The sequence below is a fragment of the Carcharodon carcharias genome, chromosome 3 (assembly GCF_017639515.1).
Source record: "Carcharodon carcharias isolate sCarCar2 chromosome 3, sCarCar2.pri, whole genome shotgun sequence".
In the NCBI taxonomy this organism is placed as follows: domain Eukaryota; kingdom Metazoa; phylum Chordata; class Chondrichthyes; order Lamniformes; family Lamnidae; genus Carcharodon; species Carcharodon carcharias.
Genome location: NC_054469.1, coordinates 96,812,753 through 96,956,931, shown reverse-complemented (window position 1 = coordinate 96,956,931; position 144,179 = coordinate 96,812,753). Strand labels below are relative to the sequence as shown.

At 44.3% G+C, this 144,179-nt stretch overlaps 1 protein-coding gene across 1 annotated transcript; it reads left to right on the top strand.

Moving 5' to 3' along the window:
* Positions 1-53,051: 53,051 nt before the first annotated feature.
* On the top strand, positions 53,052-129,929 carry LOC121276028 (spermatogenesis-associated protein 48). Its single transcript, XM_041183969.1, has 9 exons — positions 53,052-53,628; positions 61,716-61,813; positions 61,961-62,037; positions 86,601-86,739; positions 114,188-114,261; positions 114,528-114,569; positions 114,655-114,762; positions 128,764-128,871; positions 129,806-129,929. The coding sequence occupies exons 1-9, from the start codon at positions 53,052-53,054 to the stop codon at positions 129,927-129,929; spliced, it is 1,347 nt and encodes a 448-aa protein (XP_041039903.1).
* Positions 129,930-144,179: the final 14,250 nt, after the last annotated feature.

Sequence of the window (144,179 nt, the reverse complement as noted above, 5' to 3'; positions counted from 1 at the left end):
CTTCCTCCCACCCCGGACTTCCTCCCCTCTCCACACTCCTTCATCCCCCAGACTCCTTCCTGCCCCTGGACTCCTTCCCCTCTCTTCACTCCTTCCCTGCTCCGAACTCCTTCCCTTCCACCTTCGCCACCCCCCCCCCCCATACATCTACTTCCCCAGTTGCTGTCTTCTGCACCGTTACCCCCTTCCCCCAATGTAGAACCTACAACAGCCCCCCGACACCTTCATTCTCCCCTCTCAACATTACCCCCCCCACCCCGAGAAAGTATTCAAGAGAAAATATTTTGTGCTTGTGATAAAAGAACGGCAATAAGCATGAGTGATTTTAATCTCCAGATAAACTTGAAAAATCAGTTTGGCAGTAGTAGCCTGGATGAAAAGTTCTTAGAATGCTTTTGAGATGGTTTTTTAGAGCAGCATGCTCTGGAACCAACCAGTGAGCAGGTTATTTTAGACTTGGTATTGTGTAATGTGACAGGATAAATTAATGACCTCAGAGTAAAGGTACCCCTAGGTAGCAGCAACCACAATATGATTGAATTTTACATCTAGTCTGAAAGGGAGAAGAGTGGGTCTAAGACTAGTATCCTAAACTTAAATAAAGGAGACTATGTGGGGAATGAAAGCTAAGCTAGCTGAAATGAACAGGGACACTAGGCTAGAGGATAGATCAATAGAGAAGCAGTGGCAGACATTTAAGGGGACATTTCAGTGTATTCAGAATAATTACATTCCCATTATAAAAAAAAATCTAAGGGGAGGACCCACCAACCATGGTTAATTAAAGAAGTTAAGGAAAGCATCAAACTTAAGGAACTTAAGCATGAGGAACACCCCAAATATGAGTGGCAGGACAGATGATTGGTCAGAATATAAAGAGCTGCAGAGAATGACAGAACGGTTAATCAGGAGAAAGAAATTAGAGTATGGAGAGGAAGCTAGCTAGAAATAAAAAAACAGATAGCGAGAGTTTCTACAGGTATTTAAAAGGAAAAGGGTAAGTAAAGTGAGTGTTGGTCATCTAGAGAGTGACAGTGGAGAGTTAATAGTAGCTAATAAGAAAATGGTTGAAGAAATGAGCAAATATTTTGCGCCTGTGTTCACTCTAGAGGATACAAAAAACATTCCAGTAATAGCTGCAAATCAGGAGGTGAATGGGCGTGAGGAACTTGGTGAAATTGAAATGACTAAGGAAACGATACTGAGCAAACTGATGGAGCTGCGGGCTGGCAAGTCTCCAGGTCCCAATGGATTACATCCTAGGGTCTTAAAAGAGGTGGCTAATGAGGTAGTCGGTGTGCTGGTGTTAATTTTCCAAAATTCACTAGATCCTAGAAAGGTTCCATCAGACTGGAAAGTAGCAAATATAACCCCTCTATTCAAGAAGAGAAGGAGGCAGAAAACAGGAACATATAGGCCAGTTAGCTTAACGTCTATTGTGGGGAAGTTATTAGAATCGATCATAAAGGAGGTTATAACTGGACACGCAGAAGAGCTCAAGGCAATCGGGAAGAGTTAGCATGGTTTTGTAAAAGAAAAATCATGTTTAACCAATTTATTGGAGTATTTTGAAGGAATAACATGCTCAGTGGATAAAAGTACCTGTAAACATTCTGTACTTGGTTTTCCAGATCATTTGAGGAATTTTACACAAAAGTAAGGATGTTATGCTTCGATTATACAAGGCATTGGTGAGGTCGCACCTTGATACTGTGTGAAGTTTTAGTCTCCTTATTTAAGGAAGGATGTAAATATGTTGTAGGCTGTTCAGAGGAGGATTACTAGATTGATACCTCGAATGAGTAGGTTGTCGTATGAGGAAAGGTTGGACAGATTGGGCTTGTTTCCAGTGGAGTTTAGAAGAGTGAGCGGTGATTTGATTGAAGTATACAAGATCCCGAACGGCCTTGAGAAGGTGGATCTGGAAAGGATGTTTCCTCTTGTGGGTGAGCCCAGAGCTAAGGGGTACTGTTTTGAAATTAGGAGTCACCCTTATAGGACAGAGAAGAGGACAAATTTTTTCTCTTAGAGGGTTGTGAGACTTTGGAATTTCTGCCTCAGAAGGTGGTGGAGGCAGGGTCATTGAATATTTTTAAGGCAAAGGTAAATAGACTCTTGTCAGGCAAGGGAATCAAAGGTTGCCAGGGTTGGATGGGGATGTGAAATTCAAAACACAAACAGATCAGCCATGATCATATTGAATGGCGGAGCAGGCCATAGGGGCCAAATGGTCTACTCCTGTTCCTATTTCTTATGACACCTTTTATTCCCCACCCCCCCGAAACCGAACCTCCCCCAAAACATCTTCCTCACCCAGTCAATCCTAGACCTTCCTCTCCCACCCTCCGGTACATCTTCCCTTCCCAAACACAGTTGGTCCTTCCTGTCTACCACCTCGACAATCATCCTTTGTGAGCAGAAGCCTCAACGGTGACTTTCTACCTCCCTTGAGCTGCTTCGCATGAGCAATGTCCATGAGAATCCACCCAGCATGCCGTGGACGTCCCTCCAGGGTTCTGTTGCTGTTGGGCTCCAGCACCATCTGCTCCTCGGGTGTCCAGGATGTGAGCAGGGTCATGGCAGTAAGTCCCAACTTCTGCATGTCACATTTGTCAAGACATGATCTGCACTGGCGTGTTTTCCCACCGACATGGGTGGATGATCTAGTGTGGGGGGATGATTCTGATGTGCTTGCCTTATAATGATATGCAAATGTATTACAATGATGTTCCTGACATCTGATGGCAGGAAACAAGGCCCACATCAACAGGCTGAGTGGATGATCACGAACTGGTGTCACGATGTTGTGAAACTGATTTTTGGCCTTCTCACATATTATCCGCTCACACCGCTGAACATGCCCAATGCCAGCAGGTACGGAAAACTCCACCCAGTCAATGTGCTGGCTGTGATTTTCCAAAATTCCTTAGTTTCATGAACATTCCCAGTGGATTCAAAATTGACAAATGTAACACCACTTTTCAAGAACAGGAGAGAGAAAGCAGGGAACTAGAGGCCAGTTAGCTTGACGTCAGTCATAAGGAAAATGTTGGCATTTATTATTAAGGAAGTCTTAAAAATGCACTTAGAAAAGCACCGTTTGATTAGAACAAATCATTAAGATGCCACACAAAGGGTAATAGGCAAGATAAAGGTCATGGAGTTGGGGATAATGCATTAGCATGGGTAAAAGATTGGTTAATGGACAGGAAGCTAAGTAAAGATATAAACAGGACATTTTCAAGTTGGCTGTGACTAGTGGAGTGCCGCAATGATCAGTGCTAAGGCCTCAGCTATTCACAATCTATATTAATGGTTTAGATGAAAAGACAGAGAATAATGTATCTAAGGGCATAATCGCCTTAGATTTCCACAAAGTGAGCTAGCAGGTGCGAAAAACAATGTTTTACCTGCTGGCCGCAATGGCAGATTTTCGAGCCATATTGTCCCATACCCGCTGCATTAATAATGTATTCCTGGGGTACACACTGTTTCGATGGTGGGTGGGCTCCAATTCGCCTGTGACACCGTCACCTCACTGCTTCATCACGCCAGGCACCACATTTAAAGTACAGTCGTGCTCAATGCTTCCAGCCCAGGGCTGCAGTAAAGAAGACATGGCTCCAATAGGCAAGAAGACTGCAGCCCTCGAGCGACTTTTGGATGCCATGGAGGCCCGCTGTGATGTCCTCTAAACCTGCTCTGGCCGCAGGAGGACCAGCAACATTACCACTCCAGCTTGGTAAACAATGGCGGTGGTGATCAGTGCCGATGCTGCACATTGGCCATCCAATGCAGATACAGGATTAATGATCTCATCCATGCAGCCAGGGTATGGCAACCATCTCATCGCCCTAAACTCACACACTCAAGCCCAACACACATTAATTGACATCTCACTCACTGCCAGCTCAAGGGACATCACCACTCATTCTCACACACATACCCTCACATGTCCATCTGGCCACCTCCTGTGGAGTCTGCGTCCTCAGACCTCACCATCTTGAGGCCACTTGCATAGGTCAACATCTGTCTCCCACACACCCTGGGATACCCTCCTTCCCCAGTACAGCTCTCATCCTGCAGCCTTTGCCCTTGCCTGAGGTCACTTCTCCCCCTTCCCCAAGCAAACCCTAGCCCTGCAGCCATTGAAAGCCATCCGCATGTGGATAATCTGGTAAGTAGAGACCTATCTTTGAGCCCTCCTAGAAGTGATGTGGTGCTGCCTGTGTTGCCTGGCGCTGACGACTGGGAGTGCTGACCGAAGCAAGGTAGACAAACAAACCTTGAAGTCCCGAGCAAAGTGCAGCCCGCCAAATGCACGCCTTATACATGCTGTTGTGAAGCACGTCGGCATGTTTTCCTGCTAACGTGGGTGGACGATCCAGCAGGGGAGACGATTCCAGTGGGCTGGCCTAATAATGATATGTAGATGTATTACAGTGAGGTTCCTGACATCCGAAGGCAGGAAACGTGGCCCACCATTGGCAGCATAGACTCAGGATAAGGAATTGATCATTTAAGACAGAGTTGAGAAGAAATTTCCTCATTAGAATTGGATAGGACATTAGAAGTCTGCTCTCTCAGACAGACGTAACAGATCCCAAGGCATTATTTTGAAGTCCAGGGGATTTTTCTCTGGGAGTCATTTGTCCCTCAAGCAATACCGCCAAGTCAGAAAATCTGTGCATTATCACATTGCTGTTTGTGGGAGCTTAATGCGTGCAAATTGGCTGCAAGATTTCCAATATTACAATGGTGATTACACTTCAAAAAGTACTTCACTGGCTGTAAATCACTTTGGGAGTTCATTAGGTCATGCGAAATGCCAAATAATTGTAAGTCTTTATTTAATTTATGGTGTCGAGCTGCCATCTTAGAGTCTCCACTTTCAGAAGCTCATTAGCTAAAGTTAACTGGGAGCTATCAAAAATGCCTGAGTTTCCTGACACCGCAACTTCAGGGGGCACACACTGCACATGCAGTTACAATGCCTGTGACATCGCCTGTGACATCACTGCCAATGTCGCCGCAGCTACATCCTCCTTTATCTAGTCTATCCCATAAAAAAAAGGGACCAAACTTCTTTTAATCAGTTAACAAAATTGTCCCCCAAAATAATTCCCCAACTTTATAAAAATCAATAAAAATTCAGCATTTTGAAAAATCTCCAATAAAAACTGTGCTAAAAAGATATAGCAAACAGTGTAACAAAACAAAGTCCATTTCTCTTGAACCCATTCAAAGTGACTTTAGGGAAGAAACTGAAATTCTGATGTTCAAGGCAGCAAATTACATCAAGCATTTATTTAAATATTTTTAAAAATGGGAAATGCTGGAAATATAGTTTGCAGCTGTGAAACAGAATTAACTTCCAGGTCAGGTTAACTGCTTCTCACTCCACTCGTGCCACCTGAATTGGATATTGCTAGCATTTTTGTTTTTATTTCAGATTTCTATCATTTGCCATATTTTGCTTTTGATTTATTTAAATATATTTGCTTGCATTTCTAAGGTCTTACTGAGGCTATAACAATAGCATAGAAATTACACAGAATAAAAAGTAAATGTGAGTGAACAATTCAGAGCAGAACTCTAAAGATTCAGTTGTTTCTGTTCTATACTGCTGTTGGCCTATAAGATGACAACTTTAGTCCAAAATTTTATTCCACTATTGTAGGAATTTATGTTGATTCAATTCCCTGCTTCTTCTCGCAATCTCTATACTGCGCAGTCACAATTTAGTGTATAAAAGCTTATTAATCTTGCAGTACTCTTTGCAGGTACTTTTATCAATGTCCTTAAGGGCGGAGAACATTAGTGATCTAAATTTCTCATATTCTAACACCAAGTTCCAGCATCAAAGACTCCCAAATCAAGTATAGCATTTTTGGTCTAGCATACAGATCTTTTTGTTTTACCCCAAGAGCAGATCTCAACTTGGATCTTGGAAGAGCACTCCAACTGTATCAGTTGATCGTTTCCATTTCAGCACCAGCATTCTTGTCACTTCTGAACAAAATTACCAATTAACTGCCTAATAATATTTACTGTGCAGAAGTTAATTACCAAGCTAATTTTAAATGCTTGATTTAGATGTCTGCCTGTAATGCTAGCTAAATTTAACCAAAGTAGCATGCATTTATATTTAGTTGGAAGATTTAATTTTTCATTTCTTATTCAGTAAATTACTGCGAATTTCTCATTATGCAGCTGAGTAGTGATAGCTGATGCCTGGCATTACAAATATAGTATATTATGCTTAATCTGAGATACAGTAACAATTAATGCCAAATCAAATATTTACTCTACATCTGAATGTCATTATTTTTGAACTTCTGACAGTAAATAATATTGTTAAAATGGAATAAACATAATGGGCCAAATCTTCCAATTTCTGATTGTCGGAGACTGGGTGTACGACTGAAAATGCCCATCAGGACCTCATAGTGAAGGTGCCCCTAGGTAACAGTGATCATAATATGATGAATTTTACACTCAGTTTGAGGGGGAGAAGAGTGGGTCCAAGACTGACATTTTAAACTTAAATAAGGGCAATTATGAGCATAAGAAAGCAGAGGTAGTAAAAGTGAGCTGGCAATTTAGGTCAATAGCTATGCAATGGCAGACATTTAAGAGGATATCTCAGAGTACACAGAATAGATACATTCCAATGAGAAAGAAAAATTCCAAGGGGAGGACCCACCATCCGTGCTTAACTAAAAAAGTTAAAGACAATATCAATCCTAAAGTAAAAGCACATAATTGCATAAAGATGGGTGGCAAGTCAGGAGATTTGACAGAATATAAAACACAGCAGAGAATGATGAAAAGATTAAGAGGGAGGATAAAATTAAAATACAAGAGCAAGCTAGCAAGAAATATAAAGACAGATAGTAAGAATTTCCACAGACTTTTAAAAAATAAAAGAGTAAACAAAGTGAGCATTGGTCCTATAATTAGTGAGTCTGAGGAATCAGTATTTTTTTTTATTCATTCATGGGATATGGGTGTCACTGACTAGGCGAGCATTTATTGTCCATCCCTAATTGTCCTTCATAAGATGACGGTAAGCTGCCTTGCTGAACTGCTGCAATCCATGGCTGTGTAGGTATACCCAAAATATTAATTAATAACGGAAAATGATGACAGATGAATTGAACTAGTATTTTGTGTCGGTCTTCACTATAGAGGGTACAAGTAACATCCCAGAAATAGCTGTAAATCAGTAACTGAAAGGGAGGGAAGAATTCAAGAAAATTACATTCATCAGGGAAGAAGTATGAAGCAAATTGTTAGAACAGTGGGATGACAAGTCCCCAGGTCCTGATGGATGGCAGCCTAGGGACTTAAAAGAAGTGGCTTGTGAGATATTTGATGCATTGGATTTAATTTTCCAAAGTTCATTAGATTTGTGGAAGTTTGCATTAAATTGGAGAATAGCGAATGTAACTCCTTTATTCAAAAAGGGAGGGAAAAAGAAGGAAACTACGGGCCAGTTAGTTTATCATCTGTCATAGGGAAAATGTTAGAAGCTATTATTAAAGTTGGGACGGTGAGTGGCTTGGAGGGGAACTTCCAGTGGTGCTCCCACTATCTGCTGCCCTTGTCCTTTTAGATGGTAGTGGTTGTGGGTTTGGAAGGCACTGTCTAAGGAGATTTGGTGAGTTTCTGCAGTGCATCTTGTAGGTGGTACACATTGTTGCTACTGTGCGTTGGTGGTGGAGGGAGTGAATGTTTGTCGGTGGGGTGCAAATCAAGTGGGCTGCATTATCCTGGATAGTGTCAAGCTTCTTGAGTGTTCTTGGAACTGTACCCATCCAGGCAAGTGGGGAGTATTCCTTCACATTCCTGACTTGTGCTTTGTAGATGGTGGACAGGCTTTGGGGAGTCAGAAGGTGAGTTACTCACTGCAGGATTCCTAGCCTCTGACTCTTGTAACCACAGTATTTATATGGTTCATCCAGTTCAGTTTCTGGTCAATGGGTAACTCCCAGGTTTTGATAATGGGGGTTTTAGCCATGGCAATGCCAATGAAAGTCAAGGGGCAATGGTTATTTCCTGGCACTTGTGTGGCACAAATTTTGCTTGCTACTTGTCAGCCCAAGCCTGGATATTGTCCAGGTCTTGCTGCATTTGGACATGGATTGCTTCAGGTGGGATTTGAACTCATGTCCCTACAGTATTAGTCTGGACCTCTGGATTACGGTTCCACTGACATTACCACTGTGTTGTCATCTCCTTTATTGGCATAAGAGGCTGTATGTATCAGTGCAGGCAAGTCCTCTACAGCACTCTGGCTCTGAGTCTTGCTGAGGGGTCAATGAGTGTCCTGGGTATACATTCCTTCCATGTTCAGGAGCAGCAAGCACCCTTAGGCTCCTCAGCTGGTGTGTCTACTCGAGGTTGAATACTCAGAGACCTGTCATGAGATGTTGCACTCACCTTGTCTGGCTGATGAAGATCATTGAACCTTTTCCTGCACTGAGGCCAGTTCCTCCTGATGACAATCTGTCTGCTCACCTCTATCCATGCCTGCTGGGTTTAAGAGAGTGGCCTTCTCCTACTCCCTGTTCCCACCCCCACCCCCCCACCCCACCACCACCACCAACCCCCACCCCCCCACCACCCCCCCCCCCCCCACCAACAAGGTAACAGCGATCATAATATTGAATTTTACATTCAGTTGAGAGAGCAAAGAGTGGGTCTAAACCTAGTATTTTAAACTTAAATAAGGGCAATTATGAGGGCATGTAATCAGAGCTAGCTTACGTGAACTGGCAAATTAGGTTAAGGGATTGGTCAATAAAGATGCAGTGGGGTATATTTATGGGGATATTTCAGAATACACAGAATAGCTACAGTCCAATGAGAAATAAAAATTCCAAGAGGAGGACCACCATCTTTGGTTAACTAAAAAAGTTAAAGATAGTATCAGACTTAAAGAAAAAGCATATAAATATGCAAAGATGGGTAGCAGGTCAGAAAATTGGACAGGATATTTTAAAAAAGCAAAGAATGATTAAAAGATTAAAAAGGAGGGAAAAATTAGAGTACAAAAGATTACCTAGAAATTTAACAACAGATAATAAGAGTTTCTCAAGATATTTAAAAATAGAAAAGAGCCAACAAAGTGAGTGTTGGTACTATAGAAGGTGAGCCTGGAGAATTGATAATGGAAAATAAGGAGATGGTAGATGAATTGAACAGGTATTTCGCATCGGTCTTCACTATAGAAGATGTAAGTAACATCTCAGAAATAGCTGTAAATCAGGAAATGGAGGGGAGGGAGGAGCACAAGAAAATTATAATCACCAAGGAAGTGGTATTGAGAAAATTGTTGGAGCTGCGGGCTGACAATTCTCTGGGTCCTGATGGACTTCATCCTAGGGTCTTAAAAGAAGTGGCTAGTGAGATAGTTGATGTGTTGGTTTTAATTTTTCAAAATTCCCTAAATTCAGGAAAGGTTCCATTGGATTCCAAAATAGTGAATATAATTCCTTTATTCAAAAAGAGAGGAAAACAGAAAGCAGGAAACCACAAGCCAGTTAGCTTAACATCTGTCATAGGGAAAATGGTAGAAACTTATTAAATATGTTATAGCTGGGCATTTAGATCAATTGAAGGTAACCAGGCAGAGTCAACATGGTTTTGTGAGAGGGAAATCATGTTTAACCAATTTATTGGAGTTCTTTGAAGAAGTTACATGAGTTGTGGATAAAGGGAAACTAGTGGATGTACTGTACTTAGATTTTCAGAAGGCATTTGATAGGGTGCCTCACCAAAAGTTATTAAAATAAAATAAAAGTTCATGGTTTAGGGATAACATATTGGCATGGTTAGAAGATTGGCTCGCTAACAGGAAACAAAGAATAGATATAAATGGGTCATTTTCTGGTTGGCAAGATTTAACAAGTGGTGTGCCACAGAGATCAGTGCTGGGGCCTCAACTGTTTACAACTTACATAAATTATTTGAATGAAGGAACCAAAGGTATGGTTGCTAAATTTGCTGATGACACAAAGATAGGCAGGAAATTGGGTGATGAAAAGGACGTAAGGAGGCTACAGAAGTGAATGGGCAAAGATCTGGCAAATGAAGAATGTAAAATTGTCTTTTGACAGGAAGAATATAAAAGAAACATATTATTTAAATGGTGAGAGATTGAAGAGCTCTGAGATGCAGAGAGATCTGGGTGTCCTAGTGCATGAATCACAGAAGTTTAGTATGCAGGTACAGCAAGTAATTAGGAAAGCTAATAGAATGTTATCAGTAATTGCATGGAGAATTTAATGCAAGAGCTGGGAGGTTATACTTCAGTTGTACAGGGCGTTGGTGAGACCACATCAGAAGTACTGTGTACTGTATTGGTCTCCTTATTTAAGGAAGGATGTAAATGTGATGGAAGCAGTTCAGAGCAGCTTAATACCAGGAATGGAAGGCTTTTTTTATGAGGCAAGGCTGGACAGGCTAGGCTTGTATGCGCTGGAGTTTAGAAGAGTAAGAGGCAACTTGATTGAAACATATAAGATCCTGAGAGGATTTAACAAGGTGGATGTGGAGAGTGTTATGATCCTGGCTGATGTTATTACTTGATAAGTCAGATCCTAGGTTGGAACATAAGACCGTAAGTCCATAAGACCATATGACATAGGAGCAGAAATTAGGCCATTCAGCCCATCAAGTTTGCTCCGCTGTTCAATCATGGCTGATAAGATTCTCAACACCATTCTCCCGCCTTCTCCCCGTAACCTTTGATCCCCTTACCAATCAAGAACCTATCTATCTCGGTCTTAAATATACTCAATGACCTGGCCTCTACAGCCTTCTGTGGCAATGAATTCCATAGATTCACCACTCTCTGGCTAAAGAAGTTTCTTCTTATTTCTGTTCTAAAAGGTCTTCCCTTTACTTTGAGGCTGTGCCCTCGGGTCTTAGTCTCTCCTACTAATGGAAACATCTTCCCATGTCCACTCTATCCAGGCCTTTCAGTATTCTGTAAGTTTCAATTAGATCCCCCCTCTTCCTTCTAAACTCCATTGAGTATAGACCCAGAGTCCTCAAACGTTCTTCATATGTTAAGCCTTTCATTCCTGGGATCGTTCTCGTGAACTTCCTCTGGACACTCTCCAGGGCAGAACATCCTTCCTGAGATACAGGGCCCAAAATTGTTCACAATATTCTAAATGTGGTCTGACCAGAGCCTTATAAAGCCTCAGCAGCACATCCCTGCTTTTATATTCTAGTCCTCTCGAAATAAATGCCAACATTGCATTTGCCTTCCTAACTATCGACTCAATCTTCAAGTTAACCTTAAGAGAATCCTGGACTAGGGGACTCCCAAGTCCCTTTGCATTCCAGATTTCTGAATTCTCTCCCCATTTAGAAAATAGTCTATGCCTCTATTCTTCCTAACAAAGTGCATGACCTCACACTTCCCCACATTGTATTCCATCTGTCACTTCTTTGCCCATTCTCCTAACCTGTCCAAATCCTTAAGCAGCCTCCCCGCCTCCTCAATACTACCTGTCCCTCTACCTATCTTTGTATCATCTACAAACTTAGCCAGGATGCCCTCAGTTCCTTCATCTAGATCATTAATGTATAAAATGAAAAGTTGTGGTCCCAACACTGACCCCTGCGGAACTCCACTAGTCACCGGCCGCCATCCTAAGAAGGACACACTTATCCCCACTCACTGCCTCCTGCCAGACAGCCAATCTGCTATCCATGCTAGTACCTTGCCTCTAACACCATGGGCTCTTATCTTACTGAGCAGCCTCCTGTGCGGCACCTTGTCAAAGGCCTTCTGGAAGTCCAAGTAGATAACGTCCATTGACTCTCCTTTGTCTAATCTACTCGTTACCTCCTCAAAGAATTCTAACAAATTTGTCAGGCATGACCTTCCCTTATGAAACCATGCTGACTTTGCCCTATTTTGCCATGCACTTCCAAGTATTCTGAAATCTCATCCTTAATAATGAAATTAAAATCTTACCAACGACCAAGGTCAGGCTAATCGGCCTGTAATTTCCCGTCTTTTGCTTCACTCCCTTCTTAAAGGAACCCAGTTTGATAGATTTATTTATTTATTTTTAGTTTAGAAACATGGAGAGTAGCTACTGAACAGTCATGAGAGTCAGCTGATGAATTTTTAACAAAAGAATAAAACATTTATTAAACAAGAAAAAATGAACTATGTTACAATACTCCTATATAAGGATAACTTATTAAGTTACAAAAGCTATCTCAACTCTAATGTTCACAGTAAATTCACAGTCCATGTAAACCAATAGGCGATCTGTGGTCAGGCACACCACACTGGAAACCAAGTGACAGATGCCACCCCAAATAGACGCTATGGATCTCCACTCAACTCCCCCCAGATGCTTGTCACACCGTGAGCCAACCAGTCTCACTGAACTCCGTCTTTCACATGAAGGTTTCCAATCTCCACCATCAAAGAACTCACTTTGGAATCTTTTCCCAAATGATGCTTTCTCACAGATGCCTTCCACAATGGTCCACCTCCAGGATTCTGAACTCTCCTTTCGATGTTGCTCTCCCCTGGGTCACCAGAAACATTCCAGCTTTCTTCCACGCTTTCTCTCTCAGACTCAGCCATGCCAACAGAAAACCACTGCTTCACATGCCCATAGCTGTCTCCTTGGGTCTTCTGGCTCCTTGCAAGCCTATTTTGCTTTAAGTTTGCATCCTGCAGCTTTCTTTCTTTAATCTTGGAGCCTTCCACTCTATTCCTTACTTGCACTTCTACTGAATCCAAATTCCTGTCCTTGTCCTTTGACTTAACTTAAAGGGTATCTTGGGGCCTTTATCTTTTTCCTTTAGGACCTGGTCCCTGCAGTTCCCTCTCCCAGTAGATTGCTGACAACTTGGCATCTCCCTTAAGATGCAGAACTCGACATTCACTGTTACTTCAACTTTAGAGGAACTTATCCAAGATTCTTAGACTTATTTTCATCAGCAATCTGCTAATATGTCAGCCAGACTTAAACTGCTTCCTACACCTTAAAGCATAATCACCAGCTGAGCTCAAACTGCTTTTGGTTTCTCCCTGTCTCTGTGTGGGCCTCCCATTGCTCGGCAACTCCCCTTCAAGAGTCAGAAAATCTTATTATAATGCAGGCATCTTTTAAAGTGAAACTAAAACTGAATTCCTCCCTTTCTTAACACCAATACAGAAATACAAATTAAACCTAAACTTAAAGCTAAAACTCTTTCCTAACCCCCACAAATACAAATATAACTTAAATTACCTCTAGTTCCTAAGAAGCTGTTTCCTCTTGTGGGAAAATCTAGAACTAGGGGTCATTGTTTCAAAATAATGGGTCATCCATTTAAAACAGTTGAGGATATTTTTTTTTTTCTCAGAGCGCTGTGAGCCTTTGGAACTCTCTTCCTCAAAGGTTGGGGGTGTTGGCAGGCTTAAAAGTGGACAAGTCTCCAGGTCTGGATGATTTGCATGCCAAACTGCTGAGGGAGACAAGGGAGGAGATCGCAGGGGCTCTGACCCAAATTTTTAATTCCTCTCTGGCCACAGGGGAGGTGCCAGAGGATTGGAGAACAGTTAATGTGGTTCCACTATTTAAGAAGGGTTGTAGAGATAAGCCAGGGAACTACAGGCCAGTGAGTCTCACGTCAGTGGTAGGGAAACTATTGGAGAAAATTCTGAAGGAGAGAATCTATCTCCACTTGGAGAGGCAAGGTTTGATCAGGGATAGTCAGAGGGAGGTTATGCCTAACAAATTTGATTGAATGTTTTGAGGAGGTGACCAGGTGTGTAGATGAGGGTAGTGTAGTTGATGTAGTTAATATGGATTTCAGCAAAGCCTTTAAACAGGGTCCCACATGGGAGACTTATAAAGAAAGCAAATGCACATGGGATACAGGGTAATTTGATAAGGTGGATTCAAAATTGGCTTAGTTATAGGAGACAGAGGGTGATGACAGAAGAATGCTTTAGTGAATGCAAGCCAGTGTCCAGTGGCTTCCCATGGGATCTATGCTGGGTCCCCTATTATTCATCATTTATATAAACGACATAGATGACTATGTGGGTTGGGGGGGTTAGAATTAGTAAGTTTGCGGATGACACAAAGATTGGCCAGGTGGTTAACAGTGAGGTTGAGTGTCTTGGGCTACAGGAAGACATAGATGGGATGGTCAAATGGGCAGATAAGTGGCAAATGGAATTTAACCCTGAAAAGTGTGAGGTGATACACTTTGGAAGGAGTAATTTGGCAAAGAAGTATTCAATGAATGGCATGACACTAGCAAGTTCTGAGGAACAATGGGACCTTGGGGTGTGTGTTCATAGAACTCTGAAGGCAGAGGGGCATGTTAGTTGGGTGGTGAAAAAGACATATGGGACACTTGCCTTTATCAATTAAGGCATAGATTACAAAAGTAGGGAGATCATGTTGGAGTTGTATAGAACCTTGGTGAGTCCACAGTTGGAGTACTGTGTGCAGTTCTGGTTGCCACATTATAGGAGGGATGTGATTGCACTGGAGGGGGTGCAGAGGAGATTCACCAGGATGTTGCCTGGGATGAAACATTTAAGTTATGAAGAGAGGTTGGATAGACTTGGGTTGTTTTCGTTGGAGCAGAGAAGACTGAAGGGTGACCTGATTGAGGTGTACAAATTTATGAAGGACATGGACAGGGTGGATAGAGAGCAGCTGTTCCCCTTAGTTGAAGGGTCAGTTACGAGTGGACATAAGTTCAGGGTGAAGGGCAGGAGGTTTAGGGGGGATGTGAGGAAAACCTTTTTACCCAGAGGGTGGTGACGGTCTAGAATGAGCTGCCTGGGAGGATGGTGGAAGCAGGTTGCCTCACATCCTTTAAAAAGTACCTGGATGAACACTTGGCACATCATAACATTCAGGGCTATGGGCCAAGTGCCAGTAAATGGGATTAGGTAGGTAGGTCAGGTGTTTCTAACGTGTCGGTGCAGACTCGATGGGCCGAAGGGTCTCTTTTGCACTGTGTGATTCTGTGATGGAGGAAGAATCCTTGAATATTTTTAAGGCAGAGGTAGATAGATTCTTGATTAGCAAGAGGTAAAAGGTTATTGGAGTAGGCAGGAATGTGGAGTTCCGATTAAAATCAGGTCAGCCATAATCTTATTGAATGTGAGGCAGTCTCAAAGGGCCAAGTGGTCTACTCCTGCTCTCAATTTAAATGTTTGCACATATGTATGTTGTCACTGTGGAAGTCCTGACGTATAGACCTATGTGGGAATTACCCGGGAAGTTTCAACCTCCAATGGGCAATTCCTCTGCTCCCGAGGGCCCTCTGTGAATGTGTCCAAATCTACATACTAGTGCTCTATACAACTGAAGCATAACCTCCCTACTTTTGTAGATTTTTAGAAAGATATTTAAGTTTCCCTTAGCTCACCAAACTCTCACACCACGTTGAGGTCACACTCCAATGCTGGTCGCGCTGAGAATGTCTGAATTTATATGTTCGAAACAGAGGGACTACCTGAGCCCAGGCACAGCAAGACCAATTCATGCTAGTTTCCTTAATTAACTATTTCAGTTGCTACCAGTGAATAGATTCTACCTCCCTGCTTAGGACCCTGGATGAGACTTAGAATTTAAAAAGTACTTGCAGTTAAATGTTAAAAACAAACAGTATTAGATTTTTAGAAAGATATTTAAGTTTCCCTCAGCTCACCAAACTCTCACACTATTGAGGTTGCACTTTAGCACTGGTCACACTCTCACCCACTGGGCTGAATTTTCTGCCTGTTGGGCAAACGGGCCTGACCCAATCTCTGACGGGCAGGGAGCCGATCCCCGCCAGCGAAGTGGGCCATGCCGCCATTTTACATGGGGAGGCCAGTGAAGGCCCACCAAGCGTGATCTCCAGCAGGAAGCGCTATGTGCTTCCTGTGCGGGCGGGTGGGATTCCCTAAAAGCGAGAGTGTGCTCTTTCAAGCATGCTCATGAAAGAGCACACATCTCCCTGAGGCTAAGTGCTGCCTCAGGGAGATCGCTGACACTTTGAAAAATATTAAAAATAGAAGAAAAAAAATTCCTTAACATGTCCTACTCATGTGACAATGTGAAGAGGTTTCATGTTTTCTCTATTTGCCGCCGGGGCTCCTGGACTGCCCACCAACCTAAAGGTTGGATGGGCAGGTCCTTTAATTGTTTAAATGATACTGACAATGACCTCAATTGGCCATTGACAGGTCGGCAGAGCCGCAGCTGATTTTGCTGCAGCCCTGCCTTCCTGAAAATTTAAATGGGGCGGGATGATGTTGGGGGTTCCGCCCAATGTCATCCTGCAGCATTTTACATGTCAGCAAGTAGGCCCTGCCCCCTGCTCGCCAACGGCAAAATTCTGCCCCTAGTCTAACACTGGATAACTACATAACTGACACCCACAATCACTCACACTGGCCCCCTGACTTCTCACTTGACTCCCGACTACCCCTGGCTACTCCTTGAACCCCAAACTACTCCTCTGAGAGCCGATTAACCCCCTCACCTGACTACCAACCCATGACCCGACCTGACTACACCCGATCCAACTACCCACTTAGCCACCCTGTGCTGGACTGTAGGGAAGGAGACATTCAGGTTGTCAACACATGGCTGGAAAGATGCTGTTGATGGGAGATTTCAGGTTTCTGAGACACTGGGACCATATGGAATGCTGGACAGATGACACAGTCTTCGCCCCAATCAAAGAGGTATCTGTTCCTGTGGAAACAGTAAAGAGGGCCATGGGGAAACATTCAGTCTAGTTAGGGCGTTGGAGGGAAAATCTTAAAGTGGGCTGAATTTTCAGCTAGCTGGAGCACCATGATCGAGGGGAGAGGGGGTGCAGTGAGGTGGGTGCTGTCAGAAAAGCAGAGGAAAACTGGAAGTCAGGATTCTCCTGCATGCTGTGGAGTTTTACATAGTTTTCCATCCAAATGCCAAGCTTGATGGACAGACTTGGCTTCCAGTCAGGCAGTGGTCAGTCTGTGAAGGCTGCAGGACCAGCTTAATCCTAATTGTATAGTTGTGAGCTGATCAGAAGTGGCAGGATGGGAGGGGTGGGGAAGCAGGGGAGCTCAGGAAAAGAGGCTTCATTTTTTGAGAAATGATTCTCCAAAGCAACAAGGTGCCATTGATTAACTTACAAATGAAGGATACATTATTAACACAATGCTGTTTCTTTAAGGACAAGTACATAGCACAAAGTCTAGATTGGTGTATGAATATTGTTTGTACAGAGCATATTTCACTGAGAATGAACCTTTTTAAAATTGTTACTCACATTGTATTACATTAATACAATGTGAACAAGGAGTGGAGTTTAAAATAAGTTCAACCTAGTCCACATCACAATAAGTTCCTTCTTCATTTCTCTGCCTGAAGACAGGTCCTTGGTGATTACTTGCTGAACCATGGCAAAGAGCTGTGCTTTCTTTCACTATGGGTAGAGCAAGGAGGCAGATCCTGAGTCTACCTCAGCTGAAACAGGCATTGAAACCAGTGCGGATGGTGTTCATCTGATTTAAATGCTTGCTGAGCTAACCAGTCCTCCACAATAAACTTACCCTTATGGAAACATTAGCTAAATCTTATCGCTTTTGCCCCACATCAGAATTTGTGGAAATGTCACAACATCTCATCAAATTGCTGAGGTTTAATTGTCAATTTCCATAATTTTACTCTATGAATATTATTGTAATATGAAAAGCGAAAAACCTCACTACTTGGGTATAATAAAAATTAAATCACTGATAGAATTAATGGCCAGAATGTTATGGCCCCATTGCAGCAGGGACTGTGCTGTAACCTACGACGAGCCATTCTAAACTCCATTGACTTCACTGGGACCTTAAAATCCCATTGTTGTAAAATTCCACTCAGTGTTTGTTTGATGGGTGTGCTAGGTTATGAATCTTATGAAGAGGGACTGTAGCCTGACTCAGGTGGTTACTCAAAACTAGTGTATTTACTGTTGGGACTTGTGAATTCCAATTGCACAACTGTTGCAGGGTAACCGAGTTGGTACAATAGATAGAGTTGATCAGCAGACACTTCTTAGATGGAACACATCTGTATATTTACAAACGTACTCAGCAGCTACATGTGTGCTTTCACATCAAATCCTATCTCCATACTTCTGCTCAAATTACTGACTGCTGATCACATAAGTAGCCCACACTTCTCTTCTATTGGTTACATGAGATCATGTGACCTTCCTTTTATAATATCCTTCTTAAAGGTATACTACACATTACATAAAACCATAATTACCACATCCCTTCCCCTTTACCCAGAAATACATTTTACATATCCAATTACAATTTTCTCAAAATAGCAAATTATTCACACAGATAATTTACAAATTCAGTCTTTCTGTAGAACATCTCAGCTCTACAACTTCAGATGCCTTGTCTGGAACCTCATTTTCTGGAGTTGTCTGAACATCAGGTTCTTTGGCGGGTATCTGCAAATCTGGTTCTTCAACTTTTGTAGGTACATCAGGCACATCCGTACTAGGTTGAGTTCTCTCAACAGGAAACATTGACCCGGTCGTGAGCACTGATGGAATCATTTCTTGGTGATTTGTTTCTCTTTTCCTTATATGATCCACATGTCTCTGCATGACCCAGCCTTTCACCTCCACCTGGTAAGATAGAGGCCCAGTTATTACACTTATTTCACCCGGTAACCACTTTGATCCTTCTCCAAAGTTCTTCACATATACCGTCCCTCCCATGCTAAATTTCCTCTTGTGACAGTCATGTCTAGTTTTCTGACTTCCCTGACTCCTTTCCACCTTCTCCTCTAAATTTGACATTAAGCTCAATCTCGTCCTGAGATGATGTTTCAACAATTACTCCACAGGTGTGACACCTGTTGTTGTGTGAGGGGTGGTTCTTTAATGAAAAAGAAAACGTGCTAAATTAGTTGCTAAGGAATCAGCAGTTAACTTTTCCATACCTGACTTGAACATTTGAACTGCCCTTCTGGCCAGTCCATTTGTGGAAGGGAGGTATGGTGAAATTTTTACATGACTGATACCATTGAGGCTGAAAAACTATTGAAACTCAGCACTCATAAATGACTACTTCTGGTAGACCAGTAATTGCAAAACTTTGACATAGCTTCTCAATTGTAGCAGGAGGCGTTGGTGACTTCACCTCATATATGTCCATCCGTTTTGAGTGGGCATCAATAATGGGCAGAAACATTGTTCCCAGGAAAGGTCCCACATAGTCAATGTGTAATCATACCCATGGCCTTCCTGGCCACTCCTAGGGTGTAACGGAGCTGTTGAAGGTAAATTTTGCACTTGCTGACACTGCCTACAATTCTTCACTAAGCTCTCTATTTTTCCATTCATCCCAGGCCACCATAGATAGCTGTGTGCTATGGTCTTCTTTCAGGAAATTCATGGGTGTGCACTGTGTAGTTCAATTATCAATGGCTTTCTTCCCTTTGGAGGAACTATCACTTGTGCACCCTACAATAAGATACCATCCTAGCTGGTTATTTCATATCTTCTGTTGAAGTACGGTTTTGTTTTCATCAGATACAGGCGCATGTGGCCAACCATGCAGCACTTGATCTTGTACTTGAGATAGGATTGGGTCTCGCCTTGTCCACTCTCTGATCTGTTGAGCAGATACTGGTGAGGAATCTAAGAAATTTAACAGTAAAACAAGTCCCTGTGGAACTGGGACGTGCTCATCATTTTCTTGTAAAAGGCAAACGACTAAGTGCATCAGCGTTTGCAATTTGATTTCCAGGCCTATGAACAAAAATGCATTTGTATGCTGTGAGGATCAGGGCCCATCACTGTATTCTTGCTGAGGCTATGGGTGGTATAGCCTTGTCCTCGCTGAACAATCCTAGCAATGGCTTGTGGTCTGAAACGATTGTAAAATGACGTCCGTGTATGTACTGGTGAAATTTCTTGACACCAAAGGTGATGGACAGGCCTTCTTTTTCTACCTGTGAGTATCCCTTTACTCCTATGGTGAGCATTCTTGACACAAGCCGTTCAGTGCCATCATCCATCCAATGGGAGAGCACTGCTTCCACTCCATAGGGGGATGCATCACATGTCAACGCCCATTCTTTCCTCTGGTCATCATATACTAGTAGGTTGGATGAGTGTAACAATTGTTTCACCTTTATGAAAGCCTCTTTCTGGGATGCCTCCCAAGACCAACGTTGGTTCTTCTTGAGTAGATAATGCAAGGGTGCCAATTCTGTAGACAAATTTGGTAGGAACCGCCCATAACAATTGATCATTCCTAAGAATGACTTGAGCCTTGAGGCATTCTTTGGCACAGATGCCTCTCTTATGGCTCTCATTTTCTCCTCAACTGGGTGGAGGCCTATGAATCTACCCAGTGACCCAGATAGATTACCTCCCTCGCTTGGAATGTGCGCTTCTCTTTTTTTAAATGCTCTCCAGCCTGCAAGAAATGTTTTAAGGCTTCTTCTAAGTTCGCCAAATGCTCCTTTTCAGTGAGTCCTCTCATCAGAAGATCATCTAAATAAATTACAACATGGGGCAGTCCCTGCACTAAACTTTCCATTGTTCTTTGGAAGATGGCTCAAGCTGAGGAGACACTGAAAGACAAACAAGTATCTTAGTACAACCCTGTGTGGGTATTGATTGTGACAAATTCCTGGGAGGCCTTCTCTAAATCTAGCTGTTGTTAATTATGACCCATACCAATCTTCGTGTAGGCAGTTCCACCTGCCAGCTTTGCGCACAGGTCTTCGATTTTTGCTATGGGGTCTCTGTCCAATGTAGCCACTTTATGAACTTTCAATTTGTAGTCTCCACAAATTTGGATGCTTTAGTCGGGTTTAAGGACGGAGACTATTGGTGCTGCCCATTCTGAGAACAGCGCAGGTTGTATAACGTCCAGTTTCTTTAATCTGTCCAGTTCAGTGTTGACCTTTTCCCGCAGTGCATAAGGTACTGATCTTGCCTTCATGGATCGGTGGGTTTGCCTCTGGATCCACATGAATTTTTGTTTGCAGCTCCTGAATCTTCCCAAGTTCATCCATGAAGACTGGGGTGTATTTTTGTAGTAGCTCTCAGCTGGAAAATTTCAGCCCATTCTAACTTAATCTCCTTTAGCCAGTTTCTTCCCAGGAGGTTTGGCCCCTTGCCTGCTACTACCATCAAGGGTAGTTTTACTGATTTACTGGTTTCTGTAATGGACAGTAACTCTGCTTACCTGGAAAAACTTAGCAGCATCTGCGGAGAGGAACACAGTTAACATTTCGAGTCCACATGATTCTTCAACAGAACTTTGCTTATGCCTTTGACTTGGATGCCTTTACCAGCGTATGTTTTTAATTTGGCATCAGTTTCTTCCAAATTTATGTTCCTCATAATTCAGATATTTGAAGGTGTGTTCACCAATTACTGCAGTGGAAGCTCCTGTGTTCAATTCCATCTTAACAGGTCTGCCATTTATCTTCACTATTATGTATATTGGTTCTGTCTTTCCAACCTTCAAATTAAATATTGGATAAATGTCTGGATTTGTTGCTTCAGGCTCTTCTACATTGTAGATCTCACTGGGATTTTTCTTTCATTTGAAAGTTTGCCTGATTCTTTCCTTGCACTGTCTCGTTATGAGTCCATTTCGATGACAATAAAAACATTCAAATTTTTAAAATTGCCAAACGTTACAAGATTGCTTGTTTCTGTCTCTGTTGCAATTATTCCTTGCTTTCAGTGCCAAGTCATTTCTTTTAAATTTTCTGCTAGTTGTGGCTGTTTCCTGCTTCTTGACTCATTTGCATTTTCGCTCCCTTTTTGGCTGGGGCTTCCCACCCGATGTGGAGGATGGCGCCATTTTGCGCCCCCTGTATGATTTTGAATCCCTTACTGCAATTTCCATAGCCAGTGCTATCTCTAGCGCCTCCTTAAAATCCAAATTTGTTTCAGACAGTAATCTCTTCTGTATCATGTCCTCATTCACACCGCACACTAAACAATCTCTGAGCATATCATTTAAAGATCTACCAAACTTGCAATGTTCTGTTAACTGTTTCAAACTTGTCACATAACAAGCAACTGCCTCCCCTGAGGCGCTATTTCTCGAGTTAAACTTTAACCATTTCATCGTTACTGAGGGTTTTGGCTGGTAATGACCTTTCACAAGGTCCACCAACTCATCATAGTTTTTCAAATAGGGGACACTGGGTGCCATCAAACTTTGAATCAAGCCGAAGGTTTTATTCCCACATGTAGATAAGAGAATCGCTTGCCTCTTCTCTTCCCCCGTAATCTCTTTCACTTGGAAATAGAACATGAGGCATTCAATATAATGAGACCAATCGTCCATGGCTGGATCAAAAGGATCAATTCTTCCAAATTGTGGAATTCTGTGAGGGGAATGCTTCGATGATTTGGAAATCCTACTTTCAATTACTATGCAAGGTACAGATTGATTTCTTCCATTAACTTATTTTACTCTCGATGCTAGTTTGTTGTTTATTTGCTTTATCCTCATTTTTTCTTTGCTTGATCCTTGTTTTATACTTGCTTTTTCTTTGCTTTTTCCTCATCGCCAGTTTGTTGGGACTTGTGAATCCTAATTGCACACTTGTTACAGGATGACCAAGTTGGTACTTTAGATAAAGTTGATCAGACAACTCTTCTGAGGTAGAACACATTCTGTTTATTTACAAAGGTACTCAGCAGCTACACATGTCCACTTTCATGTCAAATCCTATCTCCATACTTCTGACTACTAACTTCAGACTACTGACTACAGAGGTACCCCGCGCTAATCTTCTATTGGTTGCACAAAATCATGTGATCTTCTTTTGTAACATTCTTAAAGGTCTACTACACATTACATAAAACCATAATTACCACAATTACACTATGTAAACCATATACAAGGTGGTTACTAGTAGATACACTACCTTTGAGTGCTGCCCATCTGTTATACAGAGTCTCTAGCACATGACTGTTGATGTCACAGAAACATCATAGTCAACATCACTTGTTAGCGTATCTATTTATTAAGCCATTATACTGCACCTCCACCAAGTATACTTTTTACTTTTTTAATAACAGTGTTAACTATGTCCAAACAATTTATATTACATTAGCTCTGCAGATCCTCCACCATCCCCCACTCCCACCAGAGTCTATCAGTTAGGGGTTAAGACCAGGATTTTCCAGCGCTGAGGTGGCAGGATTCACCACAGGAGATTCACCAGCCAGCCAAAAGTCCATTAGCTTTCGGCGGGACTGGACAATCCCAGCAGTGGACAGGGCCAGAAAGTCCCACCCTAAGTCACTGTGGAGCCTTCACCACCTCTTCAGGCCACGTTGTTGTTACTGCCCCAATAGGTCGGAGGTTCCTAGGCAGTAGAGGACTATGGTCAGAATTTTCAGGTTGGTGAGCGCGGGCCGACACATAAAATGAAGCGTGGTGACATCGGGCGGGCGTACCAACATCACCACGTGCCATTTAGATCTTGAGTTCAGTGGGCACGTGCCGGAGTCGGCTGCACACCTGCTGAGCTGTCAAGGGCCTATTAAGGCCATTTAACAACCAATTAAGCTAATTAACGGAGCTGCCCGTCCAAGGTTGGTGGGCAGGCAAAGAGCCCAGGCGGCCTTCACATTTCTCATGAAACCTCATCCATGGGTGGGATGAAGTTTAATGAAGATTGTTAAAGTTTAGTAAAAATTTTTAATAAAATTCATTGACATGTCCCAGCTCATGTGACACGGTCACATGAGGGGACGTCTTAAAAAGTTTTTTTCTTTACTAAAATATCCAAATATCAAACTAATCTCCCTGAGGCCTCAGGGAGATTTCTGCGCTCTTTCGCGTGCATGCCCTGACTCAGCCTACTCCTCCTGCCCGCACAGCGCTTCAAGGTGCGTGTCATTCTGGGAGGGCCTCAATTGGTTCGCCCACGTAAAATGGTGGCGCGCAGCCAATTGCAGGCGTCGATCAGCTATGCGCCTGCCTGCGCCCGCTTCCACCCAACCCCCCCGACAGGGACAAAATTCTCCCCTATGTGTTTTTTGACGTTGGCCCATGAGTAGTTTGGCTGGAGAGAATCCATTAGCTAGAGGTGGCTTGATAATGTAACAGGGCTGAATTTCCAGAATTTCAAGTCATTAGCAAATTGTGGACCGTTATCTGACATTATTTCATTGGGGAAACCATGAATATAGAAGATGATCTGCAGTGCTCTGATCACTGACTTGGCTGTGGTGGCTTGGAGCCTGCCTGCTTCCAGACATCTAGAGTAATAATCTACAGCAACGAGGTATGTCTTTCTTTGATGATCAGAGAAGTCAAGCCCCAACTACTGCCAAGGTCAGTGTGGAAAACCTAATGGCACCAGCGGTTCCGTGGGTGTCTGGCTGTTAATGCAGTAGGTGTGACAGGATAGGACAAAATCTTGAACAGCTTGTGTGATGGATGCCCGGCCACCACACAGATTGGCATGTACTCTATGCTTTGCAATCCCTACTTGATGTCCATGAAGCCTGTGGAGGATCTTTTCTCACATGGACTTAGGAATCACCAAACAGTGATCAGTAACTAAGCGGTTATCCACTAAGGTCAAGTATCTGCATTGCTCATGGTATTTACGGATGAGCTGGTCTGCAAGACTATATTTAGACCACTAAAATAAAAACAAAATACTGTGGATGCTGGAAATCTGAAATTAAAAAAAGGAAATGCTGGAAAAATCAGCAGATCTGCCAGCATCTGTGTAGAGAGAAACTCTGTGGATAGAGTTCTGAAGAAGACTCAAACAGACGCAAAACATTAACTCTGTTTCTCTCTTCACAGATGCCGCTAGACCTGCTGAGTTTCTCCAGCATTTTCTATATTTAGGCCACTTGCAGGCAGAACTCTAGTACTTGAGAACATTCCACATCCATTTTTTGTGCTCATTGGACATCATGGAGCTTCGTGGTGGAGATAAGTTCATTACAGTCGAGGAGAATGCTGCCACTTCACAGTGTGAAACCCAAGGCAATAACTTGGTATACTGTGGCTCAGGAGAGGGCATTAGCCATGGATTGCAACTTCCCTGGAAGCATCAAGTGAAGGCAAATCCATTGGATGTGTAGGGGCATTTTAACAATCTCTGTGGAATTCAAGATTACCCTCACCTGGTTTACCATCCCTGGGAACTGCTGGAAGTCGGTGATATATGTCAGTTGGTGAAAATGGGTAATGGCCTTTGTTTTGTGAGGGTCCACCATGTCTTTTGATGATATGGCCTAGAAATTTGATGGTGTTCTTGGTGAATTTACACTTGTCATTCAGCATCAGTCCTGCATCCTGGAGGGCCTTAAGAACTTCTCAGATCCTATGGTCATGCTCCTCTCTTGTGGAGTCATGGATGAAGATGTCACCCATGTGTCAGATGACTCCTTGTTTGCCTTCTAGGATTGTGAACATGGTGCACTGGAATATCTCCGGGGCAGATGAGATGTCAAAAGGAAGGCGCTTAAAACAAAATCGGCCAAAGTGTGTGATAAATGTTGTCAGCAGCCTGGATTCCTGGTTGAGAGGTATTTGCCAAAACCCCTATTAGTGTTGAGTTTGGCAAGAAGGACATTTTTGGCAAGCTTCGTCAGGCTGACGTCTACAGATACCATTGTGTGGACCTCCCTCTGGACTACTTTGTTTAATTGCGTGAAGTCCACTCAGCTTAAATTGAGCATTTGGTTTGGGAACTGTAATCAGCCTGGAACACCATCGGGTTGGTTGTGTGACCGGTGAAATGAGACCCCTGTGCAGCATATAGTTAAGTTCCTCTTTGACCTTCGGTAGTAGATGATGTGGTAGCCTCCTGGGAGTGAATAGGCACACCGGCATGGTGTCTGGGAGCAGTGAAACATGATATTCATTTTTTAGCTTACCCAGCCCCTGGAAGAGTCGTGAAAATTCCTGGCGGAATTCAGTCCTGATGTCCGGTCAATGAGCTTATCTATTTTTTGTAGGGTGCCCAGTTGTATATATATATTCCTGCTGAGTAAAGAGATACTTTGATTACGCAGAATGCAGAGGGTCTCTGTGATCTGTTGCTCCTTGTGGGATGGAGTGGCTGTGAACTGACGTTTGACATGCAGGTTAGTTACCCCTGGACCTGGAGTTTAATATTTGATGACTGGACAGGAACCGTGTTGAGCCATGCTAAATGATCAGCCAGTATGGATACCCCAGGGCCTATATTGAGCTTATAGTGGGTTGGAAACCCTTTGATTACTGAAGTGACTGAGCAAAAGTGTTGGCAATGGTCTTGTACTTCTCCCAGGAAGTCTGAGATGGCATTTGTCTTTTTGTGGTCTATATTCTGGGAGAACAGTGACTGCAGTTATTCTCTTGTTTTCTCTGCTTGTTAGAGGTTTTAAATGAGCAGAACCACTTGAAGTGCTCTGTCCTCCCACATTGGAAGCACTCTGCACCCTCTGCTGGGCAGTCTCACAATCTGCATTGTCTCTTTGCATTGCAGCATAAATTGTCCAAGATGACAGTAGTACAGATCCCAGCTTTCTTGGCCAGTTTGGTGGGCTTCTGCGTGACCAGAGCTACTGCATTCGGGCCTAAAGGATGAGTGGACTTCATTGATGTCTCAGTGTGTTGGAGGGTGGTAGGCTGAATTCACGTACTTGGACCGAGATGACTAGTGCCATGAAATAGTTGAGTGAAAATGCAATTGTCTGTTGCAGACCCTTGTTCGCGAGGACTTGCTATGGTGCACAAAGCAGTAAGAAGTGATCTGACTGATTCTCTTGGTTTGTGGGACCCATGGTTGAAGCATGCTTGCCCAAAGTCGTATCCTGAGATTAAGTAAAACTGTGTCAAAAGCTTTTAATGCAGAGTGAAAATCCGCAGAGGTCTCATTGAGCCTTTGGCTGCTAAGGATGTGGTCTGTGATAGGTCCTATGAAGTAAAGGAACAAACCGGCCTGCAGTTGTTATGCTTTGTCAAGGAAACTCAAGACTGCTCAGTACTTCAAGAGATTATAGTGCCATGTCTTCCAATGGAAGGCTTTATTCAGGTCCTCGAGACTTTCAAATATGCAGGGTAGGGACTCGAACTCAAGTTCTGTCGTAGGGTCATGAGGACTCGAAACGTCAACTCTTTTCTTCTCCACCAATGCTGCCAGACCTGCTGAGTTTTTCCAGGTAATTCTGTTTTTGTTTTGGATTTCCAGCATCCACAGTTTTTTTGTTTTTATCTCTGTGTTTAATTGACTGCCACTGCTCTTCAAGAAATGCCTACCTCCTTGAAGAAGTTCTGTTCTTCTCTGCGACAAGATTTCTGTACCTCTCTTTTGATACTTCAACTCTTTCTTGGACTTGAACTCAAGTTCTGTCGAAGGGTCATGAGGACTCGAAACGTCAACTCTTTTCTTCTCCGCTGATGCTGCCAGACCTGCTGAGTTTTTCCAGGTAATTCTGTTTTTGTTTTGGGTAGGGGCAGTGGCTGCTTCTCCAGTGCTGCTTTCACTACCCTTTTTCAATTAGCCTGTCACTTAGGCACACTTTCAGGATGTTGGTCTGATCAGGGATTGTTGCCATTGTGGTCTATGAGTGCTCCTTCAATGGCACCAACACTTGCTTAGATTGGTGTCACCTTATGAAGAGGGACTGTAGCCTGACTCAGCGGGTTACTCAAAACTAAGTTTATTTATGCACAATATATAAAAGGTGGGTTGCGGAGTAGGCACGCCTGCTCTGAGTGCTGCATGTCTGCTATACAGAGTCTCTAGCTCACGACTGCTGATGTCATAGATACATCATAGTCTACATCATACATTAGCATATCTCTTCTATTAACCCCTTACACTGCAATGTCTATGTATTTTTAACAAATTCAACTTTAGTAAAAAAATTTAAAAAAACATTTTAAGTGTGGAAGATGATTAAATTGAAATTTGTTTCAAACTATTGATAGCTAATTATTTAATGTAAAATTTACATGTTTGAATTCCGCCACAACCTTTTGATGTGTGCTGCTAATTATTCTTTCAACAATCTTCCCCAGAAAACTTGTTTAGTAACTAGAATTTGTATCCATGCACTGTGAAGAATTGAATTTTGATGAGAGTTGCTGTCCTCACTGGGCTTTGCAATTTGGGTTTTGAAGACACAAATTTGTTGCACATCATTTGCTCTTTAACTGAACAAAACAGGGAAAGACTGCACAGAGGGAGACAGAGAGAGAGAGAGAGAAAGGGGAGCTGGTTGCTAAAGTTCACATGACCAGCTCAGCACACATGAAGCATAATCATGGAGGGATTGGGAGTGTACCATTTGTAGCAGTGTGGGGTTGTCTAACAAGAAGACTGCCAATTCTGGGGAAGGGGGAAATTGGATACCTGATAGTGGTGGTGGTCAGAGGCCTGGTGATGGGTGAGTTTGGAGAACTTGGGAGAAAGTCATGAGGGAGCTTTCCTGACAATTGGAAAGTTCAGCTGGTCAGTGTTAAAGTTGGAAACTGGAATGACAATGAGGTGCGCAGTCTCATTGTCATATTTAAAGTTCCAAGCTATGACATTTAAAGCTGCAAGTGGGCAGACTGGAGGCAAGTTTGAGTTAGGAAACAGGTTTTTCAGACTTTAACCCTGCCAGAGCCAAACCCACCCGTTTTTCTTAGGGTAGTATTCCACCCGGTAAGTCAAAAGGCCTGAGGAATAGACCAACAGGACACATTGGCAGAGTAGGACAGTTAGCCAAACATTCTGCATTAATTTAATTTAAAGGGCATGATGTAATAACCATTACAAAGATCTGGCTGCAAGCTAACCATTAACATGAGGCGATAGCACAGTGGTACTGTCGCTGGACTAGTAATCCAGAGACCCAGAGAAATGCTCTGGGGACCTGGGTTTGAATGCCAGATAGTGGAATTTGAGTTCAGTAACAATTCTGGAATTGAAAGTCTAATGATGAAACCATTGTTGATTGCTGTAAAAGCCCAACATTGGGTTCACTAATGACATCTCACTTCCTCCAAATAAAAGGTGTGGCTATGGGTACCTGCATGGGCCCCAGTTATGCCTGTCTCTTAATGGGGTATGTGGGACATTCCCTGTTCCAGTCCTACTCTGGCCCCCTCCCACAATTTTTTCTCCGGTACATCGATGACAGCTTCGGTGCTGCTTCATGCTCTCATCTGGATCTGGAAAAATGTATTAATTTTGCTTCCAATTTCCACACCTCCATCATTTGCACTTGGTCCATCACTGACACTTCCTTGACCTCTCTGTCTCAATTTCTGGTGATAGACTGTCCACCAATAGTCACTATAAGTCTACCGACTCCTACAGCTACCTCGACTACAGCTCCTCACACACAGCTTCCTGTAAGGACTCCATCCCATTCTCTCAGTTCCTTCGCCTCCGTCGCATCTGTTCTGATGATGCCACTTTCCAAAACAGTTCCTCTGACGTGTCTTCCTTCTTCCTTAACCGAGGTTTTCCACCCACAGTGGTTGACAGGGCCCTCAACCATGTCCGGCCCCTCTCCTGCGCATCTGCCCTCACACCTTCTTCTCCCTCCCAGAACCATGATAGGGACCCCTTGTCCTCACTTTTCACCCCACCAGTCTCCGCATTCTAAGGATCATCCTCCACCATTTCCGCCAACTCCAGCATGATGCCAGCACTAAACACATCTACCCTTCACCCCACCCCCCAGTGGCTTTCCACAGGAATCATTCCCTCCAGGACACCCTGGTCCTCTCCTTCATCACCACCTACATCTCAACCCCTCTGCATCTTCCCATGCAACCATAGAAGGTGCAACACCTGCCCCTTTACTTCGCCCCTCCTCACCATCCAAGGGCCTAAACACTCCTTTCAAGTGAAGCAGCATTTCACTTGCGCTTCCCTCAATTTAGTCTGCTGCATTCGTGCAGTGTGGTCTCCTCTACATTGGAGAGACCAAATGCAGACTGGGTAACCGCAAGCATGACCCAGACCTTCCTGTCGCTTGCCATTTCAACACACCACCCTGCTCTCATACCCACATGTTCATCCGTGGCCTGCTGCAATGCAGCAGTTTGCAAGCTCAACACAAACTGGAGGAACAGCGCCTCATCTTCCGACTAGGCACTTTAGTGTCTTCGGGACTTAATATTGAGTTCAACAACTTCAGATCATGAACTCTCTCCTCCATCCCCACCCCCTTTCCGATCCTCCTTTTTCCTATAATTTATAATTTTCCAAAATATATTTTTCTTTTCCCATCTATGTTTAAATTTATTTCGATCTATTGTTTTATCTCCGCCTTCTCTCCTGCCCCCCACCCTACCCCCACTTGGCCATCTGCCACTTGCTTGTCCTGCATGCTACCCTTAATGTCCCCATTAGCACATTCCTTAGATAATATCACCACCGTCAACACCCCTTTGTCCTTTTGTCTATGACATCTTTGGCAATCTCTTCTTTGCCTTCACCTATCAGTGGCCCCCTATCCAGCTCTAACTGTCCCACCCCCATCTACCAGCTTACATTTCATCTCTTTTCTCTATTTCCTTAGTTCTGATGAAGAGTCACACGGACTCGAAATGTCAACTGTGTTCCTCTCCACAGATGTTGTCAGACCTGCTGAGTTTTTCAAGCTATTTTCAATTTTATTTTTGTTTGGGTTCACTAATGTCTTTTAGGGACATTGCCATCCTTACCTCGTCTGTCCAGCAATGTGGTTGACTGTTAAATGCTAGTAGCGTAGCAACATTGTATCAAACCGCTACAAAGCCTTAAAAAACTGGCTGGACCACCCGGCATTGACTTAGGCACAAGAAACGACAACGGCAAACTCAGCCCTGTCGACCCTGCAAAGCCCTCCTTACTAACAGCTGGGGGCTAGTGCCAAAATTGGGAGATCACAGACTAATTGTCCTGACAGAATCATATCTTCCAGATAATGTCGCAGACACCATCATCATCCCTGGGTATGTCCTGTCTCACCCGCAGAGGTGGTATACGGTGGGGAGGGAGCTGCCCTGGGGCTCCTCAACATCGACTCCAAAATCTCATTGCATCAGGTCAAACACGGGCAAGGAAATGTCCTGCTGATTACCACATACCTCAGCTGATGAATCAGTGCGCCTCCATGTTGAAAAACATTTGGAGGAAGCACTGAGGGTGGCAATGGCACACAATGTACTCTGGGAGGGGGACTTCAATGTCCATCACCAAGGCCAGGAGCAGGGGGCGGTGCATGCTTGCCGACCCATAAAATGACAAATGGCGAAACTCCCGATGTCACCCCACCTCATTTTCAATTTTCAGGTTGGCTGGGGCTCAGCAGAATCAGCTGTGCACCCACCAACCTGTCATTGGCCAATTGAGGCCATTGACAAAATAATCAACGTGATTAGTGGACCTGCCCGTCCCACCTTAAGGTTGGCGAGCAGGCCGGGAGCCCTGGCAGGCATTGGAAAAAGCATGAAACCATGGGCGGGATGAGGTTTCATGTAGGTTTTTAAAAATTTAATAAAAGTGTATTTAAAAGTGATGGACATGTCCCAACTCATCTGGCAGTGTCACATGAGGGGATATGTCAGGGGAATTTTTTTTTCTGTTTTTAAGATTCCTTATTGTGAAGCTGATCTTCCTGAGGCAGCACTTATCCTCAGGGAGATGAGGGCACTCTTTTGCGCGCATATGCGAAAGAGTGCAATCTCGGCTCAGGGAATCCTCCCCCACCCCTGCCCGTACAGGGAGCGCATAGCACTTCCTAGTGGGTGTCATGCTGGGTGGGCCAATTAAGGCCCACCCAAATAAAATGGTGGCACATCCCTGATTGGGGGTGCCGATTAGAGGTGCACCCGCTCCTGAACCTCCCCCACAAAGGGAGTAAAATTCTACCCCTTTGGTGACTCGGCAGCACAACTACTGACTGAGCTGGCCAAGTCCTAAAGGACATAGCTGCTAAACTGGGTCTGCGGTAGGTGGTGAGGGAACCAACAAGAGGGAAAAACATACTTGACGTCATCCTCACCAACCTGCCTGCAGCATCTGTCCATGACAGCATCGGTAGGTGTAACCACCGCACAGTTGTCGAGACCAAGTCCCGCCTTCACATTGAGGATACCCTCCATTGTGTTTTGTGGCACTTCCACCATGCTAAATGGGATAGATTTCAAACAGATCGAGCAACTCAAGACTGGGCATCCACGAGGCACTGTGGGCAACAGCAGGAGGATTGCACTCAAACGCAATCTGTCACCTTATGGCCCAGCTAATCCCTCACTCTACCATTCCCATCAAGCCAGTGGATCAACCCTGGTTCAATGAAGAGTTCAGGAGGGCATGCCAGGAGCAGCACCAGGCAGACCTAAAAATGAGGTGTCAACCTGGTGAAGCTATACCACAGGACTACTTGTATGCCAAACAGCATAAGCAGCAAGGATAGACAAAGCTAAGCGATCCCACCACCAATGGATCAGATCTAAGCTCTGCTGTCCTGTCACATCCAGTCGTGAATGGTGGTGGATAATTAAACAACTCACTGAAGAAGGGGGCTCCACAAATATCCCCATCCTCAATGATGGGGGAGCCCAGCACATTGGTGCAAAAGATAAGGCTGAAGCATTTGGTACAATCTTCAGTCAGAAGTGCCGAGTGGATGATCCATCTAGGCCTCCTCCAGAGGTCACCAAACTCACAGATGCCAGTCTTCAGCCAATTCAATTCACTCCACGTGATATCAAGAAACAGCTGAAGGCACTGTATACTGCAAAGACTATGTGCCTTGAAAATTTTCTGGCAATAGTACTGAAGACTTGGGCTCCAGAACCTGCTGGGCCCTTAGCCAAGCTGTTCTAGTACAGCTACAACACTGGCATCTATCCAGCTATGTGGAAAATTGCCCAGGTATGTCCTGTACACAAAAAGCAGGACAAATCCAACCCGGCTAATTACCGCCCCATCAGTCTACTCTTGAGCATCAGTAAACTGATGGAAGGAATCAACCAACAATGCTATCAAATGGCACTTGCTTAGCAATAAACCCTCTCACTGACACTCAGTTTGGGTTCCACCAGGGCCACTGAGCTCCTAACCTCATTACAGCCTTGGTTCAAACATGGACAAAAGAACTGAACTCCCAAGGTGAGGTGTGAGTGACTGGCCTTGACATCAAGGCCACATTTGACCCAGTGCAGCATCAAGGAGCCTTGGCAAAACTGGAGTCAATGGGAATCAGGGGGAAAACTCTGCCGTGGTTGGAGTCATGCCTAGCACAAAGGAAAATGGCTGTAGTTGTGGAAGGTCAGTCATCTCAGCTCCAGGACATCACTGCAAGAGTCCCTCAGTGTAGTGTCCTAGGCCCAACCATCTTCAGCTGCTTCAGCAATGACCTTCCTTCCATTATAAGTTCAGAAGTGCAGATGTACGTTGATGATTGCACAATGTTCAGCACCATTCGTGACTCCTCAGATACTGAAGCAGTCCAAATGCAGCAAGACCTGGACAATATCCAGGCTTGTGCTGACAAGTCGCAAGTAACACTCGTGCCACACAAATGCCAGGCAATGACCATCTCCAACAAGAGAGAATCTAACCATCGCCCCTTGAAGTTCAAAGGTATTACCACAGAATCAGAGAATTGTTACAGTGTAGAAGGAGGCTATTCAGCCCATTGTGACTGCACCAGCGCTCTTGCCATCACTGAATCCCCTACTATCAACATCCTGGGGGTTACCATTGACCAGAAACTGAACTGGACAAGCCATATAAATACTGTGGCTACAAAAGCAGGACTGAGGCTAGGAATCGTGCGATGAGAAACTCACCTCCTGACTCCCCAAAGTCTGTCCACCATCTACAAGGCACAAGTTAGGAGTGTGATGGCATACTGTCCACTTGCCTGGATGAGTGCTGCTCTCACAACACTCAAGAAGCTGGAAACCATCCACAAGCATTCACTCCCTCCATCACCAAAAAACAACGGCAGCAGTGTGTAGCATCTACAAGATACACTGCAGAAATTCAGCAATGCTCCTTAGACATCACCTTTCAAACCCACAACCACTTCCATCTAGAAGGAAAAGGGCAGCAGCCACATGGAAAAACCACCACCTGGAATTTTCCTTCCAAGTCACTCACCATCCTGACTTGGAAATACATCACCCTTCCTTCACTGTCGTTGTGTCAAAATCCTGGAACTCCCTTCCTAACAGCACTGTGGGTGTAGCAATACCACATGGACAGCTAGGGATGGGCAATAAATGCTGACTCAGCCAACAAAACCTGTATGCTGTGAATGAACATAAAAAAAGTGGAAGTTAAATATTCCAAGCCAAAGGATCTTAAGAAAAGACAGGGAAATTGGGAAAGGAAGAGTGTAGCGGTATTAATAAGATGTACAATTACAGCAGTAGTAAGAAGAGTTTTCATGAAGGCAATAGAAATTCTGTGCAGAATTTTATAGTCCTCTGTAGATGGGTGCCTGTTAAATTCTGCCACTGTTCTTCCTGCTACCTATCTGCCCCCGACCTGGCAGAGATTTTGGGGATGGGGGTTGCCTAGGGTGGCGCGCTCAGCCTCACTTAAATTGAGGCACTTAAGTAGCCAATTAATGGCCGCTTAAGGGCTACTGTCCACCCAGCTGCAACTTTTAGGCTGGCCGGAAGAGGTCAGGGCTGTGTGTGAGGGAGCAGGACTAGTTAGCCTGCTCTGCCCTCGGGTGCAAAGGGGGAACATCCCCAAAATCTCCCCATCGGATGGCCCTCTAACCCTGGCCTCTGCAACCCGGCTCCGAGCCCAACACCACCCCTCAGGGCCTCCTCTCCACCCTGAGCTCATGGCACGCTGATCTGTGGGACTCAATGTTGTTCCTGCAGTGCCCACACTCCCAGTGGCATAGCTTATGTATGACTTGTGTATGAATGTGGCACAATCAGATGGCCAGTGGCTCTCTGATGAACTCCAACCTGAGTTGGAGGTGGAAGGCCTGACTCCAGCCAATTAACTCTCCATGGAGCATTAAATGGCTGCAAAGCAGCCAGCAGGAGTGGGGTTGCATTCCCTGCCAACTTTTTCGGTGCGGGGTGGGAAACCATACCATCCAAAAGATAAGACCATAAGACCATAAGACATAGGAGCAGAAATTAGGCCATTTGGCCCTTCGGGTCTGCTCCGCCATTCAATCATGGCTGATAAGTTTCTCAACCCCATTCTCCAGCCTTCTCCCCGTAACCTTTGATCCCCTTACCAATCAAGAACCTATCTATCTCAGTTTAAATACACTCAACGACCTGGCCTCCACAGCCTTCTGAGGCAATGAATTCCCTAGATTCACCACTCTCTGGCTAAAGAAGTTTCTCCTCATCTCTGTTCTAAAAGGTCTTCCCTTTACTCTGAGGCTGTGCCCTCAGGTCCTAGTCTCTCCTACGACTGGAAACATCTTCCCCACGTCCACTCCATCCAGGCCTTTCAGTATTCGGTAAGTTTCAATCAGATCCTCCCTCTTCCTTCTAAACTCCATCAAGTATAAACCCAGAGTCCTCAAACGTTCCTCATATGTTACGCCTTTCATTGCTGGGATCATTCTCGTGAACCTCCTCTGGACCCTCTGCAGGGCCAGCACATCCTTCCTGAGATACGGGGCCCAAAATTGCTCACAATGTTCTAAATGTGGTCTGACCAGAGCCTTATAAAGCCTCAGCAGCACATCCCTGCTTTTATATTCTAGTCCTCTCAAAATAAATGCCAACATTGCATTTGCCTTCCTAACTACCGCATCGACCTGCAAGGTAACCTTAAGAGAATCTTGGACTAGGACTCCCATGTCCCTTTGCACTCCAGATTTCTGAATTCTCTTCCCATTTAGAAAATAGTCTATGCCTCTATTCTTCCTACCAAAGTGCATGACCTCCCACTTGCCCACGTTTTATTCCATCTGCCACTTCTTTGCCCATTCTGCTAACCTGTCCAAATCCTTCTGCAGCTTCCCCCCCTCCTCAATACTACCTGTCCCTCCACCTATCTTTGTATCATCTGCAAACTTAGCCAGGATGCCCTCAGTTCCTTCATCACTGACCCCTGCGGAACTCCATTAGTCATCGACCGCCATCCTGAGAAGGACTCCCTTATCCCCACTCTCTGCCTCCTGCCAGACAGCCAATCTTCTATCCATGCTAGTACCTTGCCTTGAACACCATGGGCTCTTATCTTACTGGGCATGCCTCCTGTGTGGCATCTTGTCAAAGGCCTTCTGGAAGTCCAAGTAGATAACATCCATTGGCTCTCCTTTGTCTAACCTACTCGTTACCTCCTCAAAGAATTCTAACAGATTTGTCAGGCATGACCTCCCCTTGATGAAACCATGCTGACTTTGCCCGATTTTACCATGCACTTCCAAGTATTCTGATATCTCAACCTTAATAAAGTACTCTAATATCTTACCAAAGGCCGAGGTCAGGCTAATCGGCCTGTAATTTCCCGTCTGTTGCCTCACTCCCTTCTTAAACAGGGGTGTTACATTAGCGATTTTCCAGTCCTCTGGGACCCTCCCTGACTCCAGTGATTCCTGATAGATCACCACTAACGCCTCCACTATCTCTTCAGCTATCTCCTTCAGAACTCTGGGGTATAATCCATCTGGTCCAGGTGATTTATCCACCTTCAGACCTTTCAGTTTTCCTAGCACCTTCTCCTTGGTAATGGTCACCATACTCACCTCTGCCCCCCAACTCTCTTGAACTTTGGGGATGTCACTCATGTCTTCCACTGTGAAGACTGACGCAAAGTACCTATTTAGTTCCTCCGCCATTTCTTCAACTACTTCTTCCACTACTACTCCTCCAGCGTCATTTTCCAGTGGCCCAATGACCACTTTTGCCTCTCTCTTACCCTTTATATCTCTAAAAAAACTCTTGCAATCTTCTTTTATTTACTGGCTAGTTTACCCTCATATTTCATCTTCTCCCTCCTTATTTTTTTTTTAGTTGTCCTCTGTTGGTCTCTGTAGGCTTCCCAATCCCCTGGTTTCCCACTGCTCTTCGCCACATTGTATGCTTTCTCTTTAGCTTTTATGCTGTCCCTGACTTGCCTTGTCAGCCATGGTTGCCTCGTCCTCCCTTTAGTATGCTTCTTCTTCCTAGGGATGAATTTTTGCTGTGTCTCCCAAATTACTCCCAGAAACTCCTGCCATTGCTGTTCCATGTCTTTCCTGCTAGGCTCATCTCCCAGTCAATTCTGGCCAGCTCTTCCCTCATGCCTTTGTAGTTGCTTTTATTCAACTGTAATACCGTTACATCTAATTCCAGCTTTTTCCTCTCAAATTGCAGGGTAAATTTTATCATATTACGGTCACTTCCTTCACCTTAAACTTCCTTATCAAATCGGCCTCATTACACACACTAAATCTAGAATTGCCTGTTCCCTAGTGGGCTCCCCCACAAGCTGCTCCAAAAAGCCATCTCGTAGACATCCCACAAATTCCTTTTCTTGGGATCCACTACCAAACTGATTTTCCCAGTCTACCTGCATATTGAAATCCCCCATGTCACTGTAACCTTGCCTTTCTTACATGCCTTTTCTATTTCCTGGTGTATCTTGTGCCCCACATCCTGACTACTGTACGGAGGCCTGTACATAATTCCCATTACGGTTTTTTTTACCTTTGCGGTTCCTCAACTCTACCCACACAAATTCTACATCATCTGACCCTACATCATTTCTTGCTATCGATTTAATTTCATTTCTTACTAACAAAGCAACCCTACCCCCTCTGCCAACCTGCCTATCTTTTCAATAGGATGTATATCCTTGGATATTTAGCATCCAGTCCTAATCTCCTGCAGCCATGTCTCCGTGATGCCCACTACATCATACCTGCCAATTTCAATCTGCGTCACAAGCTCATTTACCTTATTTCGTATACAGCGTGCATTCAGATACACCTTCAGTCCTGTATTTCCTGTCCCCTTTCTCATTGTTGTCCCTTTATCTGATGTGCTTGAAGTTAGCTTCCTAGCCCTTTCCAAACACTGACCTATTTTGTGTTCTGGAGACTTTAATAGCCTCTCAGGGGCTCTCCTTTCTTTTCAGTTTTTTCATAATTTTCCATGAAGTTGAATCCACCCCCCACATGCTAACCTGCTGCTTTGTTTCCCATTAGTCATACTTCTTGGAGTTTTACCCTTCCCTCCCCCCACCCCCTCCCACACTTTCTAGTCTAAAGTCCTGTTGACCACCCTATTTACCCTTTTCGCTAGAACATTGGTCCCAGATCGGTTCAGGTGGAGACAGTCCCAACGGTACAGATCCCTCCTGTTCCAATACTGGTGCCAGTGCCCCACGAAATGGAACCCCTCTTTCCCGCACCACTCCTTTAGCCACGTGTTTACTTCCCTTATTCTCGCGTTCCTATACCAATTTGCACGTGGCTCGGGTAGTAATCTGGAGATTATAACCCTTGAGGACCTGTTCCTTAATTTAGTTCCTAGTTTCTGATAATCCCCAAACAGGTCCTCTTTCCTATTCTTATCTATGTTATTTGTCCTGACGTGGACCACAACAACTGGATCCTCCCCCTCCCTCTCCAATATCCTTTCAAGCTGGTCAGAGATGTCTCTCAACCTGGCACTGGGCAGGCAACATACCATGCTGGACTCTCGATCCTGCTTACAAAGGAAGCTATCGATTCGCCTAATTATAGAATCCCCTACAACTACCACTTGCCTTTTTGCCCCCCCCCGCCTCTTGAATGGCCTCCTGTGCCACGGTGCCGTGGTCAGCTGGCTCATCCTCCTTACAGCCCTGTTCCTCGTCCACACAGGGAGCAAGTACCTTGTACCTGTTGGACAAGGTCAAGAGCTGAGGCTCCTCTGTTCCTGAACACAGGATCCCTCTACCTGCCTCACTTGCAGTCACACCCTGCTGACCCTGACCACTGACCGGACTTGAGGTACTTAATCTACCGGGTGTGACCGCCTCCTGATACAAAGCGTCGAGGTAACTCTCCCCCTCCCGGATGTGCCACAGCGTCCGGAGCTCAGACTGCAGCTCATCAATTCTGAACTGGAGTTCCTCCAGCAACCAACACTTGTTGCAAATGTGGTCACTGTGGCTCACAATGGGATCTGCCAGCTCCCACATCATACAGCTACAGCCCTACATCACCTGCCCAGCCATCTCTACTTAGATAATTAATTAATTAACTTTGCAGTGTTTTTTTTCTCATTTGGTGCAGATTTCCTACCAACTAATCAGGTCACAGCTTTCCTGTGATGTCACTTTTTCAGTTTTGGCTTCAGTTACTCTGTGTCCCGAGGTCACCGCTCCGTTGCTCCTCCCTCCGAGTCTGCTCCCTAGAGACAAGGCTGCAAATCCCCAAGGTAAGCTAGATTTATATTCACCGTTCCGGTGCTTTTGCCTCCAAGTCTGCTCCCAGGATTTACTCGCCAATCAGCTGCTTTTTCTTTAAAATCCACTTTCAGAAGGCAGGTCTGGTGCACTCCTGAAGGCACTGCCCCTTCCTCTCTCTTTTTTTAGGTTTGTGGAGGAGGGAGGGATGGAAACACTATAGCAATGTAATTTTTGGGGCTATTCCGTTCTTTGACAGTGGTTCCTCCTTGATTCCCTCCTGAGTCGCTGTGGCTGCGATGACTTCTCCCAGAATGCTTCAGTCACTTCTCACCAGCACCCTCTGTTGGATTGATCCGGCCCTATAGATAGAGTTAAGGAATAGCAAAGAATCCAACTCTGTTGGAGTTGTTAGTAGAAGTCCTGATAGTGGTGATGCTGTCCAGGGGAAGTAGAGGATGGGGGAGATGTATAAATATGGTGATCAGAAAAGCATGTAACAAAAACAGTCTGGTACAATGGAAGAATTTAATTTCCACATTGACTTGGAGAACAGAATCTTGAATATATTCAGGATAATTTTATTGAATAAAACCACTTAGAACAGACAAAGCACCTTATGTAAATTTTAGTGATGCGTAACAAACTAGAAGTGGTTAGCGATCTGATAGTAAAGAAACATCCTGCAAATTGTGAGCATAATGTAACTGCAATTGATAATAAATTGGAGAAGGTAAAGAGAGAGTTACAAACCATAGTTTTGAATTCAAGCTACTAAGTATTCAAAGGACTATTTGTACAATACAAGTACATTCAAGACAAAGGCAAAGCTCAACTTGCGTAGTTAAGTAACCGTGGTCAACAAATAAAGTAATAGACAGTATCAACTAAAAGAAAAGGCTTTATACAAAGACAAGGAAAACTTGCACTCTAGCACACCGGAAGAGCTATTAAAAAGCAACACAAAGAAAATAATATCAGGTGCAAAAAGGGAATATGAAAAATGCAAGAGATATCAAAGTTACCGACAGAGGTGTTTCTGGTAAATACGTTAAGAGAAATAGAATAGTATAGGAGAATGTGGGTTCATTAAAGGCAGGTGAAATTATAATGTGGATAATAAGGAAATGGCAGATTTGTTAAGTGATTTTCATTTTCACAGCACAGAAAGAGGACAAAATAATGTACTGAAATTATTAAATGTTAGCTACAGAATGTATTCAGAAAAGACTAATAGAGTGTTGGCCTTTACCTCAAGGGAGATAGAATACAATATTAAGAAGCTGCTCTTATCAGATTTCAATTATATAGTATTTAATTCATGATCTCAATATTAACTGCTCAAGACTACCAAACGGGTTTTAGATGTATGTATCCAATTACATACATAAATACATTAATTCAAGTGCATTAAGGTGCTTCATAATGCACCTTTGTCTATACATTACGTTGTAAATGGAATTATTACATCTTTTGTTTGAATGATGTCCAATATTAACACTGATGACTTAACGGGAGATTTTCTCTCTTGGTCTGATTTTGGGTGTATCAGGAATGAGCAGGAACATAAAATCTACCCACTCTTAAACACCTTTCACCAATCTCAGATTTCTTATCAAAAGTGGGCACAGATATTCTATACTCTACTTAAATAAAGATGGTCATATTAAAGTAAACCACAAATTACAGAAATAAATTTCAAGGTGTACCTCCTGCATTTTGTACCACAGCAACATCGGAATACCATGCGTTCCTGGTGATACCATTGCTGTTCTCTAAGACAATCAAGTCAACTCCCTGACCTGAAATAAATTTCCAAGGCTCTGGGCGGAATTGTCCCAGATTTGCACTAAGTGCGTTAGTGGGCAGGAAAAAGAACATTTTACCCTCCAGCCACAATGGTGGCTTGTCACGCCGTATTTATTTTATTCATTTGCAGCATGTGGGCGTCACTGGCTACGCTGGCATTTAATGCCAAACCCTAATTGCCCACAGTGCTGTTAGGGTGGGAGTTCCAGGATTTTGACCCAACAACAGTGAAGGAACTGTGATATATTTCCAAGGCTTGGGGGGGAACTTGCAGGTGGTGGTGTTCCCATGTATCTGCTGCCCTTGGTAGCAGTCATGGGTTTGGAAGGTGCTACCTAAGGAGCCTTGATAAGTTTCTGCACTGCATCTTGTAGATGGTATACATGTCTGCCACTGTTCATCGGTCATGGAGGGAGTGAATGTTTGTGGATGTGGTGCCAATCAAGTGGGCTGCTTTGTCATGGATGGTGTCAAGCTTCTTGAATGTTGTAGGAGCTGTACTCATACAGGAAAGTGGGGAGTATTCTATTACACTCCTGACTTGTGCTTTGTAGATTGTGGACAGGCTTTGAGGAATCAGGAGTTGAGTTACTCGCTGCAAGATTCCCAGCCTCTGAGCTGCTCTTGTAGCCATAGTATTTATATGGCTAGTCCAGTGCAGTTTCTGGTCAATGGTAACCCCCAGGATGTCAGGGCTCCTTGATGCCACACTCAGTGAAATGCTTGTTGTCAAGGTCAGTCACTCCTATCTCGTCTCCGGAGCTCAGCTCTTTTTTCCATGTTTGAACCAAGGCTATATTGTTCCAATCCCACCTCATTATTCATGCATTCCCGGGAAACACATCGTTTCAATGGCAGGTGGGCTCCAATTCGCCCACCCTGCCATCACCTCACTGCTTCATTATGCTGAGGGCCACATTTAAATGTAGCCACGCGAACATCTCTCAGTGTTTCCAGCCCATGACTGCTACAAAGGAGACATGACCCCAAAAGGCAAGATCACTGCAACTCCAGTTTAGTGGTGCACCCCAAAGCATCTTTTGGATGCCGTGGAGGACTACCATGATGTCCTCTACCCTTGCTCTGGCCACAGGGGTGGCAGTATCATTACCACTCTGGCTTGGTAGATGATAGCAGTGGTGGTCAAGGCCAATGTTGCACAGAAGATGTTGGCCATCCAATGCAGAAAGAGGATGAATGATCTCATTTGTGCCAGCATGTTAAGGCAACCAACTCATCACTCTAAACTCACACACTCAAGCCCATCACACATTCACTGGCATCTCACTCATTGCCAACTCATGGGACATCGCCACCCATTCTCACACACGTGTCCTCACATGTCCATCTGGCCTCATCTCCACTGGAGTCTGCCTCCTCAGCCCTCACCATCTTGAGGCCACTTGCACAGATCAACTTGTGCCCCCACACACACCCTGAGATACACCATTTCCCCATACAGCCCTCTCCCTGCAGCCTGTTCCCTTGCCTGATGCCACTTCTCCCCCTTCCCCAAGCAAGCCCTAGCCCTGCAGCCATTGAAATACCACCACCACCTTATAGCTGAACTGGTAGGTAGAGACCTGCCTGTGGAGTTCTTTAAAAGTGATGTGATGCTGCCTGCGAAGCCTGGCACTGATGATTGCGAGTGCTGCCCGAAACAAACCTCGAAGCCCTGAGTGAAGTGCAGCTCACCAGGTCCACATCATTTATGTGCAATTGTGAAGCACATTGATGTGCAATCACGTCAACATGCACAGATGATCCAGCGTGGGAGGATGATTCTGGTCAGCTGGGTTTATAATGGTACACAGATGATTTACATGAAGTTCCCGATGTCTGATGGCAGGAAACGCGGGCAGACCAGACAATTGTAAACTGGTTTCACATCATGAAACCAATTTTTGGCCTTCTGTCCATATTGTCTGCTCAGGCCACCAAACACGCCCAATGCCAATGGGCATGGAAAATTCTGCTCCCTATTTCAGCTGACCCAGAGGTAACCCGCCTTACTATGCTGCAGCAAGTGATGGGGCCTGCCGTCGCAATTTTCCTCCCCCTTTCTCCATGTTAATTGCAAGAGGAAGCAATTCGGACTGAACCCCACCAATCTTAGCTAAATGACCGTAACTGTGGGGAAATTGGCTAGGTCAGCAGGAGGCCACTGGAGTGAATGGGAGTCCTGCCACTCAAATGCCTGTTGATCTTCAGCCATGGTGAAAAATCTGCCTTCCATCGTACATAGGGCAGTACTGAAAGATCCTCGTCAAAATGACGAGCTGATAAACTATGCTTAAGCATCCCTAAAAAATGTTCCAATAGCACTGTTAAAAATCTAATAATCTAATGCTCACAAATATTGATTTTAAATTAAGGTTCCCTGGCTGGCTGTTTTCAGCTTTACCCCTAGTTTGCTGTTTGCCTATGGCAGGGAAGGCATTGGGAGATTTCCATATGTAGTGTCAATCTTTCCAGTTTAGAGTTATTGCATTTGCACCTATTTTATCTTAGTAAAGATGGTCTGCTTCATGTAGGGAAATCAGGTGGCTGCACTACAGAGCCGGAGAAGGCCAAGGCTTGAAGATTTGACCTAAGCAATTGAGCAGGTTCAACTTCATCCATCCTCAAGCAAAGTTTGAGCAAAGTTGAGAAAGTCATTTTCTTCTGCTGGATGCTTTGAAATTTAAGGTGAGAGAAGGAGAGAAATATATGGCAATTAAAATATGGTAACATGCCATTTGGCCCAATTAATTCATGTTGGCAATTTTTCTCCACATGAGCGATTGTACAAATCTCATGCTCTTACACTCTTCTCATGTCTCTTTATTCTAATCTGCCGTAAAGTATTGATATTTTCATTGCTTCGGTCAACAATTCTGATAGTACATTTTGCAACCTCACAACCCTCAATGGAAAGAAAAACCTTTTGCTCTCTTTCCTAATCTCTTATATTTAATCTTATATCAATATTCCCTTGTTCTATTTCCCTCATTACTGGGAACAGTGAGCTGGGTTTTTGCTAATGAGTTGGGAAATTTTGACCATTTGGCAGCCCTGAGTCCACATAAATAGACCCCACATGCATTATTTTCACTCCCAGGGGACGGGGGTGGGATTGAGTCAGGTTCACCAACCCCAGCAGCAGGTTGAATGTGGCCACAGAGGCAGTTTAGTGATGAGGTGTGCTGCTGAGAAGGCCCTCCCCAGTTCTCTGGGGCTTTGGCTCAGTTGTGTTAAAGAATGTTAGGCCCTCTGATCCTCACCCCTCACACCCAGCCACTTCCATGACCACATGCCCTCCATGCCCCCAAGCCACCTCCAATACCACATGCACCTTCTATGCCCTTTCCATGCCCCCACACCATCTCCATTCCCCTCCATGTGCCACTTCCCTTCCATTCCCTACATGCCTTCTCTGCACCTTCTATTCCCTCCATGCCCTATATGCTGCTTCAATGCCCTCCAGGCCCCCTACATGCATTCACCCAGTATGCACTATTTACAGAACCAATGAGCCAAATAATAAGTGACAATTCTTGAAAAGCTCATTCAAAAATCTCTTTTGAAAATAACTGTTGCTGTTGCAACCCTATCTGGGAACTGATTCAACAGAAAGAAGTGACTTCATTATGGATGTTTTGCTGATGTCTAAGACTCACTTATGGGTTGGCTTAGCCAGGATCTGTTTAGACATGTGGCAGTGGGATATTTGCTTGGTTGACATCTTTATGAGGTTATATTATTCTTTCTTTGATTTGTTTTTTCAATGTATCTATGTTTATTTGGATAAGATTAAGAGGTGTGAAGTGAGGGAAAGCTTCTGTTATTGATGCAATAATGGCTTTATCCGATTAACACTTTTTTAGGGTTGTGAGAGCAGCAGTTTTTTTCAAAGAAGATTTTGAATGGATGTTTTCTTCACAAGTATTTCAAGAATTGCCACTATTATTATGTGGCTCATACTCTGTACATAATACTTACTGGATGGATGGACATGGAGGTGGCACTGGGGCATGGGTAAGACCTTTTAAGCATACATTTTAAAAGGTTCCCAAATCTAAACTATGGTTCACGACTCCAATAAGGGGCCATGAACCACGAATTCTTGAGAAGCTGTCTCGACTCTATGAGAATTGTTGGGGGGTGGGGATGCAGTTTGAGATTCCTGCCCCCGCAATGGAATCTGTCAGACCAGGAAAATTGCTGGTACAGGGAATGGGGACAGTAATCGCAAAATTAGGTCCTGTTGCCATTTTTAAAGACCTCCAGAGTCCACCAAACTCTGCAAAAATCTGACAGTCTCTTATTTTCCCTGATCAAACCTTTAAATCTTTGAATAATTCAATAAAATCATCCCTTTAAATCTTCTATTTTAATGAAACAGTCCCAGTTTTTCAAGTCCTTGTTCATATTTGTACTTCATCATCCCAGGCAGCACTTGAGTGAATCTGATCTGACAGATTCCATTGCGGGGGTTGGAATCTCAAACTGCATCCCCTCCCCCCAACAATTTTGTACCCTTGGTTGCCTCAATATCTTCCCAATAATGTGGAGACTGTAACTGCCCACAGTACTCCAGTTGTGGTCTTTCTAAGGTTCATTTACAATTACATCACATATTTTAGAATACAAATGTCTTGTCATAAAGCCCAGTAAAAATTAGCATTTTTAATGACATTATCCACTTGGGTTACTGTTTTTAATCTTATCAACCTGAACCCCAAAATGCCTCTGTATTTCCACATCATCCAAGAAACAGGTGCTTGTGCACATCTTCAGTGCGATAGGAAGATTAATTAGCTCACTGTTGTATAGGGAGGCACTGTACAGAGTCTGCATTTATGACTTCTCAACCTCCGTTACATTTTTTCTGCTTTAGATTGCATTGAATTCAAGTACCACATCCTTGATCTCAGGAAGACTGTTTAATTTTATCTTGGAGATCCACGAATTTGCTGATTTCCCAAATTCATTTTCTGTCTCTAATGCCAGTTGTGCTATGAACCTAATTATCTGTAGTCTTTTTTTATCTGAGGTTATAAAAACCTGATCCAAGCATTACATTTTGACAAAATTCAAGATGCTATATACCATATGGAATTTTAAATTTGAAATAATGTTATTCCTTCTGTGAAGCTTTTGACGGTTTCTCAGCATCACTGAATACGTTCTTAATTATGTATTGTGTATTCACATTTTTAACCTCCAGTCCCATAAGTCTCAAGCATTTGTACTTGCAGAGTTGTAACCATGATGAATTCAAGTTATGTGCTACAGTTACTTTTCTATTAGGTAAGGAAAACACTGGGGATATACTATTTAAAATACACAAGAGTATTAATTATATTATTGTTAACCAGAAGCCTCAGGCCTAGAACTGGGTCAAATTATCATTTCTCTGGCAGTTTGTATTTAAGGCAGTTCTATTCCTAAAGATTTGTAACTTTAATAAGTTACTATTTCTCAGAAATGCATTTGTTTAAATATTACAATTCCAAGGTTAACGATTGCATTGTACGATGGGATCCATAATTTGTAGGAGATTGTCTGAACAGATGACTTGTTGAATGTTCTGTTGGGTCTGTTGCACTGACCCTGGTTTCAAAGTTTGTAAGTTTTAAGTCAGGTCCTAACTGAAAGGGAAACTGAAACCTCAGGTTTCTGGGGAAACTGAAACTGGTTGAAACCAATAAAGACACAGAATCATTTGAGCTCACAGCACCTAGTGGTACAGCACAGGCAGACTGAAGAAAATGAAGGCTTACCCAGGAGTAGTCAATAGGCAAATATAAGGTTGCTGTAGCTGTTTCTGTTACTTATAGTATTTGACTGACCGGTCTTGGCCATACAGTGCACAGAGCTATCACTGATGGTGCTATCACTGGTGGATCCACACCATAAAGACTGTTGTAAACACAGTTATGGAGGTTTTGGAGAACTATGCCATTTAGTTGAAGATTGTATCCATGGAACTTGGATTGGGAACTGCTGTTGGATGATAATTAATGAATAAATCTTTGAAGGATCTGGAATTCTACCTGAGGAAGATCAAAGCATTGAAGAACCTTGTGGCTGAAATTGTTGTCATATATGTTAAGTAGACTACCTATCAAATCTGTGAGATCTTTCTTTGTTGTATCTGCTATTTAATGTGCAATTATTATATATATTGACCATGATTTGCCTGTTACTTCAGATTTAAATTCTGCTAATTTTGGTTTGATTGTTAAAGTGAAGATTATAAAATGTGAAAGCTTGTCTATTGGGTTCTCTTTGGAATCATTCAGGAAAATTTGCTACTTTTGGCTTTTTGATCGCCACAGGGATGTTTCTGAGAACTTGATACATTATGCAAAATGTTTCTGTTAAACTCTTAGGTATAAACTGTCAGTAGGGTAATTTCTGGAGAGATCATTTACCTCTGGTTAATTGCCCAATGGCTACAAATAAAACATCATGTGACTAAAAGATCATTCATGACAACCGCCTGAAAATTGCTTTAATATAATTTTATTACAATATTACTGTATTACATAACACATTGAGTTTATCTGTAAAATATTAAATATCTTTAAGAACTGCTTGAATTAAAATATAACCAACATTTAAATAAAAGATAAACAATTGAGGTGAAATTAAGATTTTTATTTCAACAGTACTTCTTTAAATCCCATCCCGTGCCATTCTATCCTTCCCATGCCATGACTCTCTTGCCATAGCCATCTCATTTCTTTCATCCCTCTTATATCAACCCCATTCCATCCCCCATCTTCTTCCCATGCCATCCCACTCCCCATTCCATACCTCCCAAGATATCCCAATCCCCTACCAGGACACTCACTTTCCCCCTCTCATGTTATCCCCTCCTCCCCTACCATCTCTACCCCCTCCACTCCCATGCCAACCCCCCTTCCATGCCATCTCCCCTCTCCCATCTATCTCCCCTCCAACCCCTTCCATAACATCCCCCAACTCTTCCATCCCTCATACCATCCTGCCCCCACCAATGTTATTCCAACTTGAATGTGGCCCTCCCCATGTCATTTACTCCACCGCCCCTCATTATCAGTAGCCCGGTAAGTGCAAGGTTTGAAGCAGCAAGTCCCAGGGGCCAGTAAGGGGCGCTGAGGAGTGGCGCAGGCCAGGGGCCAGTAGGGGAGGCTGGGGAGTGTAAGCCAGGGGCCTGTAAGGGACCCTGGGGAGTGGTGCAGGCCAGGGGCCAGTTAGGGAGGCTGGGGGCCAGTTCACTGTATACACGTCAATCTGTTTTTTTGAAAGTCTGATGGGTACGGGGATCAATTATTACAGTCAAGAGGAACGTTGCTAAAAGGTAGTTGAGAGGCTTAGTCAAGTAAAAAAGCAAAACCGTCCTTGGAAGATTTGCAGCACTCTTTTCCAAAAATGATACATCATTGATGGAGTAATTTAGAGATTCGAGGGCACACACTTTACCATCTTGAAAAATGGATTTTACAGCATTATATAACCTCCAAGAGTGCTCTATAATGGGTTAGCAAGCCTCTAGAGGACATCACACAGGAGGCTGGTCCAAATTTTGATTTATATCAGTGTTAAGAGGTTCTGATTGATGACAACTTCAACTTGCACGAAAACTTTTGGAGATGCAGAGGGAAAAGACCAAAAAAAACATAAAGGCCAGGTTCTTTCCCTTGTCAACTGGGGGTGGGCGGGAAGCCACTCACAATTTAATTGGCCCGCCAGCGTGAGATGTGTGTTGCAGTGTTCAGCGCTGCCTGTGTGTGGGGGGTGGGGGGAGGAGGGCGAGAGTGCAACTTTGTGCATGAGCGCGAGCACACAGTGGAAAAACTCCCTGAGGCACAGAGCTGCTCAGGGTGCTGTAAGATTTCAAAAATTAAACATAAAGATTTTAAAAATGTTAAAAACATGCCCCCTCTTGTGACTCTGTCACAAAAGGGAACGTTAGAAATTATGATGAAATATTTTTTATTTAATGAAGGATTGAAATCTCACCCCACCCCGTGGATGAGGTTTCGCAAAAAAATGCAAAGGCCGCTTGGCCTTTTTGCCTGCCCTGTAATGTTGGACAGGCAGCAAAAAATTTAATTTGATTACTTTTTAATGACCTTTTAATTGCCGACTCCTGTGCACGCCCGCTGACCTAAATATCGCACGAGTGCGCAATGAAATTGGGATGCTCACCCGACATCATCACGTGTCATTTTATGCTCGAGCGGGTCGGACCCACGCCCGCCTGCTAAGCGAAAAATCCTGCCCAAAGACTAATTTGGTCTTCTCATCTTTCTTCAGTAATACCAAAGTCCCATTGTAGCTTTAGCTATTATTGAATAAAACATTTCCAGAAAAATTTATGCTTTGTTTCAGAACTCCAAGAGTTTTTTTTCTTTATTCATGGAATGTACTGGCTAGGCCAGTATTTATTGTCCGTATCTAACTGCCATCGATAAGGCGGTGGTGGGCAGCCTTCTCAAACCACTGCAGTCCATGTGGTGTAGGTACACCTACAGTGCTATTAGGGAGAGACTTCCAGGATTTTGACCCAGTGACAGTGAACGAATGGCGATATATTTCCAAGTCAGTATGGTGAATGACTTGGAGGGGACCTGCCAGGTGATGATGTTCCCATGTGTCTGCTGCCCTTGTCCTCCAAGATTCTGGTGGTTGTGGGTTTGGAAGATACAATCTAAGAAGCCTTGGTGAGTTCTTGCATCTTGCAGATGGTACACACTGATGCCGTTGTGCATCGGTGGTGGAGGGAATAAATGTTTGTGGATGTGGTGCCAATCAAGCAGGCTGCTTTGTCCTGATGGTGTCAAGCTGCCTGAGTGTTGTTGGAGCTGCACTCATCCAATGCAAGTGAGGAGTATTCCATTATACTCCTGACTTGTACCTTCCAGATGGTGGACAAGCTTTGGGGAGTCAGAAGGTGAGTTACTCGCGTCAGGACTCCTAACCTCTGACCTGCTCTTGCAGCCACGTATTCCAGTTCAGTTTCTGGTCAATGGTTAACCTCAGGCTGTTGATAGTGGGGGATTCAGCAAAGGCAATGCCCTTGAATGTCAAGGGGTGATGGTTAGATTCTCTCTTGTTGGAGCCGGTCATTGCCTTGCACTTGTGTGGCATGGATGTTACTTGCCACTTGTCAGCCCAAGCCTGGATATTGTCCAGGTCTTGCTGCATTTGAATATGAACTGCTTCAGTATCCAAGGAGTTGCAAATGGTGATGAACATTGTGCAATCATCAGTGAACATCCCCACTTCTGACCTTATGATGGAAGGAAGGTCATTGAAGAAGCTGAAGATGGTTGGGCCAAGGACACTACCCTGAGCAACTCCTGCAGCGATGTCCTGAAACTGAAGTGATTGACCTCCAACAACCACAACCAACATCCTTTGTAATAGGCCTGACTCCAACCAGCGTTGAGTTTTCCCCCCCGATTCCCATTGACTTCAGTTTTGCAAGAACTCCTTGATATCACATTCGGTCAAATGCTGCCTTGATGTCAAGGGCAGTCACTCTCACCTCACCTCTGGAGTTCAGCTCTTTTGTTCATGTTTGAACCAAGGTTGTAATGAGGGAAAGGGCTGAATGAACTTGGTGGAACTCAAACTGAGCATTAGTGACCAGGTTATTCCTAAGCAAGTGCTGATTGATAGCGCTGTTGACGATCCCTTCCATCACTTCACTGATGACTGAGGGTAGTCTGATGGGACGCTAATTGGATTTGTCCTGCTTTTTGTGTAGGACATACCTGGCCAATTTTTCACATTGATGTATAGATGCCAGTGTTGTAGCGGTTCTTGAACAACTGGCTAGAGCCGCAGAAAGTTCTGCAAGCACGACAACCAAGGCTGACATTCCAGGGGGAATGTTGCACCATAAGAGGTGCTGTCTTTGAGACGAGAGGTTAAAATGAGGCCCCGTCTGTCCTTTCAGGGGGATGTCGAAGAAGAATTACCCCTGGTGTTTTGGCCAATATTGATCTCTCAATCAACATCACGAAAACAGATTATCTGGTATTTATCAAATTGCTGTTTGTGGGAATTTGCTCTGTGCAAATTGGCTGCCAAGTTTCATATATTGCAACAGTGACACTTCAAAACTCTTCTTTGGCTGTAAAGCCCTTTGAGATGTCCAGTAGTCATGAAAGGTGTTTTATAAATGCAAGTCTTCCTTCCTTTATCAAACTGTAAGATAGATTTGAGGATAAAGAATGGCAATGTTAGGATGGAGGCCTGTCACTGACTACTCTGGAAAGGGAAATCAGTCTCATGAGAAGCAAGTCCTTTTGGCAAAGGATCTCATGGATACTTGATTTATGCAACAGGCAATGATTAAGCCAGTTATGGTACTGTGCTTAGATATCTAAACATCATGTTGCAGGTTGCAGGCTACCGATATAGGCTCTTTCACCTTCCTGAAGACAATTAACTGTCATGGAGCCAATACGGAGATTCTTACACTTGGGACACTAGATGCTGTAAGGAGTTTTTTTTTTAATTAATTCACAGAATGCGACTGGCCAGTATTTGTTTCTCAACTCTAATTGCCCTTGAGAAGGTGGAGACGAGCAAACATCTTGAGCCCATGGCAGTCTGGTATAGGTACACCTATAGTACTGTTAAGAAAGGAATTCCAAGTTTTGACCCAACAACAGTAAAGAAACAACGATATGATTCCAAATTAGGATAGTGTGACATGGAAGGGAATTTGCAGGTGGTGGTGTTCCCATGTATCTGCTGTCCTTGTCCTTCTAGGTGGTAGAGGCCACCGGTTTGGAAGGTGCTGTCAAAGGAGCTTGGCAAATTGCTATAGTATATCTTACAGGTGGTACATACTGCTGCTACTATGCACCAATGGTGGAAGGAGTGAATGTTTAAGGTGGTGAACGGGATGCCAATCAAGCATGCTGCTTTGCCCCGGAAGGTATCAAACTTTTTAGGTGTTGTTAGAGCTGCATTCATCCAAGGAAAGAGAGTTGATACTTGTGCTTGTAGATGGTGGACAGGTTGTGCCGAATCAGGAGGTGAGTTACTCACCACAGAGCACCCAACCTCTGACCTGCTTTTGTAGGCACAGTAATTATGGCTGTCCAGTTAAGTTTATTGTCAATGGTAACCTTCAGGGTATTGATGGTGGGGAATTCAGTGATGGTAATGTAATTGAGCATCAAGGGGAGAAGGTTAGATTATTTCTTGTTGAAGATGGTCATTGCCTGGCACATGTACCATGAATGTTACTTGCCACTTATCAGCACAAGCCTGAATGTTGTCTAGTTTTTGCATCATGAACACATGGACTGCTTCCAGACTGAGAAACACATGCTTACATACCCAGACTTCCATATCTATCATAATTGGATTTCAGAGAGAGGAACCAATATGGCTGAAGCTCCCAATCTCCAACTGGCAGTACAACAATTTGATGAGATGTAATTGAAGTGCACCCACATATTTCATTGAACTGTACCATGCACTACGCTGTTACCAAGGCTGTTACCAAGTAGCTCTTTGATAGCTGCTGTCCACCCCACATGGCTCCGTTGCCATGCCAGCCACTGCAAGGAAAAAGTAATCAGCCAGAGTGAGCGGGGCGAGATAAGTGGGAAAATTGCTAGTGTGGCTATAACCAAACAAGCAGTGAAAGCTACCCAGTATTTTGTGGTGGTAAACGCTGTGGTTTTATCTAGTTATACTCCAGCTGTACCCCTGACTCCAATTATCCTTGGTCCTTGCTAACCTGCGCCTTGGGATTTAGACAGAGAGTGAGGATCCACACAGCGATCGTTCAGGTTCCTCTGGTGGTGTCTGTCTGTTACCCAGGAGACGCTGTCCTTTATACTCTCTCCTTCACCTTGCCCCGTGCCAGCCGGAGGTTGATTCCTCTATGATCCCGGCTCCTTTATGATCTCGGCTCCGGCCTCTATGATCTCGGTTGCCGAGCAGCGACAGGACTCTCCTCGCGGGCTGCGGCTACAGGAGCAGAGCAGCTCCGACCCTCACATTTGGCTCTCTCGCTGCGGGACCCTGAGCTTTGCAAAAGGGGAAGTCGAGGGTGAAGCTGCGGTCATGGCTCCGGCGGTCAGCCTGGCCCGGCCAGCGGCGGCGGTGGCTCAGACTGTGGTCCCCTATGTGAGGGGACCCGAGGACCGGCATTTCTTCACCAGTTTCCAGGAGCAGGATAATGTCGCGTTCGCCCGTTGGAACCCGGACATGTCGGCTCCGGACGAGTTTTACCCGCTAGCTCCGCACCGACATGAGGTGCAGCTGCTGGACGTCAGCTCCGGCTTCAAGAGCCCGGGAGCCAGCGCCGAGACCGGCACCAAGAGGATCCCCAACTTTGCGTTTTACAGAGAGGCCGGCGGGGAGTGCAGAGCCCACACCGCCATTCCCGTCAGCTCCCTCCTCCAGCAGGAATCCCACACCGCCCGCTGGAACTCCAGATCCGTGTCGGCGGCGGCCGTCCGAGCCAGGGTGGGAGGTACAGACTGTGGGGGGTGGGGGAGACTGGAAAATGGGGGCGGTAAAGGAAAAATACCATAAGATGTAGGAGCAGGCGTAGGCCGTTCGGCCCATCGAGTCTGCTCCGCGAGTCAGTGAGATGGTGGCTGATCTGATAATCCTCAACTCCACTTTCTTGTCTTTTCCCCATAACCCTTAACTCCCTTACTGATTAAAGATCTGTCCATCTCAGCCTTGAATATACTTAACAATTCAGCCTCTACAACCCTCTGCCATAAAGAATTCCACAGATTCATTACCCTCTGAGAGAAGAAATTCCTCCTCATCTAAGTTTTAAATAGACACCCCCCTTACTCTGAGATTATGCCCTCTGGTCCTAGACTCTCCCACAAGGGAAAATAACCTCTCAGCAACTACCCTGTCAAGCCCCCTAAGAATCTTATATGTTTCAATAAGGTTGCCTCTCATTCTTCTAAACTCCATTGAGTACAGGCCCAACCTACTCAGCCTCTCTTCATAAGAAAACCCCACTATACCTGGGATCAGCCTAGTGAACCTTCTCTGTGCTGCCTCCAATGTCAGTATATCTTTCCTTAGATCAGGGTACCAAAACTGTTCATAATATTCTAGATGTGGTCTAGCTAGTGGCTTTTTAGAGTCAAAGAGTCACAGAGGTGTACAGCACAGAAAAAGGCCCTTTGGCCCATCAAGTCTGTGCCAGTCAAACAAGTACCTAACTATTCTAATCCCATTTTTCAGCATTAGGCCCATAGCTTTGTATGCCATGTCATCACAAGTGCATATCCAAATACTTCTTAAATATTATGAGGGTATCTGCCTCTATCAACCTTTCATGCAGTGAATTCCAGATTCCCACCACCCTCTGGGTGAAAAAATTCTTCCTCACATCCCCTCTAAACCTCCTGCCCCTTACCTTAAATCTATGTCCCCGGTTATTGATCCCTCCACCAAGGGGAAAAGTTTGTTCCTTTTTACCCTATCTATGCCCCTCATAATTTTATACACCTCAATAATGTCCACCCTCAATCTCCTCTGCTCTAGGGAAAATAATCCCAGTCTATCTAATCTCTCTCCTCATAACTAGAACTCTCCAGCCTAGACAACATCCTGGTAAATCTCCTCTGCACTCTCTCTAGTGCAACCACATCCTATAATGTGGATTCTAGAACTGAGCACAAAACACTAGCTGTGGCCTAGCCAGCATTTTATACAGTTCCAGCATAACCTCCCAGCTCTTATATATGCCTTGGCTAATAAAGGCAAGTATCCCATATGCCTCTTAACCAACTTATCTACCTTCCCGCTACCTTAAGGGACCGGTGGACATGCACACTAAGATCCCTCTGATCCTCAGTATTTCCCAGGATCCTACCATTCATCGTGTATTCCCGTGCCTTGTTTGTCCTGCCCCACCTCACACTTATCCGGATTAAATTCCATTCGCCATTGATCAGCCCATCTGACCAGCCCATCTATAACCTCCTGTTATCTAAGGCTATCCTCCTCACTAGTTACCACCCCACCAATTTTCGTGTCACCCGCGAACTTAGTGATCAACCCTTCTACATTCAAGTCTAAATTGTTTATATAAAGCACAAACATCAAGGGACCCAACACCCCATTGGACACAGGCACCTAATCACAAAAACACCCCTCAACCATCACCCTCTGCTTCCTGCCACTCAGCCAATTCTGGATCCAATTTGCCAAATTGCCTTGGATCCCATGGGCTCTTACCTTTGTTATCAGTCTCCCATGCGGGACCTTATCAAAAGCCTTGCTGAAGTCCATGTAGACTACGACAAATGTGTTGCCCTCATCTGCACACCTGGTCATCTCTTCAAAAAATTCAATCAAACTGGTCAGACATGACCTCCCCTTTACAAAACCATGCTGACCGTCCTTGATTAATCCCTGCCTCTCCAAGTGTAGATTAATTCTGTCCTTCAGTATTGCTTCCAATAGTTTCCCTACCACTGAGGTTAGACTGACTAGCATGTAGTTCCCTGATTTATCCCTTCCTCCCTTCTTGAATAACAGTACCACATTGGTCGTCCTCCAGTCCTCTGGCACCTCTCCTGTGGCCTGAGAGGTATTGAAAATTATTGCCAGCGCCCCTGCTATCTCCTCCCTTGCCTCATTCAACAACCTGGGATATATTTCATCCGGGCCTGGAGATTTATCTATTTTTAAGTCTGCCAGATCACTTAGAACCTCCTCCCTTTCTATGCTAACTTCTTTAATTATACCAAGACTCCCGATTTTTCTACTCCATTCCATTTGAAATAAAGGCCAACATTCCATTTGCCTTCCCTATTACCTGCTGAACTTGTATACTAGCTTTTTGCGATTCATGCACGAGGACCCCCAAACCTATCTGTGCTGCAGCTTTCTGCAGTCTTTCTCCATTTAAATAATATTCAGCTCCTCTATGCTTCCTGGCAAAGTGCATGACCTAACATTTTCCCACATTATATTCCATGTGCCAAGTTTTTGTCCACTAACCCAACCTGTCTATATCCCTTTGTAAGCTCTTTGTGTCATCCTCACCACTTGCCTTCCCACCTATTTTTGTGTCATCCGCAACTTGGCGATAGTATAATCACTTCCCTCATCCAAGTGCTCTAGTGGTTTGCAGAAAACCCAGGGCCAGGATTTTATAGCCCCTCCCGCCCGGCAGGATCTTACGGTCCCACCGAACTAAATCCACCAGGGAGAGACAGGCAGCGGCGGGGCTGTAAAATCCTGGCCCAGGGATCAGTGCAGTGCGCCTGTCAGTGGCATTTTAACTCAGTCACTGCATGACCATGTCATTTCCAGGTTTCCCGATCAGTTAGAGTCAGTGAGTGTGATGACGACTCCCATGGCTTCAACTTCAGGATTTAAAGGGGCACACCAAAGTTGCAATTTGAGTGAGTTTGTACTTGGGAGCCAAGGGAAGAAATTAAGAGAGTGGAGTTAAGGATGGCAAAGGCTGTGCCTTGGTTCAGTGATGCCTCCCTGCATGTGTTGCTGGGGGCTGCGAGGAGCCAGGGTGATAGACTGTTCTCTAGTGATAGGGAAAGATGGCATGGTTGGTAGCAGGGAAGGTGGTCACCAGCAGAAGTGTGGTGCCATATTCCTGGATATAATAGGAAGAAGTTCAATGGCCCAAGCAGGGCAGACAAGGTGAGGTCAATGGCGCATTAAATTGCATCCTGTGCATATCACCTCAACCTCCTCACTCCACCATCTCAAACCAACATCAGCATATCACTCCTGAAACCTACTCACCATGGAAATACACTCACCCTTCTCTATCTGTACACTTTCTCACATCCCCACCTGTCTGTTCACTACTGGTCTTCACTGTCATCCTCTCCCTCATAGTCACCCTCAACAAATGTTTTCCATACATTCATTCAGCACATGACATCACTTTCACTCAGGTCTCTTCTTTCCATTCTTACAGAAGAAGAGAGAAGAAAAGAGCACAGATTATGAGAGAGAGAAAATCTGAGGTGAATCCTCTCCATATCTCACAGCTACCAAGTGCAGAGGTGAAATAAGTGGAATCTCAGCATGCCTATTTGTTGGAGATGGGGAGCTGAGGCCCTCCCAGCTACCTGGTGGCAGAATTAAAACTCTTACAGCCACAACACTCACTCATATGAACTTGATGTCAACAGTGAGTGAAATATGATAATGTGCATAACGATAACATCAAACTTGCCTGCGTTGATCATAGTCATTCATGCCTTTTATCTCCCACGGGCCCGTCACATGTGCCACTTGAGGTGATCCAGCTGGCAGCTGCTGCGGTAAACTCCTGAGAGGAGGTCACTCCCTCTCAGGGTACACCATCACAAGTCACATTCTAACCATGTACCAGCTCAGTTTAGTGGGACCTGTAAGGAAGATGGTTGGCAGTTGATGCTCACAAGTGAGCTTGAACAGATGTTGGAGACAGGGAGACCAGTAGAGAGTCAGTGTTGAAGGGGGCGAGATATTCAAAGCCATGCTCAGTTGAACACAAAAACAGAATTAACCGGAAAAACTCAGCAGGTCTGGCAGCATTGGTGGAAAAGAAAAGAGTTGACATTTCGAGTCCTCATGACCCTTCCACAGAACACATGCTTTAATTGGGCTGTTGATGAACAGACTACTTGTGAAGCAGCAGCAGTGTCCGATGTACTGGCAGGCTTTCCAGCCACACAGTGCATGCTTGCAGAGAAATTGGAGGAGTCTGTTTCAAGCATGAGTGGTATGTTGAAGTTTTTTGGGTGATGTCTTTGCCTATGGAAAGAACGCTCTCAAATGTGGCAATAACACAAGCACATGTAGGCATTCGTCAATGGTTTACACACATTGAATGCCACCTTAAATAAGGCAACAGATACCCTCACCTTGGCCATTCAGCACCCATTGATCTGCAGCAAAATACTCCCCAGCTCTTTACTAGGAGGGAAGTGTGGCTGTGCCATGAGAGGATTGATGCTGGAAGGGGGAATGGAAGTGGAAACACTGCACAGAGGCCTAAATTTTCAGCTCAGCAGGCAGGCACGATCGCCCGGTTGGGGAATGGACCGTGAACCACGATCAGCCCCTGACCAAGATTTCAAGCTGGCTGGCCAATTAACGGCCAGCCAGTGTGAAAAACAAACTGAAATGCTCAGCGCTGCTGAGGTGGTGGCAGGAGGAGGGTGAGCACTTAGGTCAGCGCAGGTGCTGGGGAGCACTCACTGAAAGCTCCCTGAAGGCAGAGGGCTGCCTCAGGGAGCTGAAGAATTCAAACCCAATAGAAACTGATTTCGTTGACCCTGTGTTCAGGACTACTCGGCGGAATATAATGTAGGAAAAATGAGGTTATACCCTTTGGCAGGAAGAATAGAGGAGCTGAATATTATCTAAATGGAGAAACGCTGCAGAAGGTTGCAGCACAGAGGGATTTCGGAGTCCTTGTGCATGAATCCCAAAAAGCTAACATACAAGTTCAACAGATGATAGGGAAGACAAATTGAATGTTGGCCTTTATTTCAAAGCAAATGGGTTATAAAGATAGGGAAGTCTTGCTAAAACTATACAAGGCACTAGTTAGACCACATCTAGAATACTGTGAACATTTTTGGTCCCCTTATCTATGGAAAGGTATACTGGCATTGGAGGCAGCCCAGAGAAGATTCACTAGGTTGATCCTGGGTATGGCGGGATTTTCTAATGAGAGGTTGAGTACGTTGGGCCTGTATTCATTGGAATTTAGAAGAATGAGAGATAACAGATAAGATGCTTAGGCGGCTTGACAGGGAAGATGCTGAGAGGTTGTTTCCCCTTGTGGGAGAGTCTAGGACCAGAGGGCATAATCTCAGAGTAAGGGGGCGCCCGTTTAAAACAGAGATGAGGAGGAATTTCTCCTCCCAGGGGGTAGTGAATCTGTGGAATTCTTTACCGCAGAGGACTGTAGAGGCTGAGTCATTAAGTATATTCAAGGCTGAGATAGACAGATTTTTAGTCAGTAAGGGAATCAAGGGTTATTGGGAAAAGGCAGGAAAGTGGGGTTGAGTATTATCAGATCAGCCATGATCTCATTGAATGGCGGAGCAGACTTGATGGGCCGAATGGCCTACTTCTGCTCCTAGCCTTATGGTCTTATGGAAAGTCCTTGCAATAAATTTTCCGTGGCCCTTTGGAAGATCGGACTTGCAGATAATACACCAAAGGTGTATTGGTACAGGCCCTTGGGCGTGTTGGTGGTTACGTACCTCTAGATGTACTATCTAGCTCTAGCTGTTGGTGTGCATGGCTCATGTTCAGTTTGGTGTAGGTTTTGCCTCCAGCTAGCTTTGTGTACAAGTCCTTGGGATAGGATATTTACCTAATTTAGCAGCCTTATTCATGTTTAATTTGTAATTCACAGTTAATTTGTAGTCCCCGCAAATGCAAATAGTTTAATCAGGTTTCATCACAGGGACTATGGGCTCTGCGCATTCTGAAAATTGGAGTGGCTGCATTATGCCTAACTTCTCTAAGTGGCACAATTCTGCATCCACCTTCTCCTTTAATGCACAGGTCTGGCCTTAAAGAACTGGGGCGTCACCTCCAAACTGACGTATATATTTGCTTGTAAGCCTTTTATCTTTCCCAATTCGTCCCAAATACACTGTCGTATTTCCTTAACAGCTTAGAATTCCTCCTATACTCACTTGAAATATTTCAGACCAGTTGAGCTTAATTTTTTTTAACCAGTCACAGCCCAGAAGACTAGGTCCTTCACCTGTCGCTATGATCATTGGAAGCTGTTGCCTACTGAACACAGTTATTGTGGCGATGCCCTTTATCTTCATTGACTCTCCGGTGTATGTCTTCAGTGAGCCATATTTTGCTCCAGATTCAGTGGCTGGGTACCTTCATTTAGGTATTTAAATGTGTGTTCTCCCACCAGTGTGGTCGAAGCTCCCATATTCACCTCCATGATTAGAGGCTTCCCTTTCACTTGAATGGTAACAGTTATTGGTTCAGTTTTTACTGCTTGACATTGTATAAGGAATAGATATCAGTACAGGCAGCTTCCGGTTCGATTGTATTATGTACTTCAATCATTTTGGTTTGCTGCCTGATAGGCTGTCTTGATTTCTCCCTGCATTGCTTTATAACATGCCCTTTTTGTAGCAGTAATGGCATTCTCCCTTCTTGAATCTGCAGGTTACCGGTACATGGTTACCCCCACATCTGTAACAAATTAACTTTGGACTCGCTGCTGAAATGCTTCCATTAGGCCTTTTCATTTTTCAAGCAGCAGAGAAAGACTCTCGCTTTGCTGCTGTCTGTCTGGTTTTCGCGCCACACTTGATGGCATGTTCTCACCCCAACTGAATGAACTCACCCCAACATGTTGCACACTCTGTAAGACCTGTGAGTCCCTTGCAGCAATTTCCATGGCTAGCGCTATTTCCATGGCTTGCTTCAAACCGATGTTAACTTCTGCGAGTAAATGGCACTGAATGGCATCGTCGTGAATGCCACGAACCAACCAGTCCCTCATCATGTCATTGAGTGTATCTCCAAAGTTGCAGTGCTCAATCAACTGCTTCAACTTCACTATATAGGTTATGATGGACTCTCCCAGGACCCGTTAAACTTAAACTTCTTCATCATTACAGATGGCTTCGGCTGAAAATGTGTCTTCACGAGGTTTACCAATGCGTTAAAGGATTTAGAATTGGGCGTGTTTGGGGCCATTAGATTTCGGATGAGGTTATACCTTCAATCACGAAGGGTCATGAGGACTCGAAACGTCAACTCTTTTCTTCTCCACCGATGCTGCCAGACCTGCTGAGTTTTTCCAGGTAATTCTGTTTTTGCCTTGCACCATCTTCACTTTTGCAAGTTAAACACTCCTGCCCTCTACCCTATCACATACCCTTTTGTTCCTTTCCTGATCCATTTTCCACAGCTTTGTACTAGTTCAAAAGCTGTTTAGTTTGATATCTTACAGTACTGATGAAAGATCATTAATCTGCGATGTTAACTCTGTTTGTCTCTACTGATGCAGCTTGACCTGCTGAGTGTATCCAGGATTTTTTTGTTTCTATTTCACTCATCCAGTAAGGGCTCTGTTGATAAACATGCAGTAGCAATTTTGCTAAGGCTAGGAGTGGGGATGAGGAGAGAAGATGGAAAGAGATTTTTTTATTTGCAGCATGCAGGCTTAAATAGTGGATTTGTGAATACTGTGGAGTTTTGTTGCATTATGTTTGGGAATCAGAAATTGGTTATAGTGAACTTTTCCCACAGGTGGTTAAGTCGGTGTGTTAGATTCCGTAACTGAATAAATTGCATGTGGCCTGTCAAAGAGTGTGATTGTTGGAATGATTGTCCTTTTTAATTCCATGTTTTCTTAACAGGAATATTAATATGCTGGTTAATTGTTGTGAATCTTTTTAAAAAATAATTTGATCAGCAAAACGCTTTCAATAGCTTCCTTTGTCAATGAGTTTCTTTGTTTAACTCTTCCATCAGTTCAAGAACTTAAAGATGGAGAACTGGATGCAGTAGCAACACATTCAGTGGAGAATTACTGATTGAAGTAAAATAAATATTTTTTTTTAGGTTGGACAAGTCCAGTCCGAGTGACACCATCACCACATTTAACTCCTGATTCTTTCAAAACCCATACTTTTAACTTCAATGTGGATCCTTCAGTTCAGGTATGACCGGTCAATACAGTGTTAGAACACAGATACTTTAATGCAAAGTTTCATGTTGTGTTTGAATGTCAATCTACAATTAATTATGCAGTTTTTAATCCTTGTCTTGTGTATTATAAAATGTGCAGTATCTGTATTGTATCATAGACTTCATATGATGCAACATCTGAAAGTACGAGAGATGCAACAGCAAGAAAATATATGTACGCAACAACCACCCAAAGGTGAGCAAGTGTCATTCTATTTATCCATGACGATAAATGCTATTAAAATTTCTCTGCCAAATTTGACATTTTATCATATAAGATTGTCTGACTGTTTAATTTACATATATGCTTTTGGCCAGGAATATGTAGCAACATTATGGCAAATTGCTTTTTAAAAATATAGTTTACAGAAATGCTTTTAGTTCCTCTCCAGTTTTGAAGCACAAATTATACCAATTCAGAGCATGCCTCATGAAATATGATTATTATACGCTATATCACTTAGATTTGCACACTGACCTTTTCCGTCTTTATGGGCCAGCTATCATAAAAAGATGATCTTAGAGTTTCCGTTCCTTTACATGAATAATGTCAATGTAACCTTGGCAGAACCAGTAATACCAGATGATTGGGCAATTTTAAACAGCCAAAAACACTTAGGTTTATGTTTTCCACAACTTTTATGCTGGTTTAAGATTAATTTTGTCAAAATGTCCACAAAATTAGTCACGCCCCCAGGTCGACATTGTGAGTTTCTGCTGATTATGCTGGTGAGGAAAAGCTCTTCAAATTACGTTGATTTCATTAGTTGCATAAGCACTACCAGGCATGTTTTAAAGTTTTTCATATCAAAAAATATTGAATTTATTCATAAACTGACTGTTGTATACCAGTGAAAGTAGTAAATGGCTCATATCTTTTATAAGTCATTTTCAGGGATTTTAATTCAGGTTACTCACAGGTAAAAAGGAAGAGGATGTACAAGCGTCCCATCCTCAATGACGCAAAAGACAAGGCTGAAGCATTTGCAATCATCTTCAGCCAGAAGTGCAGAGTGGTTGAGCCGTTTGGGCCTCCTTCTGAGGTTCCCAGCATCACAGATACCAGTTTTCAGGTAATTCAATTCACTCATGTGATCTCAAGAAACAGCTGAATGCATTGCGTACTGCAAAGGCTACAGGCCCTGACACTTCCTGGCTGTGGTGCTGAAGGCTTGTTCTCCAGAACTATCTGCACCCATGGCCAGGATGGTCCAGTACAGCTATAGCACTGGCATTTAACTGACAATGAAGCAACTTGCCTCAGTGTGCTCTGTCCATAAAAGCAGAACAAAATGAATCCAGCCAATTACTGGTCTACGTTCAATCATCAGCAAAGTGATGGAAGGTGTCATCAATAGTGCTATCAAGCAGCATGTACTCAGCAATAATCTGCTCACTGATGCTCAGCTTGGATTCTGCCAGGATCACTCGGCATCTGACCTCATCATAGCCTTAGTCCAAACATGGACAAAAGAGCTGAATTCAAGATGTGAGGTGAGGATGACTGCCCTTGATATCAAGGTAGCATTTGACCAAGTGTGCCATCAAGGAGCCTTAGCAAATTAAAGTCAATGGGAATCAGGTGGATAACTCTCCACTGATTGGAGTCATACCTAGCACAAAGGAAGATGGTTGGGTTGTTGGAGGACAATCATCTCAAGTCCTAGGACATTGCTGCAGGAGTTCCTCAGGGTAGTGTCCTCAGCCCAGCCATCTTCAGCTGCTTCATCAGTGATCTTCACTCCATCATAAGGTCATAAGTGGAGATATTTGATGATGCAGTGTTCAGTTCCATCTGAAAGTCATCAGATACTGAAACAGTCCATGCCTGGATACAGTAAGACCTGGATAACATTCAGGCTTGGGCTGAGAAGTGACTTGTACCACACAAGTGCCAGGCAATGACTATCTCCAACATGAGAGAATCTAATTATCTCCTTTTGACAATCAACAACATTATCATTACTGAATATCTCACCATCAACATCCTAAGGATTATAAATCATCAAAAATTTAACTAGACTACTCACATCAACACTGACCATGAACAGGTCAGAGATTGGATATTCCATATTGAGTGACTCACCTGCTGACTTCCTAAATTTTGGCCACCATTTACAGGACACAAGTCAAGAGTGTGATGGAATGCTCTCTACTTGCCTGGATGAGTGCAACTCCAACAACACTCAAAAAGCTTAGCACTTTCTAGGACAAAGCAGCCTGCTTGATTGGCACCTCATCCACCACATGAAACATTTATTCCCTCCACCACTGACACACAGTTGCTGCAGTATTTGCCACCTAGAAGGTGAACTGCAGCAACTCGCCAAGGCATTTTTAACAGCACCTTCTAGAAGGGCATGAGCAGCAGATGCATGGGAGCACCACTGACTCCAAGTTCACCTCCAAGCCACACACCACCCTGACTTGGAAATATATCACTGTTCCTGGCCCAGCCTGGTACAGCATTGTGGACACTGTCCTGGATCCCATGTGAGTGCAGTTGGGCTCACCATGTCTAGTCAGGCAGGCCCCACCTTTAAGTGGCCCTTAATCACTTGGGAGCCTCAATTGGCCACTGAGCAGGAAGGCCATACTCAACCTTCCTGCCTCTGAGTGAATTGCATTGAATCAGCAGGCGACGGACACTCTACTCCTGCCTTCCATCCTGATTCTATGACACTACCTGCCTCCCAATCACCTGCAGGAGGTCAGATTAAATTCTGCCCATTGTTTCATTATACCTCAGCTATATAATTTTTATAATGATAGACCTAAATGGTGTTGGTGTATTTGGTAACTGCTTTTGTGCCTTCGGAAATTATGTGTTTGGCCAGTTCCACTGGCAGCGTGATGCGGATGGTGCTCTGGATCTCCCTGGACAAGATGATGTGGCGCTTGTAGTGAAAGAGCTGTGAGGCCTTGGAGGCGTTGTGCTCAAAAATGTCGACAATGAAGGAATTTATAACACTCATGGTCTTGGACGAGATCCTGGTGGAAGAGTAGACCTGGGTCAGCACCCTGTACTCATAAGTGGTCTAGCTCTGCTTGTGAGACTTCTTGGTGACTTTAGTAGGAAAAGTGTGTGGTTGGCAATCAAGGGACAGCAAACAGATGCTGCTGTATGAAAGCCAAGGTGCTGTTCTGTTGTTAGCAGATTTTTCACTGAAGTCACCAGCTGTGTATGCAAAGGATAGCTTTGTTTCTCTAAGAACAATCCAGCCAACATTCCATCTCTTCCAAATAATGTGTGCATCATATAACGTGCATCCTAAAATCTGCTTGCTGAATAATAACCACTGATGTGCATAATATTCCTAAGGTCAGGTGTGACTTGAATATTAATACAAAATAAAAGCTTTCTCTTCATGGAGCCTATGAGGTTGATTTGAAGAACCATGATGCCGATTGTCTGTAATGCATCACACGCAGGGTGAGGTCAAAATGCCTCTAGGATCATCGCGCTTGCATTTGTTGGTTCCTCAAAGCACCTCCCCCTTATCTCAATTATGCACCATATTTGGAACCCTATTCTTGTTTTGTTGCTATATTCAAAGTCAGCCTAGCAGGAATTACAAATATTGAAGAAAAGTATTGTCAATGGGAATATCAAAAGTAGAACATTTCCCAGAAGAGCTCAGTAAAGCAGGGAACAAAGTGAACATGAAAACACAGGAGTCTTTTAAAGATCTTTACCTTCTCCCTTTAAGAAGCTGATTTTAGCAGACTATATTACAGAACTCCTGTATGTTCATTTTTTACAAACAAGGATTGTGTTGTGGGCAGAGCCATGGCAAAGATGTAAAATTGTGAGGCCTCAATTAAAAAGGGAATTTTAATATTTAAATAAGCTTATGCATTATTCACCTGCAAACTGCCCGACAACCAATTTTCATCATCAGGCTCACTGCCTGCAAGACCCCATCAGTAATGCAGTGCGCTCACAAAATCAGAACGTGGTGTAAACTAACATTTGGATTTGACAATAAATATCCCAAAGTGGTTATTGTGGGGAGCTCAGCAAGATATTTTTCTACATCTAACTTTAATTATGTTATTTCTTGTATATGTATGCAAAATACTTACATAGTACTATAAATGAGATTTCATGAAGTAACTCAAGCTGGGGCCTAGAATAAGTTGAATTGGAGCACTTGCCTTTCATGGAAATAATGCTCAGAAACCCTCAGTAGCCTTCAGCCTCTCTATTTCTGTAATCTCCTCCAACCTCACAACCCTCTGAGATATCTGCGTTGCCTCTTTGTACATTCCCAATGAAAATTGCTCTACCATTGGTGGACGTGCCTTCAGTTGCCTAGGCCCCAAACTTTGGAGTTCATTCTCAACACCTTCCTGCCTCTCTACCTCACTTTCTCCCTTTAAGATACTTGTTAAAACCTACCTCTTTGACTAAGCTTTAGGTCATCTGACTTAATGTCTCCTTCTGTGGCCCAATATCATACTTTGTTTTATAATGCTCTAATGAAGCCTGTAGTACGTTTCATTATGTTAAAGGCACTGCATAAATATAAGTTGTAAAATTTACATTTCTGAGACATATAGGATTAATGTGATGTACATACATTAAGTGATAAGACTTACATCTACACTACCTTGACATGCATTTGATTATCTCAGTAAATGTGATTTCAGACATCCCACTCACAATACTTTTAGTATAATATTTATATAGGTAAATTAACATTGATGTAGCTTCATATATTTCTTTTCAGTACAAAAATAATTAACATTTGTTGTACCATAATTCCTGTCAATGATAAAGATATCATAAAAAACAGTGCTTAAGAGTGTGATTTATTTTTTAAATTTATCACACCATATCCATAGATCTGAAATGTCAATCATTAAATACCGATTATTTTCAACAATTCAGAACTATTGGATTGGAATTTGCGGGCCGTAGCGAAGCAATGGCATTTGCTGCTGGCCTCAAGGAAAGCTGCCCGTAAAGATCAAGTATCCCATGGTGCGACTTTTCCCTTTATTGATGTGAGTTTGAATCTGGCATCAATTCAAGGGAATCTCCAGGCATCAAGCAGCATCAAACAGGGTAATCAGCCGGTCACATTGAAGTATTCTTACAGACTGCAAACTAGGAAGCAACAACCATAAGAGATAAAAACAAAAAACTGCGGATGCTGGAAATCCAAAACAAAAACAGAATTACCTGGAAAAACTCAGCAGGTCTGGCAGCATCGGCGGAGAAGAAAAGAGTTGACGTTTCGAGTCCTCATGACCCTTCAACAGAACTGAGTGAATCTTAAGAAAGGGGTGAAATATAAACTGGTTTAAGGTGGGGTGGGGGGGGTGCAGGGAGAGAGAGAAGGTGGGGGTGTGTGTGGTTGTAGGGACAAATAAACAGTGATAGGAGCAGATAATCAAAAGAAGTCACAGACAAAAGAACACAGAGGTCTTGAAGGTAGTGATATTATCATTCGTTTAGCACCTTCTCTCTCCCTCCTGCCACCTTAAACCAGCTTATATTTCACCCCTTTCTTAAGATTCACTCAGTTCTGTTGAAGGGTCATGAGGACTCGAAACGTCAACTCTTTTCTTCTCCGCCAATGCTGCCAGACCTGCTGAGTTTGTCCAGGTAATTCTGTTTTTGTTTAGGAAGCAAAAACCATTGAATCCCTTCAGTTATAATGTTAAATTGTACTGATAATCAAATGAATGATTGGAACGTACACATAGGCCAGGATTTTACGGCCCCTCCCACCCGGCAGGATATTACAGTTTTAATGAATGGAGATTTAAATGGCTCACTGCATCCACCACGGAGAGACATGCTGCAGCAGGGCCATAAAACCCTTGCCGTAGAATTAAGGGAGAAGCTAAAACAACATGAAATAAAAATAAAATAATTTTTAAAATGTGTTATTTCTTATCATAATGGAGAAATGTGACTTCAGCATATATAAAATTACTCTTTCAGAGCCAGTGGAGCTCTTTAACAGTAATTATAAGCTTACTATGTTGTTAAAAGTCCAGTTACACCTCATTCATCAAAGTGTAAACTTTTCAAGTATTTTCATAGTGAGCATAAGAGTACAGGACTGGAAGCTCTCATCAGCTCAATTATTTCCAATTGATCGCATTATGAGAGGACCTCAACAGTGCTCTGCAGAAGCATATAATCGCTGATAGCAACTTCTCGATTTCCACATATAACTCTGCATGTGCAGATTCCAGAAGTTGCTGTCAGTTTCCGAAAATTAGATGCAGAATTTTGCCCTTGGTGGGTGGGCAGGCCCCACCGGCTCAGTGGTGGGCGGGCAGCCGACCCCTGCTGCTGAAACGGGGCCCGCCGCCATTTTGAGTGGGTGGGCCAATTAAGGCCCGCACAGCGACCTGCCCAACAGGAAACGCTATGCGCTTCCTGTGCGGGGTGGTGGTGGGGTTGGGGGGGGGGGGGGTTTCCCAGCTGTCAAAGTGCGTTCTTTCGTGCATATGCTCAAAAGAGTACACTGCTCCCTGAGGCAAAGTGCTGTCTCAGGGAGTTTACTGACAATCAAGAAAAGTCAAAAAATAGAGAAATATTAAAATTATTAGCATGTCCCCCTCATGTGACAATGTCACACGAGATGGGACATGTTAATAAGAAACACATAAAGTTTATTAAATTTTTAAAAAACGGACATGAAACTTCATCCCGCCAGTGGATGAAGTTCCATGAATAATCTGCAGCTCGCTGGGGCTCCTGACCTGCCTGCCAGCCTTTAGGTTGGACGGGCAGGGTCTTTAACAAGGTTAATTAGCTTGTCAATGGTCTTAATTGGCCATTGACAGGTCAGCGGGCGGACAGCTGATTTTGCTGTTCGCCCGCCTTGCTGAAGATTTAAATGGACTGGGATGATGTCGAGGATTCCTCCCGATGTCATCCCGCATCATATTCCCCTTGGCGAGCTGGCCCCACCCCCAAATCTCCAAGGGGAAAATCCTCTTGTAGGTATGACGAATGCTGATGTCAGATGCTGCAGCATTGTTGAGCTCACAAGCATGTTAATGGAATTTGCAACCTCTTTCATGCTGGAAAGGATAGGCTCCAAGGCCTGTGCCATATTGTTGCAACTCTGCAACTTGCCAAGGCTCCTTTAACAGCACCTTCCAAACTTGTGATGTCTATCACCTCGAAGGACAAGAGCAGCAGATGATGGGAAAACCACCACCTGCAAGTTTCCCTCTAAGCCACATACCATCCTTTCCTCTCGAAAGGCACTCTGGGTACCTATACCAGATGGACTGCCACAATTCAAGTAGGCAGCTCATCACCACTTTCTTGAATAATTAGAAATGGGCAACAAATGCTGGCCCTGCCAGCAATGCTCACATCCCATGAAAGAATAAAAAATTGCTCCTGGACATTGAATGCTTGCTTTCTGACAAACTCCCCAAAGCAGGAAGGATTTTATTGTGCACACTCATCAGCATTCTCCTGCAGGCTGCCCCATTGAAATGCTCATCTGAGTTCTCTGAAGTGGAACCACTGCGTGACCTCCCCCTCTGATGAGCTAGCACCTCTGTTAACCTTACCCCCTTCCCCCTGACTTGACCACAGCCCACCTGTGCCCAGTGTCTCACCACTTGCAGACTCCACTTCTAAACTGTCCTCTAAGATATGTCTATATCTGAGCGTGTGGCTTCAGGTGTGAAGTTTGATGGCGATACTGTGTCTTCATTAATGTTCCATGTAAGCCTCGTGAACATGCAATGTGCAGCAACTCTGAAGGTACTGAGCCGGCTGCTTACAGACTGCCCCCTTTAAGATGCCATGCATGTATGGCCACGCAAAAAAATTAAAGCATCTGCACACAAAAGTGGAGAGGCCGTGCACAGAAAAAATTAGAAGGAACATTGGTCTTCATCTTCACTCCTCTGTTGATGTTCCTCCTTCAGTATCTGAAGGGAAAAAGACAGAAGGGCAAAGTTGTGGTGTGGGGACAGGTTTACACCTGCCACATGTTCACACCTCAGGATTATGGTTGAGAAAAAAATAAAAAAACTGCGGATGCTGGAAATCCAAAACAAAAACAGAATTACCTGACAAAACTCAAGTTCTGTCGAAGGGTCATGAGGACTCGAAACGTCAACTCTTTCCTTCTCCGCCGATGCTGCCAGACCTGCTGAGTTTTTCCAGGTAATTCTGTTTTTGTTATGGTTGAGAAAACAATTTAAAATACGAATTTTTCACACAACGACTCAAGCTTTTTGTTTTATTTCATGTATAATATAAAAAGAGTTACAATTTTGGAAACAATTTTATGTAAAATCGACTTGTAAGCTCAGAAGATAGAGTTGAGCAGGAGGTGAAATGTGAGAAGGAGGATTTAGCATGAGAACACCATCATCGTCGATGATTTCAAGTTCACTGCTGGCTGTTGCATTCACTAAACTTGACCACTTGTAAAGTCCTTGAGTCTTTCGGCACTGCCTCCAGATCCTCGGGGCTTCACTCCTGATGTTGACCTCCTCAGATTTCTGCTCCCATTGCCTTTTGAGCACGTGTCTGGAGGGCCTCCTGCCCCTCTGCAGATACAAGACATCTCTCCTACTTTCCACCTCCTCCCACAAGGCCTCTAGTGCAGCATTCGAAAATCTTGGAACTGGGTTCTCTCATTTTGTCATTCTTCATTGTTCCCCAGTTCAGAGTAACTTTCTGCACAACTGCTAGCACCTGCTGCAACACAATGGACTTCTCATTTAAATGGTGCAGAAAAACTTTTAGCAGTACAGTTTAGTTAGTGATGCTAGGAAGTTATAATTTTAGGCCCCCTGCTGATGTCTGTAGCAGTCAGTAGCATGGTCAGTGCAAGGTACATGCCACTCTCCCACTTTTTCCCCGTAGCCCAGCAAATATTTTCTCTCCAGATAATTATCCAACTCTCTTTTGAAAGCCTAGATTGAACCTGCCTCCACTACTCTCTCAGGCAGTGCTTTCCAGACCCTACCAACTTGCTGCATTAAAAAGATCTTCTGCAAAAAGCTGTCTTTCTTTTGCCAATCAGCTTAAATTGATGTCCTCTGGTTCTCAACATTCCCACCAATGGGAACAGTTTCCTCTTATCTATTCTGTTCCAACCCCTTATAATTTTGTACACCTCTATCAAATCTCCTCTTAATTTTCTCATCTCCAAGGAGAACAGCCCCAGCTTCACTATTTAAAAAATAAGGGTTCGCCCACTTAAGACAGAGATGAGAAGACTCTAGAGGATCGTCAGTCTTTGGAACTCCTTCCTCAAAAGGCAGTGGAAGCAGAGTCTTTAAAATATTTTTAAGGCAGAGGTAGATAGATTCTTGATAAGAGAAGGGGTGAAAGGTTATCAGGGGTAGGTGGGAATATGGAGTTGAGGTTACAATCAGATCAACCATGATCTTATTGAATGATGGAACAGGCTTGAAGGGCCGAGTGGCCTACTCCAGCTCCTAGTTCGTGTGTTTGTACGTTCTCCGATCCACGTAACTGAAGGTCCTCATCCCTGGAACCATTCTCGTGAATCTTTTCTGCACCCTTTCTGATGCTTTCATATCCTTCCTAAAGTGTGGTGCCAAGAATTGGACACTATTTTAGGCCAATTCAGTGGTTTATAGAGGTTCACCCATGGCTCCCTTACTTTTATTCTTTAACCCTTATTATAAAATCCAGGATCCCTTATGCTTTGTTACTCACTTTCTCAATCGGCAGGCCACCTTCAATGACTTGTACATTTACCCCAGGTTTTCTGCTCCAGCACTCTCTTTAGAACTTTATCCTTGTTTTTTTTATTGCCTCTCTTCATTCTTCCTACCAAATTGAATCGCTTCACACTTCTCTGCATTAAATTCATCTGCCACAAGTCTACCCATTCCACAAGCCCATTATGAATCTTGAACTTTAATCCATTCCTCCTCAACGTTCACATGACTTCGAGTTTTTGTATCATTTGCAAATTTTGAAACTATGCTGTACACCAAATTGTAGGCCATTAATACAAATCAAGAAATGTAGGGGTCCTACACCGACTCCTGGGAAACCTCACTATATGCCTTCTGTCAGGAGACTGAAACCTCACACTATGGGCAGAGTCTTTGGGCCATTGAGCGGGCTCAGGTGTGGCCAGGAAACGGTCCGCCACCCGCAATCGGCCCCTGATCGCAATTTCATGCCAGTTGGCAAATTACTGTTAAAAGGCTCGGCACTGCCAAGGAGGAGGTGGGAGGAGGACGAGCACTGAAGTCTGCGCAGGCATGGGGGAACCGCCCAATGAAGGCTGCCTCAGGGAGCTGAAGGATTTTAAGATCATAAAGAGATTTGGAAATTCTGAAAAAAAATGTCCCCACGTAGGATTCACTCACACGACATAAGCATTGTAAAAATTATGTCAAAACATTTTTATTAAACGTTTTTCTTAAATTAATGTTGGAAACCTCATCTTGCCTGTGGATGAGGTTTACTCAAAAATCCAAAGGCCGCCTGGCTGATTCATCCACCCGCCAACCGTAACGTTGGATGGGCAGTGAAAAATCTCTCTTAATTAATAATTTAATGGCCTTAATAGGCCTCAATGGCCAAAGGGTGCGCTGCCGACGCTCACATGTGCCCGCCGACCGAAATATCGTGCAAGTACCTGATGATGTCGGGATCCTCCATCCCTTTTTTACTGTATGAGGGCAAAGGGGACTACATTGTGATCCTCCTCCCATGTTTTGAGTTCATCCTATCACAAATTTACTGCGGGGTTATTAATTGAAATGGGATCACGCCAAAGCTGAGGGGTTAGGAAATATGCCACCACTTTAAAAGAGGAAGCAAATCGAAACACCTTTCTGTTTACGAATGGGTGGTGCCAGGAGAAAGCAGCGAGGTTAAAATTAACCCCCTCCTGTCCATAACACTTCCTTCAGTCTGAAATACAACTATTCACAACTACTCTGTGTTTCATGGTACTCAGTCAACTTAAGATCCATGCGACCACTGTGCGTTTTATTCCATTTATTTAACTTTGCTGACAAGCCTGTTATGTGGCACTTTATCAAATGCCTTTTGCAACTCCATGTACACCACATCAATTGCATTACCCTCATTAACCCTCTCTGTTACCGTATTAGAAAACTACAGCAAGTTAGTTAAACACGATTAGCCCTTAGCAAACCTGTGCTGACTTGCCTTAATTAATCCATATTTTTCAGAGTGACTGTTAATTTTGTCCTGAGTTACTGTTTCCAGAAGCTTTCCCATCACCAAGGTTAAATTGATTGACCTGTAGTTGCTAGGTTTACCCTTGTGCCCTTTTTGAGGAAGGGTGTAACACTTGCAATTCTCCAGTCCTTTGATACAACCCCTGTATCTAAGGAGGATTGGAAGATTGTGACCAATACCTCCACAATCTCTCTGGCCTACTTTCATTAGTATCCTCAGATACATTTCATCTGGTTCGGATGACTTATCAGCTTTAAGTGCAACCACCTTACCTAATACTTCCTTTTTATCAATTTTTAACCCATCCTATATCTCAATTTTCACTATGACTTGGTCAGCATTTTCTTCCTCGGTAAAGACAGATGCAAAATACTCTTTATTGTCCCAGTAATGCCCCTTGTCTCCATGTATAAATCCCCATTAGGATCTCTATTCAGCCCCACTCTTCCTTTTACTGCCCTTTTACTCTTTTTATACTTATAGAAGACTTTTGGATTCCCTTTTATGTTGGCTGCCAATCTCATAGCATTATCTGTCTTTGCTTCTCTCATTTGCGTTTTCAATTCCACTCTGAACCTTGTATATTCAGCTTATTCTCAGTTGTATTATCAACCTGACATCGGTCATCCACACCTTTTTTTTGCTTCATCTTGTTCTCTCTTATGTTATACAGGGAGCTCTGAATTTGTTTGCTCTACGTCTCCCCTTCAAGGAAATGTACTTTGACTGTACCTGAGCCACCTCCTCTTTAAAAACACTCTGTTGTTCTGTTATAGTTTTATCTGCCAATCTTTGATTCCAAAACAAAAACAGAATTACCTGGAAAAACTCAGCAGGTCTGGCAGCGTCGGCGGAGAAGAAAAGAGTTGACGTTTCGAGTCCTTATGACCCTTCAGCAGAACTGAGTTCTGGAAACTGCAACATCAGCCATAAGATACATTATGGTTGAGTGCACAAGTGTGCAAACTATTGGCTACCACTTTCATGCTGGAAAGCATGAGTTCCAAACTCTGTGCAAACCCATGTGCTATATTGTTGCTGAGCTCCTCCATGCTCCTTGATTTGATTGCAGACTTTCTGGCAGGCTTTCCGGCGCACCGAGCTTGTTGTTGTGCATGGTCATCCGCCTTCTTTTGTACTCTGGCCCATCAAAGTGCTCATCTGAGGCCCTGCACCAGGGTCCATGTGCGAGCTCACCCTCTGGTGAGCTGACACCTGCACTATCCTTGCCCCCTGCCCTGACGCAGCCCACTCATGCCCATGTGCAGACCCCACCTTTAATATATTCCCTAAGAAATGCAGTGTCAGAGCTGGTGAATTTGATTGGGAAGCCAAATGTGCTGTGTCTTCAACTTTCCTCTCTTGCTGGTGTTCCTCCACTACCTGACCAGCATGCACCTCCTGGATTTCTAAAAGGAGAAAGGCAGAAGGGGATAAATTCGTGGTGCAAAGAAGGGGGAAAGTAAACATTCCATGCTTGCACCATCTGCAGATTTGAATCAGAATAGATTGTGGGATGAAGGGAAGTGGGATGTGAGAAGGAAGATTCGATATGAGGATGATCATTATACCATATATGCTTGTGTAAAAGTCAAGTTCCTGAGACTGAATTTTTAGCCAAACAGTAGGAGTCGACTTTTCCATGAGTAATAGTTTCAAGGAGTTTAAACCCAACCTCTCCCATCATCTTGCTATTGCAGAGTTGCCAGGCCGGAGACTTCCTGCCTACCAAAAAAGTAGTGTAAAAGGAGCCAAAAGGTATTTTTATCATTGAATTTTTATTTATAAAATAACAATCGCCATGGCGACTCATTAATTTGTGTACCCTACATTTATCAAATTTCTCAAAGTAATCCAAAACAAAAGCCATATATACAAATTTATACAATTTCATTCCCTTTTTTTCACAGTACAGAAAAAATACTACTCATCAGCAGAGCATGCACTGAACGTGTATTAAAAGCCATAAAAGTCACCCTCCTCTTTGTCTTCGGAACTAAATAACGTGCCCCATTCTGCTTCTTAAATTGCTTCATCATATTCCTCTTCATCAGCAATCATGTCTTAATTAGCCTTATCATTCCACAAATAATTGTCTTCTGTGCTATCAAGTGCATTGGATATCTAGCATTCCTTGAATAATCTGATGACAATCTCCATTCTGATTTCACCCCAGCCCCCTGCAACCCATTCATAAAGGGTTGCTAACATCAGAGCTGGTATGCTGCCTCCCTTGGAGAATGTCTCCTTTCCTTCGACCATCCAGTCGTTCTTTTTTTTCTTGCCATCCTTGAAGGTTTATTTAGAGAGACATCCAATGGTTGAACAAAGCAGGTTAGACCACCATGAATCACTGCAACATCACTGTTTTGTGATCTAACTTCAGCAACAACACCACTGACAAATGTGATCTGAACATGTTCCAGATGAGAAGATTTTTTTCTTTACGTGATCCTTCTGGTCAGAAACTCTAAACTTTCCTCAGCCATATTATCAAGCAACCGTCATCCATCTATCCTTATTGTGAATGTGAACCCTTTTTGGTAATTGCTGTTTTGAGATGGTTTTTTCTTGAATATCAGCATTGGCTTAAACTTTAGCCCATCATACATACACAACCAGGCAATGATGAACCTACTGTTCTTATGGTCAGTTGCCTTTACTAACACTGTTTTCTCTCCAACTTTGCGCTGCATTTAACTGACTGGCATGTGAAAATTCATGGGAGTCTTATCGATGTTCCCAATACAGACCAATTTGTATCCATTCTTTTGCTGATTTTTGATCATGAACAGTTGAAATGCAGTAAGCCTGTCGTCAAGTTCTGCTGGAAGATGCTGTGAAATTTTGGTCTCCTGTCACAGTGCAAGATTGTTTCTCTTCATTAACCTATTATACCATTGTTTGTGTCTTTTGCTGTTATGAAAAGGGGTATATTTGGGTTTTGAAATGCAATAGGACAACATATTCTACCTGGCTTATCTTAATCATGTGACCTCTGCCATGAAATCGTCTCTCTGTAAGTAGACATCTTGATGAGTTCAATAAAGACCACACATTGAGGAAGACACTGAGAGAGTGCTGCTGTCTTTAAAATTACAACACGGTGTCAGAAGTGGGATAAAATAGAGTTTTGAAACCTTGGAAATTCTTCAGAGAAGACACAACTCACAAAGGCACACATAAATGTTCAAATCTGCTAAAAGCTGCTGAAAAAGGACAAAGAAAAGCAAGCACATACCAAAAGCTGCAAGTAATAAACTGGGCGAGTTAAAATGGCAGTAAACTTTCCACTCCCAGCTGCAGTGGAAATGAAAGGTGATAAAAGGAGAACTGTCAGTTTTTCGACATGTAATAGCACAACTAAGACCGTGCAGCAGATTTAGTTAATAAGCTGGAACCGATAAGAGTAGCCACCCTTCTAACATTGCTGGAGTTGGTGGGGGTGGTGGGGGAGGGGAACAGCTACAAATTGTACACCACCCTAAATCCAACCGACAAACAAAGAAAACAGACAGTAGAGATTTTGAAAGCCTTTAACAAATGCTTTGAACCCTGAGTGAACCTTACGTATGAACACTATGTATTCAACACTAGAGCTCAAATGAACAAGAAATCATTAATCAGTATGTGACTGCAGTAACACAACTTGTAGAATCATGTGAATTCAGGTAGCTAAAAGTTGATTTGATTAAAGACCAAATAGCCTTAGGCCTATGGGACCCCTCAGTGAGAGAAAGATTATGCTCAGGAAAGTGATAGACGTGTGTAGAAACACAGAGCCTATAAAACGTCAGCTAGAATACATGTATGGCAGAATATGGTAGAATAGACCAGGAGATACATTACGCTGAGAGGCATTCCAGGCGGAAAGAGCAGAACAATCACAGCTAAAGTGAAGGATTCAGATGCTGCAGTGAAGGGAATACTGCAGAGGACATCATACAAAGGAAAAGAAGGATTGCCTAGTGTGGGGAAAGCAGTGTTTTAATTGCAAGAAGCAGAATCATTTCGCACACAAGAGTTCAGTGAGAAAAAAGCAAAACAAGCCTATACAGATGACCACTGGAGAGGTATCAGCAGAAGAGTCTGATAAAGAACTATACACAATACAATAGGTTGGTTTCTTTAAGACTATTGGTGAGAAATGGTTTATGACAATTACAATGATGACTGCAGGAGGAGAGTATCAAGTGAACAAGAAGTGTCAGATAGACACTGGTGCATCATGCAACACCATGACCTTCATAGACCTGTGCGAAGTAGCTCAACATGGCGATCCAACACTGAAGCACTCGAAAATTAGGTTGAGGCTATATGATGGCATGATACGCATACTGAGAGGACAAATTAGTCTGAGAGCCCAATGCAATGGCAAGAAGGAAGATTTAGAGTTCCAGATCATAGATGGGATGCAACAGCCATTAATCTCAGCTGGAGCAAGTCTAAAGCTTGGCTGGTAACACTAAATGTGCCAACAGAGATTCAACATGAAGCAGCAGCTCAATATGATATAGAGGTCATCAACCCAGCAGAGACATTGAATCTGACAGACAAGGACCTTGCTCAAAGCAATGAACTACCCAACTCTCCAAGCACTACAAGAAGTAGTGATGAAGGGATGGGCTGAGAGCATCAAAGACACACCTGTGGCCACAAGAGCATATTGGGCATTCCAAGATGAATTTACAGCCCAAGATGGCATCTTATTCAAAGGAAATAGAGTCATCATGCTTAAGGAGATGTAAGGAGAGAAATTGAAACACATCCATGCAAGCCATCAAGGAATTGATTCTAGTCTGAGAAAGGCATGAGAAGTGCTCCACTGGTCAAACATGAGAAATGAAATTAAAGACCACATCGGCCAGTATGCTGCTTGTAACGAGTACCAAGCTAAACACGCTAGAGAGCCATTGATGACACATGACATCCCAAACAGTCCAAGGATGAAACTAGGAGTAGACCTCTTCACTATAGCAGGAACTGAATATCTTATCGCTATCGACGACTGTTCTGACTACTGGGAGTTAGACCAGCTGACTTCAATGATGACAAGAGAAATAAGAGAATGCCTGAAAGCACATTTCAGTCATTACAGCATTCCAGACTCTGTGATGAGTGACAATGGTCCTCAGTTCAGCTGTTTCACAAAGGGTTGGGACATTCAACACTATACATCATCTCTGCACTATCCCCAGTTGAATGGAAAGGCTGAGATGGCAGTGAAAATCACCAAAGGAATCACCAAGAAGTCGAGCAAATCACAGAATCACACAGTGCAGAAGAGGCCCTTCGGCCCATCGAGTCTGCACCGACACATGAGAAACACCTGACCTACCTACCTAATCCCATTTACCAGCACTTGGCCCATTGCCTTGAATGTTATGACGTGCCAAGTGCTCAACCAGGTACATTTTAAAGGACATGAGGCAACCCACCCACACTACCCTCCCAGGCAGTGCATTCCAGACCTTCACCATCCTCTGGGTAAAAAAGATTTCCCTCACATCCTCCCTAAACCTCCTGCCCCTCACCTTGAACTTGAGTCCACTTGTGACTGACCCTTCAACTAAGGGGAACAGCTGCTCCCTATCCACCCTGTTCACGCCCCTCAATAATCTTGTACACCTCGATCAGGTCGCCCCTCAGTCTTCTCTGCTCTAACAAAAATAACCCGTCTATCCAACCTCTCTTCATAACTTAAATGTTTCATCCCACGCAACATCCTGGTGAATCTCCTCTGCACCCCCTCCAGTGCAATCACATCCTTTCTATAATGTGGCAACCAGAACTGTGCACTGTACTCCAGCTGTGGCCTCAATAAGGTTCTATACAACTCCAACATGACCTCCCTACTTTTGTAATCTGTGCCTCGATTGATAAAGGTAAGTGTCCCAAATGCCTTTTTCACCACCCCACTAACATGCCCATCTGCCTTCAGAGATCTATGGACACACACACCAAGGTCCCTTTGTTCCTCATAACTTCCTAGTGTCATGCCATTCATTGAATACTTCCTTGTCAAATTACTCCTTCCAAAGTGTATCACCTCACACTTTTCAGGGTTAAATTCCATTTGCCACTTATCTGCCAGGATAAGTGATGAAAGGATGGGCTGAGAGCATCAAAGACACACCTGTGGCCACAAGAGCATATTGGGCATTCCAAGATGAATTGACAGCCCAAGATGGCATCTTATTCAAAGGAAATGACCATCCCATCTATATCTTCCCGTAGCCCAAGGCCCAAGGCACTCAACCTCACTGTTAACCACCCAGCCAATCTTTGTGTCATCCGCAAGCTTACTAATCCTATCTCCCACATAGTCATCTATGTCGTTTATATAAATTACGAATAATAGGGGACCCAGCACAGATCCCTGTGGTACACCACTGGACACGGGCTTCCAGTCACTAAAGCAGCTTTCTGTCATCACCCTGTCTCCTACAAATCTAGCACAGATGTACACAAAGCAGTCCTCGAGTGGAGAAACACACCATCTGAAGGCACAGAAAGTAGTCCAGTCCAAAGACTAATGTCACACTGCACCCAAACTACTCTTCCAATAACAAAAGATCTACTGAAACCAGAAGCAGTAACAGGTGTGACTAAAAAAAAATCAAGGTGAAATGGCAGAAAGCCAAATTTCATTCTGTCAGGACTGCCAAACCATTGCCAGAGTTGAGCATTGGAGAGCCAGTCAGGGTACTAACCTTCAACACTCTCAAGAGGATTCAGCTCACATAGAAACTTGGGACCTGCATAGGGAAATTGTCAGCTCAATTGTACATGGTAGAAGTGAATGACCAAATATATTGCATATACAATCAGCTAGTGAAGCTGCCCCTTGACCACAGTGATCCAGTCAGGAAGAAGGGATCTCAATAGCTGTACTGAGTACAGAACTACCATCAATCCCAGAAGTCCACATGTCCCCAGCACGGCAATGGAACCACAACAGCTACCATGGCAACAAGTGCCACGGGAACGACACTCTGTGTAGAGAGAACATCAGACAGACAAACAGCCAATGACAATGTGAACATGCATCATTAAGAGACCTTTAACAACTATGTATGCAATGCATGTACAGTGACAGACAAGAATAACAAACAAGTTGTTAATGCGTGCAAATAGTGGTTGCATTGGGGATAATTTGGGTAACTCACGTTCATTAGGAAAAAGTGAATGTTCATACCTTTTGTTCGTTATGAAAAGGGGGATGTTTGGGTTTGAAATGCAACAGTGTTACATGTCCAATCTGATCTGCCGTAGTCATGTGACATCTGCCATGAGGCAGTCTCTCTGTAAGAGGACACCTTGGATGAGTTCAATAAAGACCCCACTCTGAGGAAGATACTAGGAGAGAAGTGTTATCTTTAAACACAAAACAAGCATCAGGGCGATCTTTGAAATTTGCAATGCCTAATTTTCTTACTTGTTTCATGGTGAAGATTCAGATAGATTCTTGATAAACTGAGAGCTCATTTTGGCAATTTCATTGGCTGTAGCCACATGCAAGCTTTCCCTTTTTGCACATTTATTCTTAGGCATCCGCTTACGCTGTGTGGAGACCGTCCTCCAATCTCTAATGGTCTTCTCTGATATCTTGAATACTCTAGCTGCTGCACAGTTATTTTTCTGCTCTGCAATCTCAACGACTGTAAGTTTGAACTGAGCTGTGTATCTGCTTTTCCTCCTTGATACTGTGTTGCCATATTAGAGGATTGGATTGGCAGAAACGCAGCGTGCATTAGTGAGGTAGCAGCCTTGAGAGCACTTGTTGTTGTGTGCAGACACGAGGAGCTGAACAGCTGCCTTTGACGGTGTGCTATTCTATGATTCTATGAAAAGGATGAGTTTGACTTCAGTGGTGAATGGGTGGTAAGTAGAAAGAGTTTGGAATTTTTGGCCAAAAGTCAGGGATCATCTTTTACACAGGATCAATCATTACTTGCGTATGTACAATACATTGATGAACTTATTAGTCTGTAGTTTTGCTTATGAGCAAATTGACTAGCACTATATTCTTAACCAGAAACATGGCCAAATTAGGATGATGAAGTCACTTATCTGCATCTAAAATATCACAGCATCAAATGATATGAGTTTAGATTTTCAAGAATGCCCAGAATAACTTCCTACAAATGTTCCGAGAACAAGTCTAGTTTTTGTACAGTTCACCTGATAAGGTAAACTCAGTTTGGCATCCTATGTGACAGTGTATCCCTCCCTCATCTTTCTGGGCCTGCCTCCAGCTTTTAACATGATTGGCCATACCATCTTCCTCCAACCTCTCTCCTCTGGATGGTACTACCCATGTCTGGTTCCATTCTTGTGTATCCAGTTGGAGTCAGAGAATTATCTTCAATGACTTCTCTTCCCACTCCTGCACAATTACTCTAGCGTTCCGCACAGATTTGTTCTTGGCCCACTCCCATGTTTTATTTACATGCTGCCACTCGGTGACATCTGAAAGGAAAATGCAACATCATATTTCACATTGCAAACTTATGATGCCCAGCTCTACCTCATCACTACCTCTCTGACCCCTCCACTGTCTCTGATGTATCATTCTGATTGTTCAACATCCCATCCTGGATGAACAGAAATTTTCTCCCAACCAAATATTGGGAAGACCGAAGCCATTGTCATTGTTTCAGCTACAAAGACCGTTCCATAGCCACCGAGTCCATTCATCTCCCTGGTCACTGTCTGAGGTTGAACCAGACCATTCATACTCTTGACATCCTACTTAACCTTAAACTGAGCTTCTGACCACAGGTACAATGCATCACCAAGTCCACCTTCTTTCAACTTAATAACATTGTCCATTTCTGCCCCTGCCTCAGCGCATCTACTACTGAAATCCTCATCTATTCTTTTGTTACCTCTAGACGTGACTATTCAAGTGCCCTACTGGATGACCTGTTACCATTCATAAACCTAAGCTGATACAAAACTCTGCTTCCCATATCCTAACTCTCACCAAGTCACGATCACTGTGTGTGTTCACTGATCTATGCTGGCTCCTGGTCCAGTAATGCCTCAATTTTAAAGTCCTCATCCTCAAATCCCTCCATCCGCTCTATCTCTGTAACCTCATCCAGCTCTACAATCCTCCTAGATCTCTGCACTCTTCCAATTCTGGCCTCTTGCACATCCTTGGATTTAATTACTCCACTATTGACAGCCCTACCTTCAGCTGCCTGGGAATCCACCTCCCCCCCCCCCCCAAACCCCACAAGCCTCTCCTCCCTCCTTTTAAGACCTTCCACAAAAATCACCTCTTCAACCAAGTTTTTATCACCTGTCCTAATATCTCTTATGTGAGTTTGAGTCAGAACTTTTATTCTCTAATGGAATGCAGACTTTGCTAGGAAGGCTGGCATTTGTTGCCCATCCCTAATTGCCCTTGAACTAAGTGGCTTGCTCAACCATTGCAGAGAGCAGTTAAGACATTACATTGCTGTGGGTCTGGAGTCACATGTAGGCCAGACCAGGTAAGGACAGCAGATTTCCTTCCCTAAAGTGGATTAGTGAATCAGATGGGTTTTTATAACTATCAATGAAAGTTCCATGGTCCCCAATACTGAGAATAGCTTTCAATTCCAGATTTACTAATTGAATTTAAATTTCACCAGCTGCCATGGTAGGATTTGAACTCATGTCCCCAGAGCATTAGCCTATCAATTACTAGTTCAGTCATATTACCACGACACCACTGCCTCCCCTTCATGTTTGATAATGGTACTGTAAAGTGCCTTGGGAAGCTTTATTACATGAAAGGTGCTATTGTTGTAGCGTCTTATCCAAAACACTGCATCTCCAATAGTGCAACACTTTCTTCAGTATTGCTTTAAGGTATCAGCCTGGATCAGGGATTCTGAACAAGGGATCCACTGCCTATAGAAAGGAAGGTTAAAAGGAATGGCCCAAAGCTTCAGATTATTTCTAAAATGGTTTTACATGGGCTTCCTATGGTACAAAAATGGTCGATTATCTTTCATAGAATAATTGAAGGAAGCCAATCATCCCATCATTTCTGTGTCAGCTCTTTGTTTAATTGTATACCACATTTTTATACAGAAAAATATACATACATGGATTGACAAGGATCTGTGGAATTTTTATAATACAAGAGGGGATCCTCAAAATCAAAAAGGTTGTGAATCCCTGGCCTAGATTCTGGGGAGAATTTTCCCCCGTTGATCGGGGGCGGGCGCGAACCCAATTGGCGCCCCCAATCAGGTCCACGCTGCCATTTTACGTGGGCAGGCCACGCGCCCAGAAGTGCTGAGTGCTTCCTTTGTGGGCGGGGGGAGGGTTCCCTGAGTCGGGGCCTGCTCTCTTTTGCGCATGCGCACATGAAAGAGTACAGAAATCTCCCTGAGGCACAGAGGTGCCTCAGGGAGATTAGTTTAAGTTTTAAATATGTAAATAAAGAATTTTTAAAAAAAATTTAAAAGTCCCCTCATGTGACACAGTGTGACATGAGCTGAGACATGTCAATGAATTTTTAAAAAATTTTAATTCAGTTTATAAACACTTCATGAAACCCCATCACCCCCCTGGATCAGGCTCCATGAGAAATGCGAAGGCACCTGGGCTCTTCGCCTGCCCGCTAACCTCAAAACTGGACGGGCAGCATTCTTAACTGCTTTCGTTGATAGCTTAATGGCCTTTATTGGCCGTTGACATTTCAGCGAGCGTGCAGCCACTGAACGAAATATCGGGATGAGTCCGGGATGCATGCCCAACATCATCGTGCGTCATTTTACGCATTGGCGAGCAGGCCCCGCCCCCACTTGCTGACCCGAAAATTCTGCTCTATGTGTCTAGTCTTCGCCTTATGACTCACAGGTGGCAGGTTTATTAACCAAGCCAACCTGACAGTTGCTGAGAACATTTTTTAAGAGAAGTAAAACAAGATTTGACAATAAGGTAAGCTTCCAGCCTCAAATCTGTGCCTTCTCTAAGATGACTTTTTTCCACCTGCATAACATTGCTCGACTTTGCCCTGTCTCAGCTCATCTGCTGCTGAAACCTTCACCCATACCTTTGTTATCTCTATACTGAACCATTCCAACAGACTGCAGGCTAGCCTCCCACATTCTACTCTACTTTGAGGTCATCCAAAACTCTGTTGCCTGTGTCTTAACTTGCACCAAGTCCCATTCCCTGATTATTCTGTACTTGCTGACTTATGTGGGCTCCTAGTCAAGCAACTCTTGATTTTAAAATTATCCTTGTTTTCAAATTCCTCCATGGCCTTGTCCCTCTCTATCTCTGAAATCTCTTCCAACCCCACAACTCTCCAAGATATCTGCATTCTTCTAATTCTGGCTTCTTATACAAACCCAATTATAATTGCTCCACCATTATCTGTCAACTATTTAGCCCAAACTCTGGAATTCCCTCCCTATACCTCCCCGCCTCTCTATCTCACTTTCCTCTTTTAAGACAGTTTTTTAAAACCTACCTATTTGATCAAGCTTCTGGTCATCTGATCTAATGTCTCTTTATGTGACTCGATGTCCTACTTTGTTATATAATGCTCTGAAATACCTTAGGATGTTTCATTACACTAAAGGTGCTATATATAAATGTAAGCTATTGTTGGTGGAGAGACATAAAGAAAATCAGGAGAAAATATTATGACCTCTTAAACCACATATGGTATGCAAAATGACAGTTTGTTTTTATTACCCTGATATGAGCTTTCACTGCTGTAAAATGGACCCCACGTACAGTGCCAAAGGGTCATCCCATTTGGCTGTACCTTGCTGCTCTTCTTCCTGCCAGTAAACCTATATCTGCCTATAAGGAACCATTGTCCCTATCATGATGCTTCTCTTTCTCTTTTCACAATTTTCTATGTCAACATTTACAATATTGGCTTCACCAAATCTTTACATCTCAGCTACCTTCTTTCCTCAGTTTTCAACATCACACTGTGGAGCACAAAGTTGGGTAGCCCCAGTTTTCTTTTCCAGTTGAAGAAAATAGGAAATTTTATATTAAACTTGCACCCATCCGCGCCACTGTTCCCACTGATGGAAGAATCGAGAATCAGAGGACATTGATTTAAGGTGATTGGCAAAAGAAGCAACAGCGATACAAGGAAAAGCTTTTTTACGCAGCAAGTGGTTAAGAATGCCCTGCCTGAGAGTGTGCTGGAAACAGATTCATTCATGGCTTTCAAAAGAGAATTGGATCATTACCTGAAGAGGAAATATTTGGAGGGCGAAGTGGAAAAAGCAGAGGAGTGGCACTAGGTAAATTGCTCTTGCACTGAGCAGTACAGACACACTAGGCTGAATGGCCTCCTTCTGTGCTGAACTGTTCTATGATTCATGAGTTTCCAAGAAAGCTGAAAATATTAAAAATTAATCATTTCTTTATTTGAATAAATGGAATGTGTTGTTGAAATCAAAGTGATATTTGTAAAAGTAAACCCTAAACTAGCGAGATAATCTATAACTTTTTATTTTGTGATAGATTATAGAGTTTTAAGTTTTCAATATCACTTGCTTTGTATCTACTAATTCACTATTCCTCATTTGCTACACAATCAACATATACTAGGGCCTGAATTTCACACTTAGCATACATGCCAAGTTGGCAGGCCTAAAAGCGGTTGCAAAATGCGTTTCCGCCCACGATCATCGCCCGAACGCAATTTCAGGCTGGCTGGCCAATTAACGGTCAGCCAGCTTGAAACACATGCTCAGAAAGCCTCAGTACTGCCGAGGGAGTGGGAAGAGGGGTAGGCACCAACAGAAGTGAGGGTGCAGGTAGGTGCCTCTAGCGAGCTCCCTGAAGGCATTCAGCTGCTGTGGAGCTGCCTCAGGGAGCTGCAGACCTGGACAAATTAAATGAGAAGAAATTAATGCAGCAAACTGTGTCTCTGCAGCACATTCAAGCATCTGACAGCAGAACTCAAAAAACATCAGCCCCCAGATATCACTTTTTATTACATTTCACCCCGGACATTTCATCCCGCCCTTGGATGAGGTTTCATTAAAAACGGGCTGCCCGCTTGCCCATTCTTCCTGTGCGATGAGCGCGAAATCGCACGGGCAATGCAAAACCGTGGACAATAGGCTTTTTAATGGCCTTACTTGGCCCTTTGATTGTCGGCAGGGGTGGCTCCAACTCCCGTGTGCACCTGTCAACCTCTATTGCTCATGTGCGCAGTGACGTTGGGACGCATGCCTGATTTCATTTCACTCAATTTCACGTGTGTTCAGGTTGGGCATGCGCCTGCCCAATCAACGTAAGATTCTGTCTTAGGAGCTTTGTTACGTGTACCACAAAATTCCACTATTTTGAGATTTTTGAAACCCATCAGAATATCCTGCAGCTAGATTTATTCGTCTATATTTTAAGAATTGTGCTTTCTGTTTTCAGACATCTAATTAGTCTCTAAAGTAATCACCTCCCAATTTGAAGTCAGTTACACTTGTTGCCATTTACTGGTTCTCAATTGATGAGTTTTACCCATTCATATCTATCAGATTTTAATGTTGACTGTAACATATATTTTTCCTAACGTATAGGAGTTATGAGGATGTTAACTGGGATTGTAAGTTGGCACCAAAAATCAAACCAGCAGATACAACACAGGACAAAATAGCCGACCCCATGTCACGACATGCTACTCTAAAACGATATGATGCAAGCCCTCATATGTGGCAAGTAAGTATTTACATGTTTACTTGCATATGTATTAAAACTTTAATGTTGAAATCTTCAAAATATATTCACATAAATTGTTTTTCACTTCGTAAAAAGCATAATGCAGAAAGCAGGCTATTTTTTACAGGTGTCAGAGGGGTTAAGCAGCACAGGAAGAGGAGAGAATCCACTTGGCATTAACTAGTGCCTAAGGATTAGTGACTCTTCAAAACACTTTTGGCCTAATCTGAACAGTAATGGATTTGATGAGTCCATTTTGCCTTGGAAGTGGCAAGGGAACCTTTGCTCTATTAGAAGATGATTCTTGCCCCAATCCAACGCAAGAAACAGTGAAAACTAGCATTACACTGAACTTCCTTTCACCAAGATCATTTCAGATTGGCAAAGATGAGTTGAATATCTGTCACTCATCTGTGCATAGGTGCATCTAGCAAATGACAGAAGCCCTGTTCACAAAAGGCGATAACTATAAGTTCCTTGTAAAAGTTTGGGAGAGTCCAAGCTGTAGCTGATGGGAATTCCCACCCTCTGGCCAGCAAGATGTATTTTTCTATTAATCTTCACCTGGCGATTGACAATCAGGCTTGAATTATTCAAATGGCTGCTGGCCATCCAGACAGTTGTCATTAGCAATCATGATGAGGTAGTTATCTGTACTCTGCCACACTTTTGTAAATTAAGATAAAGATGAATAAGATAGAGTAAACCACTTGTGGTTACCCGTAGCTCCCTTGTTAGACATTCCATCATCCTTGTCATGTTTTTATATAGATATAAAGGCACCAATCATTCATAAGAACTGTGTGCACATGTAATGGATTCAATTATTCAGACTAGGCACATAAGAACATGTTTTCATGGATAGAAAGCTGGAAGACCTCAGAGCTGTGCTGTGTCTGCTGTGTTCTGCTCAAGGGTGAAAGTGAAACTAAGGCTGAAACACATGGCACACTTCCTTTCTGGTGATGACATGCTGCTGCTCCTTTAAGGCATATCATAACAATCCTAGTTTGCTCACTCCGCCTTGACAATGGCAGGGTTCTTCTGGTCCTTGGACAGGTCAGGGGGAGATGTTTGAAAAGCATTCTGCACCATTAAAATACATAGAAGTTACAATGTAAGGAGGATTGAAGGATTTGTGACCAGAGCGTCTACAATATCTACCCTTACTTCCCTCTGTAATTTAGAAATCATTTAATCCAGACTGTGTAACTATTCTATTTTTTGAGCACTACCAATATGTTAAGTACTTCCTTTTTATCTATTTTTAACCTATCTAATGTCACTACTACCTCCTTTACCGTGACATTAGTGTGCTCTTCGTTGAAACATTACAATTGGCCTCCGTATGATCTTTGACCAGTTGTGAGCTAGGAGTAGAGAGCGCACATCAGAAGACAAGTGTTCGGCATTCTGATGCAGTGGCCTGTCCAGTGCAGAATGGTTGCCTCTATGCTGAGGAGGCCTTACTTCTGGAGGAGCTTGTGTTCGTTCAGCGATCCATTCAGGTGATGTGTAGGATCTTCCATAGACAATGCTGATGGTACGCCTCAAGCTACCTCAGGTGTCGACGATACATCACCCAGGTTTCACAGCCATAGGAAGTGTCAGGGGGACGACTGCCTTGTAGACTTCAACTTTTGTGTCCACCTGCTGGTGATGGTTAGTGACAACAGCGGGGAAGAGAGTGCGCTGGACTGCCCACAATGGCAATCCCTTCTTCACCAAGGTGTAGCTGGTTTTGAAGCAGGGCAAATGACAAAGGCCAAGGACACAAGAGCACAAAGAAAGCTCAAGAAGGTATACAAGCCCTCACCACCACAGACTGATCAACTGACTGATTAATGCCTGACTGCCGATGTGGAATGTGGTTTTGGATCTTTATTTTCCCCCTTTTAATGCTGTTTCTCCCTTAATCTTTTACGTCCCCTTTTCCACTTTGTTTATCTGGCACTATCTTCACCCTATATCTTCCAGTCCCTCTCTCTTTGTCTCCCCCTTTCTTTTTTTCCCTATCTCCCTCTCTCTTCTCTAGGACTCTGTGGCAAGTGTCCTCCCCACTTCGAGGGACTGCCAATTATTATTATTATTGCTATTAATATCCTCCTCTGTAATAAAAATAAAAGTAAAGCACTACTTAATACTTCAGCCAAAGAAAATCAGCTTTTTGTTTCCTAATTGTCCCCTTCTTCCTTTGACTGTCCTTTAACTATTTATTTGTTTAGAAAAGACTTTTGGATTCCCTTTTATGTTACCTGCTAATCTATTCTTGTACTTTCTCTTTGATCCTCTTATTCCCTTTTAACATTTCCTTTGTACTTGCTGTATTTAGTTTAGTTCTGTATGTTTTTACATTTGTCTGTACATTATCATTTTCTATATTTCTAGCAAATCTGATGATACCATGATCATGACCAGCTCCTCAAGTGCTATTTCTTTGAAACTTGCCCCACTTCAAGCCTCAGAGCTAGGGCAGAATTTTCCTGGAATTGCGCTGAGTGTGGAAGCTGGCGGGTAAAATGGAGTTCTACCTGCCAATAAAAATGGTGAGTTTTCATGCAGTATCACCCAAGCCTGCCTCATTATTTATTCACTCCTGCGAAACATGCCTTTTCCATGGCGGGCAGGCTCTCACTCGCCCGCCTGCCATCACCCCATTGTTGCATCACGCCAGCCGCCATCATTAAAAGACAGTCGCCAGCAAAACGCTCATTGCCACCAGCTCACCACTGCTGCCTGGGAGACATGGTCACCAAAGGCAAAAAGGCTGCAGTACCCTGCTTCAACAATGGTCCCTCAAGTGACTGCTGGATGCTGTGGAGGGCATCCGCCGGGATGTGTTGTGGCCACAGGATGGGCAGCAACGTGACCAACCTGGCTTGGGAGCCGGTGGCAGTGATGGTCATCGCAAATACCCTGCAGAGGAGGACAGCCACCCAATGCCGCAAAAGCAAGAATGATCTCCTCCATTCCACCAGGGTAAGTCACTGTTTTCATCACTTCTGACTCACACTCACAAACCCATCACACATCCACAGGGTCCTCACTCACTGTCAGTGCAAGGACAGCACCATTTACTCTTTCACACACACCGTCATTGTCCTCATCCCATCCATGGGTCCACTCACCACCCACACAGTCCAGGCATACTTATCATCTGGCCCAGCAGGCATCCTGATACACTCTCCCCATCTCTATCCGTGCAGGATAAACTGGCTCACAACAGGAGGGAAAGGCCACAGACAGGTGGAGGGATGCCAGAAAGCAAAGTTCTGACAGAATTCGAAAACAGAGCCATCCAGCTGGCCGGCGATGACCAGGACCGGTCCTGTGCTGACGGTGAGGTTGGTGCTGCTGTACCAAGTGAGGATTCAGCAATGCAACATCCATCAGACAACCATGCCGTGAATTTTGTGTCCTCTTTCACAGGCCACTGCTATGCACTAATTATCTCCCCTTGATTTCGCAGGCACATCTGCTAAGCAGCCGACAGAGTCCATGACCCAGGGCCTCCAATCAAGCCCCGAAGAAACCTCTGAATCTGGAGGCACCCTCCCTGAAGTCCTGTTACCAATGTCCTGGAGGCCAGAACATTGCTGAGTCCAAGTCAGATGATGAGCCTCTGGACTCGGTCATGTCACAGTTGCTGGAGCTGCAAAGGCAAGTTTGGGAACATCAGGAAGGGATTTCTGCTGCACTCCTCAGATTGCAAGGCACGATGAAGGAGTCCATCCGTCTTCAGGCTGAGATGATAGTGCCGGCATTGCTAAACACCAAGGTCAATTCTATCAGAATGGCGGGCGCAATGGAGACCTTGGTCCAGGAAGTCACTCCTGCACTGCTCCGCGGGCTCAACTGCATTTCTGATGCCATAGCTGGCCTCCAACACAAGAGGGCTGCTGGGCAGCTTGATCTTGCTCCAGCTACCCTTTCCACTCACGGAATCAGCTGGGGGCCATTGGGCACCCATAGGAAGGAGGATCAGCAGGTGCACACTCCAGGGCCATCCACCTAGGAGACTCTGGGAGTGACCAGCCCATCAGAACCTCCTCGTCCTGTGACCTCCGCAACTCTAGCTTTACAGGCCGAGGAGGATGCCACTGCCACACAGCAGGACCCCGAAAGCAGGCCGGAGCCTACCAAGTCTCAGCCCTCCAGAGGACGTGCGCCAATGTCATCACAGACAGAGCATTGCTGTCAGCAGGCTGCCTCCACCTCCGCTGTGGCTGGCTGGCGAGCACCAAGACATAGTGGCAGAATTAGGAATGTTAGGTATAAGTAGTTGCACAGCGTGGGTTTTGATCACTTGTACATACTGTTCACTATTGTCAATAGACTAAGAATGTCTCCCTGCCTGTGGCTCCTTATTCTGATGCGCAATGTTCTTGTCACACAGATGAGAAACCTTTCTGCACAAAATTAAAATGCAGATGCCTCAGTCCAGAGCCTCTTCCCTGTGCTCTGTGCAGCCTTCAGACCACAGTGATGGTCCAGCCCCACACTCCCTGGAAACATTACTGATGCCTGCATCTCGATGGTGCTGGTCATTGCTGCCAGGATGTAGTGGGCAGGTGCCACAGAGTTCTCTCATACTCTCTGTGTGCTCTCAGCACCTTTAAGGTGAGGCTGGCTCCCATCACACCAGCATCTGCAGCCAGTGATGCTGTGCACCATCTCCTGAAAGGCTGAAGCGCTGAAGGCATCAGATGCGACTAAAGTTTCATGGCTGCGTCTCTGAGATGGACCTGATCATAGAGTGCAAGCAAGCTGCCCTCAGCCAGACAGGAGTCAGACATTCTCAGAGGTCATGTGAAGATCTATGGAGCGTCCTCACTGCATGTTGTCATCATCCTCCTGCAATCAAGCATCCATTAGGGCCTCCGCTGCATCTCCATGACAGGAGCATTCTCACAGAGGGTATTGGCGCTGCCATAAGCCAGACTGGAGTCAAACATTCACAACTGCGATATGAGGATCTATAGGGACACCTGATTGCATGTCATCATCATCCTCCACAAATCTGACAGTTATGAGGACCTCCCAAGTGCGCCTGCGTCATCTAGCCAGTATGAGAGCCTCATCCCCATCACCGTCACTACCGAGGTCCCCCTCACCGTCATCCCTGTCAGCATCCTCCTCATCCAAGGAGACCTCCAGCTCCTCTATCTCCTCCTCAGCCAGCTCCTCTCCCTGTTGCAGAGCCAGGTTGTAAAGGGCGCAGCAGAAGACGATGATGCATGACACCCTTTGCGGTCTGTATTGCGGGACTCCACCAGATCGGTCCAGGCACCGAAACTGCATCTTCAGCATCCCGATGGTCTGCTCCACCAAGGTGCGTGCTGCTGCATGAGCCTCATTATAGCGTCGCTCTGCTGCAGTCTGAGGCCGCCACACAGGTGTCACCAGCCACGGCCTCTGCACATAGCCCTTGTCCCCAAGGAGCTAACCCTGCAGCTTCTGTAGACCCTGGAAGACTGCAGGAAACTGTGACCAACTCAGGATGTAGGCATCATTGCACACTCCCTGGAAACCGTGCACTTATCTGCAAGATGCGTTTCTGGTGGTCGCACACCAGCTGCACATTCAGTGAGTGGAAGCCCTTGCAGTCGAATGAAGTCCACTGAGTGTAGCGATGGAGACCTGAGCACCACATGAGTGCAGTCAATTGCACCCTGCACCTGTAGGAGTCCCAAGATCAGGGTGAACCCAAAGGCCCTTGCATCCTGGCTGTCCCAGTCCCAGGTGAAATGCACTTCTTCATGAGGTTACTGGTCCTGCCTTTGCACAGCCAGGAGCCTCAGTCACTCTGTCCTTGGTATTCTACGGTCTCTGTAGGCTATCAGGCATACAGCTAGGTCAACGGGATCCATGATCCTGACGTGGTCCTCCTGCAGCATGAAGGAGAGAGAGACACGTGGTTATCATGGCTGTACTTAACACCTTTCCTGCCCCTGTGTGACTACCCCTTAATGCTTTCCGGAAAGTGCTGGTCACCCCTCAAATGGCCAGTGATGAGTGTGTTGCATGGCTGCCCTGTCAGCCTGTGACATGGGGGACATTGGTCCAAACCAGGATGCTGAGATTGCAAGGGGCTGTGAGCACCTCCAGCAGTGACAGATACATGGCCAGCATTGATGAGGAGATTGTACAATGTGTGCAGTCCAACTGCTCCGTGGTCCAATAAAGTGGTGGCGGACTCGAAGTCTGTGCTGGGGGTGGGGGGGGTAAGGTATGGAGCACTTGGTGGCCCTTTGGTGCCTCTACGTTGCTTGCATGGGAGGGCAGGTTAGGAGCCTGACCCCAACCATATCACTGCAGCTTCAACTGACCTGTCTCAGTTGAGAGGCATGGTGAGTTTTTACAGGTGACCCTAATGTGTGGCCACTTCCCTCACTTAACCTGACTCCCACCTCAATTGTGTCTGCACGGGATGCAGCGCCAGGGCAGCACTTGACCTCCCCCCGACCAATAGCGGTTGCCTCCAAGGCTGGCCAGCACTTGTCCCTGCTCCCCGGTGCCCCTGAGGCCTGTAACCAACAGGCAAGCTGTGGGGAACGCTGTTGCTCACTCACCTCAGTTCCCCAAAGTGAAGGCTGCCAAGTGCATGCTGTTGTGAAACATAGCGGTGTGCTTTCCTGCCAGCACGGACAGACGATACGGCAGGGTTCCAAGAGCCTGGCGGGATGTCCTTTTAATTATATGCTGATGTATTACAATTAGCTCCACACTGACCGATGGCAGGAAACGTGGTCTGCCATCAGTGGGCTGAGTGGACGATCGCGACCTGCCTTCACGCCTTTGTAAAGCAGGTCGCGCCATGTTTTGTGTGCATGCCACCTATCATGTGCACTGCCAGCGGGCTCGGAAATTTCCACCTAGATCTAGCATTACTTTCTTCTTTATTGGAAGAGGCCTCCTTTTCCTCCTCTTCCAATTTGTGTTCCTGCTTTCCACTTACCTGTACTCAATGTATCACCTCATGAACTACCTTCAAACTGATTTTCTGGATCCACTTGGGTAACATTTGAACTGGTGTCCGTGAGTATAGTATGCAGTGCCAGATGAGTTATCTTAGGACTATTTCTGTGAGGGACACTTTTGCGTGAATGACTTCTTATTTGTTAGTGGCACTTATACTTAATGGATGACTCTACACAGAGTCCTGATTTGCCTACAGGAAGCTAAAGCTTCAAAGCTATTTCAGAGTGTAAGTTTTACTGAACCTTTCTGTTCTAACTTTTCCATCCTACTTTTCCCCACTGCCCAGATATTCAGCTTCCTCCACCGCCTGCTCCTTATCCCTTATAGGTGTGACTATTCTCTCAAACTCCAGAATCTCTTCTGTCACACTGATGTCCCATATTACCTTCATCCCCTTCTCAATATACGAGATGTTGAATTATCGCAAAATAAGTTGGTGACATTCTCACAGACTGGTCTGCTCAAGCCAATATCTGGTGCTCAACTTTGACTTCTTGCATTGACACATAACTGTCCCTTCCTTTAGTTTTAGTTAGTTTAGGTTAATGTTAGGTAACCTAACATTAATTTGTCTACTTAGCATCCTCTTCTACCTCTGCACCTAATTCCCACTCTTATCAAATTCCTGTTTTCGAAGACCTGATTTTTACTCCTTTCCCACCTCACTCCATCACCACCTTACTCCACAGTGAGTTCTGCACTGAGTTCTAGAGAGGTAGTTACGAAGCATTTGAGTTGGGTTTCATGTGGCAGCATTAGGTGCAGGCAGTTTTGGTGTTCAGGCTGCATTCTGGAGAAGAGGCAGAATTGGAAAGAGAGCTGTGGATCACATGCAGCTAGGTATGAGGGAGGTGGCTTCAGGTACAGCACTGGTGAGGTTAGAGATGGATTAAGACCTGGATGTCTTGGCTGCTAGGTGAGTTGATAAGGATATGTGTTGCAGGTTGCTGTGGGATGCTTAACTTTTTCAATCACTGGAGCAGCAGCCAACAATCAAATAAAATGCTAAACCATATTACCAAAGCAAGCAGCAACTGAGATTTATACAGCACATCTTGCATTGTTAAATATTTCACAATGCTTAACAAGAGCAAGACAAAAAAAACATTTTGACATATACAGAGGGAGAAATCAGGAAAGATGATCAAAATCTTGATCAAAGTGATAGTTTTTAAGAGGAGGGAGGGAGGGATAGGGAGGCCAGGAGGTTTAGGGAAGGAATTCCAAAAGAAACGACCTAGACAGCTGAAAGCACAGTCACCAGTGGTAAAGTGGATCAAATCATAGATACTCAAGAGGCCAGAATTGGAGGAGTGCAGAGATCACAAAGGCTTGCAGGACTGGAGGAGGCTGTACAGATATGGATAGGCAAAGCCATGGAGGGATTTGAAAACAAGAATGAGGATCTTAAAATTGAGGCATTGTCGAATAGGAGGCAGTGAAAGTCAGAAAGCACAGGCATGCTAGGTGAATGGGATTTGGACTGTATTAAGATACAGGCAACAGAGTTTTGGTTGAGCATAAGTTTATGTGGTGCAAGATGGAGGCTGGCCAGGTGAGGATTGGAACAGTTCAAATGAAAGGAACATTGATGAGATTTTCAGCAGCAAATGAACTGAGCCAGGGTCAGAATTGAGCAATGTTACAGAAGTGGGCCTAGGTAGCCTTGGGATGATGATGTGGATATGTGGTGGGAAACTCACCCCAGTGTTCAGTGCTACATCGACATTGCAAACCATCTAATTCAGTTTAAAGAGAGTTACCAGGGATGGTGATTGGTGGACAATAGCAATGTGTTTTTATATTGCACCATAAACATAATAAAATATACCAGGGCGCTTCACAGGAGCGTTATAAAGAAAAATGTGGCACTGAACCACATTTTTTTTGTTCAAGGGCTGTGAGCATCACCAGCAAAGTCAGCATTTGTTGTCCATCTATAATTGCCTTTGGGAAGGTTGTGCTGAGCTTTCTCCTTGAACCGCTCAGTCCAAGTAGTGTAGTTAAACCCACAATGCTGTTAAGGCGGGAGTTCCAGGACTTTGACCCAGTGACAGTGAAGGAACAGTGATACAGTTCCAAGTAGGATGGTTTGTGGCTTTGAGGGGAACTTACAGGTGGTGGTGTTCCCATGCATCTGCTACTCTTGTCTTTACAGGAGGTAGAGGTCGTGGATTTGGATGATGCTGTTGAAAGAGGCTTGACAAGTAGCTGCAGTGCATTATGTAAATGGCACACGCTGCTCCACTGTGCAACTATGGCGGAGGGAATTAATGTTTAAGGCAATAGAAGGGGTGCCAATTAAGTGAGCTGCTCTGGCCTGGATGTTTTGAGCTTCTTGAGTGTTGTGGGAGTTGCACTCATTCAGGCAAATGGAGGGTATTCCATCACACTCCTGACTTGTGCCTTGTAGATGGTGGACAGGTTTTGGGGGTCAGGAATCGGCTGCTGACCGCGATCTCACACTGGCTGGCCAATTAATGGGCAGCCAGCGTCAAATGCGCACTATAATGCTCAGTGCTACCGGGGTTGGGATGTGAAAAGAGTGGGCGTCAACGTCACTGAGGGTATTGGTGAGTGCTTTGAGAGGGCTCCCTGAAGACAGATAAGTGCCCCAGGGAGCTGCAGACCTCCACAGACTAAAGGACATGACAAAAACACTGCAAAATATGCCCATGCAGCACAATCAAGCACCTGAAAACATACCTCATAAAAACCCAGTACCCAGATATCTCTTTTTATTTTATTTCCCCATGGAGATTTACTTCTCCCTGGATTGAGGTTTGAGCAAAAATGTGAATGCCGCCTGGCAGAATGGCCCGTCTGCCAACTGTAAATGTGGGTGCACGTAAAATCACTATTGATTGCGTCATTAATGGGCTTAATAGCCCACTTAATTGTTGGTGGGCGCGCGTTGCAGTCGGAAGAAATAAAGCGCAATGATGTCGGGACACTCTTCCAACATCACCTCATGCTATTTCATGTCCGTACGGGTCGGGCGCTGGCCTGACCACTGGATGTAAAATTCTGGCTTGGTGTCTTAAATCTAAAGAAAGAATATGATGAAGATACAAGGGGCAAGTTGGCCATGGTGGATTGGGAAAATACTCTAAAAGGTTTGTCGGTAGACAGGCAATGGCTAGTATTTAATTAAATACTACACGGTCTCCAATAGATGTACATTTCTCCATGGCACGAACGCCCAAAGGGAAAGATAAATCAACCACAGTTAATGAAAGAAGTTAAACATTGCATTAGATCAAAGGAAATGGCTTATAAGGACGTCAGGAAAGGTGGTAAGCCTGAGGATTGGGAGCAATATAGAATCCAGCAAAGGCGGACCAAGAAACTGATCAAGAAAGGGAAAATAGAATATGAATGCAAACTAGCGAGGAACATAAAGGTGGACTTTGAAAGCTTCTTTAGGTATGTGAATAGGAAAAGATTAGTGAGGGTAAATGTGGGCCCATTACAAGTGGGGACAGGAGAATTTATATAGGAAAACAGGGAAATGACAAAGAAACTAAACCATTTCTCTTCATGGGAGAAGATACAGAAAATCTCCCAGAAATACTAGGCAGCTAAGGGGCTTGTGAAACTAAAGAACAAAAAGAAATTAGGTTTAGTAAAGAGATAGTACTTAAAAAGTTAACTGGATTGAAGGTTGATAAATCCCTTGGACCAAATGAGCTTCATCCCAGACTGTTGAAGGAGGTGGCTAGAGAGATAATGGATGCATTGGTGTTTATCTTTCAAACTCCTATAGATTCTCGGAAGGTTCCTGCGGAGTGGAAAGTAGCAAATGTAACCCCCCCAGCCCCCACTATTTAAGAAGGGAGGAAGAGGGAGAATGGAGAACTACAGACCTGTTAGTTTGATGTCAGTGGTAAAGAAAATGTTAGAATTAGAATCTATTATAAAGGATGTGATAATTAGACATTTAGAAAAGAGTGGTAAAATTGGGCAGAATCAACATGGGTTTATGGAAGGGAAACCATGTTTGACAAACTTGTTGGAATTTTTTGAGGATATTACTTGTAGCATATAGGAGAACCAATGGATGTGATATATTTGGATTTTCAGAAGGCTTTTGATAAGGTCCAACACAGGAGATTAGTAAATAAAATTAGAGCACATGGGATTGGAGGAAAACACACTAGCATGGATTGAGAATTGATTAACAGATAGAAAGCAGAGAGTAGAAATAAACAGACCATTCTCAGGATGGCAGGCTGTTACTCGTGGGGTACTGCAAGGATCAGTGCTAGGTCCGCAGCTGTTCACAATCTATATAAATGATTTCAATTTGGGGACCAATTGTGATATTTCAAGATTTTCTGTTGACACCAAACTGAATGGGAACATAATTTATGAGGAGGATGCAAGGAAGCTTCAAGAAGGCTTGGACAAGCTAAGTGAATGGGCTAGAACATGGCAGATGGAACATAATGCGATTAAGTATGAAGTTATTCGCTTTGGTAGAAAAAACAAAGGCAGAATATTTCTTAAATGGTGAGAGATTGGGAAGTGTAGGTGACCAAAGGGACCTGGGTGTCCTTGTTCAAGAGTCACTAAAAGTTAGCATGCAGGTGCAGCAAGCAATTAGGAAGGCAAATGATGTGTTGGCTTTCATTGCAAGGAGATTTGAGTACTGGAATTAAGATGTCTTGCTGCAGTTGTATGCAGCCTTGTTGAGACCTCACCTGGAATATTGTGTATAGTTTTGGTGCCCTTATCTAAGGCAGGATATACTTGCCATAGAGAGAGTGCATTGAGGTTCACCAGATTAATCACTGGGATGGTGGGATTGTCTTATGAGGAAACATTGGAGGGTCTATGTCTGTATTTCCTAGAATTTCGAAGAATGAGGGGTGACAGGGTGGATGTAAATGTGGTCTCACCACTGTCCTGTATATCTGAAGCATAACCTTCCTACTTTTGTATTCAATTCCCCTTGCAATTACTTCCTGTATCTGCATATTAACCTTTTCTGATTCATGCACTAGAACATCCAGATCCCTCTGCATCTCAGTGCTCTTCAACCTCTCATCGTTGCGATAATATGCTTCTTTTATTCTTGCACGGAGGTTTGCTAATGCTGTTGGGGCAGATTTAAACTAAACTGGCAGGAGAATGGGATCCTGAAAAGTATTTCAGAGGGGAGAGAAGCTGAGATGGAATTAGAAGTTAAAATGCTAGTAAGTGAGTCTGGAAGGCAGAGGAAACATAGGCTAGATTAAAAAAGAAGTGAGCTTAGCAAGGCTAAATGGAATACATTTTAATGCAAGGAGCGTGCGGAATAAGACAGACGAGCTGAGGGCACAGATAGGCAGATGGGAGTATGATATCATAGCCATGACCGAGACTTGGCTAAAAGAAGGGCAGGATTGGCAGCTTAACATTCCTAGTCATAGGGTGTTCAGATGAGATAGAGAGGGGGATAGAAGTCGGGGGGGTGGTGGTGGTTTGCAATATTGATCGGGGGGTGCGTGGTTTGCAATATTGATCAAGGAATCAATTATAGCAGTGAGGAGGGATGATATCCTAGAAGGATCATCAAATGAGGCCATATGGGTAGAAGTAAAAAACACAAAAGGGGCAAACATGCTGTTGGGTGTGTACTATAGACCTCTTAAACAGTCAGGGAGAGATAGAGGATCAAATATGTAATCAAGTTTCAGAGAAATGTAAGAATAATAGGGCAGTAATAGGAGGGGATTTTAACTACCCAAATACAAACTGGGATAGTTTTAGTGTTCAAGGTAGGGAGTGAGCAAACTTCTTAAGTTGCGTCCAGGAGAACCTTTTTAGCTAGTATGCAGAAAGCCCATCAAGGGAGTCGGCAGTTCTGGACCTAATATTCGGAAATGAGCCCGGGCAGTTAGAAGATGTATCAGTAGGGGGGCATTTTGGAGATAGTGAACATAACTCTGTTAGACTTAGGATCGTTATGGAAAAGGATGAGGTTGGGCTGGGAATAAACGTTCTCAACTGGGGAAAGACGAATTTTACCAAGATAAGATACAATTTGGCCCAAGTGTACTGGGAGCAGCTACTTGCAGATAAAACCATGTCAGAGCAGTGGGAGGCCTTCAAGGAGGAAATAGTGAGAGTACAGAGCAAACATGTTCCCATAAAGACAAAGGTGGGGACCAAGTCTGGAGAATCCTGGATGTCAAGGGACATAAAGTTTATGATTAAGAAAAAAAAAGGAGCTTATGGCAGATACCAACAGCTCAATATGGCAGAGTCCTTAGAGGAGTATATAAAGTGCAGAGGGGAACTTAAAAAGGAAATTAAGAAAGCTAAGAGAGTGTATAAGAAAGCACTGGTGGATAGAATAAAGGAAAACCCAAAGAGGTTTTTTAAATATATAAAGAGCAAGAGAATAGGGAAAAAATAGGGCCAATTAGGGGCCATAGAGGTAATGTGTGTGTGGACCCGGAAGACGTGGGTGCAGTCCTGAATGAACACTTTGCGTTAGTCTTCACAATGGAAAAGGACAATGCAGGTATAGACATCAGGTTGGAGGATTGTGAAATATTAAAGGAAATTAACTTAGAGAGGAGGTACCAGCAGGATTAGCAACCTTAAAAATGGATAAATCCGCAGGCCCAGATGAGATGTGTCCCAAGCTGTTTAGGGAGGCAAGGGAAGAGATATCAAGGGCCCTGGCAGTAATTTTCAAATTCTTTCTGGCCACAGGTGAGGTGCCAGAGGACTGGAGGACTGCTAACATTGTCCCATTATTTAAAAATGGAGGAAGGGATAGACTAGGAAATTACAGGCCAGTCAGTCTTACCTCGGTGGTGAGGAAGTTACTAGAAAGAATTCTGAGGGACCGAATATATCTGCACTTGGAGAGACACAGGTTAATCAGGGACAGTCAGCATGGATTTGTTAAGGGAAGGTCGTGTTTGACAAATTTGATTGAATTTTTTGAGGAGGTAACCAGGAGTGTTGATGAGGATAATGCATTTGATGTGGTCAACATGGACATTAGCAAGGCTTTTGATAAGGTCCCTCATAGCCGACTGGTCAAGAAAGTAAGAGCCCATGGGTTCTCAGGCAAAGTGGCACATTGGATACAAAATTGGCTGAGAGGATGGAAGTGGAGGGTGATGGTGGAGGGATGTTTCTGTGACTGGAAGTCTGTTTCTAGTGAGGTTCCACAAGGCTCAGTGCTTGGGCCCTTGCTGTTTGTGGTGTATATAGATGATTTGGTTTTAAATGTAAGGGCTATGATCAAGAAGTTCGCAAATGACACAAAAATTGATAGGGCGGTAAATATTGAGGAGGAGAGCCATAAACTGCAGGAGGATATCGATGGACTGGTCAGGTTGGCAGAGCAGTGGCAAATGGAATTCAACCCGGAAAAGTGTGAGGTAATGCACTTGGGGAGGGCTAACAAGGCAAGGGATTTCACTATGAATGGTAGGAACATGGAAAGTACTGAAGATCAGAGGGACCTTGGTGTGCATATCCATAGATCCCTGAAGGTAGCAGGGTAGGTAGATAAGGTGGTTAGGAAGGCAAATGGGAACTTGCCTTTATGAGCCGAGGCATAGAATACAAGAACAGGGAGGCTGTGCTGGAACTGTATAAAACTCTAGTTAGGCCACAACTGGAGTACTGTGTGCAGTTCTGGTCGCCACATTATAGGAAGAATGTGATTGCACTGGAGAGGTTGCAGAGAGATTTACCGGGATGCTGCCTGGGCTGAAGGGTCTGAGCTATGAGGAAAGATTGGATAGGCTGGGGCTGTTTTCCTTGGAGCAATGAAAGTTGAGAGAGGATCTGATAGAGGTGTATAAGATTATGAGGGGCATAGATATGGTAGATAGGAAGGCATTTTTTCCATTCGTAGCAGGGTCAATAACCAGGGAGCATAGATTTAAGGTAAGAGGTAGAAGGCTAAGGGGAGGAGTTGAGGAGAAATATTTTCACCCAGAGGGAGGTGTTAGTCTTAAACTCACTGCCTGAAAGGGTGGTTGAGTCAGAAACTCTCGTAACATTTAAGAAATTTTTAGATATCCACTTGCGTTGCCATAGCTTCCAGGGCTATGGACTAAGCGCTGGAAAATTAGATTAGCCTAGGCAGATCTTTGTTGACCAGCACAGACACAATGGGGTGAATGGCCTCCTTCTGTGCTGTAGACGTCTATGAGACCTGAGGACTTGTCAGCCTGGAGTTCCAACGATTTTCTCCGTACTACTTTCCTGGTGATTATGATTTTCTTGTGTTCCTCCCTCCCTTCCATTTCCTGATTTACAGCTACAGTGAAGACCGAGGCAAAATACCTTTTCAGTTCATCTGCTGTCTCCTTATTTTATGTTATTAATTCCCTAGCCTTACTTTCTAAAGGACCAACGCTCACTTTGTTAACTTGTCTTTTTAAATATCTATAGGAACTCTTACCATCTGTCTTTATATTTCCAGCTAGCTTTCTCTCATACTCTAATTTTTCCCTTGTTATTATTTTTTTAGTCATTCTTTGCTGTTTTTTATATTCTGTCCAATCTTCTGACCTGCACCTATCTTTGTGCAATCATATACTTTTTCTTTAAGTTTGACATTACCTTTAACTTTTCAAGTTAACCATGGATGGTGGGTCCTCCGCTTGGAATTTGTCTTTCTCATTGGAGTGTATCTATTTTATGTATTCTGAAATATCCCATTACATGTCTGTCACTGCACTCCTGTTGATTTATCCGTTAACCTAATTTGCCAGTTCACTTTAGCTAGCTGTGCTTTCATGCCCTCATATTTTGCCCTTATTTAAGTTTAAAATACTAGTCTTAGATCACTCTTCTCTCCCTCAAATAGAATGTAAAATTCAATCATATTGTGATCGCTGCTACCTAAGGAGTGATAGGAGAAAGCCACCCTCCCAAACACAGCAGGCATGGATAAAGGTGGTAGAGAATGTGAGCAGGCAGAGTGTGGTCAGGAGGAACTGGGTCCAGTGCAGGAAAAGGTTCAATGATCTTCATCAGTCAGACAAGATGAGTGCAACACCTCATGACAGGTCTCTGTGTATTCAACCTCGAGCAGACACACCAGTTGAGGAGCCTGAGGGTGGCTGCTGCTCCTGAACATGGATGGAATGTGTACCCAGGGCACTTATTGACACCTCAGCAAGACTCAGAGCCAGAGTGCTGTTGAGGACTTGCTTGCACTGATACATACAACTTCTTATGCCAATAAGGGAGATGGCAGCACAGTAGTAATGTCAGTGGAGTATTAATCCAGAGGCCCAGGCTAATGCTATGGGGACATGGGTTCAAATCCCACATGAAGTAGCCCATGTCCAAATGTAGGAAGACCTGGACAATATCCAGGCTGACAAGTGGCAAATAACATTCACACCACACAAGTGCCAGGCAATGACCATCTCCAACAAGATGGAATCTAATCATAGCCCCTTGACATTCAATGACATTACCATTGCTGAATCCCCCACTATCAAAATCCGGGGGGTATCATTGACCAGAAGCTGAACTGGATCATCCATATAAATACTGTGGCTACAAGAGCAGGTCAGAGGCTAGGAATTCTGTGGTGGGTAACTCAACTCCCCGAAGGCTGTCCACCATCTACGAGTCAGGACTATGTGGCACAAAAGTTACTTGCCACTTGTCAGCCCAAGCCTGGATATTGACCAGGTCTTGCTGCATTTGGACATGGACTGCTTCACTGTCTGAGTCATCGTGAATGGTGCTGAACACCGTGCGATCATCAGCAAACATCTCCATTTCTGATCTTATGATGGGAGGAAGTTCATTGATAAAGCAGCTGAATATAGTTGGGCCTAGGACACTACCCTGACGAACTCCTGCCATGATGTCCTGGCGCTGAGATAATTGACCACCTGCAAACACCACCATCTTCCTTTGTGCGAGGTATGACTCCAACCAGTGGAGTGTTTTCCCAAATTCCCATTGATTCCAATTTTGCTAAGGCTCTTTGATGCCACACTCGGTCAAATGCAGCCTTGATGTCAAAGGCAGTCACTCTCACCTCACCTCTGGAGCTTAGCTCTTTTGTCCATGTTTGGACTAAGAGTTAAATAAGGTAGGGACCCAGGCGAAACCCACCTGAATGTCAATAAGCAGGTTATTGCTAAGCAAGTGCCACATGATAACACTGTTGATGACCCTTTCCGTCCTTTACTGATGATTGAGAGTAGACTGATGGGGTGGTAATTGGCAGTGTTGAATTTGTCCTACCTTCTGTGTACAGGACATAAGTAGGCAATTTTCCACATAGCTGGATAGATGCCAGTGTTGTAACTGTACTCGAACAGCTTGATTAGGGGTGCGGCAAGTTCTGGAGCCCAAGTCTTCAGTACTATTACTGGAATATTGTCAGGGCCCATAGCCTTTTCAGTAACCAGTGCCTTCAGCCATTTATTGATATCATGTGGAGTGAATCGAATTGGCTGAAGACTGGCACCTGATGCTGGGGACCTCTGGAGGAGGCCAAGATGGATCATCTACTCTGCACTTCTGGCTGAAGATTGTTGTGAATGCTTCAGCCTTATCTTTTGCACTGATGTGCTGGGCTCCTCTATCATTGAGGATGGGGATATTTGTGGAGCCTCCTCCTCCAGTGACTTATTTAATTGTCCACCACCATTCACGACTGGATGCAGCTCTGATCCGTTGGTTGTGGTTTTGTTTAGCTCTGTCTATCACATGCTGCTTATGATTGGTACGCAGGTTGTCCCATGTTGTAGCTTCACCAGGTTGACACCTCATTTTTAGGTATGCCTGGTGCTGCTCCTGGCATGCCCTGCTGCACTCTTCATTGAACCAGGGTTGATCCCCCTGGCTTGGTGGTAATGATAGAGTGGGGGAATACGCCGGGCCATGAGCCAACATATTGTGGTTGAGTACATTTTTGTTGCTGCTTTTGTCCCACAGTGCCTCATGGATGCCCAGTTTTGTGTTGCAAGATTTGTTCGAAATCTGTCCCATTTAGCACAGCGGTGGTGCCGCACAACATGATGGAGGGTATCCTCAATGTGAAGACAGAGGCTGTGCGGTGGTCACTCCTACAGATATTGCCATGGACAGATGCATCTGCAGCAGGCAGGTTGGTGAGGATGAGGTCAAGTGTGTTTTTTTCTCTCGTTCGTTCCCTCAGCACCTGCTGCAGACCCCGTCTAGCAGCTATGTCCCTTAGACTCGGCCAGCTCAATCTGTGGTGGTGCTACTGAGATACTCATGGTGATGGACATTGAAGTTCCCCACCCAGAGTACATTCTGTGCCCTTGCAGCCTTGGTGCTTCCTCCAAGTAGCGTTCAACATTAATGAGTACTGATTCATCAGGTGGGGTGGGGGGGAGTGGGAGGGGCAGATGGGGAGGGAAGTCATTACGTGGTAATCAGCAGGAGGTTTCCTTGCCCATGTTTGACCTAATGCCATGAGACTTCACGGAGCCCAGAGTTGAGGAGTCCCAGGCCAACTCCCTTCCGATTGTATACCACTGTGCCGTCACCTCTACTGGGTCTGTCCTTCTGGTGAAACAGGACATACCCAGGGATGGTGATGGTGGTGCCTGGGACATTGTAAGTGCCATCCAAGAATTGAGGTGATCACCAAGGAAGATGAGAGTGCCACCCATCACAGGACACAATTATCATCATCCTTGGCTTTGGCCCCTCTGACTGAGAGACCATCTGTACAGCAGGGCCCAGTGATGGAGGCAGCCCCTTCAATCATGCCAATAAGGTGCAGGGGGGCATCTCTATGATGATAACCACGTGTATCTCAGTCCCAAGTAGAGACAATTGAGCACAGTGATTATAACTCTTCTGAGACCATAAGGTGGGGGGCAGGGTACCGCATAGAAGTGGTGGAGTGCAGAGGCCAGCACATTGTGCAGAGCACTGAGTGGGTCACTGGGGTTTGTTTCATCTATAAGTGGGCACTTTTTCTAGTTTTCAACACCATATAATTTTTGAAACATAATAACTGACATGTGAGCTTGCATTCTTTAATGTTGAGACAGGAAAGGAGGGATGAATTGAAGAGGAGCAAATGTCTTTTAATAGGGACAGTGAAACACCTGGACAGATGTGCATCATTCATTGGCAGTATTCGTGAATCTATTCCAAGCTGTACCTTCAATAGCAGTGTTCCCACAGGCAGATGAAAGTGAATTCCTGAACGTGCCATCCCCCTGGGTTAGAAGGGCTCAGTTGAAATGTAACTCTTCCGAGTACAAACCCATTTCCATCTGTTCCTATTCAGATGAAGTGACATTGTTTCATAGTTTGCCATTGTGAGATTTGAACTCTTGATAGTTTTGCCATTGTGAGATTTGAACTCTTGATACTCTTTTTGAGTAAACCTGTTTCCATCTGTTTCAGATGAAGTTACATTGTTTCATAGTTTGCCATTGTGAGATTTGAACTCTTGATACTCTTTCGAGTACAAACCTGTTTCCATCTGTTTCAGATGAAGTCACATTGTTCCATAGTTTGCCATTGTGAGATTTGAATTCTTGATCTTGGGGTTATAAACCCAGTACCATAACCACTTGGCTATTTAGGCCAAGCCTCAGTTGAAATGTATTTGGATCAGATGATCCCTTACATTAATGACATCCTGACGAGGTCATCAAGCCCTGTATCAGGCTCAACCACATCTCCGTGCAGCCAGGGCACTTTGTGTTCTGCAATTTCCTCCTCCTCTTCCCCTTTCTCCTCCTCGTCCATATTCTGCTCCTCCTCTTCCTCCGATGAGCTGTCGAACTAACATTCAGACCTCTTCAAGGTCCACGTATCACTGGAAGACTGTTATGGAGACCCTTGCAGGAGTGTACTACAGGGCGCCACCTGACTGATTTTTAATCCATCACCCCCTACACCTCAATCCCTCCCATGGCATCTTCCCATGCACGGCAGAAGGTGCAACACCTGCTCATTTACTTCCTTCCTCCTCACCGTCCAAGGGCCTAAACACTCCTTTCAAGTGAAGCAGCACTTCCCTCAATTTAGTCTGCTACATTCGCTGCTCCCAGTGTAGTTTCCTCTACATTGGAGAGACCAAATGCAGACTGGGTGACTGCTTTGCAGAACACCTGCGGTCTGTCCGCAAGCATGACCCAGACCTCCCTGTCGCTTGCCATTTTAACACTCCACCCTGCTCTCTTGCCCACATGTCTGTCCTTGGCCTGCTGCATTGTTCCAGTGAAGCTCAATGCAAACTGGAGGAACGGCACCTCATCTTCCGACTAGGCACTTTACAGCTTTCCGGACTGAATATTGAGTTCAACAATTTTAGATCATGAACTCTCTCCATCCCCACCCGCTTTCCGATCCCCCTTTTTTCCAATATTTATATAGATTTTTCTTTTCCCACCTATTTGCATTATTTTTAAATGTATTTCCATCCATTGTTTTATCTCTACCTTTTAGCCTATTTCGATCCTTTCCCCTCACCCCACTCCCACTAGGGCTATCTGTACCTTGCTCGTCCTGCTTTCTACCCTTAATGTCACCTATTAGCACATACCTTAGATAATGTACCTTCAACACCTCTTTGTCCTTTTGTCTATGACATCTTTTGGCTATCTCCACCTATCATTGGCCCTCTATCCAGCTCTACCTGTTCCACCACCCCCCTCCAACCCCGTAAACCTGCTTATATTTCCTTAGTTCTGTTGAAGAGTCATATGGACTCGAAACATTAACTGTGTTCCTCTCCGCAGGTGCTGTCAGACCTGCTGAGTTTTTCCAGGTATTTTTATTTTTGTTTTGTCCACAGATGATCCTTGGAAAGACCCGGAGGCCAAGAGGTTCCAGGGCACAGTGACTTGATGGGTACTGGCAGGATATAGCAAGCAGTGCTGCGAGGTTTGGGGTGCTCTGTGACAAGGGCACAAATTTCTGAGATCATGTAGCTAGAAAGCCAGAGTCTCCTGTGACACTGGTTCTTTGACATGACCAGGTAGCTCCATCTGTTCTAATGTAGAACCTGTTCTAATGATATGGCCTCCAATGGCCCTGCTGCCCCTCCTCCCTCTCCTCATGCCCAGGGACCTGTCCTTCCTGTGAAGGATGTTGCTTCTCACCGCCACTGTGCGTGAAACCTGAGAGTCATGCTTTTTTTGCCAGCTGATCTCTTGCTTGCAATCAGGTGGCTTCCAAATTGTGCCTGGAAGCCCAGCCCCTCCTCTTATGCCCCTTCAATGCCAGGAGGGTGACGACCCCCTGAAATGCCCAAATGCATAGTCAGCACTCTACCTGCAACCTGTGCATACCCAAAGGCACCTGTGTGCAATGGCTAAGTGCCCTTTTCAGCTGTTTGCTCTTTCATGGGGCCTAATTTTATGGGGCAGCCATAACTGGACTTACTTGTGAATCAGGCAGGTTCACAACAACAGCCTGCCCCGCTCTGCTGAAACTCGCTGGCAGCAGGAACATTGTCAGGAAACAGACACTCCAGCCATCGCTGCTATTTTCAGTAACTGCCCACCTCTGTTCCCACCCTGGGCAGGACTTCAAAATCCAGACCCAAGTTTTTAACCACAGTATTTGTCTCCGGAACATATCTTCATGATTGAATTCTGGTGCTAATCAGTGTGGAGATCAGCAATGTGTCTTAATATTGTTAGGTTCTGCAAGCATAGTGTGGTTCCCTTTCAGTTATGTGAATTTAAATGATACATTATTATGCCTATTACCCTTTAAAGACCAGCTTCCTTAAACCACAATAGATGTTTTGAATTCTTATAACCAATGCCAAAAGATTTGAATGGGATTTAGTATTAGGGAAGTGTTCTGTTTGATTAATTATTAACGTGATTAACTTCTTCAAAGTGGAGCTTTGATATGCCCATCTCATTGCCATATAATTTCAGCTATTGGCATTTTCTACTTATTTCTCTGGCATCACAACTGTGTTCTTAAAATTTATAGATTGTGACAGTACACTATGTTAAGTGCACAAAAATTTCCCTTGGGTAAATGTGGCAATAACACTTAAGAAGCCAAGGACAAAACATTTTGCTTGAATAGCACCTCTACCCTTATCTACCCTGATCAACTACAGCACACTGTGGCTTCAGAATGTACTACAGGATACACTGCAGCAGTTTACCAGATTTACTTTAACAATCCAAAACCCTTACTACCAAGAAGTGCAGCATAACTTTCTATGAACAACTAGGGGTGTGCAAAAACACAGTTTTGCTCTGGCCACCTACATTATGAGAATTAATAGATATTTTTTATATAACTGAGTGAGAGATGCCATGGAACATGCTAGATGTAAATAGTGGAAAACCGTAATGGTTGTTATCACTACATGGATAGAATGCAAATTTTGAATCCTGATTAAAACAATCTAGAATGTTTAACAGGTTTTTCACATAAATAAGTCAAGCACCTCATGCATTATTGCTCTCTTGGGGGAGCACTTGAAACTTAATGATATGAAATGTTGGCTGTGCCATGGCATAATAGGGATGTTAAGACACCTGAGGGAGGGTTAGAATTAACTTCTACATAGCTTCTCCTACTGTATTGTCATAACACATTTTATCCCACTTCATTGGGTTTCTGCCAAAATCATAGTGGGCGCTCGCCTGTTGAAATTCTAGGTGGGAACATGAAACTGTTTTTAAAGATTATTTAAAAGTTCTTGGATAAATGCTAACAACTCTCTCCACACTTTCAGTGAGCAAAGTTTGTAGTTAATGTGAGCATTATGGCACACCTTACCATGATCACAACTTAAATATACAGTTAACAAAAAAAAAAAATACCTGGAAAAACTCAGCAGATCTGACAGCATCTGCGGAGAGGGATACAGTTGACATTTCGAGTCCGTATGACCCTTCATCAGAACTAAAAAATAGTTGGTTGTGGAAGGAGTGAATGTTTGTGGTATTGGTGCCAATCAAGCAGGCTGCTTTGTTCTGGGTGATGTCAAGCTTCTTGAGTGTTGTGGGAGCTGCACTCATTCAGGCAAGTGGAGAATATTCTATCACAATTCTGGCTTGTGCCTTGTAGATAATGGACAGCTTTGGGAAGTCAGGAGGTGAGTTAGTCGCCACAGGGTTCCTAGCATCTGACCTGCTCTTGTAGCCACAGTATTTGTATGGCTAGTTCAGTTCATTTTCTGGTCATTGGTAACTCCCAGGATGTTGATAGTGGGGGTTTCAGTGTTGGTAATGCCATTGAATGTCAAAGGACGATGGTTAGATTCTCTTTTATTGGAGATGGTCAGTATCTGGCACTTGTGTGGCATGAATGTTATTTGCCACTTGCCAGCCCAAGCCTGGATATTGTCTAGGTCTTGTTGCATTTGGACATGAACTGCTTGAGTATCTGAGGAGTTATGAATGGTGCTGAACATTGTGCAATCATCAGTGAACATTCCCACATCTGATCTTATCATGGAAGAAAGGTCATTGATGGTTGAGCCGAGGACACTATCCTGGAACTGAGATGATTGACCTCCAACAGCAACAACCATCTTCCTTTGTGCTAGGTATGACTCCAAACATTGGAGAGTTTTCCCCCTGATTTCCATTGACTCCAGTTTTGCTTGGGCTCCTTTATGCCACACTTGGTCAAATGCTGCCTTGATGTCAAGGACCGTGACTCTCACCTCTCCTCTGGAGTTCAGCTCTTTTAACCACGTTTGAACCAAGACTGTAATGAGGTCAGGAGCTGAGTAGCCCTGGCGGAACCCAAGCTGAGCATCAGTGAGCAGGTTATTGCTAATCAAGTATTACTTGATAGCACTGTTGATGACCTCTTCTATCACTTTACTAATGATTGAGAGTAGACTAATGGGGCAGTAACTGGCCAGGTTTGATTTGTCCTGCTTTTTGTGTAGAGGACATGCCTGGGCAATTTTCTACATTACTAGGTAGATACCAGCATTGTAGCTGTACTGGAACATCTTTACTAGGGTTCTGGCAAGTCCTGGAGCACAAGTCTTAAGTACTATAACTGGAATATTGTCAGGGCCCATAACTTTTGCATTATCCAGTCCCTTCAGCCGTTTCTTGATATCACGTAGAGTTGGCTAAAGAGTGGCATCTGTGATGCTGGTTACCTCTGGAGGAATGCCAATCAGTATGGGAGGAGACAGTGGTTTAGTGTTAATATCACTGGTTTTGTAATCCAGAGGCCCAGATGAACCTTCTGTGGACATGGGTTCAAATCCCACCATGGCAGCTGGTGAAATTTAGATTCAATTAACAAAGTTGGAATTAAAAGCTAGTCTTAGTGACTGTGAAGCAATTGTTATAAAAACCCATCTGGTTCACTAATGTCCTCTAGGGAAGAAAATCTGCTATCCTTATGTGGCCTCGCCTACATGTGACTCCAGACCCACAGCAATGTGGTTGACTCTGAAATGGTCAAGTCATCCACTCAGTTCAAGGGTAATTAGGGATCAGCAACAAATGTTGGCCTTGCCAGCGATGCCCCTATCCCATGAAAGAATTTTTTTTAAAAAGATGGATCATCCACTTGGCACTTCTGGCTGAAGATTGGAGCAAATACTTCAGCATAATCTTTTGCACTGATGTGCTGGGCCAGGATTTCCCGGTCGGCAAGCAAGGAGCCAACACGTAAAGTGACGCAGGATAACATCGGGCAGAACTCCCGACGTCATCCCGCCTCATTTCAATTTTTAGGTGGGCGGGGGCTCAGCAGAATCAGCTGCACGCCCACCGACCTGTCAATGGCCATTTGAGGCCAGTGACAAAGTAATTAAAGTACTTAATGGATCTGCCCGTCCAACCTTAAAGTTGGTGGGCAGGCCAGGAGCCTTGGTGGGCATTGGAAAAAGCATGAACCCTCATCCATGGGTGGGAAGAGGTTTCATATAGGTTTATAAATTTTTAATAAAATTGTTAATGAAAGTGATAGACATATCCCAACTCATGTGACAGTGTCACATGAGAGGACATGTCAGGGGAATTTTTTTTTTCTATTGTTAACATTTTTAAATTTGGCACCAATCTCCCTGAGGTAGCCTCAGGGAGATGAGTGTGCTCTTTCACATGCATGCGCGAAAGAGCGCATTCTCGGTTTAGGGATTACCTCCCCCGCCCGCACAGGGAGCGCATAGCGGATGTCACGCTGGGCAGGCCTTAATTGGCCCACCTATGTAAAATGGCGGCACGCCCCTGATTGGGGGTGCCAATCAGAGGCACACCTCCCCGGTGGGGGGAAAATTCTGCCCCTGGGCTCCCCTAACATTGAGAATGGGAGTATTTGTGGAGCCTCCTCCTCCAGGTGTTTAATTGTCCTCCACCATTCACGACTGGATATCGCAGAACTGTAGACCTTAGATCTGATACATTGCTTGTGGAATCGCTTAGCCCTGTCTATCATCCACTGCTTATCCTGTTTGGCGCACTCTTGGTTCTGTGTTGTAGCTTCATCAGGTTGATACTCCATTTTTAGGTATGCCTAGTGCTGTTCCTGGCATGCCCTCTTGCACTCTTCATTGAACCCGGGTTGATCCCCTGACTTGGCCGTAATGGTGGGGGATATGCCGGACCATGAGGCTAGGTTGTGGTTGGGTACAATTCTGCTGTTGCTGATAGCCCACAGTTCCTCATGGATGCCCAGTCTTTAGTTGCTAGATCTGTTTGAAATCTATCCCATTTAGCACAGTGATAGTGCCACACAACACGATGGATGGTATCTTCAATGTGAAGGCGGGACTTGCACAAGGAATGTGCGGTTGTCACTCCTACTGAGACTGTCATGGACAGATGCGTCTGCGGCAGGCAGGTTGGCAAGGACGAGGTCAAGTGAGTTTTTCCCTCTTGTTGGTTACCTCACCACCCGTTGCAGACCCAATCTAGCAGCAATGTCTTTCAGGACTCGGCCAGCTCGGTCTGTGGTGGTGCTACCAAGCCACTCTTGGTGATGGACATTGAAGTCCATCAGCGAGCCCAGAGTACATTCTGCACCCTTACCACCCTCAGTGCTTCCAAGTGGTGTTCAACATGGAGGAGCACTGACTCATTAGCTGAGGGAGTGCAGTACGTGGTAATCAGCAGATTTCCTTGCCGGTATTTGACCTGATGCCATGAGGCTTCACAGGGGCCAGAGTTGATGTTGAAGACTCCCAGGGCAACTCACTTCCAACTGTTTGTGGTGACAGCGAGAGATTGGTGTGAGACTGTTATCAGTGGAAGGTGTATGAGCTGGGATATCTGGATGGTAGGCCTGAGTGTTGAACTCGGGCTTATTGATGGGTGAGTGATGGGTGGTGTGTGGTGCATTGAGCAGCGTGAGAGGTTAGTGGAACTATGGGTAGAAGATATTGTTTGGAAATGCATTCACTGACCTTGGCCACCCATGTGATGTCATTAACCAGAGTCCACTGGGATTTTCTGTTCACAATTCAGGAGTTCAAGAAATCGTAGCAATTATTTGACTGTTATGATAAGAGAAGTATATGCCATATAGCAGAGGATAGCTGTGTTTCATAGAGTGTGTACTTTTGCTGTTATTATCTGAATAATAGGAATCCCAGGAGTTCAATTTAGTCTTTCCCAGTTGTTGTATTAACAGTTTCTGGTTCACTTTATCTTGCTTCTCTTGACAGTACCTGGAAATACCTGTACCTCTCTAAGTGTACTTATCAAACATTACTGTTTAATTTAACTACTACAGTAGAGAAAGTTTTTGGCTGAACTGACTTAGCACCAAGGTTTGGAGTCCTTTAGCTAGGTCCTCCCTTGTCCTAATTTGCTGCTAATTTGGTATCGTTCCTGCAGCGTGCAAAGGATGCCGGAATGAAGATGAAAAACAGTTTTCCTGCATTGTAAGTGTTCTCTTCATTCTTCCAATTTAGGCAGCCTTTACACCGCATTCATATTCATATGCACACACACACTCCTTTGTCTCCCACTCATTACATTAGGGCCACCTACATTTAGCTTGTTTCTGTTTAGTTATGGATTTTAGATACAAGTTACTAGAAATTATCTTTGGGTCAGTGGAGGTCTTGAGGCTTTATGCAAGAATATGTTGCCACACTGTATGATGGCCTGATGCAGATTTTAAAGCCAGACTTAGCCCATAATTTCTGACGAAATAATCATATTGGTATATTTTGTGAGGGGTGCCTATTAATTGGGGAAGGAAAACTCTCTTACGGTGGTCTAAAGTAAGAACAAGAGTTGGAGTGGATTGAGCTAGGAGCTAAGTACTTGTTTGCCAGTTTTCAATATATTGATCAGGTACAATTAGGATTGGTTAGTTGTACAAGAATTAAACTGAACCCAAATCTGTTTATTTTTACTTACTCATTTAATTGGGCTGCTAAGTTCAGAGTACTTGCAACTGATTTACGTGACAAAGCTTGCTGCTGAAGAATGTTCTTTGTGCATTATCTTTTTATAGTAAAATGTAAATGGCTAAAAGATTATCTGTAAGCTTGGAAATTTATTTTGTTACTTAACCTTCCTCCTAGGCTGTGAGTGGACATGGATACTGGGACAAAACTCAGTCTCGGCCCTTCAGTGCTGCAGCTAAACCAATCAACTTGTGAGTAATTCTCTTACTGCCATCTATATTAAATTAAGCCCTTCTACTTCAATTGTCAAACTAATCTCTTGCACATGATTCGAGCAAGTATTTTCAAGAAAATGGCATTTACCTTTTCATATGTATTGGATGTTGTATGTGTCAATAGAATGTATGTACTTAAATTTAACATAATAAATGAGCCCTACTACTGTGGTTATTATGTAAATGAAGAGTGTGATTTTAATGCAATTCTGCAGAAATAACCATGTTATAATCTTTTACAGTACAAGTCTTTTTCCCAGAATTCATCAAATTCCACTGTATAGGTGAGGCACCTAGTTACACAATGAGTGAGAGTATTTTCCTGATGGTGTGCTCAAAGTAACATCCTTTTCACTTTTTCTTTGGTAGTGGCTCTGTTGGTGGGAATAATCTAGAGGATGTAGATAACCCTTACACTGAATTTAACCCCTACACTGTACCTCGAACGGAAAAGCCACGACACACAGATACAACTCAGTATGTATGCAAAAATGCCCTATTTAAGTACTAGAAAGGCTGTCTTTATTTTAGTTTTATTGTGTTGTGCCAATTTATTGTTAAACCCTTAAGCACTAAAAGAGATGCTTAGGTATATGCGGGATCCAGCATTTATTTAAGTGATGGTTCTCTTTGATAGTACAAATGTCCTTTAGGGAAGGAAACCTGCTGTCTTCACCTGGTCTGGCCTACATGTGACCTCAGATTTGCAGGAATGTGGTTGACTCTTAAATGCCCTCTGGAATGGCTTAGCAAGCCACTCAGTTGTATTCAACCGCTAAAAAGCCTATGAAAAGGAATGAAACCGACTGAGGCACCAGAAAGGACAATGGCAAACCCAGCCTTTTTGACCCTCAAAGTCTTCCTTACTAACATCTGAGGGCTTGTGCCAAAATTGGGAGAGCTGGCTCACAGACTAGTCAAGCAACAGCTTGACATAGTCATATTCATAGAATCATACCTTACAGATCATGTCCTAGACACCACCATCACCATCCCTAGGTATGTCCTGTCCCAATATCAGGACAGAGCCAGCAGAGGTGGTGCCACAGTGGTATATAGTCAAGAGGGAGTTGCCCTGGGAGTCTTCAAGATCGACTCCAGCCCCCATGAAGTCTTATGGCATCAGGTCAAACATAGGCAAGGAAACCTTCTGCTGATTGCCACATACTGCCTTCCCTCAGCTGATGAAATAGTATTCCTCCATGTTGAACACCACTTGGAGGAAGCACTGAGAATGGCAAGGGTGCAGAATGTACTCTGGGTGAGGGACTTCATTGTCTATCACCAAAAGTGGCTCAGGAGCACCACCACACACCGAGCTGGCCGAGTCTTAAAGGACATAGCTGCTAGACTGTGTCCGCAGCCAGTGGTGAGGGAACCAACGAGAGGGAAAAACATACTTGATCTCATCCTCACCAACCCGCCTGTCCATGCATCTGTCTAGGACAGTATCGGTAGGAGTGACCACCACACAATCCTTGTGCAGACGAAGTCTTGCCTTCACATTGAGGATACCCACCATCATGTTGTGTGGCACTACCATTGTGTTAATTGGGATAGATTTTGAACAGGTCTAGCAACTCAGGACTGGGGCATCCATCAGGCGCTGTGGGCCATCAGCAGCAGGAGAATTGTACTTAAACACAATCTGTAACTTCGTGGGCCGGCATATCCCCCACTCTACCATTACCACCAAACCAGGGATCAACCCTGATGCAACGAAGAGTGCAGGAGGGCATGCACCAAGCATTCCTAAAAATGAGATGTCAGCCTGGTAAAGCTATAACACAGGACTACTTGTGTGCCAAACGGCATAAGCAGCAAGTGATAGACAGAGCTAAGCGATCCCACAACCAATGGATCAGATCTAAGCTCTGCAGTCCTGCCATATCCAGCTGTGAATGGTGGTGGACAATTAAACAACTGGAGGAGGAGACTCCATAAATATCCCCATCCTCAATGATGGAGGAGCCCAACATATCAGTGCAACAGATAAGGCTGAAGCATTCACAACAATCTTCAGCTGGAAATGCCGAGTGGATGATCCATCTCGGCCTCCTCTGGAGATCCCCAGCATCACAGATGCCAATCTTCAGCCAATTCGATTTGCTCCATGAGATATCAAGAAATGGGTGGATACTGCAAAGACTATGGGCCCTGGCAATATCCTGGCAATAGTACTGAAGCCTTGTGCTTCAGAACTTGCTGTGCCCCTAGCCAAGCTGTTCCCGTACATCTACAACACTGGATGTGATTTGTGTTGGTCCGAATTGAGTGCAATGCCTAACTTGGCGGCTGTGACGAAGGGCATTGAAACAGTCGCTGATTAAAGTCACCAAGAAGCCGCCTAAGAAGTGGAGAAAATCTCGCAAGCAGAGCTATTCCATTTACGTGTACAGGGTGCTGACCCAGGTCCTTCCACCAGGATCTCGTCCAAGGCCATGAGTGTTATGAATTCGTTCGTTGTCGATATTTTCGAGCGCATCGCCTCCGAGGCTTCGCAACTCATTCACTACAACAAGCGCTGCACCATCTTGGCCCGGGAGATCCAGAGCGCCGTCCGCCTCGTGCTGCCAGGGGAATTGGCCAAACACGCCATCACTGAAGGCACCAAGCAGTCACCAAATACACCAACTCCGTTTAGGTAGACAATTCTAAGATTATTAAAAAAATACAACAACCCGGCTAAGTGGAATATTGCACAGGTATATCCTGTATACAAAAAGCAGGACAAATGCAACCCGGCCAATTACAGTTTCCGTGGCGGGTGGGCTCTCATTCGTCTGCCCGTCATCACCATGCTGCTTCATCACATCAGGCATTACATTTAAAGTCCAGCCACGAGTACCACATCTCAGTGCTTCCAGCCCATAACTGCTGCAGGGAAAATGTCCACAAATGGCAAAAGACTGCAGCCTCCAGGTTTAGCAACGCATCACTGGAACACATTTGGGATGCCATGGAGGGCCGGTGGGATGTCCTCTACCCCCGCTTTGGCCACAGGAAGGGCAGCAGCGTGACCAACCTGGCTTGGGAGGTGGTGGCAGCGTGGTCAGTGCCAACACCCTTCAAAAGAGGACAGCCACCCAGTGCCGCAAGAGGATGAATGACGTCCTCCGGTCCACCAGGTTAAGTCACTCTTCTCATCACTCTCAACTCACACACTCACAAACCCAGCACGCATCCACAGTGATCTCACTCACTGCCAGTTCAAGGGACATCACCATTCACTCTCTCACACTCCCTGTCATTGTCCTCATTCCATCCATGGGATCATCCACATATGACAGGCGTACTTATCATCTGGCCTGGCAGGTGACCTGCATACAGTCTCTCCATATCTATGCATGCAGCCAAGCTGGTACACGACAACAGAAGTATTTAGATAAACACTTGAAACGCAATAGTATACAGGGCTAAGGGCCAAGTATTGGAAAATGGGATTAGAATAGATAGGTGCTTGATGGCCGGCACGGACACGATGGGCCAAAGGGCCTGTTTCTGTGCTGTATAACTCTATGACCTGAAGATCGCACGTGTGCATGATGATGTTGGGATGCTCACCTGACCTCTTCTCACGCTAGTTTACACTCGATTGGGCCAGGCACCCGCCTGCCTGCGAGGCATAAAATTCTGTCCCTGCCGTGTGGCAGTCAGCCTGTGGAGCTGGAGCTGCTGAGGTCACAGGAAGAGGAGGTTTGGATGGACCAGACTCCGCCAGTCACTGAATGGATTGCCCTGAGGTGTGCACCTGTTAATCCTTCTCCCTATGGGTGCCTGAGGGCCCCTGGCTGACTCCTTGAGGAGAAGGAGTAACTGGAGTGTGATTGAGCTGCCTAGCACCCATTTCACATACACACTGTTGGAGGCCAGCTATGGCATCAGCGATGGAGTTAAGTCCACGCAGAAGTGCAGGAACGATGTGCTGGACCAAGGTCTCCATAGCGACTGCCATCCTACCAGTGTTGACGTCTGCGTTAGCATGCCAGCACTATCACCTCAGAGTGAAAGTGGACGGACTCCTCTATCATTTGCAAACTGAGGAGAGCAGCGGACATCCCTTCCTGATGTTCCTGAGCTTGCCTTTAATAGCTCCAGCAACTGTGACATGACCAACTCCAGAGGCTCATCATCTGCCTCGGACTCAGCAAATTTCTGGCCCCCAGCAGTCCTCCAAGTGCCAGACACCTGGTAAGTCCCTGTCTCCGCCTGCTGTGGATCAGAAAGTGCAATGTGTTCATCAGATTGTTATCCCAAAGCTATTCTCAAGCTAGGTCTCACCGAAATGTAAGTCTCTGCACTGGTGGAGGGTGTGGGTGAGCACTGTGACGGGAATTCAACGAGGGTGCCTCCAGATTCCTCTTCAGAGGTTTCTTCGGGGCTTAATTGGAGGCCCTGGGTCGTGGACTCTGTCAGCTGTTTCCAGGACATGTGTGTGGAGGAGAGATACAGGCACAAGTGGTGCAGGGTCAGCAGGTAGTCCAAGGTGGAAGGGGCCACAGAAGATGCCACTATCCTGCTGCCAGGGTTTACAGGCGGCGATGCAGCTACCTCAGTATGTCCGAGGTGCAATGCCAAAGGAGGCTCTGCCTCTCCAGGGAAACCGTGACCTCCATTTGTCAGAGGATTGGGCTTGAGATCAGCTCCAACTGTGTGGGTAGACACCCCATGCCAGTGGCTCTGAAGGTCACAGTGGCCCTCAACTTCTATACCTCTGACTCTTTCCAGGGGTCAGTGGGAGACCTGTGTGGAGTCTCTCAATCAGCTGTCCACAGTTGGGTCAAACTGGTGACAGAAGCTCTGTTCAGGCGGGTAATGACATTTATTCATTTCCATATGTGGCCCTCGAGCCGCAAGGCACTCAGTCCAAGCAGCCAGGGCTCACCCTCTTGGCAAGTTCCAGCATCATTGACAGTTGGCACTCAGACTCTAACATCTCTGAGTTCCATGGTGGGACGGCCAGACCTTAACACTTCAACCCACTGATCCATGCCAACACGGTACTGACCCTTGTCGAGCGCAGCAGGTCATTAAACCTTTTGCAACACTGCACCCATGTGCGCTGCACAAAGTTGTGGCTGCTGACCTGGGCTGCCACCTCCTCCCAAACCTTTTACATCAGGTGAAGTGGTGGGATGAGGGTATACCTCTTGGCAGCCACCTCCTCCAGGAGAACTGCGAGGCACTCGTCTGAAAACCAGGGGGCCAAGTGCCCACCCAACCTGTCCTCCCACCTGGTGTCTCCAGCTGCAGTTGAGGCCGTAGCTTCAGCCTTCAGCATGCAGAAGATATGTTCTTCAAGGAGCTGCTTGTGCCATTTTTAAACCTCCCGCCAGGCCAGTATTGGACCTGGTGCCTGACAGGTTCCCGCTCCTGCCCAATCTTTCCCGACCATTGGGAAGACACGTTTCACGCCCAGTGGGTCTTAATTGGTCAGCCGGTGTGAAATCTCCATTGGGGGCCGATCGCGGGCAGGGGCCCGTTTCCTGACTGGCCCCGGGCCCGCCAATCACACGCACCCACCAAGGATAAGATTCAGGTCCAGGAACCCGAAAGCAGTCCGGGCCTTCTTGGTCTCGGCCCTCCAGAGGATGCCCATCAAGGTCATCGCAGACAGGGGGTCACAGTCAGCAGGCTGCCTCCACCTCCATTGTGGATGTCCAGGGAGCACCAAGATGTAGGGGCAGGGTTAGGAAAGTTAAGAAGAATTAGTCCCACAACCTGGGAACAGGTGTTAATCACTTGTACATACTGTTCACTATTGTCAATAAACTCCAAAGAATGTCTCCCTGCCTATGGCTCCTTGTTCTGATGAGCAGTGTTTTTGTCATTCAGATGTGAAACCTTTCTGCACAAGATAAAAGCAGGTGTCTCAGTCCAGGGCCTCTTCTCTGTGCTTTATGCAGCCTTCAGACCAAAGTGATGGCCTGGCCTCACACTCCTGGACATGTTACTGATGCTGCACATCAATGGTTCTTTTCACTGCTGCCAGAATGTCGTGGACAGGCGTCACCGAGTTCTGCCATTCTCTCTGTGTACTCCCAGCACCTTTAAGGTGGGGCTGGCCCCCATCTTTTCAGCATCTGTGACTAGTGACTCTGTGCTCCTGAAGGGCTCAGATAATGAAGGTGGGCAAAGGATCAGATGCTTCTAAAGTTTCATGGCTGCATCTCTATGATATGACCCTGATCACAGAGCACAAGTGAGATACCATCGGTCAGACAAGAGTCAGACATTCTCAGAGGCTATGTGAAGGAGTGTCCTCACTGCATCTCGTCATCATCCTCCTGTGATCAAGCAACTATTAGGGCCTCCACTGTGCCTCCATGACAGGAGCATTCTCAAGAGGGTATGTGCACTGCCATAAGCCAGGCTGGAGTCAAACATTCATAAATGCAGTGTGAGGATCTATGGGTCTTCTCACTGCATGTGGTCATCCACAAATCTAACAACTATGAGGGCCTCCCGAGTGCACCTGCCTCATCTAGACAGTGCAAGGGCCTCACCCTGTCATCGTGCCTTCGAGGACCTGCTCACCATCATTCCTGTCGACGTCCTTATCATCAGAGGAGACCACCAGCTCCTATATCTCCTCTTCAGTCAGCTCCTCTCCCTGTTGCAGTGCCAGGCTGTAAAGGGCACAGCAGACATCGTCGATGCGTGACACTCTCTGTGGACTGTATTGCAGGGCTCCACCAGACCAGACCAGGCACTGGAACCTAATTTTCAGCATCCCAATGGTTTGCTCCACCAAGTTGTGAGTTGCAGCATAAGCCTCATTATAGCGTCGCTTGGCTGCAGTCTGAGGCCGCCGCACGAATGTCATCGGTCACGACCTCTGTGGGTAGCCCTTGTCCCCGAAGAACCATTCCTGCAGCTTCTGTGGACCCCCGAAGACTTCAGGGATCTGTGACCGACTGAGGATGTAGGAGTCGTGGACACTCCCTGGAAACCGTGCGCACACTTGCAGGATGTGTTTCTGGTGGTCGCGCACCAGCTGCACATACAGCAAATGGAAGCCCTTGTGGTTGATGTAGTTCACCATGTGTTGCGATGGAGATCTGAGCACCACATGAGTGCAGTTGATCACACCCTGCACCTGTGGGAACTTGAGGTCTGGGCAAATCCAATTTCTCTTGCATTCTAGCTGTCCTGATACCAGGCGAAATGCACAAAGTTGTGTGCCCTCGCGAAGATGGCATCCATGATCTCATGGATGCATTTGTGGGTGGAGGTTTGTGAGATCCCACAGAGGTCACCTGTGGAACCCTGAAAGGAGCCACTGGCATAGAAATTGAGTGCCGCAGTCACTTTCACAACCAATGGTGGTGGATGCCCTTCATGACCCCGTGGCGCCAAATTCTGCAGCAGGTGGCAGATGTGACCAACCAGTTCCCCAGACACGTGCAGTCCTTGGTGACACTGGTTCTCTGTCATCTGCAGGAATGAAAGGCAGCATCTAAAGATCCTGGGTGTTGCTAGGCGCCGACCAGCGATGGCTCGCTCTGGCTCTTCAGGGGTGTGTATTGGAATCCCAGCTACACCTTCTTCCAGGGGTGCTGCTCCTCCTTCTGCACAGCCAGGAACCTCAGTCACACCCTCCTCTGTCATCTTCACTTTCAGTAGGCCATTAGGCATACAGCTAATTCATCAGGCTCCAGGCTCCATACTCCTGATGTACTCCTGCAGGATGAAAGAGAGAGACATGTGGTTAGCATGTGTGTGTACAAAGAACCTGTCCTAGTTAAGTCTGAAGACCCATTAATGCTTCCCAGAGAGTGCTGGAACCACTTGGATGGCCAGAGATTAGTGCGCTGCATGGCTTCCCTAGACCTCACCCTCCTCTGCCCCAATCCACCTGACCGATTGGCTGCAGCTTTGCCCACTGGACTGCATGCTGTGCTTTCAGCTCAGGTGTAGGCATTCTCCTAACACGCACTGTAAGGCTGCACTGTTAGCTTGAACCAAGGGGGAGACTCGTCCAAACCAGGATGCTGACATTGCAAGAGGCTGTGAGCGCTTCCAGTAGTGACTGCTCCTTTAGCAAGGAGATTATACAACATACCCAGTCGTCCAATTATTCTGCAGTCCACTAAAACACGCATGACTTTGCAGTCTGTGTCAGTGAAAAGCCCTAGAGCACTTGGTGGCACTTTGATGCCTTTGTGTTGCTTGAGTGGGCAGATAAGCTAGAGGCCTGACTCCAACCATATCAGTGTGGCTGTGCTTGAGCTGTCTGAGTTGCAGAGGAAGAGTCACTTCATGTAAGGTTTGCCTAAAGTGTGGCCACTTGCCTCACCAACCCCCCCCTCTCCCCCGAATGCTTGTGCACTATATTCAACTGCAAGGCAGCCTTTGTCGCCGCCCCCACAAGTCACCTCAAGCGCAAGGCAGTCCAATAGGCAACCCTGGTGAACGCTGCACATCGTTGCTGTGTACTCGCCTCCCAGTTCCCCTCAAAGTGCAGCCCACCAAGTGCACACCTTTTATGTGCTGTTGGGAAACGTCAGCGTCCTTTCTTGCCAGCGTGGATGGACAATCCAGCTTGGGGGGGGGGGGGTGATACCAGCGGGCTGGCTGAATAACAATATGCAGATCTACTACAATGAGGACCTGACGTCTGATAGCGGAAAACTTGGCCCACTGTCTCGGCGGGCTGAGGGGACAATTGCAAACGGGTTTCACACCGTCGTAAAACTGATCACGTCATATTGTCCGCTCACGCCACTGAACACGCCTGGCGTCGGCGGACACGGAGGATCCCAGCTGATTACAGCATTGGTTCAAACATGGACAAAGGAGCTGAATTGCCGAGGTGAGGTGAGGGTGACTGCCCTTGGCAACTAGGCAGCATTGACCTAGCTAGGTAGCATTATGGAGCCCTAGCAAAACTGGAGTCAATGGAAATCAGGGGGAAAACTCTCCGCTTGTTGAAATCATACCTAGCACAAAGGAAGATGGCTGTGATTGTTGGAGGTCAAGCATCTCAATTCGAGGATATCACTGCAGGAGTTCCTCAGGATAGTGTCCTAGGCCCGACCATCTTCAGCTATTTCATCAATCGCTTTCCTTCCATCTTAAGGTCAGAGGTGGGGATGTTTGCTGATGATTGTACAATATTCAGCATCATTCGCAACTCCTCAGATACTGAAGAAGTCCATGTCTAAATGCAGCAAGACCTGGATAATATCCAGGCTTGGGCTGACAAGTGGCAAGTAACATTCACACAACACAAGTGCCAAGTAATGACCATCTACAATGAGACAGCCTAACCATTGTCCTTGACATTCAATGGCATTGCCATCGCTGAATCCCCCACTATCAACATCCTGGGAGTTACCATTGACCAGAAAATGAACTGAACTAGCCACATAAATACTGTGGCTACAAGAGCAGGTCAGAGGCTAGGAATCCTGCGGTGAGTAACTCACCTCCTGACTCCCCAAAGTCTGTCCACATCTACAAGTCACAAATCAGGAGTGTGATGGAATACTCTTCACTTGCCTGGATGAGTGCAGCTCCTACAACACTCAAGAAGCTTGAAACCATCTAGGACAAAGCAGTCCGCTTGATTGGCACCAATATCACAACATTCACTCCCTCCACCACTGATGCACATTAGCAGCCGTGTGTACCATCTACAAGATGCACTGCAGGAATTCATCAAGGCTCCTTAGACAGCACCTTCCAAACCCATGACCACCACCATCTAGAATGACAAGCACAGCAGATAGATGGGGACACCATCACCTGGCAGTTCCCCAAGTCATTCACCGTCCTGACTTGGAAATATATCACCGTTCCTTCACTGTTGCTGGGTCAAAATCATAGAACTCCCTCCCTAATAGCACTGTGGGTGTACCTACACCACACAGACTGCAGCAGTTCAAGGAAGCAGCTTACTGCCACCTTCTCAAGGGCACTTAAGGATGGGCAATAAATGCAGGCCTAGGCAGCGACACCCACATCCCGTTAATGAATGAAAAATGCTATAATTTAGGATAGTAAAGCTTTTAATGAAATAATTAGAAAAATTTGAAGAGCAAAACTGCAGAGGTTATGGGTGGGTTTTTCCGCTCCCTCCCACAACAGGCATCATCATGGACGGGAGCTCAAAGTATTGCAGGAGTGATAAAATCAGTTTCCTGTTGGCGTTAAAACAGGTTGCAATTGCCTGCTCCAGATCTCAGTGACCCACGCGTTTCCTGCCGCACCACGTTGGGGGATCGCCATTTGAATGTAATGAATGCTCATTATAACCAGTGCTCGTCAGGGTCGCCCTCCACACTGGTGCCTAATTAGACAGGCATGTTTCACAATCGCATATAAGCAACGTGTACCTGGCCACCTGCACTTTACTTGTGACTTTGAGATTTGGTTCGCCTACTTTGCATTGCGCAGCACTTGTGGCACCTCAGACTCTGTGCCAGGCTGTTGCAGGCAACACCACATCACTTTCAGGGGGTTTTCAGAGGCAATGCTCTACGTAGCAGACCAGCGGTAAGCAGCGATGGGCTGTAATGTGCTGCAGGGCGAGGGCTCAATGGTGGGTGGGAGGGAGACTGGGGCAGGTTGCACTCAGACATTTGACTGCGGCAGGGGGTGGGTGCAGGGGGAAACATCCTCTGGGCCACAATGGGGAGAGAATCTATTACAGAAGGACATAACGGGGTCAGAACGGGAGGATCACAGAGCGAAGAAGTGCTTCAGTTTACTTTGCGGAGCTTGTAGTGATGCTGAAAGGTGGCATTTGTGCCAAGGCAGCTAAGGACATTCCGCAGAAGTTACTCTATTTTGAGATCACTCAGGCCTTTGTGTCACCTTCATCTCTATCACATTGATATCCGGCATTCTCAGTTAGGGATGTGGGCCTACATTTAACTGGATCTTTTGATCGAGGTGGAGCACCTCAAGATGACTATGTTCACACAGTTGCCTGCCAGACATTAAAATGCTTCCTCTTGAATGCAAACAATCTCCCCTAACGGCCAGCTCTGTCCCTTGCAAACTCAAAAACACAAACACACCATGGGGCCCTCAAGCTGACATAGTTTTGACAATGAAGAGCACACATCGGCTTCAGGAGATCCTCGTTTCTAGCCCATTGCTGCCCTTATTGTCTTCTCATCGAGCTAACATATGCACATCATTCACATGCTCAAAGGCTTCATTGAGTACAACACATTACCATTTGGATTTATTATCACTGACCTCGGTAGGTGTTAGGTCAGCGGATGCTAAGCAGAACATAGTGCTGCACCGCTACATTGTGACGAGACACTTGTGGGCACAAAACAGACAACTACAAGATAGGAAACAAATGCTTAATGTTGTAGCTTTGAGCACCAGGACAATAATGTGGCTATGATGGACAGATCTGCGGCACATTGAGGTGGGAAGGTGCTCACACATATTGGTGAGCTTGGCAGGTGTACACTCAGAGAGCCAGCAATGCGCAAGGCAGAAAGGAGAGGGCACAAGTTCTGAGAACGGGCTCAGAGAATGAAACCTGCCAGATGACAGAGACTACATGGAGTTCTTGGAACTATTCCCCTTCTTCAGGCATTTCCACATTTATCCTTCTACAGTACACCTTCACCTTTCAAGTACGCAGACGCATCAAGTAAATGCCTCAGCCTCAATCTTGCACAGCCAGTAATGAACAAGACATGACCCAGCGTAGCATGTGAATGAGGTGCCTTCCTCAAGGACAATTTACATTGAGGGTGAGGCATCACTGACGTTGGAAATGATCTCTGAGAATAGACACATTGTGGTGAGATGATGGATGCAACATCGACCTGAGGCACATGATGGTGCCACCTGCAATAAGTGGAGGGAGAGACCATGGTGTCACACCTGATTGACTACAACACAGCTCAACATAAAGAGGAGATGTGAAATGGGTGCCATTCTATTTACAGTGGTGAGAGGTATATACATGTGGTGGACACCCGTGCCATCGTTGTGCTTCTAATATTTCTTGGTCTTCTTAACCCTATGGCTATGTCTTAGCGCATCTCTGACATCCACAGTGGTGGTGGAGGCAGCCTGCTGACTGCTATGCCCTGTTGTCTGTGGTGACTCTGGTGGGCGTTCTCTGGAGGGTGAGACCTAGAGGGCCCCGGCCTGCTTTGGGTGTCCTGCTATAGGGCAGTACACCCTCCTTGGCCTGTGGAACTGGAGGTGGTGGAGTCACAGGATGAGGGGATTGGGATCGGTTGGATACTCCCGGAGACATTTGAGTGGATGGCCCCAGGGCATCCAGCTGCTGGTCCTCCTCCCTAAGGGTGCCTGAGGGCCCCTGGGTGACTCATTGGGGAGAAGGGGCAGCTGAAGTGAAATCGAGGTGCCCTGGACCCCTCTTGCATAGCCACTGCTGGATGCCACCAATGCCTAGAGCGATGGAGTGCAACCCCTGCAGCAGCACAGGCACTATGTCCTGGACCAAAGTCTCTATGCGGCCGCCATCCAACCGGTGTTGACCTTTGAGCGCTGGCATGCTGGTGCTATAACAGACTGAACACAGATAGACGTCATATGTTGAAATCTGTGCATGCAGCTGACAACCCTGCCTGATATTCCCCTGACTGTCATTGCCGCTTCACCAAAGTAGTTAGGACTGGGCCCTGAGGCTTGTCATCTCACTGGATTCAACGGAATCCTGGCCTCCAGCAGTCCTCCAAGTGCAAGCAACCTTGGATGTTCCTGCCTCCACCTGCTTTGAGCCACATTGTGTACTGTGCTCACCAGTTTGTGACCCCAAGCCTGCTCTAGAACTAGGTCCCACCGAGGTGTGTGTCTCTGCGTTGGTGGAGGGCGTGGGTGAGCGCTGTGACGGGTCTTCTCCACAACTTTGTTCAGTATCCTCATCTGAGATGTCCTCAGGGCTTAAGATGAGGGGTTGGCTCGTGGTCTATCTGAGGGGCTTTTCAAAGTTGTTTATGAAAGAGAGAGAAAATTAGTGCAAGGCAGGCAACTCGAAAACAGGATAATGGACTCAGAATCGTTGTCTGAGGGATCAGTTGGTGTAAGATCCACACTTAGGTGTGTGCCGCCAACCTCACCATCACCACATGAACTGTTCCAGTCCATTCTGCCAACTCAATAGCTCGCTCCTCAAAGGGAGTGAGGGACATTATTTCAGCTATGCCACCACCGGTCTGGGGCCTCTCCCCCCTACTGGGGGCGAGCTTGTCCTGCATTAAGACAGAGGGTGAGAGTGTGAGCAGGACGCAAGCCAAGGCAGAGGATAAGGATGCCTGTTTTGTGTGGGTGGTGAGTGGATGAGGACGCGAGCTACACAGGATATGAGCCTGGATGGAGATGTGTGTGTGAGAGAGTGAGTGATGCCATCGCTTGAGCTGGCAGTGTGTGAGATCCCTGCGGAGTGTCATTCTGCGAATGTCTGATGGTCTTGTTTGTGTTGAGAGTGCTGAGCTGGTTGACTTAGCCTGATGGAATGGTCTTTCTGCACTGGATGGCTGATGTCTTCTGTGTGGCATTGGCTACCGCCTCCCAAACCGCAGTTGTTACGTTTGTGGACCTCCTCTGGCCAGGTGTAGAGGACTTCCTGGCAGACATCAATGGCATCCAGAAGTGACCCAGCGAGGCGCCACTGAGCTTGGGTGAAGCATGTTTCTTCCCTTTGAGGCCATCTCAATTCTGTAGCAGTCCTGGGCTGCAGACATTCAGAAAGCTGTGCGTGCGTGCGGTTTAAATATGGTGCCCGGAGTGATGATTCACTGAGGTCTCAGCAGGGCGGGCATATCAGAAGCTGCTTGCCCACGATACGACATGTTTCCTGCTGATGCATATTTATTGAGATGGGAAGCCTTTGCGCCCAGCGGGAAAAACGCCATTTTTCCTGCCCACCATGGCACTTAGTGCGCAGGGGGGAAAACTCCACTTTATAACCTTAGATTATGAAGTAGTAGCTGGAATTCTAGTGTTTATTGCAATTGTTTCCTTCATATTTGCTGAAGAATTCTGCTTAAACATTTTACAGACTAGCTGAATTTTTAAATTTAAAGAAATACACTGTAACTTCTCCAGTCCAGAATGCTTGGGACCAAGTCTTTTCTGGATTTTGGAGTTTTCTGGATTATGGATTAATTTTAGAATGCCTAACAAGTGCGAGAACCAGAAAACACCATAGATATAAATATTTACTTGAAACATAAAACAGTGCTAAAACATTACAAAGCCGTATTTTTGTTTTCTCTTCCAAAAACTCTATCTTCCATGTTTCCACGCCCAAAGTACTGAGCTAAAATGATGCTGTGACATCGAGGGAATGCTTGGGTCTGCTCAAAACATTTCTGTACAACTGGTGTTTCTGAACAATAGTTTTCCAAACTGGAGAGGTTATAGTGTACTTCCATAAGCTTCATTTGTCTGAGCTTCATTTGATTTTGTTTCAGTTTATTCCTCCAGCAGAAATGCTATTTATTATCTATATTATTTTCCTTTCTTCAGTTGCCCAAATATACCTGGTTATACAGGTAAAAGACAATGGACTGGTACTGAAACTAATAAAGCTAACTTTTCAAGACTGTTCCATCCACCTGCAGAACGAGTATGTGGGTAAGTAGTTAACTTCACTGATTCTATTCATCATTTACATAGAGCTAATGATGCAGTGCCAGGAGTACAACAAAAATAATGAAATAAGCTGTCTTTACAATATAATGTGGCACACTGTGTTGAACTTGCATAACCATGATTGATCAACCAATTTAAAGATTTTTGTGGAGCTCCATATGCATTGAGAGCACCAGAGGATTGGGGACCAGAATTTTGGGCCCAGCTGCTGTTGAAGAACTTCTCACTGCCTCGAAAAGTACCATCACTTTTTAAATAGCAACATGTCCTGTCCCCTTAACATGTAAATGTTAAGTATGTTACACATACCGTAACTAAAGCTAACCTTAAAATCCAAACTGATATTGTCTTTAAGTGGTATACTGGGTCTCTGTGTGCACATTCAAAATGTGTGTTTCACTACAAGTTAGGCTTCCAAAGACCAACATCACCATCTGCTGATGGAAAAGCTGAATTTCATTTAACAAGGTTTTTTTTAAGAGACTTAAAGGCCTTGGCACCTCAATGTTTCACCATGAATGGTTGATTTAACTTGAATTAATTTAAATCATACCCATCTTAAGAATCCAACCTCACTGAAAATACTATGTTTTTTAAATGACATAACAATCCTACCTAAATGCTATTTTAAGATATGTCAGTTTTTAGATTTATTTTCTATGGTTGGTGCTTACTGCAAGAAGTGTAAATGCAAGCCCGAATCACCAAAATGCGCACTGTCAAACATTCTGAAAAAAATTAATCAGTAGACATTCATAGAAATATGCATTTTTTTTCCTTTTTATTTGTCCCTGGCCTGCAAAAGTTCCTGGCTTACAGAGCAAGTACTAATAAATGCTAGTAAAATGCAGGGAGTAGGGTTAACATGAAGTACAAAAGTTTATAAAAATCATATTGTAACCTTTTTTTCTTCCAGAATTCCACATGGCTCTGAAAAGCAGTCAAAATATAGGCATCAATCACCCTTTTCTAAGATGATCACAACAGTTTCACCTTACAACCCCTTTAATACGAAAACATCCAAAGCAATTCTTTTATAAATAAATAAATATAATTATATTTGCATGTGAGACCTGTGTGAAAACTATGATTGCATGTGGATTTTGTTTTTAAGTCTAGATTATGAAATTAATCTCTTTATTAAAGCTGCTTTCTCAGTACCATCAATTTTCTCCCCATTTCCCCTGAAGGCAAGTTACTTCTGCCAGCTTATGGACAGTGGACGTTCGGCAGATTATTCAATAATTGGAGACGTCACATCTGATCCATATAAATGTACGTTACAGCAAGAGCCATTGAATAGCAGGGGCCCTGTCTAAATTAAACAATAGAGACACTGGGGCAGATCTTGCTAGAAAAATAATGGATGTTACCAATGCACACATTATTAACGTGCAAATCAACGAGTAAATTCAGGGAATTAGGTGATATGCTGCCAGTTGCAAATCTCCAGAACTTGGTGGTCAATTTACATTGCTTCCCCATTACTTCTCTCAAATAGCACCTTGCCCTTAGCTTCCCCATTATTTTAAGAACTTGCTGGGTTTTCACATAAATTGAATTAAACCTGTTGCATAAAATTAATTCTGGTAATTAAGCTTAAATATATTTTTAACAATAATTAATGCAATGCCAATCAACCTCACTGGGGCAGAAATTGAACAATTTATATTGGGGAGTCTCAATTCTTCAAATAGTAAATTTTTTTCTTAGAGATTTAAAAATTGTTTTCTTTTAAATTCTTACTTCTCTGTCCTGTCTCGTTTTTCTCTCAATGGAATTTATTTTCCCTCTCTTTTGCTTTAATATTTACTGGGGTGGGGTTTTGGAGTTGGACAAGGAGTTATAGTTGAGAAAACCAAAAATGTGAGTTTCCTCATGCATTGGGGACTTTTATCTCCAGAGCACCTGTGTATTTTCTTCCCAGGTTCTCTACCTAAAACCCAGCCTCATTGACAGGTTTTGATGTCTGTCAGATCGCCTAGGACCCAGAGATTTAGTGATGGGGGTGGGGAGAGATTTTTGGGCTGTGGGGCTAGAGGGAGACACATTGCAGGGCCATTGCATGGGGCTTGTGGAAAATGACATCACGGCAGGCAATGAAGCAAGTCAGTGATCGTGGGTGGGCGTCGTTGGAGTTTATGGAGGTGAGGGGGACCTGTTTACAGAGTTAACTTATTTGGACAGGATGAAACACACTTGCTCCTCCTGGCCCACAAGTAGTGTTACAATTGCAGTTACCAGATCGATCCAGTCCTTCTCATGTCATTTTACTTCCTGGTTCCCCAAGGCATTGGAAACCCAACCGATAAGATCTATAAGTAGAAACCATTTTTGAAATGGAGGTGTGTAGCCTCTTCAAAAGAGAGGATTGGTTGTCCACCCCTCATCCCACTGCCATTAAAACTGGAAATAGGGTTGACTCAGGGTAGATTAGATTCATGTTTGTATTTTTATTTAATTTATATTTCCCACCCGACCCAAGAATATTTTTGTAGTTGTATCCTTTATTTATCTTTGTATACCTGATTTGACTGTAATTCACTAATTCTAATTCACCCTCCTCAGTAGTGCCTCTGTGTCTTTCTCAATCCTTAAATCTCATTGATTAAGGATGTTGTTGATCCCACCATTCAGTGAGGTCCCAGATAGCGGGCTGCCCTCACCACACGATTATCAGCTCGCAGTTCCAGCAAGTTATGGTGCAAGACATTTCTGAACAGAATGGTGCAGAAAAAGCCTAAACAACAGGACTTGCCACGAGATGCTCCACTGCAGCAAGATTCCACCCCTTGAATCTTGTTCCTCTTTGTGGATATTGGGTTAAAAGCTGTTTCAGAGACAGCTGGTATGAAATTGAATGACTCAAAATTTGGTCATGCCATGCAGGCAAAATTTTAAATGCTTTGAACTCATTGTTACCACAGTGGTGAATAAGCCATAGCTGCTTCCCTATAGAGAGAGATGAAAAATGAATTGTCAAATCACTTGAAGCTGTCTTTGTCTACCAATGATTTGAACTTATGGATCACTTCTGACTTATAAACATCCCAAAGCACTACATAGAGAAGAGATGGACACAGCGCAGTAGTAATAGTTTGGTTAGATGGCCGAATAAATATGTGTTGAGGCAATTTTTAAAGGCAAGGAGAGAAGGATTTAGAGAGGAAGTTTCAGAGATCAGGATTAAAATGACTGAAGATTTTGCCATTGATCGCAGGATGGAGGTTGGGGAGGGATTGCACAGAGAGTGGTGAATCTATGGAATTCATTGCCGCAGAAGGCTGTGGAGGCCAGGTCATTGAGTGTATTTAAGACTGAGATAGATAGGTTCTTGATTGGTAAGGGGATCAAAGGTTACAGGAAGAAGGCGGGAGAATGGGGTTAAGAAACTTATCAGCCATGATTGAATGGAGGAGCAGACGCGATGGGCCGAATGGCCTAATTTCTGCTCCTGTGTCTTATGGTCTTATGCATGTAAGATCAGAATTGGAGAATTAAAATGCCTGGAGATAAAGGTAAATAAGGTTATTGACATGGCTAAAGTTTGAACTCAATCAGTTAGGGTATAGAAAGTCAAAGATAGTTGATAATCTTGGGTGATGGGTGAGCAGGATTGTGTGTGAAAGGATGTGGCAATCGAGTTTGGAACAAGTTAGCATTTTTGTAGATGGCACAATGCAGTGTGTTTTTGTGAAGTCAAGTCTTGAAGTTACAAAAGCTTGCATATGGATTTCAGACTGCTAAGTTCCTAATAATAGATCGTCTGTCTGAGCCCTGTGTTGTCTATTGCACAACGTAAGACTAACACATGCTCAGCTGCAGGCAGTCATTATGGAACTAACTTTATTTATACCTCCCAAACAGAGAGGGCAGCAGAGAGGGCAACCTCTGGTATAAACTGCAAACCAACTCCTCAAAACCTCAATATTCTTGGCACTTGTGGTATTGGGCACAGACTCAACATTTATCCACTTGCTATAGCTATTGACCAAAACAAGGTACCCTCTCGCTTCTACTTCAAAGAAATTGGAATGCGCTCGATCCCACAGTTTTCTTGTGTTTGACCATGGAATGAAAGGAACTTTGGTTGGATCATTTTTCATTCTGAGATGCACGTTACAACTTTGCACCAGTTCTTCCATATTTCTGTATATCTTTGGATACAAAAAGTAGCTTCTTCCTATTGCTTTCATATGGACTATCCCTGTGTGTTCTTGATTAAGTTCCTCTAACAATCTGTCTTTAAATCTTGGGGAAATAATGACTCTTAAACACTGTAGGAGACAGCCTCGATCTGCACTCAGTTCTTTTCTATGTGTGAAATATCCCTGCAGTTTCTCATCATCACACTCTTTAGGCCAGACATTCATGACATAGTTGAACACTTTCCTAAGTACCACCCCTTCACCTCTTCACTAATTTCTCTGGCAAACACCGGTGTGTCATTTGTGTACGTAAAATAATTCACAGGCAATTCAGTGGCTTGAAATGAATCAATCTTCACAGGAAATCTCGAAAGAACATCTGCATGTGCATGATCAGCTGACTTATGATATTTAATACTGTACTGATGGCCAATTTTATCCCCTTTACTCAAAGACCACTTCATGCTCTCTTAGAAGTTCCTAAATGTCAAACGTGCTCTTACTGCTCCCTACTGTAAATAACTCAATCCAGTTTAATCGTATTTTCTTAAGCTAATTCATTCTCATCAGGGAGACTTTGTTCCCTCCTCCTACTACCAACAGCAAGTACCAGGATCATATTCCACTCTAATACTAACTTCACCCAACATGGCAATATTGTTATTGGAATAACTAGTCAGAATCATACCAGTTTTGCATAAGGGAATGTGACTTAGGGACTTCTTGTATTCTCCTTCCGAGACTACAGACACTGCTGCAGCTTTATCAACAATGAAAGTAAATTGTAAATCTCCGCATTTCATTTTCACCGTGGGCATTGGAATTATATCTTCGGCCCTTTTACCTTCATCTTCCATGTGCTGTTTTTCTTGTTCTCTGGCTGAGTACAACTCTTGGTTATCCTGCTTAATAACATCAACTTAATTTCCACATCGATCATATGCACATTCAAGGGTATTCAGACCCCTGAACTAGCTTTAGATCTATCATGCCTCAACTTGGTGCATATCTGTGACGTGGAGCTTTACATGACCTGGAGCATTGTTGTTTCCCTACGTATACATGTCGTCTGGATATGACCGCATTTCCCACGTGCATTGCACTTTGGAAATAGGACATTTAAATGATTGGTGGCTACCATGGCAATGATAACATGTAAATTTCTGACTCTGAGTCTGTGAATTTAACTGTTATTGCCTGGATCTCACTGAAATCCAGTCAACCTCCCTGCCAGTTTTGGAAAATAATTCCCTTGCAGTTTGCAACTCTCTGCCATTTCTGTGGCTGTGGCCTCATCACAAGCCTCCTTCCATGTCAGTTTATTGCCTTTGCTTAAAAGCTTGTTTTATTGTTCTCTAAATCTCCTGTGAATGTGTTTCTGAGGTCAATTTCTAGGTTTGCACCATATGCACGGTGATGAGAGAGTTTCTTTACTTCAAGAATGTAATCAGCAACAATCTGACTTGGCAACTGCTTCCTTTCATGGAATGTGACTCAAGTGCAAGCTCATTCATGGTTGTGCTGTATAATTAGCCCAGAATTTCATTAATTTCCACATGTTCCACCAAATTGGGGTCTCGGACAACATTGGTTAGACACCACCTCAAAACATCTGGCTCAATCATGGTGAGGAAAACATTTACATTACACTCATCTCAAATTTTATTTCCTTTCAGCCAAATGTATAAATTTTGTTTGTAATTCTTCTTAGGGTGGGTGTTCAATTCCCTCATTGTCCGCAAATATACCTTCACTACCATTTTTTGGATTATGTAGCATACTGACTCACGTGTACCTGAACACAATGTGCAGACATAGAGCAATCTTTCAAATCACTCAAACTTCTTCAAAATCAACTTTAGGAGTTTTAAAAAGTGTGTCACAATGGTCTTGTGGCAGAAGCAAAAGTTGGAGTGACTTCTGCTGGAGAGCAGGGTGGCTGAACACGTGAGGCCTTGCTCTGTTTAATTAATTATGCAGTCGTGAGGAGAACATTGAATGTCGTGGCAGGACAGACGGGAAGCGGCCTGCTCTGCCATCACCTCATAGGCTCCAACACCCAGGTGCCATATTTGAAAGACAGCATTCACTCTTCCACTCTAGGCTTGTTGATTCCCCCCACGGTCCTGCCTTGGTCTCACCCCTCCCCTGTGCCCAGCCTTGGTACAGCTTGTGTGACAGGCAGCTGATATCTTGTAACAGTGTGAAAGGAAAATGAAAGCAACATCTACTGACCTGAAAGTCCAGGAAGCCTAACCTTGCCAGGTGCATGCAACTTATGCACAGCCGTGAAACAGAACTTTCTAAACTCCCGCTGGCAGGGCACTAAATTTGGATGGGGGGTACAAGATTCCCATGTGTTGGGCTTTTAATGAGTATTCATGAGGTGCAAATGAGGTTCCCAACATAGGTGAGCAAGAACACGATCTGCCTTTAAGCTGCCATGAAAGTCGAGAGAACAAGATTCCAAACTAATTTCCCGATGTCGGGAAACTGGTTTTTGGCCTCCCATCAAATCTTGATTCCACGCCTGCCTCGCTTTCCACTGCTGGTGGGAGCAGAAAATTCCACCCCAGCTTTCTGTTGTGAATTGTACTGAGTAAGACTAGCAGACGGCCATTATTAAAATAGTTATATCTATACCTCCCTAACAGAAGAGAGAGGGCAGCTCTAAAGTATACTATACCCTGGATTTATAGGCTAATACTTACTGCAGGGTGATCTATAATTTAGGCAAGAATACTGGAAGTGGGATCAGTTCTTTGTTCAGGACCAACTTTTTGGAGGGCTATAAATAAAAGAAATGGAAAATTATGGAGTGCATTAATTTTGAAGAATAATTTTTCTAATAATGTGATTTCCTATCTCCCAAGATTTATAATTGGGGGTCCCTCAGATTCTGTACATGGGTTGACTCATAACCTAACTTTACTCATCTGAACTGCTGAGATTTTCATGGCACATAATAGTGAAGATTCTCATATGGCATTTTGAATCTGATGTAAGTCACCCAGTTTCACAGCTCACAATGTCTACCAGGGCAAGTGAAAAAACAAAATTGTACCTCAAGGAGGTGTGAATGGCGCCACCAACTTCTTTGTCATTTCATTTCTCCTGTCTTCCACCCGATCATTGATCATTTTTTTGTTTTTCTCCACCCTTTCCCTTTTCACTTACTTAAAACCTATTACATTTTTAACTTGTTTCAGTTCTGTTAAAATCAACCAGAAATGTTGAGCTGAATTTTACTAGCTGCCAGCAGGTGGGCTAGGAGGTGCCAGGAATGTTAAAACTGGGAAGCCAGGTTGGATCCGCTCTCCAACGCAGTCTCGCCAAGGCATTTTACCGATGGCAAGATCGCAAGCAGACCAACTGCCCGCCTCAAGAGGCATACAGCCAATTTACAAAGTTAAAGGCCCTATTAAGGGCCATTTTACATTGCCGTCAGCATTTTGCCAATGGCATGATGACCCTCCCACTGGATGCTTAGGCTGCCAGCTTTTCACCCTGGCATCAGGATCCTCACTCACCTGTTAAAATGCAGCCTGTTAACTCTTTTTCTCTCTCGACAGATGCTCCTTGGATATTAATCATGTTATGCTGCCTCTTCAAAGATGTAATTTACTGTATCTGGTGGATAAATTTTACATGTGATATCCATTTTCCCTCAATTTACTTGAACTCTTTTCGGTTCGTGGAATTCTTAGTAGCTATCTGAGCACTTTGGCTTTGGATGATAGTTTAAAACGGTAGTCAGTGGAAATTAAAATAGGGGGAGATCTCATCTGTTTTACAGTAGCACACAAAGTCAGTTTTACTCCCTTTATGTTTACACTCAGGCCCTGTCTTCTGATATAGTCAGGTGCTTTCAATATTGTGTAGTTTTAGCCCTTGATTTTAAGGGAATTTCAATATGTTGGTGTCATATAGCGGCAGAGGACTAATCAAATGATCTTAAGAAGGCTTGACCATATTAGAGGCCATGGTATGACCAGAGAGCATTACAATAAGGAGCTGCTATAAGTAACTATATGCTATATGTAATTTACAAAGTTAAAGGCCCTCCAAAGGACCATTTTACATTGCCATCGGCATTTTGCCAATGCCATGCCAACCCTTCTGCTGGATGGCAAGGCTGCCAGCCTGGAGGTAGGGAGGCTCCATGGGCCAAAGGTTCATGACCCATTCCTGGAATGAAAGGCCAGTCTTATGAAGGAAGGTTGAACAAGTTAGGCCTGTACTCATTAGAGTTTAGAAGAATGAGAGATTATCTTATTAGAATATGTAGGATCCTGAGGGGCTTGATAGGGTGGATGTTGGGAGGGCCTTTTCCAGAATCTAAGACCCTAGGGGCAGAAATCCCAAATCCCAGATCCTTGAGAGCTCCTGGCCAATCAGAGGCTGGCAGCTCTCCATTGCTGGCAATGCCATCAGGAGGGGTGGCTTCTGCTGGTAATGCTCTCAGGACTTCACCAGGGATTGTCCCTGGATCCCTAGACACAGGTGAGTGGAGCAGGATGGGGAGGGGGTTGCTAGAGAAGGCGGTGCTGGGGAGTCAGGGGCAAGAGTAGGGTTGCCTTTCACTGCCACCCTTCCCCTACCCCAATCTCCCCAATGCCGAGCCCATCGATCAGACACTGAGTGCCTATGAATGAGGGATCCCCCCTCCCCCAACCCACGAGGTCACAGCCAAGACAGGGTTTGCTGGATGATCTTTGGGAGACACAAGAGAGCTGTATGACCCCATTTGATCGCTAAGCCACCATTAAATTCTGGTGGGCTCTGGAATAATTGATGTCAAGTGACTCTTTAGTGAGCCTCAACTTATGTGCATCAGCCCTTTCCCACATCCATCTTAATCATGGAAGGTTTTCCTGTAACCTGCAAACTGAAGTGCAGCCTCCCATGTAATTTAGTGGGCCTGGCCATCGTGTTTCCAGCCGTGTGAAGCTGGATCAAATTCCACCAAATGTGTTAGTGAGTGAAGTTTATGTTTGCATGAAAGGAGAGAAACCTTAGCTTACTAAAAGAACACTGGTTATCTTAGAGTGATTAGATTGGAAAAAATGAGAGAAAGGTCATTGTTAACAAGTCACGTCTTGGCCCTGTGTGACCAGTTATCTTATATGAACTTGACAATGAGGTGATAGCCCCCAAATTATATCCATATATAATTTAACTTTTATAAAAGTTAATGCAGCTGGATTTATTCCATTCTGATTCACATTTTGCCAGCAATAGATATCCCACAGATAGACCAGACAGCTTGTTTCATATTAGTGTATGGTAATATTGATGCTGAGTTTTCTCACAGGCTGCAGAACTGTCATATGTCAGTGGGATGAGATTTCTGCCCACTGGTCACATGTACCATTGACTATTTTGGAATTCCAGGGGTTGAGCTATTTGCATAAAGTGGGTGTATCAATGCACATAGGATGCCTAATAAGTAGGGGTAGGAAATAATGTGCCAAGTGCTGGGTGCTAGCCAATGTGACCAAGGAAGCTTAGCAGAGGAAAGAACTTTTCTGAGAAGCAGCTTTTCTTACAGCAATCAACTGCTTTTCATCTGACTACCATAAGGAAATGTCATATTGGTGAGCCCTACTTCCACCATCAGACAGGCATTGTAGACGTACATTGCACTGTTGTTCATGTAGATATACAAGGCACTTTTGTTCATGTAGATATACAATGCGCTGTTGTTCATGTAGATATACAGGGCACTGAGGCGGAAGTGGAAGAGCCAGAGGTAGAATTAATGGGAATTGTGCCATTTGATATGATCTTGTTGCTCATGGCCATAGTTTTTACATAAGCAGAAAAAGGACAAAATGTAAGAAATGCCTATCTCCCTCCCAGTAATCACCAGAATATCCAAAGCTGGGTGCAGACCTTGTGGAAATGGGTCACACCCTAATTTCCACACAGATCCCACCCACCCCCAATAACACCCCATGTGTACCAAGGATGTTTTTTGCCAAATAATCCTGTACAGTTAGACTTATAACCTTGCTAGTGTATATTTGTTCTTGTATTCTTTGGATTGTGTTTTCTATCAGTTTCTCTGGTGATTCTAACAGTGGCTAGGAATGTAATATTATGAGATTCATACTTTTTTTCTCTTTTTCATATCATAGGGAAAGGGAATTCTAAGGCGGTTATGGTAAATCAACAGGAACTAACTTTGGGCATTTTGAAAGATTGAGTGTCTTTGTTATTCACTTCAAGAGCCATTATAGCTTTAGGACAAAAGGTTATTTGAGGTTAATTAAGAAACTGTTCAAAACAGCAGAATAGGAAAATTAAGATAATGGGGTTATTTTTAAAAGAAAAGAAAGGTACAGTTGGCAAAAGTATTATGAAGAAAATATTAAACATTAATTTTCATTAAATGCTTAAAATTTAATTCAGATAATGGTTAAATTTTGAACATAAATGCTCAAATAAATTGGGGTAGAGCTTCCACTCAGCTGGGCTATTTTTTTCAAAGCAATTAACTTTAAGTCAGTGTAACCCATGCAAAAGATTGCGGAATTTTACATGCAAATTACATTCAGCACTGTTTAAGTTTCTACAGTCTTGTGCACTAGTTTAAAAAACAATGCATTAGAAGTTGGCGCCAACCTCAAAACTGGCCACAGCCCCAGTCAATCAACATTGCCAGTTTCCTCTAATTGCACTCATTTGCTGGCTTAATTTTGCACTCGAATTGCAAATTGTGCCCAAAGTGTAAACTCTACCCCAAATCATGCTAGTTGATCTCTCTTGGTGTTTACACAGGGGCAGGATCTTCCTGGCCCTACAGAGCTGGTTTGGAGGCGAGGCCGGAAGTAAATTGTGAAATAAGCGCATTGGGTCAGCTGCTTGACATGTTTCCACCTCCAAGCAATCCTACCAGAGGCAGAATTGGTGCAGCAGATAGCCAATTAGGCTAATGAAGGAAACAATGTTGCTGGGATCTCCCTAACGTCAGACAGAAACCCCTACTAAGGATGGAGTTCACCAGCTTCATTGAGGCAGCCTCCTGGCAGCAGGCCATGACTGCCTTCAATCCCCCCATCACAGATCCACACAGCCAAGAAGGGTGCAGCTGTAAACATAAGCAATGCTTTAGAAGGGATCCCCCTCCACACTGATGGCCCCACAGCTGTGGCCATTGGTTTTTTCATAAATTTCTGGAAGGCTTCAGAGAGCACCTCCCTATTGAGGTGCCCTTGTGAGCCCCAACTTCCTTCGGCAAGGCCTACCTCACTTGGTGAGGCTACTAGCCGCCCAGTGCTACACATCTTCTGATCGGGCCTCCTGTCTTGTGAATCCAACTGCCATCCTTAACTGGCTGGTGAACGTGGAGGCAGCCTCTTAATTAGCCAACTCCAGTAGGATTGCAAAGCCATGCAACCATCCCACACTAGTGAGGTCGGCACTCGGAAATGGTCCTAACACCTGAATAATTTTCAAAGGGCATAAGATTTTACCCAGGAAGTCTAGACCAAGTATAGCATTCAGATAAAACAGGATTGGAGGGTGGGTGATAATTGAACCAAGGCTCGCAATCAGTATTCCATTCCCATTTTAAATTCATACATGCTGTGCTTGTATTTATATTCCTTATGAATTCCTAAGTCCATATTTATAATGGGAATGACTGATGCAAACTTACAACATAGTAATTACATCCTCCTGCCAGTACAGCTTCACTGGTGGAAATGTGCAATTATAGTATGACAAGTTTACATTGACAGTTTGTACTATAAGTTTGGACACAGGAATGGTAAATATTGACAATATGTACAAACAAAGAGGGGAGTTGCCAGCACTGAAATATTCCATGGATCCTGCACAAAAGAGTGTTACCCATAACAAAGGTCATTTTTTCCATTTGCCACACTAACCGTCCCTATGTCATTTCTACATGGAACTGCCAATTTGTGATACACTGAGTATATTTATGCTCTGGCTAGTGCATACTAAAAACTGAGATGAAACTATCCGAAATAATTTCATCTGGTATTCTCTCATTTGGTCATTCATCCCATCAGCCTGGGCTATGGTTGGATATAGACCTCAGAAAGAAACAAGAGTATCTAATTACTTCTCCAAGTGCACACTTGGACATAAAAGCTGGCTAAAACTTGAAAGTTTTTGAAGTTTGATGCATTAATTATATGGAATAAGTGCCTCTGAATGCCTTTCAACAACAGTACCAATGGTTCATACCCAATACCAAAGAAATGTTTATTACTTTACTGCCAACTCCTTGTTTGAATATTTTTGTATATATTACTATTTCAAGATGCCTTTTAAGCTCTGATTATATTACTTGCTAGTAGTGAAAATGACAAAGAGCTTTAATTTGGTTTGATAATAAATATTTCGGATCTTATCATATAAGCGATTTGTATGCTAAGTGATGTTAGATCCACTCAAAAACTAACACTGCCTCTGAGATGTTTTATATGCAAAACTGCAGGATGTTGAAAGCAAATTGCTCTACGTGCAGAAAGTGTTGACATTCATAACATTTGTCATGCCACATCAAATCACTTTTTTATGCTCTCTTTGAGCAGTGAAATTTGGGATTTGGTTTCAAAATTTTTTGTTGGTCATAGTAAAATAATTAAAAACAACTACAGAAGAAAACTTGTCACAATTGGCTTGTAAACAAATAATAAGCATACAAACAGTATGTCATCATTTCCTTTATTACCATTATCCTAATCCACTTCTTAAAATGCAGTATTTAATTGAGAGATTTTGACATGTTTTTTATTTTTATGTACCTCAGAATATACACATTTTTCATTCAGACAATTTTAATTATATATAAGAGCCCAGAATTTGTTGAAAACAGCGTGCACAATAATACAAGTGCAGAAGTTTCAGAAAATAATGGCATGAATGACTTATGCCCTCAAACCATTCCATAATTCCCTGAGACTTTTTCACCACCCCTCCTTTACCCCTTGTTGAAAACAGCTAGAAGGTAATTATCATAGCTTTCCCCCATTAAACTCAATGGCAATCACAAACTTGCTGCATTTAAGCCATTCTTCATTCTGCTGCCACTTAGATTGAAAAACAGTGATGCTGGAGACCTTGCAGTGGCGTGGACTTATATTTGAGGAAGAATATTTGAGAAAGGGGTTGGTTGATTTCCTAGAATTTGGAAGTCTTTGCAAAGCTCAGCACATGCCACACCCGAACTCTTTCATATTGACTCAGACCAGGGTCATGAGGACTCGAAACGTCAACTCTTTTCTTCTCCGCCGATGCTGCCAGACCTGCTGAGTTTTTCCAGGTAATTCTGTTTTTGTTTTTGTAATGAACCATGTTGGGAACATGGATAAACAATCAAGATCTCTTCCTTAATCAGTATAAAACTGTTGATTTTGGAAGTAGCTTGATCCTTTGCGAGGTATGTTCACATCTCCTGATTCCGTGCAGATAAATCATTGCTTTCACTATATTATTATAAAATCTGATAAATAATTTTAATCTCATAGAAAGGACACAGGAACATAGGACTTAGGAGCAGGAGTAGGCCATTTGGCATTTCGAGCCTTCTCCACTGTTTGAAATAGCAGATCTGGTTGTGGTCTCAACTCCACAGGGTCTTCAGGCGAGACAGGGAAGGAGGTAAAAGAGGAGGGGGTATCCCAATATTGATCAAGGAATCAATTATAGTATTAAGGAGAGACGACATCTTAAAAGGCTCCTCAAATGAAACCAGATGGGTAGAACTGAAAAACAAAAAAGGAGCAATCACATTGCTGGAAGCGTATTATAGGTCCCCAAACATTCAGAGAGAAATAGAAGAGCAGGTATGGAGGCAAATTTCAGACAAGTGTAAAAATAGTAGGGTAGTAGTAGTGGGGGATTTCAACTTCCCCCAACATTAACTGGGCTAGTCATAGTGTGATAGGCTTAGAGGGAGTGGAATTCTTCAAATGCATCCAGGAGAGCTTTTTAAGCCAGTACGTAGAAGGTCCTACAAGAAAGGACCTAATTTTAGGGAATTAAGCCAGGCAATTGGTAAAGGTATCAGTGGGGGAGCATTTTGCAGATAGTGATCATAACTCCGTTAGATTCAAGGTTGTGATGGAAAAGGACAAGAATGAGCCAGATATCAGAGTTCTAAATTAGGGGAAGGCCGATTTTAGTAAGATCAGATATGATTTGGCCAGAGTAGACTGGGAGCAGCTACTTTTAGGTAAAGCTGTGTAAGAGCAGTGGGACTCATTCAAGAAGGAAATAGGGAGAGTAAAGGGTGAGCATATTCCAGTAAAGACAAAGGGTGGGACCAACAAATCCCAGTGAACCCTGGATGTCGAGGGACACACAGGATTGGATAAAGAGAAAAAGGGAGGCTTATGGCAGATACCGAGGGCTCAAAACAGCGGAAGCCCTGGATGAGTGTAGAATGTGTAGGAGGGAACTTAAAGAGGAAATTAGGAGAGCAAAAAGGGGCATGAAGAAACAGTGGCAGGTAAAATAAAGGAAAATCCAAAGTTATTTTACAAGTACATTAAGAGTAAGAAGGTAACTAGGGAAAGAGTAGGGCCCATTAAGGACCATAGTGGTAATTTGTGTGTGGAGCCAGAAGACATAGATAGGGTTCTAAATGAATACTTTGTGTCGGTTTTCACAAGTGAGAGGGATGACATGGGTATGGAAATCAGGCAGGAAAACTGTGGAATAATTAAAGAAATTAGCATAGAAAGGGAGGAGGTTCTAAGTGGTCTGGCAGGCTTAAAATTAGATAAATCTCTAGGCCCGCCATTTGTTGAATGAGGCAAGGGAGGAGATAGCAGGGGCCCTGGCAATAATTTTCAATATCCTCCTGGCCGCAGGAGAGGTGCCAGAGGACTGGAGGATAGCCAATGTGGTACTGTTGTTCAAGAAGGGAGGAAGGGATAAACCAGGGAACTACAGGCCAGTCAGTCTAATTTCAGTGGTGAGGAAACTATTGGAAGCAATTCTGAGGGACAGAATTAATCTACACTTGGAGAGGCAGTGATTAATCAAGGACAGTCAGCATGGTTTTGCTAAGGGAAGGTCATGTCTGACCAATTTGATTGAATTTTTCGAAGAGGTGACCAGGCGTGTAGATGAGAGCAATGCATTTGATGTAGTCTACTT

Excerpts from the sequence above, each read along its gene's own strand:
- LOC121276028 (XM_041183969.1), top strand. The coding sequence starts at position 53,052 with ATGATCTCGGCTCCGGCCTCTATGATCTCGGTTGCCGAGCAGCGACAG. Across the intron at positions 62,038-86,600 it reads TACGCAACAACCACCCAAAG|GAGTTATGAGGATGTTAACT; the intron begins GTGAGCAAGTGT and ends CCTAACGTATAG. Across the intron at positions 114,763-128,763 it reads CGACACACAGATACAACTCA|TTGCCCAAATATACCTGGTT; the intron begins GTATGTATGCAA and ends TCCTTTCTTCAG.